The sequence below is a fragment of the Podarcis pityusensis genome (assembly GCF_964106645.2).
Source record: "Podarcis pityusensis genome assembly, chromosome: 13".
NCBI classification, from domain to species: domain Eukaryota; kingdom Metazoa; phylum Chordata; class Lepidosauria; order Squamata; family Lacertidae; genus Podarcis; species Podarcis pityusensis.
Window position 1 is genome coordinate 12,737,417 of NC_138038.1, and position 113,653 is coordinate 12,851,069.

The window sequence follows — 113,653 nt, forward strand, 5'->3', positions numbered from 1 at the left end:
AGTGGAGGGGAACCACACAAGGAGGGCATACTGCTACCCTCTTGAAATGACCACGCTGCAAGATCTGGACTCCCTCCATGCAGACTGAAGGTGCAAACAGGAGAATAAACCCTATTTCTTAAAGCTACAACAGTCTCTGCCGCGTCTCAATTCTCCAAAGTGTTATGGAAAAATCTAGGTGTGAGGCTGCTCAGTCACCCAGCTCGTTCGGCAGAGCCCGCGGGTCCCTGCGGAATAAAGGAAGGAGTCCAGCCACCAACCGGAGCAAATAGCTGTAGACCAAAGTTTACTGCGCAACAGGAGTTTTGAACCCAGAGGATGGGGTGACAAAGACGTTTAAAACTTTCCCACCATATCCCAGAATACAGTTTGTAGAGCATCATTGCTACATCATTGCTACATCACTGACATGTCACAAACGGGAAGGGGTAGACAGGGGTTACACTAGGTTGAAGGTTGGTGGTTCAAATCCCCGTAATGGGATGAGCTCCCATTGCTCGGTCCCTGCTCCTGCCAACCTAGCAGTTTGAAAGCACATCAAAGTGCAAGTAGATAAATAGGTACCGCTCCAACGGGAAGGTAAACGGCATTTCTGTGCGCTGCTCTGGTTCGCCAGAAGCGGCTTAGTCATGCTGGCCACATGACCCGGAAGGTGTACGCTGGCTCCCTCGGCCAATAAAGCGAGATGAGCGCCGCAACCCCAGAGTCGGCCACTACTGGACCTAGTGGTCAGGGGTCCCTTTACCTTTTTAACTTTGGCAAACATGTCCAGACAAGTCCTTGGTACAAGATTAGCATAAGCAGACATGGCAGGGCAAGACTCAGGTATAAGATTAGCATAGGCAAACACCTCTAAAGTCCCACCACCCAAAGTACAATAGAACTTCCTTTGCATGTCTGGCCCCTTGGCAAGTTTGGTGATGGGATTAGGCTTTCCTTGGCCAATGATCAGCTCAGCAATTGTCACCTCTGGGAACTTCTTGGAGTCCCTTTCAAGGGGGAAATAGCTTTGGAATGGAGGAAACCGGCAAAGGAGTTGATTTTATATTATTTTTAAAGCTAGTTAACTTCCCTGAGCTGTCAAGTTGAAAGGATACATTCAGGCATAATATTTGTAACATTTAACTTTAAAGATGTGCCCCCCCCCCGTAATTTCCGTAACAAAAGGAACACAGGCCCTGGGTGAGTGCCTGGGACCCCCCTAGGTTCTTGCCACCGTTAGGCAGAGAGAGGGGGAGGCACCAACCTTTGTAATGTTGTAAACAAAAATTGCCCTTTTCCCTTATGGGGTATCCAAGAGCCCATATAGAGTCCTTACATAGGTTCCCTATTGGTAGGAGAGAATAACAGAGGCCAACCAGAGAATAATGAGAAGCAAAGCAGCTAGTAAGCCCGATCTTTATTGATTTGTTGCAACAGGGTGCTCCCCTCACCCACAGGAGAGAGGAGGAACCCAGAAAAATTGCGCGCAAGGCCTTATAAAGACTTTTGAAATTGCCACCCTGTATATCAAGACCACCCCTAGAAACATCATACATACATCACAGAAGGGGTGTAACCTAAGACCACCCCTCAGATACATCATACCTACATCACAGAAAAGGCGGTCTAAAACAGAAATTTGAATGTTTTTCTCCTGTCCTTGTTTATTTCCTGTCTGGCAGGTTACTTCATTGGGTTGCCTGGGGAGCCTGGCCAGTCTTTTGTAATGATAAATACTTAGTTCCTGGGCCAGGTCACAGGCTCACACCCTATTCATATCTTAAATGTGCCCTTAAGACAGGATTTGTGAGGAAAGAGACAATGGGGAGGTTTCCCACTTTGACCTTGCAGAGAAAACATTTGGTCAGTTTAGGAATCAAAATGGTTCCAGGTTGGTCTTCCTGTGCTGATCTATGTACGTGCTTGGTTAGTACATTTATGAACATTTCCATATATCTAAGACCTCAAAATTCCTATCACAGTAACATTATTCTTCTTTCACCCCACAACACAGAAGCACACCCACAATGTTCATGTAAATAAATTAAAAGTATTTTTATTACTATTTTGGAGAAATATAATTGACAACAAATGGAGAGTGTGATAAGAGGAAGGCAGTGAAGAAATCATATTCTACGCTTCAATGGATGGGGAAACACGTGACTTCGCCAAAGCAAGAGGAACGAGTGCGGAGATCAGGGGTGTTGCGGCGGTAGCCGTAACGTCCATTGTACCCTTTCACCGGTTTTACGTCCATCAAGTGCCAATAGTGGCCAGCCACTTGCTGCGGAGAATGACCTGTAATAATAATAATAATAATTTATTATTTATACCCCGCCCATCTGGCTGAGTTTCCCCAGCCACTCTGGGGTGAGGAGAGGGGGAGAAACTAATTATTTATTACCCCTGCTGTAAGATAATTCCTCTAATTCCCTTATGGGGTTTCCAGAGCCTATATAGAGCCCTCCCTGGTCGTGAAGAAAGCAGAGGCCAACCAGAGTACAGTGGTACCTCAGGTTACATACGCTTCAGGTTACATACGCTTCAGGTTAGACTCTGCTAACCCAGAAATATTACCTCAGGTTAAGAACTTTGCTTCAGGATGAGAACAGAAATCGCGCAGCGGCAGCAGGAGGTCCCATTAGCTAAAGTGGCACTTCAGGTTAAGAACAGTTTCAGGTTAAGAACAGACCTCCAGAACGAATTAAGTTCTTAACCTGAGGTACTTTTAGGATGCGAATGCGGCAAACCCGGAACTATTTTTCCAGGTTTCGCTGCATGCACAAAAGCACTAAATTGCGCCACGTGTAGAAGCACTAAATCACGCCGCGTACATGCGCAGAAGCGACACCTCCGGTTGCGAATTCCTCAGGATCTGACCGGAGCTCCGGAACAGATCCCATTCACAACTGGAGGTACCATTGTACAGTGGTACCTTGGGCTACAGATGCTTCAGGTTACAGACGCTTCAGGCTAACCCAGAAATATTACCTCGGGTTAAGAACTTTGCTTCAGGATGAGAACAGAAATTGTGTGGCAGTGGCACAGCAGCAGGAGGCCCCATTAGTTAAAGTGGTACCTCAGGTTAAGAATAGTTTCAGGTTAAGAACGGACCTCCGGAACGAATTAAGTTCTTAACCTAAGCTACCACTGTATATTGAAAGCAAAGCGGCTAATAAGCCTGCTCTTCATTTAAAAGGAAATAAACTGTTGCAACAGGGTCACCACACGCAGGACAGAGGAGAACCCTGAACAATGGTGCGCAAGACCCCATAATGGCTTTTGAAGTTGCCCACCCTGTACCCCAAGACCACCCCCCAAAACATCATACGTGCATCACAGGAAGAGGCCAGCTCTAGCAGAAATTTGAGAGTATTGCTTCTCTCCTGTCTGCCAGGATACCTGATAATGCCTTATGGTAAAGGTGAAGGACCCCTGACAGTTAAGTCCAGTAGGGAACGACTCTGGGGTTGCGGCGCTCATCTCGCTTTACTGGCCGAGGGAGCTGGCATTTGTCCGCAGACAGTTTTTCCTGGTCATGTGGCCAGCATGACTAAGCCGCTTCTGGCGAAACCAGAGCAGCGCACAGAAACGCCGTTTACCTTCCTGCCAGAGTGGTACCTATTTATCTACTTGCACTTTGACGTGCTTTCGAACTGCTAGGTTGGCAGGAGCAGGGACCGAACAACGGGAGCTCACCCCATCGCAGGGATTTGAACCGCCAACCTTCCGATCAGCAAGCCCTAGGCTCTGTGGTTTAGACCACAGCGCCACCCGCGTCCTGTTGGTAAAGTTAAAGGACCCCTGACAGTTAAATCCAGTCGCGAACAACTCTTGCATTTTCTGGGTAGCCTGGCTACCCAGGTGATGGTAAATACTTTAGTTCCTGAATCTCTTGCACGTAATTGAGTTTGCTCAGCTTAACAGATTCAGTGAAACCTCGGTTTTTGAGCATCTCAGAAGCTGAATGCCGAAAACCCGGAAGTAATTGCTTCCGTTTTCGAATGCGCATTGGAAGTTGAACGGCTTCCACTGCGTTTTTCTTTTTTCTCAGTGGATTTTGCAGACTGCCCATTGCTCCTCGGTTTTCAAACATTTCAGAAGTCGGACGGTCTTCTGGAACGGATTACGTTCGAAAACCGAGGTTCCACTGTACTTGCCAGACTGTGTTTGCAGGAGGGTGTAAGACCCTACAGTCCAAAGACAATTGGAAAGCTTTTCCCATTTCCCTCCTCCTCGCAGAGAAATATTTGAGGTCAATTTGGGAGTGTCAAAATGGCTTCAGGATTGCTCTCCTGACCTATTTCAGACATGTGGTTTATATACTTATGTATGTGTTTGCCATGTACATTTATGAACATTTATTCTATATTTGAGACCTTAGAATTCTTATAACACTCCTTCTTGCATGCACCCAGGTCTTTAAGAAAATGTCTAAGTTACCATCTGTCTAGCATCCTCAGTACAGTGGTACCTCGGGTTAAGTACTTAATTCGTTCCGGAGGTCCGTTCTTAACCTGAAACTGTTCTTAGAATCATAGAATCATAGAATCATAAAGTTGGAAGAGACCACAAGGGCCATCGAGTCCAACCCCCTGCCAAGCAGGAAACACCATCAGAGCACTCCCGACATATGGTTGTCAAGCCTCTGCTTAAAGACCTCCAAAGAAGGAGACTCCACCACACTCCTTGGCAGCAAATTCCACTGTCAAACAGCTCTTACTGTCAGGAAGTTCTTCCTAATGTTTAGGTGGAATCTTCTTTCTTGTAGTTTGGATCCATTGCTCCGTGTCCGCTTCTCTGGAGCAGCAGAAAACAACCTTTCTCCCTCCTCTATGTGACATCCTTTTATATATTTGAACATGGCTATCATATCACCCCTTAACCTCCTTTTCTCCAGGCTAAACATGCCCAGCTCTCTTAGCCGTTCCTCATAAGGCATCGTTTCCAGGCCTTTGACCATTTTGGTTGCCCTCCTCTGGACACGTTCCAGTTTGTCAGTGTCCTTCTTGAACTGTGGTGCCCAGAACTGGACACAGTACTCCAGGTGAGGTCTGACCAGAGCAGAATACAGTGGCACTATTACTTCCCTTGATCTAGATGCTATACTCCTATTGATGCAGCCCAGAATTGCATTGGCTTTTTTAGCTGCCGCGTCACACTGTTGGCTCATGTCAAGTTTGTGGTCAACCAAGACTCCTAGATCCTTTTCACATGTACTGCTCTCAAGCCAGGTGTCCCCCATCTTGTATTTGTGCCTCTCATTTTTTTTGCCCAAGTGCAATACTTTACATTTCTCCCTGTTAAAATTCATCTTGTTTGTTTTGGCCCAGTTCTCTAATCTGTCAAGGTCGTTTTGAAGTGTGATCCTGTCCTCTGGGGTGTTAGCCACCCCTCCCAATTTGGTGTCATCTGCAAATTTGATCAGGATGCCCTTGAGTCCATCATCCAAGTCGTTGATAAAGATGTTGAATAAGACCGGGCCCAAGACAGAACCCTGTGGCACCCCACTAGTCACTCTTCTCCAGGATGAAGAGGAACCATTGATGAGCACCCTTTGGGTTCGGTCAGTCAGCCAGTTACAAATCCACTGAGTGGTAGCATAGTCAAGACCACATTTTACCAGCTTCTTTACAAGAATATCATGAGGCACCTTGTCAAATGCCTTGCTGAAATCAAGGTAGGCTACATCCACTGCGTTCCCTTCATCCACCAGGCTTGTAATTCTGTCAAAAAACGAGATCAGGTTAGTCTGACATGACTTATTTTTCAGAAATCCATGCTGACTATTGGTGATCACAGCATTCCTTTCTAGGTGCTCACAGACTGTTTGCTTAATGATCTGCTCCAGAATCTTCCCTGGTATTGATGTCAGACTGACTGGGCGGTAATTATTTGGGTCCTCTCTATTCCCCTTTTTGAAAATAGGGACAACATTTGCCCTCCTCCAGTCTGCCGGGACTTCGCCTGTTCTCCAGGAATTCTCAAAGATGACTGCCAGTGGTTCTGAGATCACATCTGCCAGTTCTTTTAATACTCTTGGATGCAGTTCATCTGGCCCTGGAGACTTGAATACATCTAAACTAGCCAAGTATTCTTGTACTATCTCCTTAGTTATTCTGGGCTGTGTTTCCTTTGCTGAATCATTTGCTCCAAATTCTTCAGGTCGGGCATTGTTTTCTTTATCGGAGAAGACTGAGGCAAAGAAGGCATTGAGGAGTTCAGCTCTTTCTGTGTCCCCTGTTTGCATTTCACCATCTTCTCCTCTGAGTGACCCCACTGTTTCTTTGTTCTTCCTTTTGCTACGGACATACCCATAAAAGCCTTTTTTGTTGCTTTTAACCTCTCTAGCAAGCCTGAGTTCATTCTGTGCTTTAGCTTTTCTGACTTTGTGTCTACACGTGCTGGCTATTTGTTTGAATTCCTCTTTGGTGGTTTCCCCCCTTTTCCATTTTTTGTACACATCTTTTTTTAATCTTAACTCAGTTAAAAGTTCTTTAGATAGCCACCCTGGCTTCTTTAGGCACCTTCCATGTTTCCGTCTCATTGGTATTGCCTGACGTTCTGCTTTTAGTATCTCCCTCTTAACAAACTCACAGCCATCATGAACTCCCTTTCCTTTTAGTATTACTGTCCATGGGATCTCACCCAGCACTTCCCTAAGTTTTATGAAGTCAGCTTTCTTAAAGTCAAGAAATTGAGTCCTAGTATGCTTGGCTGCTCCTTTCCGCTGTATAGTAAACTTCAGAAGAGCATGATCACTCGCGCCTAATGATCCTTCCACTTCTACCCCACTAACCAGGTCATCAACACTGGTTAGGACCAGATCTAAAATGGCTGTTCCTCTTGTTGCTTCTCCCACTTTCTGGACAATGAAGTTGTCTGCAAGGCCAGTGAGGAATCTGTTTGACCTTATGCTCTTGGCTGAGTTTGACATCCAACAAATATCCGGGTAATTGAAGTCCCCCATTACTACTATCTCCCTTCCTTTTGCATGCTTGGCCATCTGTTCCAGGAAGGCATCATCTATGTCCTCCGTTTGGCTTGGGGATCTATAGTAAACTCCCACAATGAGGTCACTGTTATTCTTCTCTCCCTTAATTTTGACCCAAATGCTCTACCTTTGGCTTTGAGGTTCTAAATCTTCACAGGTATACACATCCCTGACATATAACGCCACTCCTCCTCCTTTCTTGTCTGGTCTGTTTCTCTGAAATAGATTGTATCCCCCCATTATTACATTCCAATCGTGGGACTTATCCCACCAGGTTTCAGTGATGCCTATTATGTCATATTTAGTTTGCTGTACCAAGAGCTCAAGCTCATCTTGTTTATTTCCCATGCTTTGCGCATTAGTGTACAGACATTGAAGTCCATTAATCATTCCCCCGTGACTCTTATTTAAGGATTTTTTCCTCCCACCACTAGGTCTGTGTGCTGTTTGCTCCATTTGGTCTATGACATTTGGATGATCATCTTCATCAATTGATAGACTCCTACCTTCAGGAGCACTGTCTCCCTCCCCCACATTAGTCAGTTTAAAGCCCTCCTGATGAGGTTTCTGAGATTTTTGGCAAAAACATTTCTCCCAACCGTTGTGAGGTGCAGCCCATCGCTTGCCAAAAGTCCATCTTCAAGAAACTGCAGTCCGTGATCTAAGAATCCAAACCGTTCCTGTTTACACCATTTGCGAAGCCAGCTGTTCACTTCCACTATTTTCCCCTCTCTCCCTGGGCCACGTCGTTCAACTGGGAGGACAGATGAGATGACAATTTGTGCATTTAATTGCTTCAATTTCCTGCCCAGAGCCTCGTAGTCTCTTTTGATCTTCTGGAGGCTATTGCTTGCAGTGTCATTGGTTCCCACATGAACCAAGAGGAAGGGGTATTTGTCAGTGGGTTTTATGATTCCTTGCAGTCGTTCAGTTACATCTTGGATCTTAGCCCCGGGGAGACAGCACACTTCCCGAGACATCTTGTCAGGCCCACAGATCACTGCTTCTGTTCCCCTCAGTAGGGAATCCCCTATCACCACTACACGCCTCCTCTTAGGTTTGGTCGGGGTTCTTCCGTGAGCTGTCCGCTCCAAGGTCGCCTGCACATTCCCTGAGGACTGACTTTGCTGCTCGTCTGCATATACCTGATTGACTGTAATGAGGGAGAGATCCTCAAATGGAGTCTGCTCTTCGTCTTCCATGCTAGGGGAGAGGACCTCAAAGCGATTTTGTATTTCTAAACAATCAGAGCGAACCCTGGGCCTCCTACTTCTTTGAGTCACGTTTCTCCATATATCTGGCTCCTGTGTTGGTGAACTAGCGTCCTTCTCAGGGGAGTCCCCTGTCTCCTCCTTGGTGGAGACGGTGTGCTCTGTTGCTTCCAAGAAGAGCTCCAGCTCTCTAATTCTTTGGAGCGTAGCTACACGTTCCTCCAGTTGCTGGACTTTGTCTTTTAAGAGGGCAATCAACATGCAATTGCTGCAGGTAAAGCTGCCTGCAACCTTTGGCAAGATGGCAAACATTGCGCAGGAACCGCAGGCGACTGCAGCTGTTCCCTCCCCCTCCATCTTGAGAACGTGTCGTTGGGGGTGGCTACAGCGGTCCTCCATCATAAAAAGCGTGAAGACAGGAAAAATAACTCCCCTCACAAAAAAACCTAGGTCTCCCCCAACAAACGTTTGAGACTAGCTCCCCTAAATCTAAAAGATGGATCAAACTGCGCGCGCCACTAGGCGCGCGCCGCTGCCCTGCAAGCTCTGATAAGCTCCTCCCACAGCTAATCACCTGCCTCAACAGAAACCCTGCCCCCTCTGACCTTTGCACAGGGAGAGCAGCCAATCAGCCACAAAGCATCCTGAAGCACCACTTTAGCTAATGGGGTCTCCTGCTGCCGCCGTGCCACCAGAGCCTGATTTCTGTACTTATCCTGAAGCAAAGTTCTTAACCTGAAGCACTATTTCTGGGTTAGCGGAGTATGTAACCTGAAGCCTATGTAACCTGAAGCGTATGTAACCCGAGATACCACTGTACAAATCTTTCCTGCTAGAGCAAGAAACAGAACTTTGCTTTTGCAGACTTCTTGGATGTCTCTCGTCGTTGCTAGTGAGTAAAGGATTTGTCTGTGTGAGGGACCTTAGGTGGGGTTTTCCCACATTGCCAGGGAACTGTGAGAATTGTCGTTCTATGAAGGAAATAGGGCGGGTTAAGCATGTTTAACAAACTACAGTTCCCATGATTCCATGGGGGAAGCCATGCTTGTTTATAGCAGTACAGTGGTACCTCAGGTTAAGTACTTAATTCGTTCCGGAGGTCCGTTCTTAACCTGAAACTGTTCTTAACCTGAAGCACCACTTTAGCGATTGGGGCCTCCTGCTGCTGCCACGCCGCCGGAGCACAATTTCTGTTCTCATCCTCAAGCAAATTTCTTAACCTGAAGCACTATTTCTGGGTTAGCGGAGTCTGTAACCTGAAGCGTATGTAACCCGAGGTACCACTGTATATACTGCTTTAAATGTATCACATGGATGTGTCCTGAATTAAGTCATTTTTGCAGCATCAAACACAGCTTCAAAAGCCTTTGATTCCCACAATGAAATAGGGGGGAACAGCTCCAAGAAGAGAGAGAGAGAGAGAGACAGAGAGAGACAGAGAGAGCGAGAGAGAGAGAGAGGAACGACAAAACACAGGCACAGAAGAGTCGTAGTATTTCTCTCACCTGCCCCTGCCCAATTTCTCCTGTTCAGGTACCTCTGTCCTGGCCCATAGATATGAAAATAATCTACTATCCAGCCATCCCTCGAGGTACCTCCGCGGGTCTGTAACAAGCAAAAGCAATTAAAAAATTATATTACTAATGCTGCTTAGCAATTTAGTACCAGCAACGTGCTAGGGGCTGTACAGAACTCATTTTTAAAAAAATTCCTTCTTTTGGGCACGATGAAGCGATAAAATTTGCAGGGCGGGGAAGGAGGAGTCCTTTCAACTTTTCACATTGCCCATCACATTCCTTCCCTTTTTCCTAATGTAATTGGGGCTGATGTCATAGGGGCATGTGGTGCGTACAGTGAGGTCATAGAGGCAGCTGTGACATCAAGCAGCAAAAGCCGAAACATTCCAAGAAAGGGAAGTCCAAATATAGAAGATATTAAAGATTTCACACACCCCTCCTGAACACCCATAGGCCATGCTATAGGCTCCTTCTGAACACCTATAGAAGATGCACAGCCTATCTATCTTTTGGAAACATTCCAAGGTCTTTTAAGTAGGACACAATTTATTTTTTTGATTTAGGGCACAATTCAGGAGCCTGGTGGTGATTGGGTCTTCATTATATTTTCCCCATTTACTTTCAATGTGCTGAATGGATTGGAATCTGGCTGGACACTAAGAGAGGTTGACAGGGGCGTAATTCTTCTGCCTCCAGAAGCAACCTAGATTTAAAATAATTGAAAAAGCAACAATGGATTTTACTAGCCTAATGGGCAAAAAAGTAACCTCTGTATGGCTAAGTACGTCAAATGCTGATCCAGCCTTTTATTAACAACCTCCAAGGCAGACAAACCCACGCACCACTCCAAGAGCAATGGATTCGATTACTATACACTTTCAAAAAGATGCACAATGCTTTCCGTTCTCGGGCAAAGCTCTAACATACCAGTAAGAGGTATTACTGAGCTGTGCTAAGCAATTATGTGAATTAAATTGCAGCACGTGGCGACTCACCCTAGCACTGCAGATGCAGACACATTGCACAGCCAAGGAAATCAATGGCAGCAAACTATGATGGGATGGAGGAGCTGGCCTGGCTGGAAAGCTCCAAGTGGGCAGTTTGCGGACCACAAACTAGGAGCAAGTTTCTACGGAAAATTGTCCTGCAGGATCACGAGTCAGTAGATCCTGCCGTACCTGTGTGATTGTCAGCCGAGTTGGTTTTATTATCCTTTAGATGCACTTACCTGTTCTGTCCTTTTCAGCACAGATTTGACCACTGGGGATGAGAAGTAGCTGGCCGCGTGGATGTCCAACTGAGCATTATAAGGAGGCAAGGCAGACCACAGCCTGGGCAGGAGGTTGGTGTAGCTGCTTGCTATAGTGTCTACGGCCACACCATCGAGGATGAACTCCTTTTGCCTTTGTAGGCATCTCCGTGTGACGCAAGTCATGTTTTGTCCGAGGCAAGAGAAAAAGCCACTGGTCGCTACTCCCAGCTGTACCACTTTCCCTGTCGCCTCCCCAGCAACTTTCACTACTTCCTGACCACACAATCAGTGTCACTGTGATGCTATCAGCATAGACAATTGCCTCCTAACAACCAACAGAGGTTGCCAACAGGTTGTTAGGCTCGAGATGACTCATCTCAGTCTTGATCGATTGGGGGGGGGGGGGAATAATGCTTTCCAGTGGAACAGAAGATAGTTGGAAGGGACCAAGAGGGTCATCTAATTGAACCCTCTGCAATTCAGAAATTCTGCCCCAAGCCTTCTCTGGCTGGGCTCGAACCACCAACCTTCTGGTTAACAGCCAGATGCACTGACCCAATGCACATAAATGTCTTGTTTTAAATCCTCTTATTTCATGAATGAACCTACCCTCAAAAATGGGCCATGGGAGTTGGAATTTATCAAATACATAATAAAAATATTTTAACAAAAATGCTAAAGATCTCGAATAGTATTTCTATGCCATGAAAAAAAATATTCTTTTCTGCTCGATTTCTTAGCTGCTTCTTTCTTCAGCTGGGAGCCATATGTATGCACAAGGTACATATATATTTTTAAGGACATCACATACATACTTGGGAGAACTCAAATGTAGACTAGACATCACATTCGGAGCTCAGCAAATTCACCCTGCCGTATTTGTGCTGAGAGTTCAACATGGCACTCGTGGGCATGATGCCCTCAGAAACCTTCCTTGGCAACTCCCGAGGTCCCGTCCCTTCAAATTTCATACACTTCCCCTAAAATAGGCTTTTTTCTTGTGGGTGCTATCTTCTAGTCTAATAGTTTAGTGATATATGCTTATTACCAGTGATGTTTTAATGTATTTTTAATCTCTGTTGGAAGCCACCCGGAGGAAGAACTGAGGGGAGAGACTCCATCAGGCAAGGCCTCCTTCCACCTGCCTTGCTCCACCCTTTAGTTTCTGCTTCTCAATTTGTATTGTATTATTTTATGTACTGCTGTTTTATTGATTATAGTTTAGAAATTATTTATTGTAACTGTTGAGTGGATTTCTGTTTAATTTTTATATGTTGATATTGTTTTGTACTATCTAATAATTGCTGAATGTTACTTTTTGATGTAGGTTGCTTAAAGTTTTGTTTTATTATCACATTTTTGTATTGCATTAGATGGTTGTAAGTTGTACATTTTTTGTTTCTTCAGCTTGTAAACCGCCTTGAGTATTGTAAGCTAGAAAGACGGTATACAAATAAAAAAATGATGATGATGAAACTGAGTCAGATGGGCGGGGTGCAAATAATAAATTATTATTATTAGCCTGTTGGTGGGAGGCTGATCATTGTGCTATTCTTATGAAACTGGTATTTTGCGGTGCCCAGCAGTTCTTTAAATTTCTAAATGTTCTCCTTAGTCCAACCGGTTTGGCGATCCCCGACATACAGAAATAAAAGTGGAGAATTCTGATGTTCTCCCATGGCTGTACTGAACAAAATTCTTATTGCGAAGGACCTACTCCCAACAGGGTGTTAAGGAGTACATTAAAAAGTACACATCCCACTAAATAATCACTACAGGATTATCTAGCCCAGGCTTCCACAGACTCGGCCCTCCAGATTTTTTGGCCTACAACTCTCATAATCCCTAGCTAGCAGGACCAGTGGTCAGGGATGATGGGAATTGTAGTCTCAAAACATCTGGAGGGCTGAGTTTGAGGAAGCCTGATCTAGCGGTTTGTCATTATTTTATGGCTTAAAATTATTTTAACTCTTTTATTTTTGCCCAGTTAAAATAGGACAGTACAAGCATAGAAAAAACCAACCAAAGTCTCTATCCCGTACGGATTAAAAGTTTAACTTGAAATACTTTCGGCAACACCTCTGGAACTTCAAAGTTCAAAATATTTTAATTTTACTATCCTTGCTCAGGAACTGATACAGGTATAACTGCATAATTAACACAAATGGTTAGATTCTCAACTTTTTAAACAGTAATAAATAGTACAGAAAGATGTTCCAAAAGATCACAGACAAGAAAGATGCAGAAGAACACTGGGCACGATACAGACTAGTGTAATGCCAAAGGCCAACCAGAACTGACACTTGCACAAGCTGGGAAATCACCGTAGAGTATGCTTATTCAACTGGTTCCACATACCCGTAACTGGATCACAGGATGACTTACAGATCAGCTAACCTTCCTGCACACTTGTTGCTGAAAGCAGTTCCCGAGTCTCAGAAGACTGATATTAAGGCCCTAAGGTCTAGGACACAAGCCCAAATCCTAGTGTTTTCTGGCAGACAGATGAATTGCAGGAAAGTTGCATGAAAGCATAATTTCACTGAACTGGGAACACATAGCAGGAAAGTTTAAACAAGAGGGATTACCCCCGTTACTGGACAAGTGAAAGGCCAACAGTTGAAAAGCTGTCCTTGTGAAGCTTTCAGACTATTTATTGCATTTACACCAGGGGACCAAGGCACACATAGGGGCACCCCGTTTTATCCCACCAACCCTATGAGATAAGATTGGGCTGGGAGAGTGATTGACCCAAGCTTTTCTGCTGTCTTCAGGACACTCACTCAAACACCTTACACAAATTGTGAAGTTGCTACAAGTCAACGAGTTTGGTACAACCACTTTTTTTATTGGACTTTTACAAGACAGGTTTATGCAATGCTGCCAGCGTTGGAGGCGATCCTGGGCCACAGATCTGCACATTCCTTGGCTACGGGGCCTGTGATAGCAGAGCCTGGAGGGGGCAGAAATTGTAAAAACCACCATTAAACACTGTCAAAGGAATTCCTATGAAACATATTTACTGAATTTGTATTTAATAAATTAGTCTTGAGAAGAAGTCATTAACACACTGGCACGGCAGCTTCAGCTGCAAAGCCAAACCTGAAGCAATCATTTCACAATATAGTCGACTCGCAATTTGCACTCTTTTTACTTGCGCAATTGCAGCTTTACAGCCGGTCAGCTACAATCGCACAAATTAAACACACGCAAGGGGGAGAGCTTAAAAGCTCTTTCCATGCTGGGTTTTCTCACTGCAGAAAGAGCTTTTAAGCACTTCCTCCACCTTGCTTACAAGGCCCTGGGATTTTGGTTTTGCCGGGTTTTGCCCAGGCTGTGGGCCTTCCAGAGACAGCTAAGCAAGTCTTTGGCGGCGGCGGCGGCGGGGGGTAGGACCACTGGCTTCAGAAAGGTAGGAATGGTCACATGGGGGCAGTTATGGGCTTGTTCTGATTATATGCAATTTCAGCTTCATGTGCAACCCCCCCCCCCCCAGAACGCAACCCCTGCCCACGCAAGTTGCAAGCCTACTGTGGGCTTTTGCGGGGGGATGAGACTCTTTTTGCTTCCTATCCCAAGTCAGCAACCATACCTTTCATTTCCCCTTTGTTGTTTACTATGACCCCCGCATTGTCTTCAAAGTACAAAAACACCCCGTCTTTTCTCCTATACGATTTCCGTTGACGAATCACAACTGCCGGATGCACTGCAGAAAGGAAGAGAAATTCAGTACGAGCTGCCGAATAAAGAATATGCAGCCAGCACAGGTACACCACAACCCTTGGGCTTAAACTCAAAGGTAATATGCACCCTCCTAACCATCAATTTCCTTAGGGTTCTATAGTTGATAGTGTATGTGTATGGATTATATAGGCTTAAGCCTACCATTTAATTCAATGAAAACAAGATGTACAGTACATAGCTTTCGGTGGACCTAGCCTTGGCTCTGAAGCACGATTTCTAATGGACAGGACATCAATGGCCAACATATTATTTAAACTACAGGACACAATACACCTTTTCTTGGAGCAAAATGTTTTTTTGAGTGCAGCATACATTTGGCTCTGGGTATAGCATCCAACACTAACATGAGGATCCACCTGCTCTCTGGGAGACTAACTCTAACACCACACACACACACACACACACACACACACACACACACCCTCTCCTCTCCTCTCTATATATATGCAAATAATTGTACATTGCATGACCACACATTATGCTCCTAGATAGTACTGAAGGACCTACTTAGCTGGTAAAAAATCTGCTTAATTGTGAATAACAGCCAATTTATGCGCATCCTGGAGACATATGAATTAGAACATAATTTAGGTCAAATATTTTCCATCATTTTAAAATGACTGCATTCTATCTCTCATCAACACAATCAAGGTCACAACACTGTTCTCCCTTATGATCAGCTATTTTCCCACTACCTGTAGTCCCTATGCAATTAACACAGTAAGGGGGCTTCAAATCCACGAATCCAGCTTCCTCCATCACTCACCTTTCTTCCTGAGCTCTGGTTTGCCTTTCTTGACAGTAGCCATTACCATGTCTCCCACACCAGCAGCCGGCAGCCTATTCAGGCGCCCCTTAATCCCTTTCACAGAGATGATGTATAGGTTTTTGGCCCCTGCAAAGGAAACAGAATCATCATCATTCTATTCACCCCGGAGCAAAGGTCAAAGAGACTTCCTCTTCAAGTATATGTGACACAACTGATTGAAGCAAAGCAGCACAAGCTGTCACCTCACCCAAAAGTTGTGCTATTGCTGTACCCTTCTACGACAACTCCCTGGGCCACGGGAAGGCAGACCCAACAAGTGCTTTTCAGAAGGGGAAACCTGCTGCTTCTGCCCAGTTATATTTTCGATGAGCATTGCTGTTTAGAGTCAGAACTGAATAAAGGCCGCTCCTTCTCACAAATTCAGAATGGAAAGAGATCAAGGCAATGGAATTCACTTTTACCTCTCTCTCCCCAGCTAGGATCAAGAACCCATACATCGCCCTTCGCAGAAGCCACACCACGATATGCCACCATTCTGACTGAACAAAATGCCAGCAAACATCTACACCAACCTAAGAAGAATAGATTCAGGTAGGTCTGTTGGTCTGACGCAGTCGAAATGTATATAAAAAATTGTCCAGTAGCACCTTAGAGACCAATTAAGTTTGTTCTTGGTACAGTGGTACCTTGGGTTACATACGCTTCAGGTTACAGACTCCGCTAACCCAGAAATAGTACCTCGGGTTAAGAGCTTTGCTTCAGGATGAGAACAAAAATCATGCTGTGGCGGTGCGGCGGCAGCAGGAGGCCCCATTAGCTAAAGTGGTGCTTCAGATTAAGAACAGTTTCAGGTTAAGAACAGACTTCCGGAACAAATTAAATACTTAACCCGAGGTACCACTGTATAAGCGTTCGTGTGCATGCACACTTCTTCAGATAAGAGGAATAGTAAGTTGCATGCTGATCAATGCACCTTAGGGAAGCTTCTTCCAACTGCCTCCACCCCCTTCTGCCCTGATGCTTGCAACCCAAAATTCGAAGGTAAGCTAGAGCTTAGGTTGGCTGGCAGCAGCTCCCAAGAATCTCAAGACTGCTGGATTTCTCATCCCAGCTGGAGATGGCGCAGATTGAACACAGAACCTTTTACAGACAAATCATAGAAGAACACTTGTACCTTTCCACAGTTGCACAGCAAAATTCTATAACAAGCAAAAAAATTTCAGCACCTCAGCTTTTCTTGTAATACAGCTTAAAGAAGAACAAGTGGGGTGTACTATATTATTTTTTTCAACTACTACATACCAGTGTTGTCTGCGCAGTTTATAACAGCTCCCACAGGGAGACCAAGGGAGATGCGAAATTTCGCACCAGACGAACCACCACGTCCTGTTATGGAGACAGGGATGAAAGACATACAGTTAGCCCAAGACCCACGCAACATCTACCACTTTTTAAGGTCTGTTTCGCTTCTCCCAAAACAGTGAAGGGTTTTCTCCACCCACAAGCCCCTTTTATACGCAAAACCACTCTTTCATCACCGCTGCCATGACCAACTGCTGTCTTGTTCAGCTCCAATAAGCTGTACCGGTCTATTAAGATGAAATAAACGACGAGTTTTAAAGAGTGATGCGCGAAACCTAAGCAGTTTCATGCATGGCTACTTAAAACTTGATATTCAATTTTGATAGAAGAAAACTTTCAGCTCTTTTAAAGTTATAGTATATTAAGTTAAAGGATCATGAGAAAATAAAGAGGGAAAGAAATTGCTGACCTAAATAATTGAACTAGAATACAAAAAAGGGAGGCATGAGGAGGTCAGGGAAACAAGGATATGAATGTAAGCTATGGAAAGATTGATTCGTTTTTCTTTTTGTTCTTTTTAAGTGTCTTTTATTCTTTTACTCTGTATTTTGTATTTTTACTTTTTGTTTTTGTGTAACTCTTGTATTCTCTGAAATTTTAATAAATATCATTAAAAAAAAAGAAAAGAAAACTTTCAGCTCTTCAAAACGAAAGAAATAAAAGAAAACCTACTACATACGTCACACCGCCCAGGGAAACCCACCCTGTTCACCAGGTATGGGGAAACGGTGCGCTCCTCCAGATTTTGTGGAATACAATCTCTGTCACTCCTGGCAATTTGCCACACGGGCTGAAGATGATCACCGGAGTCCAATAATGTTCCGAGGGCCACAAGTTTCCATACTTGATCCAGAAACACTGGGGAGGCCCAACTACTATGTATTTTAACATGAAATAAGCAAGATTAAGGCTTACGGCTCCTGGTTGATAAACATGATTGTACTGTATGCCTCTTCTTTCTTTCTTTAATTTTATATATATATATATATATATTATATTATATATATATTAACAGCACCAACAATTGACACAGAATTGTAGCGCTGGAAAGGATCCTGAGGATCATAAAGTCCGCCAATGCAGGAATCTTCCGCCCAATGAGCGGTTTGAACCCACAACTGCCTGGTTCCTTACAGAATATAGACCTTTGGGAGCTTACAATCTGAAATCCCACAGGAGGGAAAATAAAGGTAAGGGACCGGAGGTAGCAGTAAACAGGGGGGAAATTATTTTTAAATGAAAAACTATCGTTTTAACTACGATAGAGAGGGCGAAATGGCTGCTGAGTGATGCTGTCAACTTTACAACTTATAAAGTTGCTCTTGCAGCTAGGAAGATCAGGGCAAAGAATTTTGATAAAATAGCCATTAATTGTAGGTCTGATTTACACAGTTCACACGAGACTCTCCTCTATTTTATCTGTCCTTATACCGAACATTTCTGTGAGATTTGGATGTGGTTTTATTCTATATTAAGCGTCTGCAGATGTTTTGGATGGCTAGCACAATAGAAGCTGGATTTTTAAACTTAGGCTTTAAAAAACAACAACTATACATGCTTAAGATCAGGGAAGTTTTTAATGTGTGACATCTTAGTGTATTTTTGGTTTTTGTGGAAGCAGCCCAGAGTGGCTGGGGAAACCCAGCCAGATGGGCGAGGTACAAATACATTATTATTATTATTATTATTATTATTACTACTACTACTGTATTATTATTATTATTATTATTATTATTATTATCATCATCATTATCATCATTACAGGAAAATCCAGAGCAGGGCAGAAGCTACTACTACTACTACTGTATTATTATTATTATTATTATTATTATCATCATCATCATCATTACAGGAAAATCCAGAGCAGGGCAGAAGACCAGGCGACCTTATTCTGGGAAGAGGATATAGCACCCCACATCCTAAAAGCGCTCTAGAAATTGCGAATCCTGCCCAAGTCTTCCTCTTAGGCCTAAGGCCAAGTACACGTATTTTGAGTGCATGTCCTTCCTCTGCTACCCCAGAACCCTTTTTTCTTAATTCTCCTCCAGCAGGGACGTGTATATTTGCTCGCTAAGTCTGTACAGCTTCACGGGCGCGGACACGTCTAGGCACCCTCTCCTTAACAGCACGTCAGAATGCGGCTCAAGGCCCTGAAACGCGTGCTTGCGAGGGTGCCAGCGGGGCCCTTAAGCAACACCTCTCTCCCACCCGACCCAACGCTTCCTCTGGATTTCCAGGGTCCCCTTCCCCGCACCCCACGGTATTCCACGCGGAAATACCCAGCCCCCGTGGCAGCCAAGGTCCCCACGCGCGCAACCCGCCACCAGGCGTCTCCTTATCCCCGCCGAAGCGCCGGGATGGAGACGGATTCCGCGCCACCCGCAGCCCAGGCTCAGCAAGCTAGGCCTCACCTCGCTTGGACATCTTGCGCGGCCGGCGGAAAAAAATGAAAAGGAAGCGCAAGGCCTGCCGGGAGAGTTAGTAGTTTTTCCTCGGGAGGCGCCCGCGTCACGTGAGGCGGCGCCCCTCTCACGTGACGGCGGAGGCGGAAATCCAAAAGCGCCGGCCGCAGCGCCACCTAGGGACCCGCGCCTTTAACTGCAGCCGCTCTTCCCCTGCAAAACCCTATCCTGTTTCTCCGCGTGGTTTACTTGGAAGCAAGCGGACGCACCGCTGACTTCAGTGGGCGCTGCTCCCGTGTAACCGAACAGAACCGTGCAGCCTTTAAAAAAAGGGCTTGAACTGAAATGGAATGATATTTTGATTGATTGATTGATGGATGGATGGATGGATGGATGGATTGATTGATTGATGGATTGATGGATTGATGGATGGGTGGATGGGTGGATGGGTGGATGGGTGGATGGATGGATGGATGGATGGATTGATGGACTGATTGATTGATTGATTGATGGATTGTAGACCCAGGGCGGTTGTCGGACTAGATGATCGACCCTACAAATCGACTACTCTTGCGGTTTCATAAATTATAATAAGTGATGTTAGTCGTTTTGCAAGCCACCGCCACCAGCGAGCATGTGCAGAGTGACTTGCGGTTCGCCCCCAAATGTTCTGGAGCTGCCTAATTCCACGCTGTCCCGAGACTTTGGGACAACATATGAATGAATGAAAGCAGCTGATCGTCTCTTTGAGCATCCGGATCATAAAGTGGGAAGTGACCCGGCGCAGGGGTCATCTAGTTCTAGTCCAACCCCCTGCAATGCAGGACTATTTTGCCCGAGTCGGGATTCGAACCCAGGACCCAGAGGTTAAGACTCTCACGCTCTACCCTGTACTGATCGCAACTTGAAAGCAGCTCACTTATATCTGGGACTGGGGACTAAAGACTTCTCAGGAGGAGCCCGCCTTAAAACCTTCAATTTATATTTTATATAAATTGATTTTTTAAATATATAAATCCTTTCTATGCCGTTTTCATTCCAACGCATCCCAAGGCGGCTAGAAACAAACAACAGTATAATAGTGCATCGCAAGTACATTGATCATAAAATATAACCAGCAAATCACTACTGAAATAATAAATAATAATAATAATAATAATAATAATAATAATAATAAATTAATTAATTTATACCCCGCCCATCTTGCTGGGTTTCCCCAGCCACTCTGGGCGGCTTCCAACAAAACACTAAAATATAAATAACCTGTTAAACATGAAAAGCTTCCCTAAACAGCATATACAAAGCGCAGCAATTGTTAAACATAAATAAAGCTTTTACCCTTTTTTTTTTTTAAAAAAAGTATCTTAAATCGGGAATCAGTTGCTCCCCAATGAGTCACTAATTGTCTAAATTTGGGGACCGTAACCAGCTTTTGTTGTAACCGAATTAACGTTTAGCAACAATTCTTTGACGTTTGGTGCACCGGTGCTTTGCACGCTCTGGCATTAGAGGGCGTTTCTCTGCTAAATCTCCGTTAATCCCTTTTGGAAAGAAAGACTCGATTTTCGAGTTTGGTTTCCTTACGTTGAAGTCGAGCATGTTGCCGGAAGAGGGGGTATAGCTCAGTGGTAGAGCATTTGACTGCAGATCAAGAGGTCCCTGGTTCAAATCCGGGTGCCCCCTGGAAGGATTTTTTGTTCTTTTGATTGCCAATTTAAGAATTTGCAAGCGTAACGTTTAGGAATCGACTCAAAAGCCATGCAAAAAGCTTAGAAAAGCAACATGTCCGTTTGAGCAGGAGGAAGCTTACAGGATCGCAATGCACTACTGTGCCATATTCTCAAATTTTGTATTCTTGCCTGAATTTACCTGGAATTACACTCAGGTTCAGCAGCCACAGTCATAAATAAAAATTCTGGCCTCGTCGATCGACTAATTAATCCTTGCTCCCTTTGTTTCCATGCAAGGCTCGTTTTGTTTTTAAGCTGCGTGGTGGAAAGAAATCCAACAGGTGAGGATTTCTTTATCACACCTGCTTGTCGTGCAGTCACTAAAAAATACCATATCCTTGGCCTTTGGATGGGAGCAGAGTATTCATATTGCTTTTATGTATGTATTTACCGGTATGTATATTTTTTTACTGAATTTATATCCCATCCTATACCAGGAGGTCTCAAGGCAGTTCACAGAAAAGATCAACATAAAAACCACAAAATAAAAATAACAACCCAATTAAATCCCCCTCCAAAGAAAAAAGAGACATATTTTAAAAAGGGCATAGGATGTCAATCAGATCAAGCAAAGGCCTGGTTAAAAAGGAACATTTTTGCCTGGCGCCTGAAAGGTGTATAATGAAGGCGTCAGGCCAACTTCCCTGGGGAGAGCATTCCACAGACTGGGACCTTAGGACAGCTCTTGAGAATCTTTTTACACCAGCAGGTCTTTGCAGCTGTTTAAACCGATTAACCAGCCACTTTAATGATTATTTGGATTCTTTTTAAAGGGTGTTTTATTTTTAGCTGTACATTGCCCTGATATTTTATGATATGGGAGTGCAGAAATGCTTTGGATTAAAAATAAATAAATCGATGCATTATGGCAGGGGTCCCCAAACTAAGGCCTGAGTGCTGGATAAGGCCCAAGGGACTCGTTTATCCGGCCCGCGGCGACCGCCGCTGCCCGCTCTTTTTTTTTTAAATAGATTTTTTATTAGATTTTCCACAGTGATAACACAAACCACAAAGTAAAATGATACATGAAAACACAAAAAAAACACACCAAAAAACTTAATTCTTCACAAATCCAACTTTTTAAACATCTTGGTTAACTTCCTCAAATCTCTCCCTTCTGAGTTTCTTTGTAATTAAAAGTAACAGCTTTCCAATGTCATTATTAAACTAAAACAATTTCCAATTACAGTCCATCTTATTTACTTTTCTTAACATTCTAAATCCCATTTATTTAATTATAACTTAGTTTAATCCTAGGCCTATTTGTTTCTTTCAAGTAATTTCTAATTTTTTATATTACAATATTTATTCAAATAGTCCTTAAATTTCCTCCAATCCTCTTGCAACTCCTCTTCTTTCTGGTCGCGGATTCTTCCAGTCAGGCCAGCTAGCTCCGAAAAGTCCATCATCTTCATCTGCCAATCTTCCACTGTTGGTAGTTCTTGTGTTTTCCAATTTTTAGCAAGTAATATTCAGGTGGCCATTGTGACATACAAAAATAATTGAACATCTTTCTTGGGCACCACTGCCCACTCTTACCGGCGCTGCACTGCACTGCACTGCACTGCACGGCTGCCCACTTCCGGGTCAGAAGAGCACTGGAAATAGCTTGTGCACACGCGCAAGCGTTATTTGTGCATGCGTTACTTGCGCATGCGCATACGTTATTTCTGGTGCACATCTGGGTCGGAGGAGGCCCATGCACATGCACACAAGCTATTTCTGGTGCTCCTCCGACCTGGAAGTGCGCCGGAAATAGTGTGTGCGCACGCATAAGGGCACACGCTCCCTCGCCCTCCGCGCAATCGGCGCTGGAGACATCAGCTCAAGGCGCGGTAAGTTTGCTGACCCCTGCGTTACGGGTTGTGTGTGCAAGGCTGAGAAAAGCACTTGCCTAAGGGCAGTGGAAGACAGGAGTGCCTGGCATTCTCTGGTCCATGAGATCACAAAGAGTCGGATACAACTAAACAACAACAAACCCAAACTCACCGTCGCCTTCAAATTTTCACCGCAGCTTCCAGCAGTGTGCTTGGAAGAAACAGAATGAGATGCATTTAATTTGCATGCAACTGTAAGGGGTTTTTGGGGGGGTTTTTAGCGAGGAAGTTCAGAGGGGGAAATACAGTACAGCAAATGTGTTTACAATAAAATTTCATCAACAGATGTTATTTAACCGCAGAACTATGAGTTGTGTGACAGTTATAGAATTGTCATCACCCCACACCATAATTTTGAGAATTTAACATGTACAGGCAACATGTGCAGCCTCTCTAAGGCCTGATATATGATGATTTTGCTGGGCTTCAGCTTCAGCTACCATAGGCATGGATAATGTAATAATAATAAAAAAGAGGCATGATGGCAGTGATGATAACAGAACCGTGGTTGTTGTCACTGCTTGAAAACAGATGCAGCTTAGGACCACCCCATCTTATTTATTTATATTTATTTCATAAAAATTATACACCACTTGACTGCAAAAAAACAAACCCTCAAAGTGGTTTACAAAAATGCATGGGATGTTTGAAGTATCATACCACTTTAAACCATCATGGCTTTCCCCATAAAATCCTGAGAACTATGAAGATGATGGACTTTTTGGAGCTAGCGGACCTGACCGGAAGAGTCCGTGACCAGAAGGAGGAGGAGCACCAGGAAGAATGGAATCTTCAAAGATTATTTACTTAAATATGCTAAGATAAATTAATTAGAAATTAGAAATTAATTAGAAATACTTGCAAAAAAAAATAGGCTAAGGATTTAAATATGTGAAGTTATAGAATATTATGTTTAAAGCAAAGATGAAAAGAAACAAAGATGTTAAGAGGACTAAGTAAATTTTATGAGATTTTGTTTTGGAAAACCGTTACAATGATATATATTGAAATTCAGTCAAGGGAATTTGAGGAAGTCACTTAACAATGTTATTAAGATTGGATTAAGTACAGTTATGATGTAGGTTTGTTTGTTAGTTTAAAATTTTGGAAAATTAATAAAAAAAATGAAAAAAAAATCTTGTGAACTGTAGTTTCTTTAAGGGCGCTGAGAGTTGCTGGGAGACCCCCTATTCCCCTTTCACAGCTTCAGTTTCCAGAGAAGAGGAATTGCTTGCTAAACCGTTCTGGAAATTCTAGCTCTGTAAACGGAACAGGTGTCACCTAACAACTTTCAGCGCCCTTAAGAGACTACGTTCCCCAGGATTCTTTGGGAGAAGCTGTGACTCTTTAAAGTGGCACAATACTGCTTTAAATGTATGGGGCCATTAATTCAACACAAGTTTCCAAGTAAATCACACTATGTTGTTACATCCAGGTGTCCCATCCAGTACAATATATTATTTTGTTTCAGACACAGCTAAGAACAGTTTGGGACAACAGCAATGTTCTGTAGAGAACTGTTGCAAATTTTATCGTAATAAAGTAAAAAGGTAAAGGGACCCCTGACTGTTAGGTCCAGTCGCGGACGACTCTGGGGTTGCGGCGCTCATCTTGTTTTACTGGCCGAGGGAGCCAGCGTACAGCTTCCAGGTCATGTGGCCAGCATGACTAAGCCGCTTCTGGCGAACCAGAGCACCACATGGAAATGCCGTTTACCTTCCCCCCGGAGCGGTACCTATTTATCTACTTGCACTTTGACGTGTTTTCGAACTGCTAGGTTGGCAGGAGCAGGGACCGAGCAACGGGCGCTCACCCCGTCGCGGGGATTTGAACCGCATACCTTCTGATCGGCAAGTCCTAGGCTCTGTGGTTTAACCCACAGCACCACCTGTGTCCCATTGTAATAAAGTAGGTCTTAACAAATTACATAGCATTGTCAACGTCTATAAATGGTGCTGACCCACCTTTGGGTAACCATTTTCCTGACTAAGCAGTAGTTCCAGATAGGTATTTATTGTTGGTGTCATTCTTGCATGCAATCTTTTCACAGCATCTCCGCCCCCCATCGTAAGCACCTAAACGGCAGCCTGTATCTCCCACCTTTAATCCAGGTTTATACTTTCCACAAAATACCCTGTCATTTAAAAAGAAAAAGAAAAGGATGTCAAACACCTATTTGCAATAGGACTCCCATGTCTGGAAGCACTCTTAAGTTTAGGTGATGGGAACTCCCATATTTTATTTCAAGAGAACAGTTTGAATGAAGAGAAAAAATAGGAGCGTCAAGTCAACAGATGAAAACATTTGCACAGCCCAAGCTAGGAAGGTGTGTGGTTCTGAGATAAGTTTTATGAGACAAGCATTCAGCTGAAGGATCGGTTGACTGAGATTCATATCTTCCTTAAAAAGAAGGGATAGTGGATGTTCTTGAAAATTAGCAGTATTGGTAACAAATATCTCTGAACATGTATAGAGTTCACTGAGCCATAAACTGTCCACATACATCTAGATTTTAGTATTGGTATGGCCCTACCACTGCGTGAAGACATTTCCACCCCCTCTGTCACAAAAGTGAAGCAGATTGTTAATTATTTTATTTATTACAGTTGTAGTTTTGCTGCAACGGAGAAGGAAAGGTGTTGGTGGGGTTTTCTGCCTTATGTACTCCTGTACTTTGAATTTCAAGGGATGTGTTTAATGCTCAAATATAAATGGTTAAATGTATTGGGCTGGTCCTGGTGGAGCGATATCTGCATCTGATAGCATGACATGGAATGGGTCTCAGTCTCTTCAGCTCTCATTTTACACTCGAGCATGAGCAAATTCATTTTTTAAATTCATTTTCAGACTGGGACATACACAGATTTGATGGGGAAAAGATGATCTGAAGAGCTGCCCTAAATATTTTATTTCCCTCCCTCCCCAAATATATATTTTGAAAAGGGCCCTTTTAGTTTGAAAAGGCCCCTTTTGTTTGCAAGGCATGGTGGCCAAATGGTTAGGCCTATGGGCGGCAGCACTCACCCTAAATATGTTATCAAGAAACTTATGCATATACAGTTCCAAAGGAATAAAAATGCTGACAGGTTTATCCCAAAAGTATAAACATGTTCCTTTGCATAGGAGGAAAAACCTCTTGCACAAAGCCAATTTAGACAAAGGGGAAATCCAACTGGCTGTTTATTGCGTATTCATTCTGATTTGTACACAAAGATCCAGTGGTTATTACAAGCCAGTGGTTATTTTGCCACACTTTCTTTCCAGTGCAATTTGCTATTCCTTCTCTTCTTATCAGACTTTTTTTCAGTACAGAAAGTGAAAGACAATCGCACAGGACTTGAAGTGATGTCATATAACCTCTGCGCAAATTGTAAGTGAACAAATCAAGATTTCACCATTGCCGAGGGCTGGACTAGATGACACGGGGTCCCTTTCAACTCTATAATTCTATGAGGAATGCTCAATAAAAACAACCCATGTGGAAGTGCCATAAGCTGTATTAGGGAGGAATCTGCTTACATTTTAAACGTTAAAAAAACAACAACACAATTTAAACTTAAACTTCGGTTCTGTGCACCAGAAATGTACTGGAAGAAGAAGAGTGGTACATTCCAGCTTTCTGTAGTCCTCAGTTTGGATTGTAGGAGGCTCAGAGTATATAAATAAAACTTTAGGCCTTAGAATCCAACTACATTTCTACATTCCCAGAAATGGAGGGAGCTTTTAAAGGCAGCTTGTGATAACAAAGGTCTCGGATAATAACGCAAAGCCAGAAATCCTACTAGTCATGCCCTCAAACCCCAGACATACCTAAAGCAGCTCTTTGCAATCCGTATGGTTTGCAGTTTTTGACACAGCACCCCTTTATGTGGCCTTATTTGTACTTAGATAACGTTTTTCTTCTCGCTGTGGGGAAAAAACAACCACCACCAACAGCATCCCCTGGCATCAAAACCACCTCAGTGTCACCGATTCCACACATGGGAGAGAATTGTGACATCAAGGGAGCGGAGATTCAGTCCTGTATCGCTTGGGGTGCTAACCGTGAAGCAAAACTACACTATGCGGCGGGCGGCACAAGCATCGCGTTCACGACCACAGCGCTAGATGAGGGGAAGAGAGGAGGAAACGTCGGGGAGCAGTTCATCCGAGGAGCTCTGGGTTTCGGATTCCTCCCTCAGATCGTCGACTGCTCCTGCAGGAAAGCATCGCCGCTGGGCCCAGAGCGCTCCGGTTCAGAGGCAAGGGCTGCCTCGCGCAACACAGCCATGTGCTCCTCTGCTGCAGACAGCGATTGGTCGATCCAGTCCATGCGGCTGGGAGAGTGGCAGGCATTGCGGGTGATCAAGACCAGGTGGCTGACGGAAAGGAGCAGCGCAGTTGTCCTTCAAAAGGATGGAGACTGGTCAGAATAAGGAGGGAGCGGGACCCATCCAGCCAAATGCCCCCATTCCCCTGCCCCCGGCACAGAAAAGGAATTACTATTTGTTGTTTGTTCACGGGATTAAAAATAATTCAATACAGTGTGTTATACGTTAAAAGAAAATTAAAAGAAAGAAATTGAAAGAAAATTATATGAAAAGGATGTATCGCTGGTATTTAACTCTGATTAGCAAAAATGTACAGTGGTACCTCGGGTTGCAGACGTTTCGGCTTACAGACGCTTCAGGTTACAGACTCCGCTAACCCAGAAATAGTACCTTGGGTTAAGAACTTTGCTTCAGGATGAGATCAAAAATTGTGCGGTGGCAGCGCAGCAGCAGCGGGAGGCCCCATTAGCTAAAGTGGTGCTTCAGGTTAAGAACAGTTTCAGGTTAAGAACGGACCTCCAGAACGAATTAAGTTCTTAACCCGAGGTACCATTGTACAGGACAAGTTCAAATGTTTGTTGGAAATGTAAGGCAAAGGAAGGCACCTTTTGTCATATGTGGTGGAACTGTAAAGTAATAAAGGAATTCTGGGAAATGATTTACAATGAATTGAAAAAAAAGGTTTAAAATAACTTTTGTTAAAAAACCAGAAGCCTATTTGTTAGGAATCGTAGATGCAGAGATACCAAAGGAACTGAAAAGATTGTTTATGTATGCTACAACAGCTGAAAGGATGCTTCTTGCCCAGAGTTAGAAAGATGGTAAGATATCTAGGGTAGACTGGCAGATGAAATTATTGGACTACGCAGAGATGGCAAGATTAACAGGGAAAATCAGAAACCAGGAGGATCAAAACTTCAGTAAAGAATGGGATAAATTTACATCATATTTGAAAGAACACTGTAAACACTTGAACTCTTTGGCAAGTTTTAAATAACTCTTGCAATGTTGCACAGATTTGGGAAACAATGGAGGACTGTCAATTAGATGGACTTATAATATTCAGTTTAAAAAATTACTTAAAGAACCCACAGAGGGGAGGAGGGAAGTCTTGAGATTGGGAAGAATCTTGTGTAATTTCCATTATTTGTGATTATGAGCGTGAATGAAGTTGTAAAATCAATTTTTAATTTTAATTTTTTTAAAAAAATAATTACAGTATAAATTCCAAAGTGATATATGACGTAAAACCGAAACAATCAATTCATAAAATGCTATAACACTATCATAATGATAAACACTATAACGGAAAACACTCATCATAATGATAAAACAAAACAAAAATACAATAAAGTCCATGGGACGAACTTTTGGTATGAATGTGGCTCAAGAAGGCCATTAGAGAATAAAAAGGTAAAGGTACCCCTGACCGTTAGGTCCAGTCTTGGATGACTCTGGGGTTGTGGCACTCATCTTGCTTTACTGGCCAAGGGAGCGGGCATTTGTCTACAGACAGTTTTTCAGGGTCATGTGGCCGGCATGACTAAGCCGCTTCTGGCAAACCAGAGCAGCGCACGGAAATGCCATTTACCTTCCTGCCGGAGCGGCACCTATTTATCTACTTGCACTTTGATGTGCTTTCGAACTGCTAGGTGGGCAGGAGCAGGGACCAAGCAACGGGAGCTCACCCCATCGCCGGGATTGGAACGCAAGCCTTAGGCTCTGTGGTTTAGACCACAGCGCCACCCGCGTCCCTTTAGAGAATAGCCTTTACCAAAGGTGTCATGGACTTTGAAGAAGCACGAACTCAGGACGCAAGGGAGAAACGAGCTAAGAGGAAGGCACATTTGGCAAATCCTCACCGTGATCAACTGCCACCCAAAAACCTATGTCTAGGGCTCCAATATGTTCCGGACATTTTCTGAACATCTCTGGGTTTTGTCCTTCAAAAATGGCACCCAGGCAGAATTTCTGAAAAGCACTCAAAATGTCTGGCGTCATTGCAGCCCGTATGGGAAGTGTCGGGGTTTTATTTTTGCAATTTTCCTTTAAAAATAGCTAAAAAACACAAAAAAGCAAAAAAAAAACAACAACCCCAAAACACCTCAACAATTTCTGTGTCCAGATTTTCACTTACGGTAACCCTACCTATGTCCCAACTGTGGAAGGACGTGTGGATCCAGAATCGGCCTCCACAGTCACTTTCGGACTCACTGTTAAGACCGTGTTCATGGAAGGCAATCTTACTCGGCCATGATTGATTGCCAAAGAGGATGTTGCACAATTCCTGTCAACTCGCCTATCCGACATTGCCTACTCACCTGGCATCCAGGAGTTTGGGATCCAGTGGTGGGTACATGGATCGGACCACATCATCGACCCTGGGAGGAAAAGAAAACCCAATCGTCTATGGGGAAGAGACGGCTCTTTCAAGGCCCTTTGCAACACAAGTGGTGTGTATTGGATTAATAAGAGCTACAGGCACTTATATCTGAAGGAGCGTCTCCACCCCCATCGTTCTACCTGGACACTGAGGTCAAGCACTGAGGGCCTTCTGGCGGTTCCCTCACTGCGAGAAGTTACAGGGAACCAGGCAAAGGGCCTTCTCGGTAGTGGCGCCCTCCCTGTGGAACGCCCTCCCACCAGATGTCAAAGAGAACAACAACAACCAGACTTTTTGAAGACATCTGAAGGCAGCCCTGTTTAGGGAAGCTTTTAATGTTTGATGTATTACAGTATTTTAATATTTTTTTGGGAAGCCGCCCAGAGTGGCTGGGGAAGCCCAGCCAGATGGGTGGGGTATAAATAATAAATTGTTGTTGTTGTTGTTGTTGTATTATTATTATTATTATTATTATTATTATTATTATTATTACTACAGGCACATTAAGAAAGAGAGGAGTGTGAGAATAAATAATATGCCCTAGCCCAATACAACTCGGGTTGATGGGGAAGGAGTGGGCTGGAATAAAGGAGAATCTGCAGACTGATGTTACTGCTACTACTATTAATTTTTGTGGGAATGTTCAGGGATGCAGGAGAGGATATATTGTTTGATTATAGCCTTTCCAACTTGTGTTAACAAGTTCACAATTTAGCAGAGTAACATTCCCCCTTTTAAACTCACAGCGGATGCGTTTGCTCAGGCTCGCTAAAGCCTATATAATAACTGTTCTGGTATTTCCCCCTTATTCCCTCATAAAAGATAAGACACGACACAGTCTTCTATAAAAGTATAAAAAGAGTTTACTCATATTCTGTTCACAATCGGATCCCAGAAGGCAGACTTAGCTTAGAAAAGTAACATACACCTGGAAACTATCTCATAAAGAGACAGTCCTTTTGTCCTCTCTTGGCTGGAGGCCAAGAGAGCATCTTTGGCTAAGCGGATGTTGCTTCTTCGATGCATGTAGTCAGAGAGAGAGAGAGAGAGAGATGGCTGCCCTGCCCTGTGCTTTTGTCGTTACCTGCACAGGTGAGGCCACACCCACCTCTAGTCACATGCAGAGGAAGTCTGTCCCAGCTCAGAAGGAAACAGGAAGTTTACCTGCTGGCTGGACAAACATTCCTCCCCATGTGTAAACAGGTTCACTCTAGGAATGTTGTACTTGACTGCTCTTGTGTTTCACATCCCACAATTTTATTATTCATATGCCGCCCCTCTGAGTGGGTTGTCCCAGCCGTTCTTGGGGGCTTCAAGCAAAATATAAAAACACCATCAAACATCGAACATTAAAGTACTTCTGCAGTACGTGTGCACTGAAATGGCCATAGTTTGTTCACACACTTTTCATGTGGCAGCTAACAACAACAATTTATTTATTTATTTATTTATTTATACATACCCCGCCCACCTGGCTGGGTTTCCGCAGCCACTCTGGGCGGCTCCCAATGATGTCAAACTGTGGGTCTCTTACGTTTCGCCCCCCGTGCTTTTTGCACTGCAGAAAATTGGATTTTTTTTAAAAAAAATGCAACCCTGGATGGAAAGTCATTAGTCAGACCAAAGGTGGAGAACCTGTCATTGTACTCCTATTCCCACCTGCCCCAGCCAGCATGGCCAATGGTCAGGGATGAGGAGTAGAGTTGTAGTCCAGAGGTGATTGAGAGTCCTGAATGGGGCAATTGTGCCCCTGAAGGACCAGGTGCGCAGCCTGGGAGTCATTTTCAACTGACAACTGTCCATGGAGGCGCAGGTCAATTCTGTGTCCAGGGCAGCTGTCTACCAGCTCCATCTGGTACGCAGGCTGAGACCCTACCTGCCCACAGACTGTCCTGCCAGAGTGGTGCATGCTCTAGTTATCTCCTGCTTGGACTACTGCAATATGCTCTACGTGGGGCTACCTTTGAAGATGACCCGGAAACTACAATTAATCTCGAATGCAGCACCTATACTGCTGACTGGGAGTGGCCACCGGGACCATATAACACCAGTCCTGAAAGACCTACATTGGCTCCCAGTATATTTCTGAGGACAATTCAAAGTGTTGGTACTGACCTTTAAAGCCCTAAACGGCCTCAGTCCAGTACACCTGAAGGAGCGTCTCCACGCCCATCGTTCAGCCCGGACACTGAGGTCCAGCGCCGAGGGCCTTCTGGCAGTTCCCTCCCTGCGAGAAGTGAGGTTGCAGGCAACCAGGCAGAGGGCCTTCTTTGTAGTGGTACCCACCCTGTGGAACGCCATCCCATCAGATGTCAAAGAAATAAACAACTATCTGATTTTTAGAAGACATCCGAAGGCAGCCATGTTTAGGGACATTTTTAATGTTTGATATTTTATCATGTTTTTAATATTCTGTTGGGAAATGCTCAGAGTGGCTGGGGAAATCCAGCCAGATAGGGGTATAAATGCTGAAAATCACATCTGCGCAGACGCAATCCAGCCCATGGAGCAATCTCTGTGGGAGTGAACCGGCCCAGGCGAGGTAAACATTGCCGACCCCCGCTCTGCACCTTTGTTGTTGTCATGTGACAACACCTGGAGGGATGCAAAGCTTCCCTCGGCCTGCTCTAATGCTTCCCGCCAGTTTGGCATCGCCCCCTGGCAACTCTCACCTGGGGCTGATCCGCTTGGCAACCACAATGATGTCACTGAGGCTTGCCGGAGGCTTCATTTGGGACCCCGAACCCATCGTCATGGCAACAAGCTTCTCGGTGAGGGTGTGGCAGATCTGTCCAAAGAGGGATGGTGTGAGTCGGGGCCGCCGAGCATAGCATCCTCACATTGCAGTCCCCACCCCACCCCACCCCCAAAAACGGGATTTACCTTCAGGATAGCAATGCAATGGGAGACCAGGCCCCTGAAAGGAGGAAGAAAGAGGGGGGAAACACAGCAGTGAGTTAGAGAAGCAATGAGGCATTTTAGCAGATACCACTGAAAGAGTCATCCAAGCTTCTGTAGTCAACGCAGAAAACGGAAAAATCACAGGACTGATTGCACCCGTGATTATTGGTTAGGGAGCTGCATTGCAAAATTGGGAAAACTGCAAATTTTGAAAAATCTCATTGGTTCCCTGCTCCTAATGCAAGGGGTATTTCTCAAAGTTCACCATTCATCTCTCCCATCAAAGTCAACTATTCCCCCCCCCCCCAAATGAAAAATTATAGAGCATTTTCCATGGGAAAAGTCTGGCTAGCCAGCTGCTCTGAGTTTCACACCCTGGTGCTAAACACTCAGATAGACTACAATCTCTGGTGTTGTATTAATTAATTACACCGGCAAACGAATGCCAGCGTACTGGAAGAAGCAAAGATCACCAGTGTCGAAGCAATGATTCTTCAACATCAACTTTGTTGGACTGGTCATGTTGTGCTGATTATCGTCTTCCAAAGCAACGACTCTATTCTGAACTTAAAAATGGAAAGCTTAATGCTGGTGGTAAACAAAAGAGGTCTAAAGACTCTCTCAAGGCAAATCTTTAAAAATGTAGTATAAACACTGACAACTGGGAAACACTGGCCTGCGAACGCTCCAATTGGAGAGCAGCCTTTACCAAAGGTGTCACGAACTTTGAAGACGCTCAAACTCAGAATGAAAGGGAGAAGCATGCTAAGAGGAAGGCACGCTTGGCGAACCCTCACCGTGATCAACTCCCACCCGGAAACCTATGGCCCCACTGTGGAAAGACGTGTGGATCCAGAATTGGCCTCCACAGTCACTTAAGGACTCACTGTTAAGACCGTGTTCATGGAAGACAATTTTGTTCAGCTACAAGTGATCACCAAAGAAGAAGACGACGTCTGAAGTGATTCCTAATACCTGTCACAATTCTGGGTGAATAAAAAAAAAATCCCGTTCCCCATTTTATGCTGCCTGGGGAGGCATTGCTGCAAAACTTACGAAGCATCTTCAATCCAGTCTGCATTCTCCAGGATGGCTTCAATATGTGGGTTTGTTAGAACCACGTCATCCAATTCTAGTTCTGAAGGTTCAGACTGGGTTTCCATGGTGCCACTGAAGTCAACGATGGGCCTGAGGGGAAAGTTCAAAGGTGAACTGGGATCAGCATTTTCTTTCCTTCTTTAATAATTTTTATTAAATTTTCAGTTTTACAATTTCAAATACTCATTTCACATCCTTCAGATATCAATGAATTCCCTTCTTCTCTTTCCATGGTTCATTTTACACATCTTAAATCTTAAATATTTTACAAAAACAATACCAATTGGTTTTCCATTAGTGCATCCATCAAAACTTATTTACACTGCTGAATTTTATCTTAATGGTGCCCGCGTTTTCAGCTGTACACAATTATTTTCCATATATTCAATATTTTTTTCTCATCCCGACACTCAGTTTTGAGAGCACAGAGTTCTTCTGCATCACCCGGTGCAACGTCTCGTGAATTGGAGACGGACGAGGAGGGGAACGTTACGTCGCATCCTCACCATTTCTGTTAAGTTGTGGGTGAACATATCAGACGACACAGCGATTCTTCAAACAGCTCTTCTTCATTCAGAGGCCAGAACAGAACTGAACTGAAGAGCTCAGTCAGCCTGCTTATATAGAGCTCCAGAACAACGTAACTGTAGCAACTTTCTAAAACTATCCAATCACTGAACGTCACTTTCGATCCTTCATTTGCATAACTATCTACAGTATCCCCCTGCTGGCCCAGGGTGAGAACTTCAGTACATAACAATTTCTTTTTCAAAAATTTGCACGCTCACCTGGTATCATAATGGTTCGAGAAGTCCTTGGGCCGGCAGTAACGTTGCCTGCACACCACAACCAGAGCCACGAAAGAAGCCAGGAAGATGGTCGCCAGCACCCCAATGGCCACAATCACAACCGTCTCCATTGCTGGCCCCTTGTACCCTCAGGGAAGAGGACACTTAGGACATAGGACACTTTAGGACACTTCAGAAGCGCTTCCACCTAGAATGAAAGGGAGCAAAAATGAGGGGATGAACTGGACTGTCTCAAGCGGTATCTACCCATCTTCCACCGAGTCCTTGTGATGTGAGATATTTTTTTACAAAACAAGAATCTGTGCTCAGGTTCTCTTGATATGTTAAAGGTAAAGGTAAAGGGACCCCTGACCATTAGGTCCAGTCGTGACCGACTCTGGGGTTGCAGCGCTCATCTCGCTTTACTGGCCGAGGGAGCCAGCGTACAGCTTCTGGGTCATGTGGTCAGCATGACGAAGCCGCTTCTGGCGAACCAGAGCAGTGCATGGAAATGCCGTTTACCTTCCCGCCAGAGCGGTACCTATTTATCTACTTGCACTTTGACGTGCTTTCAAACTGCTAGGTCGGCAGGAGCAGGGACCGAGCAACGGGAGCTCACCCCGTCGTGGGGATTCGAACCGCCGACCTTCTGATCGGCGAGTCCTAGGCTCTGCGGTTTAACCCACAGCACCACCCGCGTCCCTCTTGATATGTTAAGGCATGACTAATCCATATTCAGTGTTCCTGAGTATGTGCACCTGCTTAATGCTTGTTAAGTGCCTTGCAAGACCAGGTGAAAATTCCACCATGTTCAGCATCCTTTTCAAGAATCCCTGCAGAACAGGCACTTGGTGGTTCACCAGAAATTGGCCAATTGATGGATTGCAGAAATTGGCGGATTGCAGTCTACTTTCCTTCACTGCTCTGTGCCTAACACCAATTGTTGCTCACTCCAGGTGTTTGGTGTGTGTGTGTACGCCTGGGGAACAGACATGGTTTTGCTCCAGTTTCAATACAATGGTGTACATGTTCATCACATGCAATGGAACGCCAAAGAAAATACCATTTAATCCCTCCGGAAAAGAAGATATCGGAGCACCACAAATCATTTTCACACGCCTGTGTACATAAAATAGTAGATCTGGTTGAAAGGCAGCACATGGAGATCTGCATTGATCCTCAGGGAACCCCGATTCTTATTTTTGTAACATTATAAGACAAGGGTTAAGGGTGCCAATCTTGCAAAGCTCTCGTTCCCAGCACCCTGAACAAACTAAAGTTCCCAGGATTCTTTGGGGAAAGCCATGTTTAAAAAAAGGTAAAGGTAAAGGACCCCTGGACAGTTAAGTCCAGTCAAAGGCGACTATGGGGTTGTGGTGCTCATCTTGCTTTCAGGCTGAGGGAGCCGGCGTTTGTCCACAGACAGATTTCTGGGTCATGTGGCCAGCAGGACTAAACCGCTTCTGGCACAACGGGACACCGTGACAGAAATCAGAGCGCACGGAAATGCCGTTTACCTTTCCACCGCAGCGGTACCTATTTATCTACTTGCGCTGGTGTGCTTTCAAACTGCTAGGCTGGCAGGAGCTGGGACAGAGCAATGGGAGCTCACACCGTTGCAGGGATTCAAGCCGCCAACCTTCTGATCGGCAAGCCCAAGAGGCTCAGTGGTTTAGACCACAGCACCACCCACGTCCCGATGGAGAAAGCCATGGCAGTTAAAACGACATGAGAGCGCTTTTGATGTATGCTGAGGAGGGGAACTAAATTGCTGTTCTAGTTGGCTTCTGTACATGGAACAAGCTGGAGTGACCCACGATCTTGTCCTTCATCTCAGGCAGCAAAATTTCTTGGGTCCGCTGTGTGTCTGCTTATTTTTTAAAAAATTACCCCCTTTACAGTGGTACCTCAGGTTAAGTACTTAATTTGTTCCGGAGGTCCGTTCTTAACCTGAAACGGTTCTTAACCTGAAGCACCACTTTAGCTAATGGGGCTTCCTGCTGCTGCCGCGCCACCGGAGCACGATTTCTGTTCTCATCCTGAAGCAAAGTTCTTAACCTGAAGCACTATTTCTGGGTTAGTGGAGTCTGTAACCTGAAGCGTATGTAACCCGAGGTACCACTGTATTTTTATTTCGATGGCAATTAGGCAGGCACGTTGATGGATTCTGAAACTGTCCGCCGGATTACATAAATCTGCTGAAATTCTCCCAACTATTAAAAGGTACAAGGCACATCCCCCCCTCTTTTTCACATGGCCACCTGCGGGCCGATGCCTTGTGCGAACCCAAACGACAACCCCAAACAATGACGCTTAAGGGCTGATCTGGAAGAGGCGGTTGTGGCCAACGGCCCCTCCCTTGGCTAATACACACAGTGATGCACCTTCTGGAACAGGACCAGGTGAGTGTCCTCATGCAAATCGAGCCAACCCACCTGGGAAACCCACCTGGCCTCCACAGGATCACAGCCGCCGCCGCTGCTGGGAGGAACTTCCGTGCGAGGAAAGCAATGGAGCAAACACCAGTGGCGCTGCTGACCTTTGCCCCCCCCCCCCCGTCTTCCCGGCCCAAAGCAAACAGTGCAAGGAACAGGAGAGTGTTTCCTTGGAAGCGTTGCTGGCCTCACTAGGCCTGCCCAGTCGTCATCTTGAAGCGAGTGGGAAAGGGTGTGTTTTGAGTGCTCACACAAGCTGTGGGGAAATCTAGCCCCGTTGTCGGGGAAAGTGAGGCGGCTGCCTCCAACATCAAGTGCCAGGAGGTGGGAGAAGCTGCAATCCCAGACCCTCCAAGTGCCCCAATTTTCCAGGGACAGATACGGATTGACAGAAGCGTTCAGATTTGATCCTGGAATGTCCCGCTTTTCCTTGGGACGTCCCTATTTTCATCGGAGAAATGTTGGAGGGCATGCAATTCCCATCCAGTGGTACCTCGGGTTACATACGCTTCAGGTTACAGACGCTTCAGGTTACAGACTCCGCTAACCCAGAAACAGTACCTCAGGTTAAGAACTTTGCTTCAGGATGAGAACAGAAATCGTGCTCCGGCGGTGCAGCAGCAGCAAGAGGCCCCATTAGCTAAAGTGGTGCTTCAGGTTAAGAACAGTTTCAGGTTAAGAATGGACCTCCGGAACGAATTAAGTATTTAACCTGAGGTAGCACTGTATATTTAAAGCACACACACCCCGCGCACAAAGAATCCTGGAAACTGTCGTTTACCCCTCGCAGTGCTACAATTCCCAGCACCCTCAACGTACTACAGTTCCCAGGATTCTTGGAGGGAAACCACGTGGTTTAAATGCATGGTGTGCGCTCAGTCTGTGGCAAAGAAAGATTCAGCCGCCGCCAGTCTGGTCGGCTTCTGTACACGGAAGCAAGGAGAGGCCCAGTCTTTTATTTACCAGCGGTAACGAAACTTCTTGGCTGGCTTTGGGGCTTTGAGGATTATGGGCACAGTTTGCAGGTACAGTAAGGCCCGCAACTTACGATCTGGAGATCACACTTAAAGCCAAAACCGCCTATAGTTATTGGGTTCAATGGTGGGTGGAATTGCCAAAGTCTTTTTCCTGGCTGCCCAACCCCTTTTTATTTATTTATTGGCCAAGTTCATAAAGCTGAATGTGCACAAGTTACGCGTGTGTTAAGTTATGGGCCTACTTTACAGTGCAAGAGGCCAGGATGTAACCTAATGTGTAGGGTATTTTGTTTGACCTGTCTCTAGTCTAGAGCTTAACAGATTCCTAAAACACGCACTAAGAAAAGTCAGATATTTCAGCCTATAGATAAATGGCACAAATCAGAACAAACTACACTTAAACTTCCATGTTTTGCTTCATTTATTCTGATTATAACAGAAAGGTGATTCGTTTGACCACTAGAAATTCTAAGCACCTCCACGTCGTCTGTCTCTGTGGTGTTGAAGAGCTAGAAATTTACTTTATTTCCCAACATGTAAAAAGGGGAGGTTCTCTGCCTGTGCAGCTTGTGACGGATAAATCTTTTTCTCTTCCCTCTTTCTCTTTGCTTTCAAAATGGCCCTTTTGCTTATCTATGTTTGTGGGTGCAGTCCCACCCACAAGAAATCCAGGGTAGTTCAGATAATAATCATCATGCTAATAATTTTATTATTTATACCCCGCCCATCTGACTGGGTTGCCCCAGCCACTCTGGGCGGCTTCCAACACACATAAAAAACACAATAAAACATTCAACATTGAATAACTTCCCTATACAGGGCTGCCTTCAGATGTTGTCGAAAGGTTGTCTAGCTACTTATCTCCCTGAATTCACAATAATTTTATTATGATGAACTATTTTTAACTACCACCTTTTCCAAAGAGTTTAAGGGGGGAAGAGATGAAAGGAAGGAAGGAAGGAAAGGAGCAGAGAGATCCACAGCTGCTGTTGCTGCTGTTACCTTTTCCTCCTCCTCACTCAGGAATTTTGCCTTAGCAAAAAAAAATAAGTCCTTCGCAGCAAACAGTGGCCCCTTCAGAACTGCCTGTGGAATGTCTGGTTTTCTTTCTTGCTGCTGTTCTTTGAAAGAGGATTAATCACTAAACTCTGGCTGTTTCTCTTCCCCCGCAGTAAAAACAGCCACCACTTTTGAAGCAAGACCTCAACAACAACAAAACGCAACAGGGGAAAATAATAATTGCACCCTATAGAACATGGGAGAACTGCCCCCCACTCACCCAGTGAACCAAACACGCCTTAAACCAGCAAGCAACTGTGCAGAAACATTTATTCTCTTTCCATTTACCTGCGGGAAGACTCGGGTAAAGGGTCCCCCTTGCCAAAAGTCCACCAAGCGAAGACGGGCCTCTGGTCCCGGCCGCACCAACCCTCTCTTTGACTCCTGGTGAACTAGGTCCTCCTGCTTGCATTCCTTAGCAGGATAATACTGAACAGATGCCAAATGGACAGAGGAGAGATTAGAAAGTGGGCTGGCCAAGCTAAGGGGATGGAGGTGGGATTTGGGGGTGGGGGCAAGCTCAGCAGGGATGCTGAGCTCACCCTTCCCTGTGGGAGAAAGTGCCCGAATGTAGTTGTCATGGACAAAACCACATCACTTTCTTTCTCTTTTTGAAACACAATAGGGATACATTTACATTTGCAATTCGGTATAACAGGGGCAGTACAGTGGTCCCTCGGGTTACAGACGCTTCAGGTTACAGACTCTGCTAACCCAGAAATAGTACCTCGGGTTAAGAACCTTGCTTCAGGATGAGAACAGAAATCACACGGTGGCAGCGGGAGACCCCATTAGCTAAAGTGGTACCTCAGGTTAAGAACAGTTTCAGGTTAAGAACGGACCTCCATAACAAATTAAGTTCTTAACCCGAGGTACCACTGTACTTTAATGTATTTTATTTATGATTTTCAATTTTATACATTTCAATAATTTTATATGCATTTTAACATATCACAACTTGACTTGATGCCAGAGTGGTGCATGCTCTGGTTATCTCCCTCTTGGACTGCTGCAACGCGCTCTACGTGGGGCTACCTTTGAAGGTGACCCAGAAACTGCAACTAATCCAGAATGTGGCAGCTAGACTGGTGACTAGGAGCAGCCGCCAAGACCATATAACACCGGTCCTGAAAGACCTACATTGGCTCCCAGTACATTTCCGAGCACAATTCAAAGTGTTGGTGCTGACCTTTAAAGCCCTAAACGGCCGCGGTCCAGTATACCTGAAGGAGCGTCTCCACCCCCATCGCTCAGCCCGGACACTGAGGTCCATCTCCGAGGGCCTTCTGGTGGTTCCCTCATTGGAAGAAGTGAGGTTGCAGGGAACCAGGCAGAGGGCCTTCTCGGTAGTGATGCCCGCCCTGTGGAATGCCCTCCCATCAGATGTCAAGGAAATAAACAACTACTGTATCTGATTTTCAGAAGACATCTGAAGGCAGCCCTGTTTAGGGAAGTGTTTAATGGTTGATGTTTTATCATGTTTTTAATATTGTCATGGACAAAACCACATCACTTTCTCCCTTTTTTTGAAACACAATAGGGATACATTTAAATTTGCAGTTTGGTATAACAGGGACAGTACAGTGGTACCTCGGGTTACAGACACTTCAGGTTACAGACACTTCAGGTTACAGACTCCGCTAACCCAGAAATAGTACCTCAGGTTACAAACTTTGCTTCAGGATGAGAACAGAAATCGTGCTCTGGCGGCACGGCGGCAGCAGGAGGCCCCATTAGCTAAAGTGGTGCTTCAGGTTAAGAACAGTTTCAGGTTAAGAACGGACCTCCATAACAAATTAAGTTCTTAACCCGAGGTACCACTGTACATTCTTCTTTCTTTGGCGATCACTCGTAGCCGAGTAAGATTGTTTTCCATAAACATGGTTTCAACGAGTCCGTAAGTGCCTGTGGAGGCCAATTCTGGATCCACACGTCCTTCCACAGTGGGGACATTGGTTTCCAGGCGGGAGTTGATCACGGTGTGGATTTGCCAAGCGTGCCTTCCGCTTAGCATGTTTCTCCCTTGTGTCCTGAGTTTGAGCGTCTTCAAAGTTTGTGACACCTTTGGTAAGGGCTGTTCTCCAATTGGAGCGTTCACAGGCCAGTGTTTCCCAGTTTTCAGTTTTTACACTACATTTTTTTAGATTTGCTTTGAGACAGCAGCAATTAAAATATATAAATTAGATTTTTGCATAGCAGGGGAAATAAATGCTGAGCGTATGTCCCTGTAGAAACAACGTCGTAACAAGGCATGAGAGACAGTTTCTACCTCCATCAAGCCGCAGGGACAGACTCTTTCCGTGTATGGTTTACCCTCGAATCTGCCCTGCAATAAGGCAGATGGCAGCACGTTGAATCTAGCCAGGGTGAACGACCATATGTATTTGGGTATTTGTAATTTTGACAAATATATTGCTGGGGTAAACCCTCACCCATTGTCTTTTATTGCTGGGTGTTTATTCATCTCGCTCACATGGCAATGTATCGTATTTTTCGCTCTATAGGACACACTTTTTCCCCTCCAAAAATTAAGGGGAAATATGTGTGCGTCCTATCGAGCGAATGCAGGTTACTTGGCTTCAGCGATAGCAATGCGAAGCCTCCAAAGCACAGAAGGAGCGCTCCCTCCGCGCTCCGGAGGCTACGCGTTGCTTTCGCTGAAGCCTGGAGAGCGAGAGGTATCGGTGAGCACCGACCCCTCTCGCTCTCCAGGCTTCAGGGATAGCCGCCTGAAGCCTTTGGAGCGCAGCGTGAGTTCCCGCTGCGTTCCGGAGGCTTCAGGTTCCTTTTGCTGAAGCCAGGAGAGCAAGACTCTCCCGGCTTCAGCAGAGAGGGAGAGCTGCGCAGCGCCCCTTCAGCAAAGCGGGAGGAGAAATGGAAGGGGCTCCGTTTCTCCTGCCGCTTCGCTGAAGGGGCGCTGAGCAGAGAGGGGGAGATTTTTTCCCCCTTGTTCTCCCCCTCTAAAACAAGGTGCGTCCTATGGCCCGGTGCGTCCTATAGAGCAAAAAATACGGTAGTTCCACATCCCAATTTCTGACTTCCATGATTTTGTATGAGCAGGAACTGGTCTGTGATTGAAATAATAAATTCATTCATTCATTCACATCACTTTGGCCTGCAAGCAGAGCCATCTTTCCCATAGGGGTTAGTTGTGCATTGTGCCTGGGCGCCGGCCTCTCAGGGGCGCCCCAGTGAGTGGGGGAGCTGCGCGGCTTGGCTGGTGGCCTCCCCTTTCCCTGCACGCACGCCAGCTGTGCCCCGCCAACCATATGGCTGGCAGGCGCAGCTTCCCTCCCAAGTCTCTGTGGGGATTGCTCTCCTGCATCGGCATGGGGGAGAGTTGCCCCCCCATGTCAGGCAGTGCGCAGCTTCACCGCCCCCCAACTATGCATGGTAATTTGGGGGTGCTGGGCGGATATTTGCACCCCGGCGCCGCATCTGCTAAAGACGGCCCTGTCTGCTAGCCAGCTAACAGCTGGAGGAGACCCTCATCCCAGCGGGAACAGTTGCAACTCCTAACAGGATGCACGCAGAATGAGAGATGGGGCATTTAAATGGCAAAATGCAGCTCAAGGTCTGCGTGAAGCGATGCACGTTGGGGTAGACTCCATGTGTAGCAACTGGGAACGGCAAATTCCACATTAGGAAATGAGTGAAGAGAACTGAATCCCTAACTGGACTGTAGCCTCAGCCACAAGGAAGATCCTTGAAATATACTCAGAGTCGAGTGTGGATTTCATGCTCTTTACTCAGCTCATATTAGTGAGAATGGAAGTTCCCCCGAAATGTCTGCTTTATAGACGTTCTTTACACAATGGGCCCCACGTGACTAGCTAATTCTGGGATTCTCCTGAAGGCCAATCAGGTTGCGGATTCGCTTCCACCTGGAGTTGGATTGGGTGGCTCCTGCGGACCAATCAGACTGCTGCATTCTGGATCCTATTGTTCTAGGACCAATCAGACTGCTGCATTCTGGATCCTATTGTTCCAGGACCAATCAGACTGCAGCATTCTGAATCCTATTGTTCTAGGACCAATCAGACTGCTGCATTCTGAATCCTATTGTTCTAGGACCAATCAGACTGCTGCATTCTGAATCCTATTGTTCTAGGACCAATCAGACTGCTGCCTTTTGGATCCTATTCAACTCAGTACATAACAATCCTATAATGCAAAAAAGCAAATCCAAAGGCAAATGCGTCTACACAGAATGCTTCATTTCTCAAAATGATGTTGTAACTTCCATCCTAAACACTCAACATAACACCTGTGCTTTTCCTCTAGAAAAAAAGGTGCCGGTACTTGGGGGGAGGGGGAAACACTACATCACACGATCCCAAATAAACACATACACTTTGTTCATTGAAAGGTTATTGTTTATTTTAAAATCAATTGTCACAAATTGCCTTCCAGCAAAAAACAAAACAAAAAAATCCTTCAGGTCCAACCACCGTTGTCTAAGATGGTTCCTAAAATGACCAGCAATTTAAAAATCAAAACCTGTTTAATGTAGAAGGCAAGTGGTAGGGATTGAATCATTTTGTGCTTCCTCAAAACCCATGCCACAACGGAGATGTCCTAACTGTCCAATTCCTGAACAAAAAGATTCGAGTATCTCATTTTTGTTGTGCCTGCGAACAATGCTTTGACTCTCCTGTCAAATCTTTTTCAGGAACAGGAAATGCTTTGGGATAAAGAAGTATATTTAACTTGTTTGGCCAACGTTTATCAGAGGCATGTTACATTCTAATTTGTGATTATTCCCTCTCCCAAGGATTTATAACCACACAACTCCTCTGGTAGCCCAGAGCTCTGTGGACACAAAACAGTAAATAACAAGACATGGCTAAAAAAAGGAGGAGAGGAATTCATCCCTCCCCTCCCCTCCAATGATAAATTATTATTATTATTGGAAATACATAGCTGCTTCTGCATGGGAGGTGCATAGGGAAAGGGCACTTTCTTAATAGCAATACTCATTTATCACTTACGGTGGACTGTAAAAGGTTGCTGGGCTGCAGGTTTTGTGTCTTGAAGGTCAGACACCAAGCCAGACAGTGCAGGAAAAGCGGACAGGTTTACATCATGTGAGATTGGGAGGGAAGACACAGAAAAGATCCTGTCCTTAGCCAAGTGAAAAAGCAGGATGAACATTCCTCCTTCATTGTTCATCAAAATCATAAATACAATTCCCCCCCATCCCCCCTCGAGGTAGGTTGGTAAGTCACTTTTCTACATCCGCTTATGGCTTTGTGCGAGGGACTTAGATGTGCCCATTGCACATTCAATGCCTCCAGCCAAAGCCACATGGTCCTGGAACCTACACAGGCGGAGATCTAGCCTATGCTGGAGAGACCACATGGTAAATTCCTGTATACCAGCCTTCCCCAAGCTGGTGCCCTCCAGATGTTTTGAACTATAATTCCCTCCAGTCCCAGCTGCTGATGGGAGTTTCAGTTCAAAACCTCTCCCGGTATGCCCCACGGAGGACCTTAAGGTTCATATATAGCAACACCCTAGAGGTCCCAGGCCCTAAGGAAGTTAGATTAGCCTCAACCAGAGCCAGGGCCTTCTCAACACTGGCTCCGGCCTGGTGGAACGCTCTGTCTCACAAGACCAGGGCCCTGCGAGATCTGATTTCTTTCCGCAGGGCCTGTAAGACAGAATTGTTCCACCTGGCCTTTGGCTTAGAATCAGTTTGATTCCCTCCCCCTCTTTCTTTTTCCTTTCTCCTCCTGTGAAGAGGCTGCATCCTAATGTTTTAATGTTGTATTTTCATGTTTTTTAAATTGTATTTTAATCAACTTGTTTTTATTATTGGTTGTTAGCCGCCCTGAGCCTAGTCTTGGCTGGGGAGGATGGGGTATAAATAAAAAATTATTATTATTATTAAAACATCTGAAGGGCACCAAGTTGGCAAAATCCGGTGTAACCAAAGCCATGGTTAGGTGTCATTTTGGAACAGTGTTCCTCTAAGCCAGACAACCTGTGGCCACTCCCATCAGCCCCAGGCAAATGGTTGAGGAAGATGGCAGCTGTAGGGCGGTCCTACTAGCCCTACTCAAAGTAGACCCCCTTAAGTTAATGGACATGAGCTTTCATTGCTTTCAATGAGTGTGCTCTGTCTTTTGTTGAATGCAATACAAGCAGCAACTGGAGGGCCACAGATTCTCCATCCCCTGCCCCCTATGAATTCCCAAATGCTGGATTTAGCAAAAAAACAAGATACTCCCCCTGCCCCCCAGCCACTCCCAATCCTTCAGTAGATTGTAGACTGGTTCTGGCTGTGCCAGCCACTGGTGTATCACAGTTTTAACAGCATCTCTTCTTCCCATGCAAAGTACTTCCTGGTAGAATGGCAGGCCATGAAATCCAGTATTTTCCCAAGACAAGGCAACCTTAAACCCTCATGGCTCAGAGCACCTGGACCCTTGGCGGGGCTTCTATCTGCACTCAGACGTTTGAGTTATTCATGTACCAGCAGCAGTGGCCAAACCAGGAGGGCAGGATGGAAAAGGCAGCAAGCCTTCCAGCGCATGGCGCTTTTCACTGGAAATGGGGAAGAATTAGACCACACTGTTACCAGTGTGAGACTCGGCCACTTATTTGTGCTGTTGAGCAGTGTGACAGATGAGTGGCGCAACATTGGAGCAGGAAGTGCACAAATCTAAGCCACGGAACTTTTCCCAAATGGCAGAAACTAGCCTTCTCAATCACCGTTGGTGCTAAAAGCACAAGCTCTTCACTGTCAATATTGGCACTAGACATGCAAACTGAATCCTCTTGACCGAACCAGAAAGTTTGCCAATGAAAACTCTCATACAGATATCGCTTCTCGTGCAACGTCGAAAGTTGTGTGTGCCCTGCATGTGCCTTGTTCTATGACTCAAAGAAACACAAGCACACACACCTGCAATCATGTGGACATATGGAAATAAGCTTCAATCAGTGGTAGATGCTCCCAGGGATCAATTTTTTTGCAGAGGTAGAACATGTATAGGAAGCACACTGCAGGTGGACAAAGTTGCATACCACAAACAGGGCAATCTCAATAAATTGGTCTTGGCTGTCAAGTGCAATCAACTCTTCCATCTTGGGGAGGAAAACTGAACACAAACTTGCAAATCTCAGGAGGAGCGTTACCCTCACGCTTCGCTAAAATCACACACATGCACCGGAATGAGCAGCAGATGCACTGCTGTTAACCCTACAATGCTGAACCCGCCATTATTCCCATAAACGCTTGTGACCTGCATCACGAGATGGCATCTTGCAATTTTCCGTGTTGCGCATGGGCAGAGACAGGTGGTGTGTGCCACATGGTCTAGCGTTTGGGTGATTGATGCCCTTGGAATGGATTTCTGGCTCTATTCAAACCCACTATCCGGACGTGCTTTTTTGAACAAAAGTTTGCTCAAAAGAGCTGAAGATTCACAGGACAGTTGTAGCAAGACAATCCCTGTAATTCCTTAACAAGAAGCCAGGATGCTTGAAAACACTATGGTGTGCACTTGGCCACAGAAGCCTCCCTCCCATTCCCCCCCAAATTTTGTCCACACTACATCCTTCAGCGAAAGATATTCCGGGTGGGAGTTGAAGATCACTAACCCAAACAATGAGCTCCTTTCGCGTCCAGCAGGGTTTCACATCCCTGACCCGCAACGTTCAAGAGAGGCAACCGTGGACATTCTGAATCCTACATTGACAGTTTTATTGCTAGTCGTTTCTCTCCCTCCCTCCCATATCTTCACTGTCTCTAGTCTTGGCACTGCCCTGCAACACCGTTGTCCCCACAGCGATGGGACCTGCCCCTTTGCATCGCAGCTGCTCCTTCATTCAACCAGGCTCCTTGCTCTGCTGGGAAGGTCTAGCTCTCGGGGAAGATGTAGCTGTATTGGCTAAGGATTTGCTCCACAATCTGGTTCTGGAAAACCATGTACATAGTCATGTTCCCTTCTTCGGCCTCTGGCTTCAGCAACGTTGGCCCAAAGACGATCGCGACGCTCTGCATGGACATGCGGTTCTCCTCCCGGAACTCTATAACCCTGCAGGGAAGAGAGGAAGGAATTCGTGAAAGGGGAAGAGAGACACTGAGATGCAGCAGCTAGAGATGTATCTCATCTGGGCATCCTCGCTAGGTGGTGGCAGCTTACTGTAGTTCACCTTCATCTGTGCTGCACACATAAAGCAGTATCACAGCGCTTTAGAAGAAGAAGAAGAAGAGTTTGGATTTGATATCCCGCCTTTCAGTCCCTTTAAGGAGTCTCAAAGCGGCTAACATTCTCCTTTCCCTTCCTCCCCCACAACAAACACTCTGTGAGGTGAGTGGGGTTGAGAGACTTCAAAGAAGTGTGACTGGCCCAAGGTCACCCAGCAGCTGCATGTGGAGGAGCGGAGACGCGAACCCGGTTCCCCAGATTACGAAACTACCGCTCTTAACCACTACACCACACTGGCTCTCAAAAAGTCATGGATTCGCCCAAAGAATCCTGGGAACTGTATTTTGTTATGGGTTCCGAGAGTCACTAGGAGACCCCTGGTCCCTCCAGGGGTGATTTAGCAAATAATCCCTCTTTCTTGGGAACTTTGGGAATTGTAGCTCTATGAGGAGAATTGGAGGTTCTCCTCTCAGCACCCTGAACAAACAACAGTTCCCAGGATTATTTAGGCGGTTTAAAGTGGTATAGTAAAGGTAAAGGGACCCCTGACCATTAGGTCCAGTCGTGACCAACTCTGGGGTTGTGGCACTCATCTCGCTTTATTGGCCGAGGGAGCCGGTGTACAGCTTCCAGGTCATGTGGCCAGCATGACTAAGCTGCTTCTGGCGAACCAGAGCAGCGCACGGAAACGCCATTTACCTTCCCGCTGGAGTGGTACCTATTTATCTACTTGTACTTTAACGTGCTTTCGAACTGCTAGGTTGGCAGGAGCAGGGACCGAGCAACGGAAGCTCGCCCCGTTGTGGGGATTCAAACCGCCGACCTTCTGATCAGCAAGTCCTAGGCTCTGTGGTTTAACCCACAGCACCACCCGCGTCCCATGTGGTATAAGGGAGCTTTAAATGTCTAGTGCGGATGTGGTCCAAGTGTCTTCCAACACGGGTTAAAAGACACTTGCTACCATGTGCAAATCCCTCTTCCACCCACCATACGATATCATCAAATACTAATGCTTTCCAACAGTGAAAAAAACGAAAGAATCACCTACAGAACATTGACCATCAATTCAAAGCAGTGCAGCTAAAAGAAAATTCCTCTATAAACAACCCAGGGAAAACATCTGAAAGGTGGAGTAAAAAATATAATAAATAAGTTTGGGTTGTCTGGGGGTGTGGACAGGGTTAGAGTCCTGTTTACAGACAGGAGCCTAGGGACAGGAGAGTCAGCATGCTGGCGACAGGTGTGAAGAGGAGATGCAAAAGGCTGGGCGACAGCAAGACAAAGATTGAATGGGAGGATTGTGGAATGGGAGGATAACCTCAACACAGGGACTCGAAGGGCTGGGCTTCAGAATTCGCACTCAACACCCTTACGCCAGCTCAGAGAATCGGGAGATGCAGCTGCTCACCTGCAGAGATGCTGGAAAAGTACCCTCATGGTATTGTGGTTAGCAGGAGGTAGAGAATTCACCAGCTCCCGTAAGCGGTAGCTGCGCTTCGAGGGCTCTGTAATTTCTGCAATGCCAAACAGAGGAAGAGATTTCACTCAGTGCATCCCCGCCCCCTATAGAGATACAGTGATACCTCTAGTTACATACTTCACTTCCTGAGAGAAGTGAAGCTACAGGGAACCAGGCAGAGGGCCTTCTCAGTGGTGGCACTCGCCCTGTGGAACACCCTCCCATCAGATGTCAAGGAAATAAACAACTATCTGACTTTTAGAAGACATCTGAAGGCAGCCGTGCTTAAGGAAATTTTTAATGTTTGATGTTTTATTGTATTTTTAATACTGTACAATGGGGTACCTCGGGTTACATACGCTTCAGGTTACATATGCTTCAGGTTACAAACTCCACTAACCCAGAAATAGTACCTCGGGTTAAGAACTTTGCTTCAGGATGAGAACAGAAATCGTGCTCCGGTGGCGCGGCAGCAGCGGGAGGCACCATTAGCTAAAGTGGTGCTTCATGTTAAGAACAGTTTCAGGTTAAGAACGGACCTCCGGAACGAATTAAGTACTTAACTTGAGGTACACTATATTCTGTTGGGAGCTTCTCAGAGTGGCTGGGGAGGCCTGGCCAGATGGGCAGGGTATAAGTAATACAATTATTATTATTATTATTATTATTATTATTATTGGCTCAGGAGGATGCTATGTTTTGTGGGCAGGAATTGAGGCAGAGGAGGCTAGCTGATAGTGATCTCATCCCAAACAGGGCTTTCTGAGGTCCAAGCTACATGATGTATTACTATGCTCTTTAATACAGGGTTGTTGTTTTTAATTCACAAATTTCTGGAGTGTGTTTGTGTGGAATCCTGAGACTCTATCACAGAGGGTAGGCTTTAACCCTTTATTGCGTGTTGTGATCCCAAATCCAGGCCAGCCCTCCCAATTAAAAATTTCAATGAAAAACGTACTCTCATAAAAACTTGTTTCCCTTATGCAAATTGCAGTCACAGCCTCCCCAAACTGGACTGGGACCATAGCGGGGGGGGGGGGGGAGGATTAAGGTGCCTACTCTGCACACTAGGGTCCTGATCTGGATCTGGCCCTCCTGCACTGACAAATTTGTGCAAAAGCAAACCTGTGCTTAAGGCACAGATTCTTAGCCAAGGTATCGTCCTATTTAGCTCTGAAATAGAGACTCCCCCTGCGGCTCGAAGGCCCCAAGAGAAGCGGGCCTCTAAAAAGAAGCAGCAGGGCATAATCAGAGTTCTTTTCCTGCTCGTGTCTTTTCGAAAGCACTGACTAAACAGAGAACCGCTCCCACAGATGCACCTTTAAGTAATATTGCAAGGACCAAAAGATGCTCTGATGCTTGCACTCAGCTTCCCCCTTCCCAAAGCAACGTCTCTTACTGATGGCTGCAATGAATCTGTCAAAATGACTGAAGGGGAAGAGCGGCTCCGGCAACTCGCGGAAGAAAAGCTTGAGGGCCCCCGTGATGACGTGGACATCGTCCCAACGGCCATCGTCGAGATCCAAGCGCTCATCTGCAAAAGCGACGGCAGGGAAACAGGTTAAGCAAGTATCCTAGGGCTGCTGAATAAGGAGCCAATATTACTCTTGTCCTGAATGTTTGGGCCTGACCGCAGCACAGCAACGGTCACTCCTGCACCAATCTAAAATACGAGGATGAATGAGGATCTCCTTCGGTCACAACACAGAGTGGCTGTGGAAGGAGTCCAGCTTCAGTCCCACCACTTGGGCAACTCTGATTGGCTGTGAACATGGGAGAGCAGCAGGTCTAGAAACAACTCTATCATTTTATCATAGAACCATAGAATTGTAGAGCTTTTGACAACTAAGATGTATATATTTTAGGACCCACCTTATTTCAGGTATTGTAAATTGTTTTAAGCTGTTTTAAACTCTGGGGCCTTAGGATAAAAGGACAACAACAACAACAACAACAACAACAACTCATTCATTTTTTTCTGTCACAGTACGAGTGTGTGTGGGGATCTTATGAATTTTGTGCTTTTATGCTGTGAACCGCCCTCAGATCTTTGCATGTAGAGTGGTATACAAATGTAATTAATAAGGTTAAAGGTAAAGGACCCCTAGACGGTTAAGTCCAGTCAAAGGCGACTATGGGGTTGCGGCACTCATCTTGCTTTCGGGCCGAGGGAGCTGGCGTTTGTCCACAGACAGCTTTCTGGGTTATGTGGCCAGCATGACTAAACTGCTTCTGGTGCAACAGGACACCGTGATGGAAACCAGAGTGCACAGAAACGCCGTTTGCCTTCCCACCACAGTGGTACCTATTTATCTACTTGCACTGGTGTGCTTTCAAACTGCTAGGTTGGCAGGAGCTGGAAGAGAGCAATGGGAGCTTAACTCATTGCAGGGATTCGAACCACTGACCTTCTAATTGGCAAGCCCAAGTGGCTCAGTGGTTTAGAATAACAATACTAATAATCCACATAAATATTCAACCAATACCCTTTCTAGAGCGTTCTCTCTCTCTCTCTACGCACACACAATGCTAGAGATTGAACTTAGCACCTTCTGCACACAAGGGGAACATTGTACTGCTAAGCTTTGTCCCCTGAAAAGCTGAATCTATGGAGTCCCTTACCATGGTCCACTTTGTAGCGCAGTTTTTGTATCGTCGCCAGATTCCCACTTATCCGGTAGAGTCCATCGATATCCAAACCTGCGGGAGGAGAAATTATGGCTCTTATACTGAAGGCCCACGAGAGCAAAAGTATTGCCACGAACAGTAAGTCTGAGCCTGAGAAGGTATCATGCAAATTACAGGTATTTGCATGCATCTCTCTTCCTTTGCACAATATATTTTGCTTCAGTGGGAAGCGTCAAGGAGTTAAGCACCTCTGGAAATCCTGCTGCTCAGCTCCTTTCCAAGATGTCACCGGGCCCACATGTTTCGACACTTATCTTGACTGCCACAAGGATTAGGGTAGTGGGGGCTTGTGCCCTTTTCGGACTGGTGGGGCGAATGGAAGGGAGCACAAACAGTAGGTGGAGCTGCAGGCAATGATATGGAGAGTGAACTCTGTTCAAGTCCTGTCGGCCATCTAAATCTCTGCTGAGTTCTTCAAGGGCAGGGGTCCCTAAACTAAGGCCCGTGGGATGGATAAGGCCCGAGGGACACGTTTATATGGCCCGCGGCGAATCCCGCTGCCTGCTGCCCGCTCTTACCGGCGCTGCGCTGCACGGCTGCCCACTTCCGGGTCGGAGGAGCACCAGAAATAGCTTGTGTGCATGCGCAAGCATTATTTGCACATGCACAAGCGTTAGTTGCGGTGCACATCCGGTCGGAGGAGGCCCGTGCACGTGCGCACAAGCTATTTCCAGTGCTCTTCCGACCCGGAAGTGCGCCGGAAATAGCGTGTGCGCACACGCATGGACACGCGCTCCCCTGCCCTCCAGCCTGCCGCGCGATCGGCGCTGGAGACACGGTAAGTTTGCTGACCCCTGCTCAAGGGCAACACCGAGACTAAGGTGGAGGAAGCCAATAAGTAATGTTACTATCAGTCCAGGGGGGTAAGCAAGAAGGGCAGGCAGGTGGGGGGTGGCTGAGGGCAGATTGGTGGCGCTGTGCCCCATGGGCCTCAACAGAGCAGCCTTCACTGGATTAGGAAGAAGCAGAAGAAGAAGAAGAAGAAGAAGAAGAAGAAGAAGAAGAAGAAGAAGAAGAAGCAGCAACTCTCAAGACTTCCCATGACTCAGCAAAACCAGTTAATATGAATGGCACAAAACAGAAGAAGTTTTGCAAGTTTTGCTGAAGTTGTACAATGCGTGCAAGCAACAAAACTGGGGGTAGTGGGTGCATAATTTCAATTTATTTGGGGGCATAGAACTGTGTACCTCTCTTCTCCACAGTACAGATGCACTGCCTCACAAACTGAGGCACAGTACTCTTCTCACGGTCGCACAAAACTTGCAGAGGGCATCCAAACACCTGATCTGGATTAAAGAAGCAAACAACCCCGCAAGAAATCAGGTTAGAAACATGATCCAAAATATCCTTTCTATTTATATCTCATTGCCATCCTTGAAACTTGTGGAAAAAACAAGACAGCTATAAACAAATGAAAGCCTTCTTAACTTACACGCAGGCTAGGGACACGCTATACATTAATGGCACATGGTTTCCCCCAAAGAATGCTGGAAACTGTAGCTCTGTGAAGGGCAAACTACAGTTCCCAGGACTCTCTGAGGGAAGCAATGTGTTTCAAATGTGTTCTAAATGTATGGCGTGTACACTACCTAAATTGAACAGCTGCAATACAAAGGCTGAAACCTCTATAAATTGGCCTTGGCTGATCAGCGTAGTCGCAAAGCCAATTTTTTTTTTTTAATGGACTCTTAGATCTTCCAGGAATATACCTTTGATGTAGCCTCGTTCCCGCAGGGACTGAAGGGTTGGCCGCCTCTGCAGAAACCTCAGGAGTTTGTTGCGAACTTTGCTGGAATCGCTGTCCGAGTTGAGAGAGGTGGATGAATGCCAGGAGGCTGCAGGGGGGAGAATTTGGCATTTTAGTACAGGAGGAGATTTATTTTCTGCTGAAGGCTGAGCCTGCCCACATGCTTCAGAGAAGAGGTACAAAAGGAAATGCAAGCTTCTCTTTCAAGACAGTTCCAAGGGCCTGTTCACACATGGCAGAGCCGTAGCTAGGTGGAGCTTGCGCCCCTGGCAGAACCATCCAGATTGCACCCGCCTAAAGGAAAGGGACCCCTGACCATTAGGTCCAGTCGTAGCCGACTCTGGGGTTGTGGCGCTCATCTCGCTTTATTGGCCTAGGGAGCTGACGTACAGCTTCCGGGTCATGTGGCCAGCCTGACTGAGCTGCTTCTGGCAAACCAAAGCAGCGCACTGAAACGCCGTTTACCTTCCCACTGGAGCGGTACCTATTTATCTACTTGCCCTTTGATGTGCTTTCAAACTGCTAGGTGGGCAGGAGCAGGGACCGAGCAACGGGAGCTCACCCCATCGCGGGGATTCGAACCGCCGACCTTCTGATCGGCTCTGTGGTTTAACCCACAGCGCCACCTGCATCCCTAGTCACCAACAAATCAGCACTTCTTTTTGCCTCTCCTCCAACCCCCCCCATTCAATTCACCCTCTATTTAAAACCTTTGCTTATGAGGCAATAATCAATATTTTTATTTATGGACATATTTTTAAGCTGGTTTTGTACATGCCCCTCGCCTGTGCTCCTGGAGGGGGCCCACCTCACCACCCCCTAGCAGCGGCCCTGCACACATGACCCTCAACGTGCTATTTGCCTTGTCCAGAATCTTTGAGGCGGGTGCGTGATCTTTGTTATCTAGAATGAATATCCAGACTGTGCTCAGGTGAGGAGCAAGCAAAGGGAAAGTGTGGCGACAGAGGCCCCATGCTGAAAGGTCCCTCCCAACAGGCACAAGACAAACTTCCAAGTACAGTGGTACCTCGGGTTAAGAACTTAATTTGTTCTGGAGGTCCGTTCTTAACCTTAAACTGTTCTTAACCTGAGGTACCACTTTAGCTAATGGGGCCTCCCGCTGCCGCCGCACGATTTCTGTTCTCATCCTGAAGCAAAGTTCTTAACCCGAGGTACTATTTCTGGGTTAGTGGAGTCTGTAACCTGAAGCATCTGTAACCCGAGGTACCACTGTAACAGACGTGCAAAAACAAGCTCCTGCACCACTGGGGGTGTATATGGATGGATTTTTACTTGTCGGAAGGATAAAAAAGGAGGGGAGGGGAGAATAATGTATAATGCCTTGAGCTGCTTTTTTTGGGGGGGGCGGGGAAATGTGACATCAATGTAAATTAATAATAATAATAATAATAATAATACTGCAATAGACAAATATAAACTGTTTGAACTATTTGTGAGGGAAAATTTCATTCAAAAAATCCATTTCTCTGTTTGAAACCAAAAATTTGCACTGAGTATTAACACTGACCTGGGCTTTTCTTCTCACCCTCTTTCTCTCGGTTGCTTCCTAGCGGATCCTTCGATCTCAAATCCGATGAATTCTCCTCGTTGTCTTCCGGAGGGAAATCTGTAGGCTGAAAGAAATACAAGGGTCACATTTGTCGGTACCTCTGAAGAGAACACGACATTTTACGGTGTGTTTGCAGCTGCCTGAATTCCCCATTTCATTTGCATTGTCCACACCGCTCTCAACGCTTGTCCCCTGCAAAATATGGGGGTTGCCTGATATGGGGATCATCCAGTAAACCGGGGGAAAATTGGGCTCCAAAGCACTCCAATCAGGGTCACAGACATTTGTTTCAGTGTTTTGGGATAGGTAGATCCATCGCCACTTTCTGCAACTCTCCGTTCCACAGCTACTACAGTGGTACCTTGGGTTAAGTACTTAATTTGTTCCGGAGGTCCGTTCTTAACCTGAAACTGTTCTTAACCTGAAGCACCACTTTAGCTAATGGGGCCTCCTGCTGCTGCTGCGCCGCAGGAGCATGATTTCTGTTCTTATCCTGAAGCAAAGTTCTTAACCTGAAGCACTATTTCTGGGTTAGCGGAGTCTGTAACCTGAAGCATATGTAAACAGATACAGTGGTACCTCGGGTTAAGTACTTAATTCGTTCCGGAGGTCCGTTCTTAACCTGAAACCGTTCTTAACCTGAGGTACCACTTTAGCTAATGAGACCTCCTGCTGCCGCCACGCCGCAGGAGCATGATTTCTGTTTTTATCCTGAAGCAAAGTTCTTAACCTGAAGCAATATTTCTGGGTTAGCGGAGTCTGTAACCTGAAGCATATGTAACCTGAAGCGTATGTAACCTGAGGCCCACTGTACTTCCTGAATGCCTTCATTTCTTCTCCAGCCATGTTCCTGACTATTTCATCCACATTCCTAAACTATACAGTTCTTCCTTTGATCCCTCACATTTGCACAAAACCAGAAAACCGTAGAGGCAGCCAGTTCCACCCAACATTGGGGGTCCCCCATCAACACATGTTGCACGGCCCGCCACTGCTGTGAGGCTCACCGCCACTGCAAGGCCCGAGAAGGCCTGTCGCCACAAGATTTGGCCCCTCAATATATACTGTATATATTTTTGCGGGGCTCAGTCTTGTCCAAACAGACTTTTTTTGGGGGTGGGGGGACTAAAGACACTGCCGTCCTATAGAGTCTATGCAAGCAAACCATGTTAAATACAGTGGTACCTCGGGTTAAGAACTTAATTCATTCCAGAGGTCTGTTCTTAACCTGAAACTGTTCTTAACCCGAGGTACCCCTTTAGCTAATGGGGCCTCACGCCACCACCACGTGATTTCTGTTCTCATCCTGAAGCAAAGTTCTTAACCTGAGGTACTATTTCTGGGTTAAAAGGTAAAGGTAAAGATACCCCTGCCCGTATGGGCCAGTCGTGTCCGACTCTGGGGTTGCGTGCTCATCTCGCTCTAAAGGCCGTGAGCCGGCGCCATCTGAAGACACTTCCGGGTCACATGGCCAGTGTGACAAAGCTGCAGCTGGCGAGCCAGCACCAGCGCAGCACACGGAAACGCCGTTTACTTTCCCGCTATAAAGTGGTCCCTATTTATCTACTTGCACTTAAGAGTGCTTTCGAACTGCTAGGTGGGCAGGAGCTGGGACCGAACGACAGGAGCTCACCCCGCTGCGGGGATTCGAACCACCGACCATACGATCGGCAAGTCGTAGGCGCTGAGGTTTTACCCACAGCGCCACCCGCATCCCCTATTTCTGGGTTAGCGGAGTCTGTAACCTGAAGCGTCTGTAACCTGAAGCATCTGTAACCCGAGGTACCACTGTACAATGGTACCTCCGGTTGTGAATGGGATCTGTTCCGGAGCTCTGGTCAGATCCCGAGAAATTCGCAACCGGAGGTGTCACTTCTGCTCATGTATGTGGCGCAATTTAGCGCTTCTACACGTGGTGCGATTTAGCACTTTTGCGCATGCAGCGAAACCTGGAAAAATACTTCCGGGTTTGCCGTGTTCGCATCCTGAAAGATATGCAACCAGAGTGTGCTTATCCAGAGGTACCACTGTAATCCATGTGGTTTGCTTGTGCAGTTTTCTCATTTTCTGCAAATCTGAGGGAACAAAATGAGGGAGATGTACCTGATATTGCACAGCTATCTGTGCAGAGCCTCTGCTGGTACTTAAGCAGTACAGTGGTACCTCGGGTTAAGTACAGTGGTACCTTGGATTACATACACTTCAGGTTACATATGCTTCAGGTTACAGACTCCGCTAACCCAGAAAAAGTGCTTCAGGTTAAGAACTTTGCTTCAGGATAAGAACAGAAATCGTGCTCCGGCGGCGCGGCAGCAGCAGGAGGCCCCATTAGCTAAAGTGGTGCTTCAGGTTAAGAACAGTTTCAGTTTAAGTACGGACCTTCGGAACGAATTAAGTACTTAACCCGAGGTACCACTGTACTTAATTCGTTCCAGAGGTCCGTTCTTAACCTGAAACTGTTCTTAACCTGAAGCACCACTTTAGCTAATGGGGCCTCCCGCTGCTGCTGCGCCGCTGCCACACGATTTCTGTTCTCATCCTGAAGCAAAGTTCTTAACCTGAAGCACTATTTCTGGGTTAGCGGAGTCTGTAACCTGAAGCGTATGTAATCTGAAGCGTATGTAACCCGTGGTACCACTGTATAATAGAACACCTACTGGCATGAATGGAAAAGACCAAAGTTGCTCCTCATATACAAATTTAAATAGGTGCAAGCGTGGACCACTCTGATCTAATTCAAATGGGGGTGGAAGGTGGACAAACAGCTTGACAATGCTCAAACGTGGACAACTCCTAAGTGTAACTGGGTGTGTACAGGTCTTCTCAAGGATGCCATTTTCCTCCCACTCCTCTGGCTAGCAGAATAAAATATCTCCCATGAATTGGCTGCCAATTGATGGAAGCTTCCTGACTGAATTCTTGTGAAAACGACACAATAAAGAAATGGTAAAGATCTTCAAACCCCACCCCCATCCATCTTCCCTCTCTCCACCCCCCTTTCTTTTTTCTTTTCTTTTTTTCTTCTCCCCCTAATGCCTCAACAAATGAAACGGATTTGTAAAAATGTTACATGAAAAAAAAAATACGAGGCACTACACTTCTGTAAAACAAGAAAATCCTTAATAAAATATTTTTTTAAAAAATAAAATAACACAGGATACGCAAACTAGGGGTGCTCAGGGATTTCATTACGTCCACATTCCTAAGTGAACCAATCTAATTGCCCTTACTGGATAAACACGTAGTTAGCAACATCGTTATTATATTGACACACATTTTATGTTTAAAATGTGTACCCAACATGCAAATTTTTGTAGGTTGCTTTTAAAAAATAAAATTGCAGGGTGATGCAGAAACAGGAAGGAAATGACTTATGAATAAACAAACCAGAAGCGGACTGAGCTGTCCTTCCCCAACGCACAAACTAGTTAAAAAAAATTACACAGTATTTTTAATAACACATAGAAGCCGATCAAGACAGAAAATCAAATGGCAAAAAAGAAAACAGAATACGTAATAAACTAATTATTTAATGCCCCTTAATTAGCAACATGGGGTGGAAATTTTCTACAATGGAAATTTTTCAGTGTGCGTCCTCTCTCTTTAAATGTAGTTTTATTGAAGACTATTCAATGAAATTTTCCAGTGTTGCATTTGTTTCCATTTTCCAAATATGTGTTTCACAAAATTAATTAGCAATACAACACATGGATACAATACTAATGAAAGTGGGCAATTTCAAAGTTGTAAATCAAGCCTTAAAAAAATAAAATGCAAGAGAATTGTGTGCCACTGAGGTGTCAAAAATAAGAATAATTTCCAAGTAAAGCTTTGAAGTTGCTTGAATGGAACACTCAAACACCACATTAATGCCACAACCTTTAACACACTTGAACTTAAGTGAGATCTGAGTGAGCGTGCTTAGGTTTGCAACGTGATTATTTGAACTTCATTAGGAAAGAAGATTCAAAATATTGGGCCATTGGAATAACTTCTGAGATTTTCATACAGCATGAAATTCTAACATGGCCATTAAAAAACTAAACTAAACAGAAAAGTCAAATAAACATACTAAATCAGATCCAAATGGCATTGGGTGTGTGTGTGTGTAGAATCCATGTAATTTCCTGATTTTATTTTTTCCAGGGGAAAAACTGCAACACAGCCTTTCATATTACACACAATCAGATACCTGAGGCAGCGCACCTCTGTGTCACATTCAGACCAACCTTGTTTACACTTGATGCACAGAACTGGGGGTTTACAACATTTGTTTTCCCCCTTGATGAACATAAGGCCTACTTCTCCCCCCAGGCTCTATGCTTCCCTCTTCCTGGAAGTCCTTGCTAACCCCTTAAGTTATGTCTGCCATAAAACACCTGACAGGAACCCAACTGAGGTTTCTTACATTCGGGGCTGGCCCAAGACATTTTGTCACCTGAGGCAGACCGCAAAATGGCAGCCCACTCCTTGACAGGAGAGAAGGGGTGAAGGAAGGAAAAAGAGGGGTGGGAAGAAAGATTGACATCGGGATCTGCTGTCCCTGTGGATTCTTCTGCCTGAGGCAGTTGCCTCACCTTGCCACATGGGTGGGCCGGCCCTGCCTGTGATAAAAACATGGGACAAGCCCCACTCTCACCAGTTTACTGATGCTGTCAGCAATTGCCTTCTGCCATGTGCTGATGATGCACTCTGAATCATGCCGGATCAGGTACTCGGATCCCTCCCGTGTCTTCAGCTGGAAGAGAGGAACCATGCGATTGTGACATCCAGACAGAAGATGCTCACCACAACCCCAAGAACTCAGCAAAATGCGCCCCAGATTCAGTACAATTCTCACGGGTTTCTCATTGAGGACGTTCCTGTACAGTATTTCAAAATTTCTAAAAGGTGAACTGTGCCAGATCTCAGAGCCAAACCGCAAAGCCTGCCCTCTAGCCCAGCAACTCTCCCATATAATGCACAAATTGGAGAAGGGTGGGGTTAAGGGACTACTGAAACCCTTTTGACATCACAGAGGGGACCTCCGGGAGCAGTGGGTAATTTTATGTAAAATATGATGTTATAAAAGAAATGGGCAAATTTGAGGGGTCTGTGGGGCATTAACTTATTATTTTTTTAAAATTGTTTTAAATAACAAATGAAGGGGACTCTTAGGGGCCATAAAACAAGATTTGGGGGTGCTGGATATGGGCCATGGGCTATTGGGTTAACCACCCTTTCTGTAGAAGATACTAGCTGTGGAAACAAGACATTGCTGGACAGCATTGAGCTCATACAGAACCTCTTCCATTATCTTCCAGATAATCACAGAAAGGTAAAGGTAAAGGTAAAGGGACCCCTGACCATTAGGTCCAGTCATGGCCGACTCTGGGGTTGCGGCACTCATCTCGCTTTATTGGCCGAGGGAGCCGGTGTACAGCTTCTGGGTCATGTGGCCAGCATGACTATGCCACTTCTGGCGAACCAGAGCAGCGCACTGAAACGCCGTTTATCTTCTCGCCAGAGCGGTACCTATTTATCTACTTGCACTTTGACGTGCTTTTGAACTTCTAGGTTGGCAGGAGCTGGGACCAAGCAACGGGAGCTCACCCTGTCGTGGGGATTCGAACCGCCGACCTTCTGATCGGCAAGTCCTAGGCTCTGTGGTTTAATCCACAGCGCCACCATCAAACGTGGAAATGAAGTTACTGAAGCTTTATATAGTGTGAGATTTACTTTCTGCGCCTAGGATTTGCTGCTAGTTTCCTTCATGTTCCAATGGGGTCACTGGAAACGCACAGGACACATCTTACAGAGGAGTGTCAGGCTTATCATATGCCTGGCAGCTCCAGAGACAGGCTTTCACAGGGAAAAAGACTCGGCTAGGTTTCCCCACCACTTGAAACCAGGTTGCCATGTACAAATATGGACTCCCGACACTAATCTTTGCCTTTTGTAATCGACGCAGAGCAAGACACATTGCATGGCAACCATAACTTTCATTTTAAAGAAGTGGCCCGTATTTAGGAAATGACAAGATTCACTTTTGATAAGTCTAGTCTTCATAGAGGGAGATGCTTGGAAGATGGAGTGTTGTGGTTTTGTGGCCAAAACTCATCTGTACCATCAGCATTAAGACTGCCTTAAAAGTCTGTCTGTTTTTAAAAATGTGTGTTCCCTTTTTTCCAGTGAAGATAAGTTTGCTGAATTGATATTTGCAGGAATAGCCACATTCAGGCATGTGTAACAGACAGATTGCCTGGTGAGGAGCAGCACAGGCCTGTGTTGCTTCCTCCTCCATGCATTTTGCCATCATCTGTTGCTACGGAAACAGAAGCAGAGATGGGGACCACCATCCTTTACCTCCAAGACGTTCTTTTTGCTCGACTTGTCTTTTGCAGCCCAAGAAAGTGTTGCTCCACTAAGATCCACAGTGTGCTCAGGGCTACTCAACACGGAGGGATGTTTCTGAGGGTGAAGGTAGGAAACAGAAGCAGCATGGAAGTCCACATTTTATGACTGCTCGCAACTACAGAGGAAACAAAAATCCCACCCGCTTACCCATCAAATTATACCCTGCAGAGAAATTATGGGGTTTTCCAGACACCCTTTTTATTGTGCATTTACGATGGTTTGTGCTCATGATGCTATTGGGGCAGTCACACAGCTGAATTTCCAACCAGTGCATATTGTGTAACTTCCTTCTGAAACCCTGCAACTTTTTATATACCACAAAGATTCGGCAGGAGGAGATGCCCTGCTTTTGTTGTGCTATAGTCCCTCTGGACAACAATAACATGCAAGCATTGGCTTGGATAAGTAGCACAGAACAAACTAGAGCAGCCTGGAGGGGTTCCAAAAGATCATTGGCTCTCAGTACGTTTCCAAGCACAATGCAAAGTGTTTGTGTTGACCTTTAAAACTCTCAACATCTTCGGCCCTGTATATCTGAAGGAGTGTCTCCACCCCCATTGTTAAGCTGGACTCTGGGCTCCAGCTCCAAGAACCTTCTGGCGGTTCCTTCATTGCGAGATGTGAAGCTACAGAGAACCAGGTAGAGGGCCTTCTCGGTAGTGGCACCCACACCCACGCTAGGCGTTCACACTGGGTCACAGATCAACGGCGGAGGACCTGCTTTTGTCTTGTGTGTAGTTATCTAAATCTTTTCATGTTGTAAGTTGCCTTTATTATTATTTTAATGTATTTTATCTATGATTTTCAATTTTATACATTCAATAATTTTATATTCATTTTAACGTATCATAACTTGACTTGATGCCAGAGTGGTGCATGCTCTGGTTATCTCCCACTTGGACTACTGCAATGCGCTCTACGTGGGGCTACCTTTGAAGGTGACCCGGAAACTGCAACTAATCCCAAATGTAGCAGCTAGGCTGGTGACTAGGAGTGGCCGCTGAGACCACATAACACCAGTCCTGAAAGACCGACATTGGCTCCCAGTACGTTTCCAAGCACAATTCAAACTGTTGGTGCTGACCTTTAAAGCCCTAAACGGCCTCAACCCACTAGACCTGAAGGAGCGTCTCCATCCTCATCATTCAGCCCGGACACTGAGGTCCAGCTCTGAGGGCCTTCTGGCAGTTCCCTCCCTGCGAGAAGTGAGGTTGCAGGGAACCAGGCAAAGGGCCTTCTTGGTAGTGGCACCCACACCCTGTGGAACGCCCTCCCATCAGATGTCAGGGAAATAAACAAATACCGTATTTTTTGCTCTATAAGACTCACTTTGTCCCTCCTAAAAAGTAAGGGGAAATGTGTGTGCGTCTTATGGAGTGAATGCAGGCTGCGCAGCTATCCCAGAACAGCAAGAGGAATTGCTGCTTTCACTGCGTAGCGATCCCAGGATGCAGGCTGTGCAGCTATCCCAGAAGCCAGAACAGCAAGAGGAATTGCTGCTTTCACTGCGTAGCGATCCCAGGATGCAGGCTGTGCAGCTATCCCAGAAGCCAGAACAGCAAGAGGAATTGCTGCTTTCACTGCATAGCGATCCCTCTTGCTGTTCTGGCTTCTGAGATTCAGAATTTTTTTTTTTCTTGTTTTCCTCTTCCAAAAACTAGGTGCGTCTTGTGGTCTGGTGCGTCTTATAGAGCGAAAAATACAGTATCTAACTTTTAGAAGACATCAGAAGATAGTCCTGTATAGGGGAGTTTGTAAGGCTGGATGTTTTATTATGGTTTGGTATAAGTTGAAAGCTGCCCAGAGTGGCTTGGGCAACCCAGTCAGATGGGAGGGGTACAAATAATAAGACAGCAGGCAGCTGAGCGAAGGCTGAGGTTTGGTGGAGCAGCCTCCACTGTCTACCTTTCAACTGGGGTAGCAAGCCAGGGCTGAGGACTCACCACACTGCTAGACGTGGAGTGTTTTGAGTCCTTGAAAAAAGTCAAGACACCACCTTCCAGGACTGTCCATGAAGAACTCCAATTCTTCCTAAGAGGGGAGAAAGGGAAGGAAGAGAAGGAAACCTCATTCACAGAGCAGTGCTAACTGAGCAGCGTGAAACGGAGGAGAGGAACTCTGCCTGCCTCAAGGGAAAAGGTTCTCCTACCCTCAGTTATCCTGATTCCCTTCCACCCGCCCCTCGCTCCACATTTCTGTCACCAACTTTGGCATTAGGGAGAGTTCACACATGCAATTATTACAACATCCAGGTCTCATGCCATGCACCTCTCCGCAAGTTCAGGGCCTCTGATGAAGAGTCAGCAAGGCAGAAGGTGGGACTTCTCAACTGAGGGAACCATGGTATTTGGTCAAAGGAAGAGATGGAGACAGAACCAGGAAGCCAAGCTGAGGTCAGATCCAAGGAAGCAGTCCAAGCAGGGCAGAAAGGAGGAGACAGAAGGGCTGGGGAGGAGGAAGAGAGACAGAGGACCAGCAAAGTCCAAGGAGAGATGTGGGAAGAAGACAAGATGGTGAGCCTGAGCTGCTGAACACACAGGAAATGCTTTGCTGCACAAAGTCCTTTCCACCCTAGGGCCTTTTGGAACTGCCCTTCTGCAATCAGCTGGAAACGGAATTAAAGCACTGCTGTTTTGCAGCGCTGTTTATCCCACAACAATCCTGCAATGAAATCCCAGCTCTGTTTACACAAAAGAAGTCACTCCCTGGCGTGAAAGAAACTAGGCTGCCTCTGATTCAAGATGGGGTCTACAAGCTTCCGTTGCTTGAAAATACATTTGCATTAAAAACTTTTTTTCAAAACCAAACACACCTTCTCAATTAAGGACACATCTTTAACACCCGCTTTAAAAAAGGAGGTTTTCAAACAGCTTGGATCCAGGATACCTGGGGGTTTGATTGATCCCATACCAACCTGCCCCAAACCCCAAGATCAAAAGGAGACGCACACAAACAAATCATTCTTACCTCTGGCGTTTGCCTTTATCAGCAGTCTTTGTCCGAAAGAGCATCCCAGCCTTTTCAAGCGTTTTTAACTGAGCGGAGGGGAGGAAAAGGCTGTAGTTTAAATCTGTCCTAGCTGTTGGGGAGATCCCGTAACATTATTCACCCCCTTTCCCATTCCTAATCCCATTCCTAATGCTGAGGAAAATCTGTGTACACACCATACCTTTGAAACACACCCCGCAAGATTATAAAACAGCCGCCTGGGGAATGCCCTTAGGCCACATCCAATATTTAAAGGACTATATATTAAATTTAAATGTACCAGTATGTTTGCAGATGTGGTCTTACATGCGATGCCCAGTCTCCCAGTTACCAATCAAGAGAAAACAGAAGAGAAATGGAAGACGTGGGAATTGTGGCCACAAGAGTTATCAGCTGACTCTTTATGGAGCGGAAGGAAATTGGGTCCTCAGCTCACCACCCTATAGCATCTTATTCATTTCTCTCTCCCACCCTAATCTTTTCACAGATGAACCTTGTAGTTCAAAATGCAGGAAGGATCAGGAAACCCGTATATATCCCTTCCTCAATGGGATATGAATTCCCACTTCAGATTTTCCTCCACCAGTCCAAGACAATTGAGGGTTTTCCTTACCTGTCCCTCCTTTGGTCCAGAGAAGGGTACCCAGTTTCCAAAAGGGCTGCTGTCCAGGCTGGACCCACTGCTGGTACTGTGGTGATGGTGGCCGGATGCAGCGACCTGGAAGATATCCTTTTATTAGCAGGAGCAACACAGAGCAGGAGCATGTTACAAGCTGCTGATCAGCCCACAGCGCCCTTGAAGCCCTGCCCAAATATTCCTGTGTTTGTGTTGATATTAAAGGTAAAGGTAAAGGGACCCCTGACCATTAGGTCCAGTCGTGGCCGACTCTGGGGATGCGGTGCTCATCTCGCTTTATTGGCTGAGGGAGCCGGCGTACAGCTTCCGGATCATGTGGCCAGCATGACTAAGCATCTTCTGGCGAACCAGAGCAGCGCACGGAAACGCTGTTTACCTTCCCACCACAGTGGTACCTATTTATCTACTTGCACTTTGACGTGCTTTCGAGCTGCTAGGATGGCAGGAGCAGGGACCGAGCAATGGGAGCTCACCCCATTGTGGGAATTCGAACCGCCGACCTTCTGATCGGCAAGTCCTAGGCTCTGTGGTTTAACCCACAGCGCCATCCGTGTCCCTGTGTTGATATTACCACAGAAGAAAAGCCTTGCCTTCAGCTAGTCCATACCATTTAATAAGGGCTATCAGAAACAGAAAACAGAGGAAAAACTGAATTTTGACTTGTGCTTTTTTATTAAAAAAAACTTTCTTCAAAGCTTAATCCCCAAATCAGAAGAAGAATCTTCACCTTGAATTTCTGCCGCCAAAGCAGCTTTTAAAACAGGCTCAGGATCTTGCCAGCTTTAAAAAAGGCGGTATTTGTTATTTTCACAGGGTTGCTGGTTTCATTGACCACTTACGATAATGTTTTGTATAACATGATCACTTGCTATAACTTTCAGTGATGATCATCTGACATTTCCTTAATGGGCATCAAAGGCCTCAAGCGGTTTTTTTCAATGACCCATGACAACTAGTGGCTATAACAATAGGCCAGCCAAGAGGACACACTTTCTGGTTAAAATGGGGAATAAACTCCAGCCTTCTTCAGTTTGTAGCAGAGGGGGCAGAAACACAGAAGATTTAAGGGTGTTACAAGGCAGCTGGCAAACAGGTCTGAGTTTTTACAGCTGGGTGGCTAAAGTAGCCTTTGGGGGAATAAGATTACGCTTATTTCCATTTGGGAATGCTTATCTCCTCTTCTGTGCTTAGTGACTCTGCGCACGCTCTTTCCCCTCAAAGAATTCTGGGTACTGTAGTTCCCCCTTCTGGAGTGACAACTCCCAGCAACCCTGAACGAACGACAGCATGGCAAACCGTGGCAAATGTAGCATGGTTACCCCAGTGCACAGACCCACAGGCTTTCCGAGCCCTCCTTACCAGGTTGGAGGCATACTGGTCACCATCAAACACCAGCCCTTCCTGGTTGCCATAGGACGGCCAGCCTTGGTATGCAGAGGGAACGCAGAGTCCGTCCAGCGGCTGGTAGGAGCCAACCGGAGAATAATCTTCTTCAGGGTAGGGCTCAAGTTCATCGGGAGAAAGGTTGGGGTAGTCAGTTTCTGGAGTTGGCGGCTGAAGGAGGTTTCAGACAAGAGGTCAGCACACAGCATATTGTCAAACAATAATTCAGGGGTTCTTAAATCTCCTTAGAGAATCTTCCCCCAGAAGAAAAAGGTAAAGGGACCCCTGACCATTAGGTCCAGTCGTGGCCGATTCTGGGGTTGCGGCGCTCATCTCGTTTATTGGCTGAGGGAGCCAGCGTACAGCTTCCGGGTCATGTGGCCAGCATGACTAAGCCGCTTCTGGCGAACCAGAGCAGTGCACGGAAACGTCGTTTACCTTCCCGCCGGAGCAGTACCTATTTATCTACCTGCACTTTGACGTGCTTTCAAACTGCTAGGTTGGCAGGAGCAGGGACCGAGCAACAGGAGCTCACCCCATCGTGGGGATTCGAACCGCTGACCTTCTGGTAGGCAAGCCCTAGGCTCTGTGGTTTAACCCAAAGCGCCGCCCGCGTCCCTCTTCCCCCAGAAGATAGGGAGGGAGCAAAGAGCTACAAACCAAAAAGGCAGCAGGCATTTCTGACTGTGCTTCCCAAGGCTTATAAAATACAGAGGCCTTCTCCTGATCGATAGGGTGGGCACCTGCTAATCTATAGCAGGGGCAGGGAACCTTTGGCCCATAGGTCTAACTGGACCTGGCATGGGTTCCAATTTGACCCTGCCGACCTGTGGGGCAGGTGGGGACCTGTGGCTGCCAGCGCGCAACCAGGTACTTTAATGGGCATTCCTGATTCTGCAATGGCAAGGCAGGGCTTGCTGCCTGTCTCCCACCCATCTGCTGGGAGGTTGCTAGGTTCAGTTTTGCTGCCCACTGGGAACCTCGGTCACAGTTGACCCTCGCAAGAGATTGGATCCTGAATTTAGAGCCAATAAGGAAGCTGGTTCTGGAGGAAGAACTGTGAGGGGAGAGACTTCATCAGGCAAGGCCGTCTTGCCCCACCCTCCAGTCTCTACTTCTCAATTTGTATTGTATTATTTTACGCACTGTGGCTTGCCGTCTGTTTTATTGATTGCAGTTTAGAAATTATTTATTGTAATTGTTAAGAGTGGGTTTGTGTTTAATTTTTATATGATGATAATATTTATTCTATACCAGGGGTAGGCAACCTAAGGCCCGGGGGCCAGATGCGGCCCAATCGCCTTCTCAATCTGGCCCACCGATGGTCCAGGAATCCAGGGGCTGCAGGAATCAAGTGAAGCATTGGCTGGCTTCACGGTTTCCCCCACATTGCGATTTTCGCATAACACACACACACACACACACACACACACACACACGATTCGCAATATGCTGCAATATGAAACCAATATTGTGATGTGGACTTGAAACCGGTTTTAGATGATATATTGAAATATCACCCAGCCCTGCCACCACCTGCCCTATACAAAGCAGATGATCTGGACCAAAATACAAGACAAACCAGGACCTACTTCCTGGAATAGGAAGCACCCAACTGGCAGCTTAAAGGCAAGGTGGATAAAAATCACTGATTTTAAAAAAATAAAATTAAAATAACAGATTTTTAAATTTAAATCAGATTTTTTTTATTTAAATTGGATTTTTAAAATAAAATGCCTTTGGAGGAAAAATCTTTCTAAAGATAGTTTTCTATTTAAGTTACACTATAGTCCAAAGGCTATTCATCAGGAAATAAAGATTTGTTTTAAGTTTTTCATGTGTGCTAAAACTCAGTCTAAGTTTTTTTTTAAATTGTTTAACCACATCAGTTAACAAACATGGATACATCTGCTGTAATGTTGTTTTAATTCAATAAATTGTTAAAATTGTTATTAAGGAAATGATTATTTTTCTCCTTCCAATAAAGTATAGTAGAAAAGTTGTCCAAATATAAACAGTTAACTTATTAAACCTCACAATAATTTCATAATTATCTATGTATTTCTAATAGTATAACCAAATGAGTAATTTCTGATATAACTGTAAAAACTACTCTGAAAATTTACTATTCCAAAAACGAAACCTTCATCTGGTTGTAAATATTAAGATTATACCAGCAAGAATGCGTCTTTCTGTAAAAAAATGATTTAAATCAAGTCTTACTGACTAGTGATTTAAATCATGATTTAAATCGATTTGATTTAAATCAAATCCACCCTGCTTACAGGCTCAATCCACACACAGCGTCAACATCAAGGATAAATTTGGACCCTGGTGACCCTCTTCGCCACATGGCCCTAGAGGAAAAATTCTTACTTACTCCTAACATGGAAAATCAGGCCATATGTGTTCAACACTCATCAACCAGTCTTTCCACAGGCAGTTTCCCGGGCCATAACTTTCTATCCACCAATGTCTCATCCAGGGCCGGATTTAGGTTTAATGAGGCTCTAAGCTACTGAAGGTAATGGGGCCCTTTATATGTCCAGCTGTCCTTTGTCAACAACAAATTCTTGCCGTTTTTTGTGTTGAATTTAAGCTATAGGGTAATTTATGGACCTAATAGGTATCTAAAGCCATTTGCACATAACAAAATAAAATACATATTTGTTGTTGAACTGAAATACACTTAAGTAGCAGTATATTGGGGGCGGGGCTCCAAGAGAGTGGGGCCCTAAGATATAGCTTGTTCAGCTTATACTAGGGGTCAGCAACCTTTTTCAGCCGTGGGCTGGTCCACCGTCCCTCAGACCATGTGGGGGGCCGGACTGTATTTTGGAGGGGGGGAAAGAACAATTCCTATGCCCCACAAATAACCCAGAGATGCATTTTCAATAAAAGCACACATTCTACTCATGTAAAAACACCAGGCAGGCCCCGCAAATAACCCAGAGATGCATTTTAAATAAAAGGACACATTCTACTCATGTAAAAACACGCTGATTACCGGACCGTCCACGGGCCGGACTGAGAAGGCGATTGGGCCGGATCCGGACCCCAGGGCTTAGTTTGCCTACCCCTGGCTTATACCGTACATAAATCTGGCACTGGTCTCATCCCTGGACGTAGATTGTCCTCAGTCCTCACTACATGAACTAGACTTCAGTGGGCTATCTACTGCATCAGAACATAGCTGTCAACTTACAGATTTGAAAATAAGGGACCAGCAGCCTCGAAAATAAGGGATCAGCAGCCAAAATATGGGATCAACAATTACTTTGATAAAATACATATTTTGTTGCGTGCAAATGGCTTTAGATACCTATTAGGTCCATAAGTTACCATATAGCATATATTCAACACAAAAAAGGCAACAATTTGTTGCTGACAAAGAACAGCTGGACATAGAAAGGGCCCCATTACCTTCAGTAGCTTATTTAAGGGACATCATCAATAAGGGACAGCAGCGGGACATGGCGCTGGGATAAGGGACTGTCCCGCCAAATAAGGGACGCTCGACAGCTATGCATCAGAATTTGCCCCCCACCCCAAGACCCAGTAGACCCCTCCCCGACATTTACCCTCCGATCCACAGGGCTGTAAGGCACAAACGCAGGCTGCATCTCCGGATAATTGAGGGTTTCGTCCATCCGGGGTGCGTCCCACGACGTCTCGCCCGTCGATGTGTTGTAGAAGAACACCTGCCCGCTGGCCTCGTCTACATATTGGTCCCACTCGGCAGGTGTGGCAGGGCTGAGGGCAAGCAAGGGAGAGCAAGAAGGAGGGGGACTCCCGCCGCCGGCAGGACCGTCAAAGGGAGGCTCCCAGGTCGTTTGGCCGGTGGCCGAATTGTAATAGAACAAGCGGCCACTTTCTGCGTCCGTGTGGGTCTCCCAGCTCGCCGGGGGGCTGCTGATGTGGAGCTGGGGTGTGGATTCAGTTTTGCTCGCAGTGGAGGGACTCCGTTCCAACCGGAGCTCCTGGAGATTCACATACACAGGATCTTCAGCCACCTCCTTGTTTGGCTGAGGCTGAAAATAAGAAATAAAATAAGTCATTGTCAGCCAACTGCATCATCACACAATTACGTGACACACAGAGGCAGGACTCCCAAAGCCTCCAATCCACAGAAATGTGCTGGATGTCTAACGTTTGGTCAGCTGGATGTGGTCAGCTGGTCATGCTTCATCTTTTGTAACGCCCAAACTTCCCTTGTCATTAGCTCCTATAAGTTGTATTTCCTATATTCTTCTATTACCCTTGCTGGTACCTTTCCCGGGAAAATCAGAGGCTCACTATGTCAGGTTCCTATTGGAAGACTAGACAATCGCTTAGAACATTTAGAACAAGCTTTTATCGGTGGTTGCAAGAACCAATGATCCCTATCTTTAAGGTAAAGGTAAAGGGACCCCTGACCATTAGGCCCAGTCGTGACCGACTCTGGGGCTGCGGCGCTCATCTTGCTTTATTGTCCGAGAGAGCCGGCGTTTGTCCGCAGACAGCTTCCGGGTCATGTGGCCAGCATGACTAAGCTGCTTCTGGCAAACCAGAGCAGCGCATGGAAATGCTGTTTACCTTCCCGCCGGAGCAGTACCTATTTATCTACTTGCACTTTCACGTGCTTTCGAACTGCTAAGTTGGCAGGAGCAGGGACCGAGCAACGGGAGCTCACCCTGTCGCGGGGATTCGAACCACTGACCTTCTGATCTGCAAGCCCTAGGCTCTGTGGTTTAGCCCACAGCGCCACCCGCGTCCCATCCCTATCTTTAAGTCTGAACAAAATGCTTGTTTAACCTGGAGGTAGGCTGTCTGAATTGTGCATTGCTTTGTAACGATTTGTTGGGTCTCTGGACTGTAATAAAGATTGATTGATTGATTGATTGATTGATTGATATTCCTCGCATTTTCTCCTATTAGGTAATGCTAACTCAGGGTGCTTCCAGACGACCTGAGCAGTCACTCAGATCTGCTTGCAGGGAGGCCAGACAACGGTGCATCAAAGCAAGTTCCACCCCACATTTTCAGGAGCTTTTCGCCATCACTTTCCTTACAGCAAAAGGCTTGACCTTTTGGGAAAGTGACCTTCTAATCAAATGCACAACCTGAATTTGCCAGGATGTGACTGAATCCCACCCCAGTACAATGACAGTCTGACAGAAGCACCCTCAGTTTTTAATGTCCCGAGAGCGATTCACAATGAGGTTTGGTTTCCCTTGGTTCTCCAGCTGGTCTGCTTGGCTGCTACAAGCCTGGCCCTTCGCAGTTGTGTCCAGCAATGAATGGCCCAGTTCCAAAAGTGGGTTTTGTTATGTACTGAAGTTCTCACTCTGGGCCAGCAGGGGGATACTGTAGATAGTTACGCAAATGAAGGATTGAAAGTGACGTTCAGTGATTGGATGGATACTGTAGATAGTTATGCAAATGAAGGATCGAAAGTGACGTTCAGTGATTGGATAGTTTTAGAAAGTTGTTACAGTAACGTGGTACTGGAGCTCTATATAAGCAGGCTGACTGAGCCCTTCAGTTCAGTTCTGTCCTGACCTGCGAATAAACAAGAGCTGTTTGAAGAATCGCTGTGTCGTCTGATAGGTTCACCCACAACTTAACAGGTTTGGTAGTCCTTTCTCCCTATCAAACCCGCTTCTGTCTATTGGAGGATGTACCTGAGAAATCCAAAGGGGGTTCACGGGGAGGGCAGCCTGTTTGTTTCCTGAAACTTACCTGAATGCAGCAACTAGACGAAAATCAAGCAACACAGGCCAACTATTTCGAAATGGAGCAAGAGACTTCTGAAACAAAGGACTCTTGGAAACGGTACATGTACAAAAAAACTCCCTGTGCAAGCATATAACTGTATGCCAGACTGTACACCATTACACCGAGAAAATTTCTTTACAAGTTGAAAGGAAGGATCCATTAAAAAGAAAGATAAATATAGATCTAGGCAATGCAGCATAAAAAAAGGCTTTTGCCCAGGGAATCTGTGTTTTTTGTGCCAGTTCTGAAGTATTTCCTCTTCTTTAGGCTGCCTCAATTCTGATTTCCTTAAAAATAGGTTTACTTTTATTTTTAATTTGTGGTTTTCTCAGTGCTTACTCTGCGTCTTGGTTAAATTCCATTTTTTACACTTCATGGTTTAAAACTTTTATTTGTGAACTACACAGAGAAAGCTTTTATTAATGGCAACATATAAATGTTGTAAATAAATATAACCAACCATTTAAAGCATTAAACTTATATTGTTTCGTGTTTCCTGGTAGACAGGAGTTGCCAGGATCTGTTTGCTCTGTGGTGAGACAGCAAAGGAAGTTTGCAGAATTTTCTATAGTACTCCAAGCAAGCAGACCTACATCCCAAGTAACAAACAGTTATCCTGCGCCCCTGAAATATCAAGGTGGTTTCCCCCCCTTGCCATCCAGCTCCCAAAACAGCTCCTTTTATCTTTGTCAAGTTGAGTACTTTCCCCCACTTTCCATATCTCTCAGCTCATAGCTAGAGTTACTACCTTTCTTGCACTGGCCTCAGCCTGAAAATAAGTGATACTCTTGGCATAATCTGAGCTCCATGTCAGGAGAGCTTCATCTGCTAAATTTCTCTCTACAGTGGTACCTCGGGTTACAGATGCTTCAGGTTACAGACGCTTCAGGTTACAGACTCCGCTAACCCAGAAATATTACCTTGGGTTAAGAACTTTGCTTTAGTATGAGAACAGAAATCGTGTGGTGGCAGCGGGAGGACCCATTAGCTAAAGTAGTACCTCAGGTTAAGAACAGTTTCAGGTTAAGAATGGACCTCCAGAACGAATCCAGTTCTTAACCCAAGGTACCACCGTATTTAAGGGAGGGAAGATGATAGGTCAAACATTGTGGGCAGGGCTGGCTCCAAGTTTGCTGGATTTGTATACCCCATTTCATCAGAAAATCGCAGGGCAGTTCACAGCATAAAAGTAAAAGGTAAAGGTAGAGGTACCCCTGCCCGTACGGGCCAGTCGTGTCCGACTAGGGTTGTGTGCCCATCTCACTTAAGAGGCCGGGGGCCAGCGCTGTCCGCAGACACTTCCGGGTCACGTGGCCAGCGTGACAAACTGCATCTGGCGAGCCAGCGCAGCACACGGGAACGCCGTTTATCTTCCCGCTAGTAAGCGGTCCCTATTTATCTACTTGCACCCGGGGGTGCTTTCGAACTGCTAGGTTGGCAGGCGCTGGGACTGAGCAACGGGAGCGCACCCCGCCGCAGGGATTCGAACCGCCGACCATGCGATTGGCAAGTCCTAGGCGCTGAGGTTTTACCCACAGCGCCACCCGCGTCCCACACTTCATCAGAAAATCGCAGGGCAGTTCACAGCATAAAAGTACAAAACAAAAATGTAAAATACATAATAAAACAAAAGCAAAACAACCCAATAACCCACAGACACATTTAAAAGGCCACAGAATGTTTATCAGCCAAACAGATGGTTGAAATGTTTTTGCCTGGGGCCTAAAGATATGCAATGAAGGCACCAGGCGAGACTCCCTGGGGAGAGCATTCCACCAACAGGGAGCCACTGCAGAAAAGGCCCTGTTCTCAGGTTGACACCCTATGGACCTCTCATGGGGGAGGCACACAAAGGAGAGGCTCAGATGCTGATCACAGGGTTGTGATGGCAGCTTTCTAATCAACCCTGGGTAGCTGGGCCTGGCCATCATTTGCATTTTCCCTTGATGCCCCAGAGCAACACTGAGACAGGGGTAACGAGGGAGATTAAAAGGGTGCCTAGATCCAGCCAGGAAAGGATAAAGGAATTGGAACGCAGGCCCAGGGCAGATGTCATTGCAGGGGGTTGATGACCCCCAGGGTCCCTTCCCAGTCTACAATTCTATAATTCATCAGTGATGAGCCCTGCCAGAACCCTGGGAGCTGCCCAAGGGCACCTCTGTCCCATTTGATTGAAGGCCTCACCCCAGAGTCTGTTCGCTGGTGTCAAGCCCGAGTCCCTGAACATGTGCAACAGGGGCAAAGAGTGCCTCTGAGCAAGTGCTGAGTGCACTAAGTGAATCAGAGCCTAGCTGTGGGACCGGCTTTTCTGTGCCAGGACTCAGCCTTGATCATTATACGAGATGCGTTGCTGAGTTTCGATTCGTCATCACTGCAAAACTATACAGCCAGCTGCTTCTCAGCTGAGAGAAAGTTGTTTGTCGGCATGCTCAAGCAGTGATACCTCCCTCCCTGCCGCTTTGAATAGTGAGTTCAGTCTGCAGCTTCCTACTGGCACCTCTGCTCACGCATCGTCACTCAGCTTCCTCTGTGCACGAGTTGCTACTAGACCTCGGTTAAAGGTAATGGTAAAGGGACCCCTGACCATTAGGTCCAGTCGTGACCGACTCTGGGGTTGCAGCGCTCATCTCGCTTTACAGGCAGAGGGAGCCGGCGTACAGCTTCCGGGTCATGTGGCCAGCATGACTAAGCCGCTTCTGGCGAACCAGAGCAGGGCACGGAAACGCCGTTTACCTTCCTGCCGGAGCGGTACCTATTTATCTACTTGCACTTTGACGTGCTTTCAAACTGCTAGGTTGGCAGGAGCAGGGACCGAGCAACGGGAGCTCACCCCGTCACGGGGATTCGAACCGCCGACCTTCAGATCGGCAAGTCCTAGGCTCAGTGGTTTAACCCACAGCGCCACCTGTGTTACCCATGTGCAAATAGGGAGTGCTGATCCCCACACTCACAGGTGGAAGCAGTTGACCCAAGCTCTTTAGGAACTGCACACCGACATCTTCAGAATCGTGGAATTTGAAGGGACACCACGGCGCCCTACAATGCAGGAATCTTTTGCCCAACATGGGGCTTGAACCCACAACTCTGAGATTTAATACTCTACCGACTGAGCTACCCAGACAGAAACAGACCATTCCCTCTCAACAGGATGGCTTCCCAAATAAGCAGCTTGCCTTCAAGGTCGGGCAGAGAAACTGAAGCTAGACTTGACATCTTCTGAATTTAAGGAGTGCGTCTGGCTGTTAACCAGAAGGTTGGTGGGTCGAGCCCACTCGGAGGTGGCTGTGCGCAGGATTCCTGCACTTCAGGGGGTTGGACTAAATGACCCCCCCAGCCTCCCCTCATGCTCTACAATTCTATGATTCTAGGAAGAAAAGCTAGGAATTTAGCCAGAATTAAGTCATTTGCACCTTTGCTGGCTGCCTGTGACAGCCACTGTTGGGAATCAGACATAGAATAAAGACCTGCATTACTGAGGCACACCTGCATTTATGGTACTGCCCTAATCTACCGTATTTTTCGCCCTATAGGACGCACCGGCCCATAGGACGCATCTAGATTGGGGGGGGAATAAAGGGGGGGGAATTATTTCCCCCCCCCCCAGGCGCGGGGCTGGGGCAGGGGAAGCCCGAGCTTCCCCCTACCCCAGCCCCCAGAACGGGTCCCAGAGTGCAGCTTCGGCATCGCTCTGGGAGCTTGCCGGGCTGGGGGGATAGCTTCCTGAAGCCTGGAGAGCGAGAGGGGTTGGTGCGCACCGACCCCTCTCACTCTCCAGGCTTCAGCGAAAGCCTGCATTCGCCCCATAGGACGCACACACATTTCCCCTTCATTTTTGGAGGGGAAAAAGTGCGTCCTATAGGGCGAAAAATACAGTATTTGTGAATCTGTTTTTTCTCATTCATAGGAAAAGCTGTGGTGTTGGAGTTTCTCGCCACTCAGAAGTGGGAAACACTTGACAGGAAATGTGTAGGGTTGTTTTTGCTATCCAGGCCTATAGTTAGTAACTGGGGAATAGAGCGGCAGTGTACGCATTATTGCTCACTCCAGTTCTGGTGTTTGAAGCAGAGTACACATGATGTTAACTACAATCTACAGGTATCTTGTCGCTTCTAGAGAAATATGTGCTTTCCTGAAAAGCAGCAACCACCCAGTTTGAAATGCAAGCCGCAGTTAAGCTGAGATGTGTACATTTCAGACAGCTGTCGCACAAGCACAGACGGCATCTTCAGTGGTGAATTGGAGTTTGGCGCAGGGAAACCAAGCAGGTAAGGAAAGGTAAAGGTAAAGGACCCCTGGACGGTTAAGTCTAGTCAAAGGCAACTATGGAGTTGCGGCGTTCATCAAGCTTTCAGGCTGAGGGAGCTGGCGTTTGTCCACAGACAGCTTTCCGGGTCATGTGTCCAGAATGACTAAACCGCTTCTGGCGCAACAGAACACCGTGATGGAAACCAGAGCGCACGGAAAAACCATTTGCCTTCCCGCCACAGCAGTACCTATTTATCTACTTGCACTGGCATGCTTTCGAACTGCTTGGTTGACAGGTGCTGGCACAGAGCAACAGGAGCTCAACCTGTCACGGCGATTCAAACTGCCGACCTTCTGATCAGCAAGCCCGAGGCTCAGTGGTTTAAACCACAGTGCCACCCACATCCCAATTACCAAGCAGGTATCTCTTCCCACTCTGTGACCCTCGCTATGTTTCAAGCGGCCAATGTGCACATAGCCAAAAAACATGCTGGCAAGATGTGCATAAGGGGGAAGAGATTCAATTCAGTTCACATTTGAAGGCAAACCACCCTAATCTGCACTTTCCAAATGACAGCCATCCTTCAATTTTCACACTTGTCCAAATTTTGCACTTCTCCAGCCTAGTAATGGGCACAAAACTTTCATGTACCAGGTAAAGGGTCTGTAAAAATGCATATATTCATGAAAAGGATATGTGACAGTGTTAAATGCCGCAGAAAAATAAATAAAAAGCAGACACTGCCCCACAAATTTAGAAGTAAAAGTAAGACACATCCAAGGAGGACATGTGATAAGGTAAAAACTTACTGGGAAAACATATACAATGACCTAAAGAAGATCTTTAGATATACATTTTTGAAAAAGCCAGAGGATATTGTTAAGAATGATCAGAAATTGTTCTTATATGCAACAACAGCGGTGAGGTTATTATTAGCCCAGGTTTGGAAACAATAACAATTGCCAACAGTAGAAGAATGGCGACAGAGGATCTTGGAATATGCAGAAATAGCTAAATTAACGGGGGGAATTCGACAACAGGGCGATGAAACATTTCAGAAAGAATGGGAAAAATTTATGTCGTGCATAGGAAAAATAAGGTGAGATAGTGAAACCAGTAGAATTGAAATAAACCTCATAATGTGAAATACAAAGAAAATTATCGGATAAATAAAAATAAGAAGAAGTAAAATGTATAATGTGAGTAATGTAAATAATAGTAGTTGTAAATGAATATAGACAGACAACAGGAATTGTAAATATAGAAGGACTTATTTGTTTATAGATGTATCATGGACAAATATGGAAGAACAACAATACAGTATACAAAATGGATGAAGACAATGCGAAAAATTTAGAGGTGATATAAAAAAACCAGAAGAAGGAAGGAGGGAAGTCAGCTCTTAGGAGCAAGTATAAATGTAAAATGTAATACAATATCTGTATGTAGAGTATGTAACTGAAAAACCAATAAAGATTATTCTATAAAAAAAGACACAGCCAGGAGGAAGAGAAAAACATGTGAATGGATGTGTATGTGTGTGGGGGGGTGTATGTGAAATCAGGGATGATAAGCCAAGGTGCGAGAAGCCAAGTTACAGAGAACCAGGCAGAGGGCCTTCTCAGTGGTGGCGCCCGCCCTGTGGAACACCCTCCCACCAGATGTCAAAGAGAACAGCAACTACCAGACTTTTAGAAGACATCTGAAGGCAGCCCCGTTTAGGGAAGCTTTTAATGTTTGATGTATTACAGTATTTTAATATTTTTTTGGAAGCCGCCCAGAGTGGCTGGGGAAGCCCAGCCAGATGGACGGGGTATAAATAATAAATTATTATTATTATTATTATTATTATTATTATTATTATTATTATGGCAGCTTCCAAACAGAAAGTCAAATCCAGGACACTAGAGAAGTATGGGTTAACTACAAGGGTGTGACTCTGTAGAAGGAAGATTCCTATGCTCCCGAAACAGGCAACATGAAAGGCAGAGCTGAGAGGTCATCCAAGCATGGACAAAGTTCAACAGTTCAGAGGGGCATTCTCCTTGAGCCGAGTTGGGCACGCTCAGAGCCAGTGGGTGTTGGCTCACAAAGATGTTAGGAGCGTACAACAGAAACAGGCACGCAGACAAGAGTCTTTGAGCTGACTCTGAATGGGGGAAGTGGCTGCTTTATTCTTGGGCAGGCGACGGCCGAGGGCTGAGGACATAAATAGATCCCAGGTTGCAAAACTCAACCCAGCCAAGAGGAACTACCGAGGCAGAGAGGATGCTGGGGGGAGAATACCAGTCCAAGTGGAGCAGCAGGGTGGACTGTATGGCTTTTGGGGTCTCCCACGACTCACCCTACACAACACAAAGGCAGGACACAGACTCAGCTGTCTTTGGGTCAAATCTCTTTCAGTCTGAACTAGGCAGCTATCCTTAATAATAATAATAATAATAATTTTTTATTTATACCCCGCCCTCCCTGGCCACAGCCAGGCTCAGGGCAGCTAACACCAATAAAATTACAATAAAACATAATGGGGGGGGGGGACAACAAACAAACAAACAAACAAACCAGTTTATTAAAATACGGGTTAAAATACAATTTAAATTGCAGCCTCATTTTAATAGTAGCCCATAAATCAAAACCATAAGGGGAGGGAAACATAAGGATCAGACTGAGTCCAAACCAAAGGCCAGGCAGAACGGGTCTGTCTTGCAGGCCCTGCAGAAATATGTCAAGTCCCACAGGGCCTAGTCTCTTGTGACAGAGCCTTCCACCAAGTCGGGGCCAGTACTGAAAAGGCCCTGGCCCTAGCTGAAACCAATCTAACCACCTTGCGGCTTGGGACCTCCAAAGTGTTGTTATTTGTGGACCTTAAGGTCCTCCGCAGGGCATACCAGGAGAGGCGGTCCCGTAGGTACGAGGGTCCTAGGGCTTTAAAGGTCAAAACCAGCACCTTAAACCTGACCCGGTACTCCACCGGGAGCCAGTGCAGCTGGTAAAGCACTGGATGAACGTGATCCCGTGGCAAGGACCCTGTAAGGAGCCTCGCCGTGGCATTCTGCACCTGCTGGAGTCTCTGGGTCAGCTTCAAGGGCAGCCCTGCGTAGAGCAAGTTACAGTAATCAAGCCTGGAGGTGACCATCGCATGGATCACTGTGGCCAGATCAAGACTGGTCTCAAGCCGCTTCCAGACAACCTGTTTATTGAGCACTCACCCCAATCTGTTTGCAGGGAGATTAGACAACCTGGGCTATTGAAGAAACATTCACTCCGATTTGTTTACGGAGCGGCCGGTGCAAGTATTAACCCACACTTCTCATGACATTTCCTCACCACCTTTCCTATTGCAAAAATAATCCAATATTTGGGGGGGAATTGAGTTTGTTGCACAAGGCCTTGAATTGCCCAACCTGAATTTGCTGGCATGCAATGGAAAATAGTAACAGAATAAGAAATAACCCTCCACTCTCAACAAATCTGGACCTGAAATATGGGCACGGGGTACAACGTTCCTTCTTTGCAAAACTTCAGAGCCAGATTTGGAGGAGAAACGGTGACCTGATGATAGCGAGGGAATCATTGCTTTGCATATTCTACCACTGAATGCAATTCTGCAGCTGTGCCCTGGAAAGCCCTGGCTGAGTTTATGGAAGGAAGTGGAGGCGCCAGATTTCACCCCCAACAGCAGACATGGGTGGAGGCAGAGAAAACCTATTTTGTGCTCTCTTCAAATCACTCAGCTTAAAACACCATCAGGGCCACTTTTAACTGGGGCCACCATCAGGGCCACTGTGGCAACTGGATCTTTGCAGGCCTGAACATGGAGAGCAAAACAGGATCGCTGCAATGAGGCCACTGTCTCCCTTAGGCCTGCACCCTGTCCCCAAGAGAGGTCAGCCAGTCCCAGAGGCAGAACATGAAAGCAGGACCCTATGCTCAGAATCTAACATTCAAAAGTAAACTGTCTCTGGATATAGAAACCCCACTTTGTGGTCATGGCCGGCCCACGTTACTGGTCTGTACTAAGGATCACAAAGAAACTGCATGAAGCTCTTGGAACGCAGGAAAAGCATCACTTCAAATATTTTTAGTGGCCAGCTAACAGTCATGGTGCTGGAGGAGACTCTTGAGAGAGTCCCATGGGCTGCAAGAAGATCAAACCTATCCATTCTGAAGGAAATCAGCCCTGAGTGCTCACTGGAAGGACAGATCCTGAAGCTGAGGCTCCAATACTTTGGCCACCTCATGAGAAGAGAAGACTCCCTGGAAAAGACCCTGATGTTGGGAAAGACAAGGAGAAGGGGACGACAGAGGACGAGATGGTTGGACAGTGTTCTCAAAGCTACCAGCATGAGTTTGACCAAACTGCGGGAGGCAGTGGAAGACAGGAGTGCCTGGTGTGCTCTGGTCCATGGGGTCATGAAGAGTCAGACACAACTAAACGACTAAACACCATCAAAACAGTCATGCAAACTGCTCGAAGACTTCAGTACAATCCAAACAGTTGCAATCTCATAGAATCATAGAATTGGAATAGACCACAAGGGCCATCGAGTCCAACCCCCTGCCAAGCAGGAAACACCCATCAGAGCACTCCTGACATATGGTTGTCAAGCTTCTGCTTAAAGACCTCCAAAGAAGGAGACTCCACCACACTCCTTGGCAGCAAATTCCACTGTCGAACAGCTCATGCACGCTTATTCCAGGGCAAGTCCCAGGAAATTGTGGCTGTGACTCCAGCCAGACTGACCTGCTCTTTAGCCACAAATGGGTCATTGCAGCCCTCAAAACTGCTCTTTGGAGTATAGAACCAGCAAATATTTAAAAAAGCTCCCCCCCCTCCCCGTATTATGGCACTCAATTCCAAGAGATAGCACACAAGCCCCATCTCTGGTCTCTTTTAAACAGATTGTAAAAGGCTGATTTATTTACTGTGTCCTTTGGGGGTTGGATTAGAAGGTCTGGTAGTCTTCAGTCTCGTTGCAGGGTGCAGTATTATTAGGGCACCACAGAAATATTCAGACAATGGTCTTTGGGGGAGAAGGAGATAAAAAAAATATCCCAGAAAAATCTCTTCGGAGAGAAAATTAGCTCAGCTCTACATTTATCATAACAGCCCCCACTTTCTTGTCCCTGACTAAATTTAGACATTTGGCATTTTTACTTCCCCTTCCTGTCTCAGTCTTGCCAATGTGGGGAGGAGGAGGAGAAGGAGGGAGAGCAAACCCCAAACAGCTCTAAATTGCCTGAGCAAAGTTCAGGTCCTGAAAAGGCTTTTCCTTGTCCAAAGGTGCAAAGCTTCACAAGTCTGCAAGCTCAGTAGGGCTTATGACTAGATATGGGACTGCAGCCTACAGTTTTCCAGACAGGGCACCAACTTTCAGTTCACGGTGCTTTTGCGGGGAGAGAGGGGACAGCAGGTTGTGAAAGACTTTTTCATGCAACACTTAAAAAGCAGAGCAAGTTCTAGGCCTGGGCCAAGAGTGGATGCACCAGAATTTCCCACCTCTAAACATTTCCAGAAGCCAACTTTCCCATCAACGTATAGCGTTATTATTATTTTTTTATTTTATTATTATTATTATTATTATTATTATTATTATTATTATTAGTTTTTAATGTTTGATGTCTTACTGTGTTTCAATTTGTTGTTAGCCACCTAGAGTGGCTGGGGTAATCCAGTCAGATGGGCGGCATATAAACAATAAAAATATTATTGTTATTATTATAGCATGCCATTGTTTAGAAAAACAGCGGTAAATGCGGCTCCTCTAAGTCCCATGGACTCTTCCCACTATAACAGCTGCATGGAGCATTGAATGTAGTCAAGGAATGAGCTCGTTGCTCTCTGGCAAGGCACATCTGCTGAAATCTGTTATCTTATGTGTTGTGTTATGTTATGTTATGTTATGTTATGTTATGTTATGTTATGCTGGGAGCTGTAGTCTTGAGACTCTATTGTACAGGGAGCGGCAGATGTTTCAATGTTTTAGTTGACTAGTTACTACATTCATTAGATTTTATTTATTATTTATCTCATTTTTTTACTGCTGTATATTCTTAAGAAAAAAACCCCAAAGCGGTTTATAACACGTTAAAACGTCAAGTAAAAACAACCCAGGATAAAACATTACTGATGAAGGCAAATATAAAACATACGTTCAAAGTAACACAGTTAAACGCTGACTAGAATTATTCTTACATATTTTTGTTATATATGCATATATAATATGTTTGGCTTGTCTACCTTGTGCACCTTCTTGTGCAAAAATGTTCACTTTTGAAAGGCAAGATATAAAATCTAGAATAAATAAATAGATTTACCAGTCACAGAGGTGCTGCGATGGGGAACTCTGCGTAGGCCCATCTTCTGACAATCATGGGATAGAGCCCCAGAGCTTTGGGGTGAGGGGGGGTGGATTTTACATAGTGGAAATTATTATGAATTTCCTATCATCCACCACCTCTTCTAAACATGGTGTGATATATTTTAATCAGCAATTGGAATACCCTTCCCCCTTGTTGACTACTTTCTAAAAGGCGTGCATGAACTTCCCTAGGAATTTCATATTCCTAGCCCCAGATATGCAAGTGACCCACTGCAACTATTCAACAGAGAGAGAGAGAACACTCTGCACATGCCCAGAGGCCCTAACACAGGCACCCTCAAACTCGGCCCTCCAGATGTTTTGGGACTACAACTCCCATCATCCCTAGCTAACAGGACCAGTGGTCTGGGATAATGGGAATTGTAGTCCCAAAACATCTGGAGGGCCGAGTTTGGGGGTGCCTGCCCTAACATATCCAAATATTTCCAGCCCTAGACCACGGAGTACACAACAAGTTCTGCACCACCTCAAAAGCAAGCGCTAAGCAGCACTCTTGACTTAGTTAGCAACTATCTACCTTTCCCACATCACCATACCTTGGGAAGGTCGGGCGGACGACGTGATTTGCGCCGGGAAAACGCTCTGGGGACCCAGTCGCCCATTGCCAACACCAGCCAAGAAGGTATGTCACAGAACCCAGACGCAGCGCCTTAATGGGGAGAAAATGGCTGAGGGCGGGCGGGAAAGGGACAATTCACTTTCTCAACCACCGGCCAATCACGAGGGAAGGAGCAATACAACGCAGTGCACAAAACAAGAACCCTCGCCGATTGCCTTTTGCAGGTTTCCTGTTGAGGTTTGTGGGATAGATCAGTTGCTGTGACAACAGGGGCGTTAAGTCCTACCTAATGCGCTCTACTGACAGTTTCATAGTCACTCATCAAGACTTCCTCCTCTATGCTCCTGGGGCCATGCGCAGGGAAATGCCAAGGATTCAGTCCCTCTGCAAATCCTACGCTTTTTGACCTGGGAGCCCTACATTCCAACAGTTAAAAGGTAAAGGGACCCCTGACCATTAGGTCTAGTCGTGACCAACTCTGGGGCTGTGGCGCTCATCTCGCTTTATTGGCTGAGGGAGCCGGCGTACAGCTTCCAGGTCATGTGGCCAGCATGCCTAAGCTGCTTCTGGCGAACCAGAGCAGCGTACGGAAACGCCGTTTACCTTCCCCCCGGAGCAGTACCTATTTATCTACTTGCACTTTGACGTGCTTTCGAACTGCTAGGTTGGCAGGAGCAGGGACCGAGCAACGGGAGCTCACCCCATCGCGGGGATTCAAACCGCCGACCTTCTGATCGGCAAGCCCTAGGCTGTGTGGTTTAACCCACAGCGCCACCCGTGTCCCATATGCAGAATGTAGGCACCCTATATATAGAAAAGAGCAAACCAGTGATATTTTAGGGAGCAGGCTAGCAGGCGGGGCCCATTACTTACATCATAGGAGCCTACACAACACAAAACACTGTTGCTGTATGTAGGTTTTATTTTATTTGTTTTTCATCTTATATTTGGGAAATGTACATCCAGATTTTTCCCCTTTTAAATTTTTTTGGGGCCCCCAAGAGAGGGGGGCCCTAAGCTATAGCTCGTTTAGCTTAAACGTAAATCCGGCACTGGGTTGGACGAGATGATCCTCAGGGTCACTTCAAACTCTACAGATCTATGATTCTATGAAATCTTAGTCCCGCGACCATAATAATGGTGTGGCTAGCGACCCCAGAACCAGACTCTGTTTTTGTATGCCAATGACCTTTCATAATGACATCTGCACAAGCCCATGACAAAAACGGCAGCTAAAATATATTCCAACACAGGAGACAGGAAGGATACATCATCTTTGAGACAAAAGGTGCTACAGCAACTCAGGGTACTTTATTTAAAGAGAGGGAGAAACTTTACTGGGTAGTTTGAACACACCCTCCTCACAGTTACTCTGACCTTGACGTGTTTGCAGGTGGCCCGTGAAGTATTAGATCACTGGGTGTGTTTTGCAAAGCAGTTATGCGCAAGAAATTACAGTAAATCAGAGGCCAACAAGAACTCTGCGGCACCCGCTGCAATAAACCTGAATTTTAACATTCCCAAGAAGCAGCGTACTGAGGGCTGGACAGGAGGTGCTGGTTAGCGAAACCAAGTGGTAAACTCGAGAATCCACATAAAAAAGCAACTCCTCACGTGCTGGTACTTCAAGACAATCAAACTGTCCATCTCTCCCACCCTCGCCTAAATACCTCTATGCTTAAAGCATCTATAGGCGCTGCAATCCATCAACAACCCTCTTCAATCTTAACAGGATGCCTTCGTGGGAGACATCGCGAAGTGGGTTCTTTGCCCAAGAAAACTCAAAGTAAAACAGGTGATTCACAGTGCAACCATTTGCATGTTTACTTAGAAGAACGGATCGTGGTACTGAGGGGAGACTAACAGGCCTAGCAAGTTGAGCGTGCATAAGATTGTCACTGTCACATCTCTCTACTTAAGCCTGATTTCTGTATTGTCAGTATGTGGTCTTCTGTTTGTTTATTCAAATTTTCCCATGTAACCACAAAAAACACAGCTTCCCATCCGGCTGACAGATTGAGTTACAGTGGTACCTCGGGTTAAGTACTTAATTTGTTCCGGAGGTCCGTTCTTAACCTGAAACTGTTCTTAACCTGAGGTACCATTTTAGCTAATGGGGCCTCCCACTGCTGCCGCGCTGTTTCTGTTCTCATCCTGAAGCAAAGTTCTTAACCTGAAGCACTATTTCTGGGTTAGCGGAGTCTGTAACCTGAAGTGTATGTAACCTGAAGCGTATGTAACCCGAGGTACCACTGTACAGAAATACAGTATGAGATGATACCGAGGGCTAAACAAATCAAACCTGTATGTTCGTTTATAAGGTAGCTGCAAACTGCACCAGTAAGATACCTCACCTTTGCTCTACCCTCAAATTAAGAGCGTTTAGATGGATCGCAAACAGCACAAGAGAAGCTCAAGAGATTCCTTTCGGCCACTTGGGACAAAAACGAGTGTCTTATTTGATGCCACCAGATTTAACACACTACGGCTGCTCTCCTGGAAACCTTCATCCGGAAGTTCCCAATGAGATCTGCCAGGAACCACTCACTGCCTTACAAAACTGTTAAATGCCTCTAAATACCACTTGTAAAAATGCAAAATCTCCACTACAAACCAAAGAGAAAAGGACCTGTTTTACATGAAATACTGCGTTGTGAACCTGCCCAAGCCCCCATCTTCATTAAGAGAGGAGTCTTATGGCTACACCTTTGATGAGAGACACCTGCTCAAAAACTCTGATGAGCAATCTGAAATGGACACAGGGAGATTTATACAAATTTCTACTTACCCCCGGGAGCAAAGAAATCACTACCTTAGGCCTTCAGCCACACTGGTCACTTTGCCTAGCTGGATTTTTCAGCAAACAGCCCCACCCCGCCCTGCTAGGACAGGTAAGGCAAACGGGTCATTTGCATAAGAGAAAGGGGGCGAGGCCTCCCTGGTTTTAACCCTCTCGTTGCCTCAATCGGCCCCTGGACTCCTCCTCTGCCACTGAATCACCTGTAGAGAACCCGTGGCTGGAAGGCAGAACTACCACGAGGCAGGATGCGGCTTCCAGGCAGGGGCAGGTTGTGGTTTTGTTGCTGCTGTAATAACCCTCCCCTGGAGGCCAGCATCCACCAGGGCGACGCTGTTTTGAATTCAGCCTTTTGAGATGCAAAGGAACAGGAGGAGCAACTCTGAGAAGATGCAAGGCGCACTATTTCACTACTGAGTGCACATCAGTCAGAATCAAAGGTTGTCACTTGCATTTTTAAAATATTGCAATTTTTATAAAAATTAAAAAAGACCAGCTCTACCTCTCTTTCAAATCAGAACCAGTGAAGGCAGTGAAGGTCCTGTGTGAGTGCCTGGAGGCGGTTGGAGGTTGGATGGCGGCTAACAGATTGAGGTTGAATCCTGACAAGACAGAAGTACTGTTTTTGGGGGACAGGAGGCGGGCAGGTGTGGAGGATTCCCTGGTCCTGAATGGGGTAACTGTGCCCCTGAAGGACCAGGTGCGCAGCCTGGGAGTCATTTTGGACTCACAGCTGTCCATGGAGGCACAGGTCAAATCTGTGTCCAGGGCAGCTGTTTACCAGCTCCATCTGGTACGCAGGCTGAGACCCTATCTGCCTGCGGACTGCCTCGCCAGAGTGGTGCATGCTCTGGTTATCTCCCGCTTGGATTACTGCAATGCGCTCTACGTGGGGCTACCTTTGAAGGTGACCCGGAAATCCAGAACGCGGCAGCTAGACTGGTGACTGGGAGCGGCCGCAGAGACCACATAACACCGGTCTTGAAAGACCTACATTGGCTCCCAGTACGTTTCCGAGCACAATTCAAAGTGTTGGTGCTGACCTTTAAAGCCCTAAACGGCCTTGGTCCAGTATATCTGAAGGAGCGTCTCCACCCCCATCGTTCTACCCGGACACTGAGGTCCAGCACTGAGGGCCTTCTGGCAGTTCCCTCACTGCGAGAAGCCAAGTTACAGGGAACCAGGCAGAGGGCCTTCTCGGTAGTGGCGCCTTCCCTGTGGAACACCCTCCCACCAGATGTCAAAGAGAACAACAACTACCAGGCTTTTAGAAGACATCTGAAGGCAGCCCTGTTTCGGGATGTATTATATGTATGTTTGATGTATTATAGTATTTTAATATTCTTTTGGAAGCCGCCCAGAGTGGCCGGGGAAGCCCAGCCAGATGGGCAGGGTATAAATAATAAATTATTATTATTATTATTATTATTATTACTAAAAGATTGACAGTGTCGTCTTTCCCCCCGGCATTGCACATATTCAATCATAAGTCAATCATTTCTGCGTCAATCTGCTTTTGAATTAGTTTAGAATGAAAAGCAGAATAGAAATGGATTTTAATGGAGATTTTTGTTAAGAATCCTGAAAACATGCATTCTAAAATTACATTTATCCCCAAATACATATGGTTTATTTATACAACCTGAGCCTAAGGCTGCACATAGCAGTCATACCCCAAGAGGTTATGCCTCCCCCATAAGTGCAGCCATTTCTCTGCCTCTCCCTCCAGCCCCACTGCTCAATAACTCAGTTGCATAACTCTTAAAACTCTGAACTAAGCTCCTGTCCATATTGTTTCCCTTCCCTTCTCTAAGCTCTTGGCTTTTATCTCTCCAGTTAAAGGGCTCCCACTTCTCTAAGGTGAGTTTCTTTTGATCGGTAAAGACCAATTACCCAAGCTAGTTCTGACTTAATTAGCCCCAACACTTGGCTTCATTAAAGGATTAGCAAGGTCTGGCACAGCTCAGATACGCACTTGGGTCTATCCTAAATACAAATGAGCCTGGCTATTTCCTGCCTTTAATACTCCGAGCCTAAATTAAATTCTACCACCAGCATAATCTGGAATCTAGGGTGTCTTGCACCCCCAGATTCATAACAATACGATTAATTTCAAACATGTGCACGCACACAAACACACACAGCCCAATATGCCAACTTCAGATTTAATAAATTCAGGTCCCCTGGGCAAAGCAGCTGAGACAGGTCAGCAGGGTTGCCAACTTCTGTTCCTGGCTTTTGCTCCTCGCCTTGAAAAGCAGCTTGATCTACTGTCATCAAGAAGCTGTGAAATGCTTCACTTCCTGTGCATCAAGCAGTTGTTAATGGCACAGGATTTCCTCCCCCACCTACCAGACTTGTACAGTGGTACCTCGGGTTAAGAACTTAATTCATTCCGGAGGTCTGTTCTTAACCTGAAACTGTTCTTAACCTGAAGCACCACTTTAGCTAATGGGGCCTCCTGCTGTCGCTGCGCCGCCAGAGCACGATTCCTGTTCTCATCCTGAAGGAAAGTTCTTAACCTGAAGCACTATTTCTGGGTTAGCGGAGTCTGTAACCTGAAGCGTATGTAACCTGAAGCATCTGTAACCTGAGGTACCACTGTAGCCTTATCATAGCTGTCACAGATTTGAAAATAAGGGACCAGCAGCCTTGAAAATAAGGGATCAGCAGCCAAAATAAGGGATTTTGCTTAGCTTATGCACGTTGGGGCTGCCGTCGTCCTGGCGCGAGGAGTTCCATCAGCCCTTCCCCACCCGAGAGAGAGGGAGGGAGGAAGAGAGACTCTCACCCGCGAGCCCAGCATGAGATGGTTGCGGCGCCGCGGTGGCCGCTGAAGCCCTGCCCTTCTGCGTCCCTCCCCATCCCCTCCTCTTCCTCCTCCCTCAGGCTGCCTCCTCAGCCGCCTCCGGCTTCCCCTGGCAGCGCGGCGGAAGTCTCGCAAGAGAGGGGCTGCCTGCCCGTCCGCCACCACCCGTCTCCTCACGACGTGCTCCTGAGGGGGAAAAAGGAGAGACGGAGACACGGCAGCTCGTGCACATGCTCTCTCTCACCCCGAGCCGCTGCTTCTCTCCCGAGCCGGGCGAGCATGAAACCCGGGAAATTTAAGGGACATCATCAATCCGGGACAGCAGCGGGACACGGCGCTGGGATAAGGGAGTTTCCCGCCAAATAAGGGACGGTTGACAGCTATGCCTCTCACAGGGACAAGCACCCGTGTGGAGTGTCGTTTGGCATCTACAAAAGGGCTGTCAGTTTGTTCAGTTCCGGCCACTGCCCCAGGGTGTGGTCTCTGGCATGCACCATTCCCCACTTCACCCTGTTATTTACAGCAAGGCAGAGCAGATTACATAAACCAAGGTGTCAGGGAAGAGTTACATAAACCAAGGTGCCACTGCAGACCGATGGCTAAAATAGTAAAGGCAGTGTGATAACGTAACTCAACCCTGGAAGCTTGCACCCCAATATCTGGAGGGGTTTCTGGCAGGTCTCCTGTGCCTCTGAAAAGCTGGATGATAGGCACACATTTAAATCGAACATTTCCCCATGCAGGGGAAGCTTCTCCTGTTGGATTTCTGCCTGGCACACAGCTGCGAAAGGCACAGGAGCCTCACTAGAGAAAACGGTGATACCTCAAGGTGAGGGGGTTTGTTGGGCGATTTTATAAAAAGAGAAGCATGGAGCCTTAAAACTGCTGGGAAATAACACCCCTTGCCCTGGAAATTATTACATTTCTAGGGATGAATGAAACTTCTCAATTTCAGTTTCTCATTTTTCCACTCTTCAGTTCTCCACATTTTCATGTCAGTTTGTGGTGTGTGTGTGTGTGTGTGTGTGTGTGTGTGTAATATTTTCAAGTCCTCACGAACATTTGCCAGCATTTTAGTGCAAATGTATCCCAATATTCATATTTTCGAAGCAATTTCCCCTAACATAATGCATTTTTATGCCTTTTTTACAAATATGCGCACTTCCCCCCAATATTCACATTTTTGTACACTTCATTTGGTTGGAGAACTGCGTCAAAAAAGTGGATAAATGCTAACTTTGAAGGATAGCTGTGTTTTGGTCCACGTATTGTGAACGAAGCAGATTCACTTTAATGTCTGAACCAAAAATTTTCCCTTTTCTAGGCAGGGAGCTTAAACGGCACAGGTCGGATCTGCCTATTCAGTGGGATATGATACGCATATGGCCACGTTTCTCTCCCTGCCCCAGTATAAATACTCCAAGACGAACTCTTAACGAGCTCGGGTTGCAATTAATCAAATTATGCACTGCCAAGTGGCTTCATGGCCTCTCCGGCTGCAGAGTTAGGAACCAGCCGGGTGAGCTGTCATTCGGACTGCGCATGAGTCATTAGTTAAATTAGAGCTACCTTGTTCTGTCTCTGCAGGCAAACATTTGCTGAAGGACTGAGTCATCCGCAAGTCACACAGGACCCTCCAAAAATTAAGACCTCCATTCAGCCAGGATCACTCTTCAAAGGAAGCACAGGCATCACATGCTCACAGGTGCTGCCTTTCCTGAGATCTGGTCTGTACCTGTCCCAGAATCAGGTGGGAAAATGGACTCTACCACTCGACAGAGCAGATGGGGGAAATTACATATTTAAATACTTTTCTAAAAACCCTTTTAATTCTCTTTTTGGAAAAAAAAAACACTCCAAAAGAAAACTAGCACAGCAGATAAATATTAGAAGTTTTCTACTTAATTTGCTATTTTTCTTCTTCTGTTTGCTGGAATTATTGGGGGGGGGGCATGCAAAAATGGTATCTCCCACCTGTGGTCTTCTTAAGATGTTCCTTCGGCCCGTTTCCTTCGGCCCCATCATTTGATTAAGCTTTAGTGAGGTGCTGCCACCTGCTGGATCCTCTGAGTTTGCAGGAGGAAAGGATCCATTTCAAGCATTTTTAGCATGTTTAGTTTCCTATTTTGCTACAGTTGTTACCTCCTCACTTACTGGAGAACCTATTTGCGCGGGTGGCGCTGTGGGTTAAACCACAGAGCCTAGGACTTGCCGATCAGAAGGTCAGCGTTTCAAATCCCCGCGACGGGGTGAGCTCCCGTTGCTCGGTCCCTGCTCCTGCCAACCTAGCAGTTCAAAAGCACATCAAAGTGCAAGTAGATAAATAGGTACCACTCCGGCGGGAAGGTAAACGGCGTTTCCATGCGCTGCTCTGGTTCGCCAGAAGCGGCTTAGTCATGCTGGCCACATGACCCGGAAGCTGTACGCCGGCTCCCTCGGCCAATAAAGCGAGATGAGCGCCATAACCCCAGAGTCTGTCACGACTGGACCTAATGGTCAGGGGTCCCTTTACCTTTACATAGGATCATAGAACTACAGAGATGGAAGGGCCCAAGGATCATCTAGTCCAACCCCAGGAATCACAGTTAAAGAGTCCCTGACAAGGCGGCCATCCAGCCTCTGTTTAAAAACCTCCAGTGAAGGAGAGTCCTATAGACAGCAATTCAAAAGGGATCAGCATAGAAGTTTAATGATGGAGAGATGCACCTGTTGCATTTCTGCCCGCTTTGCCTTCCCGATGTTGAACAGCACATAGATTCCCAATTGCAGGGGTGGGGCTCCTGGTGTGATTAATGGATATTTGTCTTAAATACACCAAAGCAGCAACGAAGTCTAGAAGGGGAAGGTTAATTTGATCTGTCAGATCAGAGCTGAAAGACTGAGGATACTCGGTAGGGATAAATTTGGTTCAGTTCACACTTAAAGGCAAACTAATTCATTTATCTATTTGTTGAATTTATATACATTGGTACTTCGGGTTAAGTACTTAATTCGTTCCGGAGGTCCATTCTTAACCTGAAACTGTTCTTAACCTGAATCACCACTTTAGCTAATGGGGCCTCCTGCTGCTGCCGCACCGCATGCATGCACAACCACCAAAACCCGGAAGTTACCCGTTCTGGTACTTCTGGGTTTCGGCAGGTCCGTAACCCAAAAAAACGCAACCTGAAGTGTCTGTAACCCGAGGTATGACTGTATTATCATTTATTGCACACATGAACTTCAGGCGGGTTGCTCACTTCTTCCTCATGCAATGGGGAACCTGAAGCAGGCCTGACTTCCCGACCCCCTGTTTACTTGTATCGCCATGGAAAAATGGGAATCGAAAATACTTCACGCCACAGCCATGAGAACAAACAGCCTTGTTAGTTCACCAGGTGCTGGATATACAGGATTGTATCTACCCAAGATTTTGCTCTGCCTGGTAGGTTTTCGCAGGCTTTGAAAGAAGCGCGCTCACTTCTTATCACTGGAATGACGTCCCAACATGCCAGAGGCTTTTCCTGACAACACAAGCTGCCCTTTCAATGCTGCATCCAAAGGGAGAGATTCAGCAAAGAGACCTTTCCCACACAGCAGAGACAGGGAAAGCTGCATTTGTTCCAATAGTGCTTTTAGGTTGCACAGGAACCTACCGGTATCTCTGGGAAGAAGTTGGTAGCTGTGCACAGGCAGATAAATCACATAGTGTTGCTTTTCTGCAGCCGTAGGCCAAAGCTGGAAAATCCTTTTGGCCTAGTGGGCCAGATCTTTATTTCCCCACCCCGCACCTCTGCTGGCCTACTTTGACGGGTGGGTGGGGCCTGCCAACTGTCAATCACCTGACATAATAATAGCATCTGGTGACTGACAGGTAGGGTGTCCTGCCCACCTGTCAAAGATGGCCTGTAATGGGGGGGGGGGGGGGAGAGAGATAGTGACCAAGCAGAATTCAGCTCCCTGAACATCAGCTGATGAGTTTGGTCCTGCTTTCTGCAGGGATCAGGTGGGTGATCAGATGATCCAGCTGCAACACTACCTGCTCCACACCTGACATATGATGCAAGTGGATGTGGTTTGGGGAAAACAGTCTCACAGGCCAAATGCAGCCCACAGAATGCCCCCACCCCTGCTGTGCCCCACCTCCATCAATTCCTGCACACAGAAAAGTCAAATATCCAGAGAGAAGGAAGAACCCTTCTCTCTAACATGCTACTTCCCAGTGTTCAAGCAGTTTGTTTCATTCCACACACAAGAGCTCCAATCTGCATATTGTCAGAAAGGGCTAGGCTACAACATTTTTCTATATCTGGAACATTACGTTGCTGGAGGATCCTGGGTAATGTGCATCGAAGGAAGAGTGCTGATGGCAAGGTTAACTAGAGTCAGGGTTCGGCCCCAGAGCCTCTTTTGCTACCATAAAGGTAAAGGGACCCCTGACCATTAGGTCCAGTCGTGGCCGACTCTGGGGTTGCGGCGCTCATCTCGCCTTACTGGCCGAGGGAGCAGGCGTACAGCTTCCGGGTCATGTGGCCAGCATGACTAAGCCGCTTCTAGTGAACCAGAGCAGCGCACGGAAATGCTGTTTAGCTTCCCGCCGGAGCGGTACCTATTTATCTACTTGCACTTTGATGTGCTATCGAACTGCTAGGTTGGCAGGAGCAGGGACCGGGCAACGGGAGCTCACCCCATCATGGGGATTTGAAACGCCGACCTTCTGATCGGCAAGTCCTAGGCTCTGTGGTTTAACCCACAACGCCACCTGCGTCCCGGTTTTGCTACCATAGCGTGCAACAAAAGAGGTGCCTCTGAGCGTGTGCAGAGTGGCAATCCTTCAAAGAACCCAAGTCTACTCCTTCCCACCTGAAGGCAGAATGTCAGTATGTGTGGCTTACCAGCAATGGAATACTAGCTCCGCCTAAGGTATGAGGGAGAACAGCAACTGACAAAAGATAGACATAATACAGTACAAGGACAGGAAGAAACATCATGGACAGTAATAGCCACACACAAGAAGAACAAAGAGAGAGTTTGAAGGCTTTGCCTATAGGACTGTAAATTATTTGATGTGTTAATGCGAATGGAAGTCGTTAAAACTGCAGCTGCGGTATAAGGGTTTGTTATTCTGACTGGTGTGTAATTGGAATTTATAAGTTTTTGGAACACAGAGTTAAAGTAAATGATCAAATCATCAATTCTAGCATGCGGGGGTGGGCAACAAAATAATATAACTTGGCACCTGAACAACTGGCATTATTAATTGTATTATAATTTGGTATTGACAACAAGGCTTTTATCGGGTTATTGTAATTGAAAACTGCCGTATTATTCACTCCATAAGACGCACCAGACCATAAGACGCACCTAGTTTTTAGAGCAGGAAAGCAAGGAAAAAAATATTCTGCGCAGAGCATGTAAGCGGCTCTCGCTTTTCTTGCTTTAAACCCTTCCGTCCCTCCTCCCGCTTCGCTGAGAAGCCAGCAGAGCAAGAGCGATAGCTACACGCAGTGCCTCTTCTTCTGGCTTCCCAGCAAAGCGGGATGAAGGACGAAAGGGAGCCCTTACAAGGGAGCGCTGAGCAGAGTATAGCAGCGGCTCTTGCTGGCTTTTCCGGGAGGTCTGGGAAGGGACAGAGGGCAGCCCGACAGTCTCTTCCTCCACCTTCCAGGAAAGCCCCCAAGAGCTGTGCACTCTTTAAAGAGCCACGCCTAGCGTTTGTGCGGCTCTTGGGGGGCTTTTCCCTGAGGAGGAAGAAGGGACTGACGGGCTGCCCTTCTCCCTCCTCAGCGAAAAGCCAACACACGCTCCACACGGCTCTTTAAAGGGAGCACTGAGCAGAGCCTCCTGCCTGCATTCGCTCCATAAGACGCACACAACCCCCCTTACTTTTTAGGAGGGGAAAAGTGCGTCTTATGGAGCGAAAAATACGGTAATAATAATGTGTGGCTTACCTAGAAAAGGCTGCCTCTCAACTGGGAGAGTCAGAGATACAGGGAGTGCGTGGAGTTAGCCCAACAACAACAACAAATGAGGACCTCCACATGATTAAAGCGGTGGATGTTTTTTAAGCAAATCCCATACCTGTCTGGCACGGGGCTCTGGCGTACCCTGCTCCAACCTTTCCTCCGCTGCTTTGTGGAAGGTTTCGGAGTTGCTCTTTGGGAGCGGGCGAGCCGGACTCCACGAGGCAGCTTTGTACAAGTTCCCAACGCCCGCCTGGCCGGGGGGCGTCGCAAATTTCGCCAAGTCGTCCAGGGACACCGTAGACCTTATGTGTTCAGAGGAATGACTGTAGCCCACGGGACCTGTTGCGTGGCGAGGCTTCAGGGAACCGTGAGATGCACTGAGGGCAGAAAGAGTGGCTCTGCTTGCTCCGGAAATGGGGGACAGAGCGTTCCCACCAACGTCAAAGGGGATTGTCGTCCCGACCCCTGAGGAGATCGAGCACCGCGGAGAAGAAAAGGCAGCTTTCTCCGCATCTACCTCACACGCTGGAACGGCATTGACAAACCGATATTCGTACTCCGCCGGCGGTTCCTGGCTGACCCGGATAGAGGCCTCTAAGTTGACATTTTCCAACATGGTTGTGGAGGGTAGCTCCTCAGAGGATGGCATGGTGTGGGTCACAGAGCCCAGTTCCTTGACGTATTTTGCTGGGATGTAGAAAGGCCGGGCTTCTTTGTTCTTCCTCACGTGCCACCAGTGGTCATTGGTTCGCCTCAGAAGCATGTACCTCTCATTGGGCTGTATTGAAATAAGCTGTCCGTCCTTAGCGGTGTACTCAAAGGGGTATTCCACCAAGACGTATCTGTCCTCCTTGCCAGCCAGGGAATCCATTCTTGTGCCCTAAAGCGGCTTCCGTGGAGCAACGTCTTCTTTCTGAAATGGAAGAAGGAAAAGTCAGTGGCATGGGTTGAGATAGGTAGGCCTGTGTGGACTTAGCCATTGGGGGGGGGGAGGCAAACGAAAGAGTTCTGTAACAAGCAGAATCCTACAACTCACGTAAGAGGCAAATGTAGGATAAATCCACTTAGTTTCTGTCACGACAGGCCCTACCGTTAGGCAGAGTGAAGTGGCCGCCCCAGGCACTAGGTTTTGGTTGCTGTAAAGCCCACGAAATTGTTAGCTTTTAAAGATATGAGTACAGTGGTACCTCGGGTTAAGTACTTAATTCGTTCTGGAGGTCCGTTCTTAACCTGAAACTGTTCTTAACCTGAAGCACCACTTTAGCTAATGGGGCCTCCTGCTGCTGCTGCGCCGCCGGAGCACGATTTCTGTTCTCATCCTGAAGCAAAGTTCTTAACCTGAAGCACTATTTCTGGGTTAGCGGAGTCTGTAACCTGAAGCCTATGTAACCTGAAGCATCTGTAACCCGAGGTACCACTGTATTGTATTTTAACTGCCTGGGATGGGGAGAGGTGCTTGTGGGTTTTTCTGCCTCTGGTGGCAAAACATGAGGGGAGGGCAAAAGGTACAGGGCCAGCCTTTGTTTTGCCCAATCATTTTGCTTATGCTAGCCAGAGAGAGGGGTCTATGCAGAGCACCTTTTCTAAATTCATTCCTAACCATTTTTAACAAGAAATAGTGGAGATGGGTACAACACAGAAGCTAACACCAAAAAACTAACACAACAGAACATTTCACAACTCCGTTCTTGCTGTACCCAAATATTGTTTTGAACTGCTACTTCTCTACCCTTAGTGTCACCCCCAATCACTCTCTCAAACCAGTTTCCCCTATCAATTTCAATCCACCCCTGCTTTATTCAAACCTTGGCTGTTTAAAACTGCCACTTTTTCTCCTTTCAGTGTCTCTCTCTTCTTGCCATATTCAAATTTCTCCCCTATTCCATTCCCCCAGTTGCTTCATGTGAGATAAAGGATGTGGAGTCCTCAGATATTCAAGAGTGCTTTACTCAGACCTCTACCATTGTTTAAAACTGCCGTTTCTCTGTTTCTTCCATCCCTGCTTTACACATACTTCTGCCATTGTTGCAAACCACCTCTTTCTGACACTAAGAATCCTCTAGTGGGGGCTGCGTGATGACAGCATTACCTTTTTATGTATATAGGAAGAAATATAAACAAAAACACTGTTCTGTTAGAACTGCTTGCAAGAAAATGCATACTGGGGCAACCCTACATATAAAAACACATCTACCAAGTTAAATGCATGCAAAAATGTGCATACATTTTCATCCAGACTTAACCCCCTCCTCCCCACCCCACCCTCATCGCTGGCTAGCTACTGTGGAGGACCAAGCTTAGGATTTGGAAATATAAAGAAACTAGAATTGACATGTCATCTATCCCCTACCTGAGAGCAGCTTTAGGAAAACCTCTTTCCTACTGGAGCTTCCAAAATGAGCATCTGGATCATGAATCTGGCTGGTTTTGATAGAAGAAACCCTGCTCCCTTGCTTTTCCTCCCATACTGATAGATGCTGACTTCTCTGCGTCTGGGGTGGTGGACTTCCTCCAAACAGCAGAAGGGCTTCCTCTTCGGCAGTTTCTCTGCTTTTTGAGTCCTGATGGGGGGGGGGATCCCCAGACTAGATTACAGACTTGCAAATGGCGTTCCCGGATGAGGGCTTCAGGCCGAGGGCTTCCCAACACTACTCTGAAAAAGTTTTTTAAAAATTCATTTCAATAGCGTGCATTGAGAAATGCAATCAGATAGGTCCCAATATTAAAACTTCTCTGGTGGTCTTCCAGGATAACAATATGGCACTGGTTAATAAGTATTGATGCTTTTGAATTATGGTGCTGGAGGAGACTCTTGAGAGTCCCATGGATTGCAAGAAGACCAAACCTATCCATTCTTAAGGAAATCAGCCCTGAGTGCTCACACTGGAAGGACAGATCGTGAAGCTGAGGCTCCAACACTTTGGCCACCTCATGAGAAGAGAAGACTCCCTGGACAAGACCCTGATGTTGGGAAAGATGGAGGGCACAAGGAGAAGGGGACAATAGAGGATGAGATGGTTGGACAGTGTTCTCGAAGCTACCAGCATGAGTTTGACCAAACTGCGGGAGGCAGTGGAAGACAGGAGTGCCTGGCGTGCTCTGGTCCACGGGGTCACGAAGAGTCGGACATGACTAAACGACTAAACAACAACAAAAAGTAGCCTGGGCAAGTAGCAAGCGCTACTTTTGAAAACAGGTCTGAAGGCTTCTCCCTCTCCTTCTGAAAGCTAGCCATTTCTGCTCCCTCCATCTTCCCTCTAGGTTAGCAACAGAGGGCCGGTTTGCCCAAAGGCCCTCCGCTGATATAGATTAAGCTGGCAATGTCAAACGCCTGTGAACACTAAGCTAGGAGTAAGTCACCCCACTGAGTGCTGTGACCTATTCCTGAGTGAGCATGCACCAAATTGTTGTGCAAACCTCTCGCATTTGGGGAATTTAATAAAGCAGTCAATATGCCAGCCTAGTTTCTGTTGTGCAGTGTGCTGTTCCTATGCCCTGGTCCACAGTGTGAGCTGCAGCCAATGGTATTCTTTGCCCAGGCTTATGGCTATTAAATAATCTATGGCCTGTGAAAGTGTGGGGAGAGGACAGTTATTATGATGATTTGTTTTACTATTAGGCTGTCTGTCAGTATGCTTTCGACTATGTTTTTATTACATTTCTATTACTGATGTTTTGCAATGTGTTTCCGATGTTGTACACCGCCCCGGCATCTTTTGATAAAAGGTGCTATATAAATTGTATTATTAATATTAATGATCATAAAGGTAAAGGGACCCCTGACCATTAGGTCCAGTCGTGGTCGACTTTGGGGTTGCGGCGCTCATCTCGCTTTATTGGCCGAGGGAGCTGGCGTACAGCTTCCAAGTCATGTGGCCAGCATGACTAAGCCGCTTCTGGCGAACCAGAGCAGCGCACGGAAACACCGTTTACCTTCCCGCCGGAGCAGTACCTATTTATCTACTTGCACTTTGTCGTGCTTTCGAACTGCTAGATTGGCAGGAGCAGGGACCGAGCAACGGGAGCTCACCCCATTGGGGGATTCAAACTGCTGACCTTCTGATCGGCAAGCCCTAGGCTCTGTGGTTTAACCCACAGCATCGACCACGTCCCATTAATGATCATACGCCTGTGCCACCCTTACAAAGGATTCCTTAATGATGGTTAAGCAAGATGTATTCAAAACAAGAAGATGGTGTGGAAACCGGAAGGCTTTTAGTTTGCATATTAATAGCACGTTGCATTCTAGAGCTAACATTGCACTGTGCTAACCAGTGCGCACTGCTCTGATGCTAGCCCAAATGCCACACCGCACTGTCATAACAAAGGCAGCACAGTGCGTGGGTGTGCCTGTCTCAGGGCTCTTCCGTTTGTCAGTCTATGCTCAACCAGCTCTCTCGGTTTTCCTGCCTCTGTTCTCTTTTCCTTTTAGCTGGGAGGAGTCTTGCAAATGGGGCCAGACACTACAGCTGCGGCTGGTGCAGCCGTTTCCTGCGTGAATTGTAGTCTGTGATGAAATGATCTGTACAGAGCCAGGTTGCACAGAAGGGACCAGATCTTACTTGGGCCTTGCACTCCCAGTTACGTAACGGTTACCTTTTCCCAGGATGAAGAAGAAGAAGAAGAAGAGTTTGGATTTGATATCCCGCTTTATCACTACCTGAAGGAGTCTCAAAGCGGCTAACATTCTCCTTTCCCTTCCTCCCCCACAACAAACACTCTGTGAGGTGAGTGGGGCTGAGAGACTTCAAAGAAGTGTGACTAGCCCAAGGTCACCCAGCAGCTGCATGTGGAGGAGTGGAGACGTGAACCCGGTTCACCAGATTACGAGTCTACCGCTCTTAACCACTACACCACACTGGCTATAGCTGAGTTATGATACAGGTGAAGGCACATGTGACTTGGGCCACATGATTGTGGGGCGCAACCCCGCTGAAAACATGCACACTGACAGAATCACTTGGTGCCCATACATTTGCCGGCTGTAGGAGGGAACCAGAAGGCTCCGCAGTGTTCAAACATCCCTGGTTAACCATCCTTCACACAGCAGAACTGTTCATGTATAGAGTGGTACCTCTGGTTGCGAACGGGATCCATTCCGGAGGCCCGTTCGCAACATGAAAAGAGCGCAACCCGCAGCGGCGCGTCTGTGCACGCGCGGGTTGCGATTCGCCGCTTCTGCGCATGCGTGTGGCGTCATTTTGCGCTTCTGCGCATGCGCGAGCGGCGAAACCCGGAAGTAACCCTTTCTGGTAATTCTGGGTCACCGCAGGACGTAACCTGAAAGACCGTAACATGAAGCAAACGTAACATGAGGTAAGACGGTATACAGTGGTACCTCGGGTTAAGTACTTAATTCGTTCCGGAGGTCCGTTCTTAACCTGAAACTGATCTGCACCTGAAGCACCACTTTAGCTAATGGGGCCTCCTGCTGCTGCTGTGCCGCTGGAGCACGATTTCTGTTCTCATCCTAAAGCAAAGTTCTTAACCTGAGGTACTATTTCTGGGTTAGCGGAGTCTGTAACCTGAAGCATATGTAACCTGAAGTGTCTGAAACCCGAGGTACCACTGTATGTTTATACATGTAGCATACCCTTCAACTGTCTCGTTTTATGTGGGACATGCCAGAAGCAAATCCTGGTTTCTGTTTGGATCCTGGAATTTTTTTGGTACAACACTCCTTTTTTAGACTGATGCTCTGGCATGAGTCAGATGGGTTGCACCAAAGCACTAGAACAAAAACCGCTCATTTTTCGGACGCGACACACATGGGCACTGGACGTGACACCATCATGCGTGACATCTGGGCATTGCGTGGCATCTGGGGGGAGGGGCTCAGCCCCCTAAAATACATGGGGGGCACTTAAGTCCCTTCAGCCCTCAGGAATTGGTGCCCGTGTTGGATGCTATGAAGTAGACCCCTTCATGTGGCTGCCAAACTGGTCCATGGCCTGCAAGCGCATGGAGCTACTCCTGGCTCAATGTCTCATCTGGGTTCGATGCCATTGACATCAGGGGAAATGTTTTGCAGTGGTTCTGCTCTTACCTCCAGAAACGGTTTGAGAAGGTAGCCCTGGATGTACTTCAAAGTGTTGGTGCTGACCTATAAAGCCCTAAACAGCCTCAGCCCAGTATACCTGAAGGAGCGTCTCCACCCCCATCATTCAACCCGGACACAGAGGTCCAGCTCTGAGGGCCTTCTGGCGGTTCCCTCACTGCGAGACGTGAGGTTACAGGGAACCAGGCAGAGGGCCTTCTCAGTGGTGGCACCCTCCCTGTGTAACACCTTCCCATCAGATGTCAAGGAAATTAAACAACTATCTGACTTTTAGAAGACATCTGATGGCAGCCCTGTTTAGGGAAGTTTTTAATTTTTGAAGTTTTATTGTGTTTTTAATGTTCTGTTGAAAGCCGCCCAGAGTGGCTGGGGAAACCCAGCCAGATGGTCAGGGTAGAAATAATAAATTATTGTTATTACTCAGACTCCTGCCTCTTGAATCACAGGGGGCTGCAGGGCATTACATCATGACATTGTCTCCAGTGCTATTTAATTATTTTTTCTGGGAATATGCTGATGATGGCCCAACTCTATTTCTCTGTAATGTCTGAATGGTAATGGCCAAGGAGGTCCTGGGCGAGGTTCCGGTTGCACTCGTGAGCTGGATGAATGCTAATAAATTGAATCTGAATCCTGGCAAAATGGAGGCTCTGTAGGCAGTGGCGTAGCGTGGGTTGTCAGCACCCGGGGCAAGGCAAGTAATTTGCGCCCCCTAACCCGCGGATTTGCGCCCCCTAACCCTAACCCCCAGATGTTGCGCCCGGTGCGGCCGGCCCCCCCTGCACCCCCCACGCTATGCCACTGTCTGTAGGCAAGTTGTTCCCAGATCTGGGAAGCTGGTAAACTTCCTGCCCTGAATGGGATCATACTCTCCCTGAAGGAGCAGGTTTGTAATCTGCAGGTGCTCCCAGACCCTTTGAAAAGTAGTTTAACTTTTGCCCATCATTGCACAGAAGAGAGTTAGAGATGGAGGAAGTGGCCTTCTCTGACAAACTATCTCACTTTCAGCAAGCAGAGAAGTGAAATTGACTAAGCTGCAGATGGGGAATAGGTGGCTTTCAAAAACTGATTTGTTTTTTTTAAGGACCAGATACAAAAAAAAGTGGGTGCATTGCTTCTGGGAACATAAATTAGCAATATCAAAAGCAACACGATGGCCAGAAACAATTACAAAGTGAAAAACTTTATGGACTAATTCAAAACATCAAAACTAACCAACTGAAGTCTCTGAAAGTCCTTAAATGAATCACGGTGCCAGAATTTACCCAGAGGAGAGCAAGCTTTGTATAATCAGCAAATGACTGATTCTGATGTCGAACATAATCGCATGAGCACTGTTCCAGAGTATTTTTCATTCTCATGTACAGTGGTACCTCGGGTTAAGTACTTAATTCGTTCCGGAGGTCCGTTCTTAACCTGAAACTGTTCTTAACCCGAAGCACCACTTTAGCTAATGGGGCCTTCTGCTGCTGCCGCGCCGCCGGAGCACGATTCCTGTTCTCATCCTGAAGCAAAGTTCTTAACCTGAAGCACTATTTCTGGGTTAGCGGAGTCTGTAACCTGAAGCGTATGTAACCTGAAGTGTATGTAACCTGAGGTACCACTGTATATTATATCTATTTGAAAAAAGATTGGTTAATGAAAAAATTACATATCTTTCTACTCACGAGTGTTGAACTAATTAGCTGATGAAGAATTCAATGAAACAGTAGTTGTTATCCAGAAACACTGTTCAGTAGAGTTCAGAGTTGGACATCAGAATCGGACATTTGCTGATTATACAAAGCTTCACAGCTTGCTCTCCGCTGGGTAAAGTCTGGCATAGTAATTGTTTCTGGCCATCGTGTTGCTTTTGATATTGCTGGGAATATAAATTAATCTTTCTTTTCAATTTGGCTATAGCATTCGTTCTCTTGAATGCTACACACTTAAAGGTAAAGGTAAAGGGACCCCTGACCATTAGGTCCAGTCGTGGCCGACTCTGGGGTTGCGGCGCTCATCTCGCTTTATTGGCCGAGGGAGCCGGCATACAGCTTCCGGGTCATATGGCCAGCATGACTGAGGCGCTTGTGGCGAACCAGAGCAGCGCACGGAAACGCTGTTTACCTTCCCACCAGAGTGGTACCTATTTATCTACTTGCACTTTGACGTGCTTTTGAACTGCTAGGTTGGCAGGAGCAGGGACTGAGCAACGGGAGCTCACCCCGTTGCGGGGATTCGAACTGCCGACCTTCTGATCTGCAAGTCCTAGGCTCTGTGGTTTAACCCACAGCGCCACCCGCGTCCCTTACCTACACTTACCTACACACTTACTTACACTTACCTACATTTTAAACTTATCTCGCCCAAGTTTCAGAAGAAACTCAAAGTAAAATTGCATCGAGAATAAATGAAGCCATCACATAAAAGTAACCTTTCCCTCACTTCCCAATGGAAATTGCAAAGCTGCCGCTGGAATTTGAACATTAAAATACCAAAATACCCATACTCATCCCCCAAACACCAATGCTCATTCCTGTTCAAACATTGATTTCTGAAATGCATAGAGCAGGGATAAGTTTCATTGCTTATCCCTAGAGAAGGTACCGTCACTATTGCCATAGACCCTGGCCTTTGGCACTCGGGCCATTCCAGTCTATGGAAATCGTGGCTGTGAGTCGTGGAATATCTGCTCCCTGCCATGCAGGCCTTTGCCCATCTGGCCTGAGAGGGCAGGGCCCTGACTGACTCCAACTACAAAAGCCACCGCAGCTCAACAAACTCTTGGACTGGGCCGTTGTTGTGGGATTTATTTATTTTTTGCTGTTCTTGATATTAATCTTTTGTATCTTCCATACATCACTACTGGGAAAACCATAGCTTTAATTATACGGACCTTTGTTGGCAAGGTAAAAAGCAGAGACATCACCTTGCCAACAAAGGTCCGTATAGTTAAAGCTATGGTTTTCCCAGTAGTGATGTATGGAAGTGAGAGCTGGACCATCAAGAAGGCTGATCGCTGAAGAATTGATGCTTTTGAATTCTGGTGCTGGAGGAGACTCTTGAGAGTCCCATGGACTGCAAGAAGATCAAACCTCTCCATTCTGAAGGAAATCAGCCCTGAGTGCTCACTGGAAGGATAGATCCTGAAGCTGAGGCTCCAATACTTTGGCCACCTCATGAGAAGAGAAGACCCCCTGGAAAAGACCCTGATGTTGGGAAAGATGGAGGGCACAAGGAGAAGGGGACGACAGAGGACAAGATGGTTGGACAGTGTTCTCGAAGCTACCAGCATGAGTTTGACCAAACTGCGGGAGGCAGTGGAAGACAGGAGTGCCTGGTGTGCTCTGGTCCATGGGGTCACGAAGAGTCAGATACGACTAAACGACTAAACAACAACAACATCTTTATTTTAGTTCTTGCTGTGCTTTATGTGGAAAATGTTTAATTTGGCTGTGTACTTTTTTGTTGGTTTATTCATTGCTTATGACAGGCATCCCCAAACTTGGCCCTCCAGCTGTTTTGGGACTACAACTCCCATCATCCATCGCTAACAGGACCAGTGGTCAGCGATGATGGGAACTGTAGTCCCAAAACAGCTGGAGAGCAGAGTTTGGGGATGCCTGGCTTATGACCTGTTACGTTTGTAATTACGTAATATTTTTCATGTGGTAAGCCGCCTTGAGCATGGTTTTAACAATGGAAAGACAGCATACAAATAAAATTATGTATGTATATACGTTTGCCGCACATATGTTTGCACCCACTGGGAGAGATGCTGCGTTTTCCAAGCACAAAAATATTACAGTTTGAGTGATAGAAAATGCTTTCTCCCTAAAAAGGAAACTTGTGGAAGGAATAACAGATGCACATTGTTTGTTTGTTCCACATGTTTGTCCATGTGTTTTGATCATAGAATCATAGAATAGTAATAGTAATGATAATAAATTTTATTTATACCCTGCCCTCCTCAGCCAGAGCCAGGCTCTGGGCGGCTAACACCAATAAAATCACAGTAAAATCATAATATGGGAAAAAGAGGGGGGGGGACCAATTTAAAATACAGCCTCATATTAAAGTAGCTGATAAATCAAGACCATAAGGGGAGGGAAACATGAGGGTCAGACTGAGTCCAAACCAAAGGCCAGGCAGAACAGCTCTGTCTTGCAGGCCCTGCGGAAAGATGTCAAGTCCTGCAGGGCCCTAGTCTCTTGAGACAGAGCGTTCCACCAAGTCGGGGCCAGTACTGAAAAGGCCCTGGCCCTAGTTGAGACCAATCCAACCACCTTGCGACCTGGAAGAGTTGGAAGGGACACCAGCGGTCATCTAGGCCAACCCCCTGCAATGCAGGAAACTTTTGCCCAATGTGGGGCTCGAACCCACAATGCTGAGATTGAGAGTCTCTGGCTCTACCAGCTGAGCTATCCCTGCTGTCACCTTTCAGTAAGGAAGAGAAAGGTCTCGTCACATGTTCAGAGGCACTCGCCTATGTGATTTCTTTACAGGTTTCCTGGACTGAGTTTTTGGCTTTGAAAACACATTCTGAGGCTTAATGCTGCTGGAAACTCAGGCAAGCGATGAAGTCTATTCAAAAGCTGAAAAAGCTCAGCGCCACCTTGTCTAACCACCCCTGTACAAAAAGGTAGGTCTGTACAAAAAAAACATCAGCGGAACAATTCATGCAAGCCAAACCACAATGTGCCACAAGCGCACCGTAGCTACAGGCATCTGAAAAGCAATTGTATACACATCTCAAGCAAGTGAGCCAAGCCACATGGACAGATGACCGTCCAAACTTTGCTAAAAAAACCCCTCCAGGTAAGGAGAGTATATATGTCTATATGTCACATATAAGTTGGTCTATATGTCACCTTTCCACACTGAGCAGTTTACAACAAACATGCACTAGTCATCAAACACAAAACATCAGGAGGGTGTTGGTTGTGCTCACCCTATTATGGTGAAATACATGCAATTCAATGCCACTCAATGTTGCCATGGCCAGTAGCATAGATGTATTTTTAAGAACGAATAGACAAACTGAACAAGGAGAGAGAGAAAAATCAGTATCTAGTAGGAGGTCGTGGAAATACAGTAAGTGAATGAAAGATGGGATAATGAAACTGTTTGATTTACTTTATTGTTTTTGTTTTGTTTTGTTAGTTTAATGTATTGTATTGTATTGTCTTTTTAGTGTTTAAATTGTTGGAAAAGTAATAAATATTATTTTTTTAAAAAAAGGTTTTGAAATTGTTGAAAATAAATGTATTTTTGTACATAAAAAAAAAAAGAGAGAAATCAGTATCTAGTAGACATGGTGGCTGGGGCAGAAACTTCCATGTTTCAGAGGGATGAGGCTCTTGTTTACAGATTCAGGGAATAAACCCCAGACAAAGAGCTTTGTTTTTCTGCCCTGCTTGCATCTTCAGGGCTGCTGTTGCAGTGCTTAAAGATGGCTGGATGGATGAGCTTTAGCATGTCCTCAATCCTATGCCCATTACGTTTTTGGTATGCATTTCCCCATTTAAAATATCACTGAAACCATATCGCAAAAATCAGGAATGTGTGCGATAGCTATGCGTAGAAGTCTGTGCACTTCAAAATGCAGACCAAACACATTTCTCCTGTGTTCCTAGCAGGTACTGAGTTAGACAGACCTTGATCTGATTAAAAAAAGGTTCCTTAATTTCCCTCCGTGCTTCTGAAGAGCAGATAGCAGGACATTGTTTAGCATTCTGGAAAATTCAAAAAAGCTTGCATGCTCTTTTGAGATGTTTCTTTATAAAAGTATTTCCCCAATAGGGATGTTGGGGTTTTTCTGATGGGCCGATATGGCAACGATTATTTTCTGTTTCCCGTCGTGTTTGCACTGTGCGTCAGGGCACCATCGCTCCAGTTGCACAGACGAGGAAAACCGAAGTTTCTCCTGGGGACATTAAACAATCCCAGCATGGCTATCTGGGATCTGGACCACAGTTTGACCTCTCTGCCTCCGCTGGACAGCTGCCAGCCTGCCTGCCTCTCAAAGATCAATGGGCCAGAATTTGTGGACCAAAAGAGATGCAGGATTGCGCCCAGCTTCTCCATCCTCTCTCTAGCTCGCCGATTGAATGGGTTGGAAAATATTTGGAGGGGACTTTTATGTCAGGAGCAGCTGTTCCCTTCTGTACAAGGAGTGCTGGCGAGAATCCATTTCTCTAACAAGCAACTCTTGCCCAGACAAACACACAAGCCCTGCCGAAGCTGATCATTCAAGAAATTCAGCTCACACTCTGAATTTTCAACAGCTGGAACAACATTGGGGAAACGGAGGTCATTTTGACCTGTTTTCCATGCTGTCCCATCGCGGATTCAGCCAGCCTCCCGGGACTTGACCCCTTGACCCCACCCCATTCCCCTGTTTTACCTGCTGGCTCACATTTTCTTAGTTTCCTTTCCTGTCCCGGCCTCTTCTTCGCCTGCCTTTCGATCCTACGCTACGAAGGATGTCCCAGATCTTCCTCGTCGATTGTATCAGGAGCAGCACGGACCTGCCCAGGCCTGTGTGCCTGGTCTGAACCTGCCTCTGGTCCTCCCCTACCTAAACTATGTCGAGAACGGAGGAAAGGAGGGGGAGCAGAGACTGTCACAAAACAGATCTTTCCGTCGGCTTCCTCAGGAGAAGGAGACTTGCGAGTGATGGAAAGAAACAGCAGCCGGTCAAGACTTTGGTCCAGTGGCTCTCCCCAAACATCTTCACCATCGCCAGCAGCCCAAGTCTGGCATTCAGCCGTCACCTAAAGGATCAAAATCAGTTTCTCCTTGCGGGCAGCAACCAAGACGTCCGACGGTGAGAGGAGTGTTCCGCAAGTGCCGCTTCGACGCAACACGAAAAACCAAAACTAAGAGGCACCTCTGGGGAAAACAGCCGGCCACACCCCTTCCAGTTTCTTTCATCCAGGTCAATTCCAGCTGAGGACAGGTGATCGCTTCTCCATCCGTCAAATAGAGCTCCTTGCAGTCACCCAAGACCTAGTTCCGTGACCTCGTCTCCTCCGACTCCTCCCCAGCGATGCCCGTTTTCGGCCAAGCCCTGCCGAACTTGTGCAGAGTCTTGCGAGAGTGAGGCAGGCAAAACGACAGGGCTGTTCCCACCAGCCTGCGCTGGATGGAGGAAGGAAGCTTCCTCAGTCAGAGGAAGTCTCCCCAAGGCCGGGGAGGTTGGGGGGAGGGCGCTGCTCAGTGGGGAATGACTCACACACCACCGCCGAGTGCATCTCTCTCCCGGTGCGTGTCCAAGATTTCCACCAGCCTCCTGTGCCACCCTGATTGAGTCACGGGCTTGTCGGAGGGCATGGATAGCATTCTGGCTGGGTTGGGCTCCTCCAGTCCCAAAAGGATGTGCGTGTGCACGTTTATTTATCTCGTAAGCAGCGGAGGAAGGCAACGGGGAGCCACACGTGTCTGTCGCCAGAAGGAGCAGCCTACCTGTGCCTTTCAAAACCGAGGGCATGATGTGCTGGGTTGACCTTTGCCATGCCAAGGGCAGAAGAATGCCGCTCCTTTTGGGCAGGCAGACCGCAAAAAAGGGAGCTGCTTTCTGTTTTCTGAGCTGCGGAAGGTCTGCCACAAGCTCAGTAGGTGGTTTTCGGCAGGCTGCTCTTATCGTCTCAGCACCCACTCACCCAGAAGCCTAGACACGCAGAGAGGGATATTTATAACCGCAGCGGTTCCCAACGTTTGGTTTCCGCCAGGCTCAAAAGTGAGTCAAAGAAGCAAAAGGCGGGGAGCCATTTTTGCAGGGGAGGAGGAAGCCATTTATAAATTTGTCGTGCAGGTTAAGCGTGAGGGGCAGGGGAGCCATCTAAGGAACCTGAGGGGCCAAGTGCGCCTCTCCATTTTTTTCAATGAGGCCCCCCATTTTTCTGTGCCTGTGGCAGAAAAACCTTTCAGGGGCTTTGACGGGGCCTACCAGCAGGTAGCAGAAAGATGCCCCGTCCTGCGCGGTGTCGGGAGATGTGTGTGACATCACTTGTCGCGTGTATGACATCACATGTGCGCGCCGGAGCCCTTTGATCTTGGGGGCGACCAGGCGCCTGTGGTTGAGGGTCTTAGGTGGAAAAGGGTCAAGTGGGGGAATGTTTTCGATACAAGGGCCATGTTCCCCTCTGGTCAACCCTAGGCCAGAGGTGGGCGGGGCCACAGGCAAATGTTAAAGGGGGCGGAGCAATGAACATTAAAAAAAATATTCTTTGCACAATAGGCCAGATTCTGAACATTCACATGCCTCTCTGGACTCCATTAGGAATGCAAGAAGCTCCATTCGAGATCAAGGACACATTGCAGCCAGACAAAAACATTGGGATGCAAGCAGGGCAGTGAGGGGTGTGGCCTGGAGAAAGGGGGTGTGGCCTGGAGAGAGGGTGTGGCTTGGGGAGACTTCAAAGACCCTTTAGTGCCACACCCCTGAGTTGATTGGACAGGAAAAGGTTGGGCCCTCTTTCCCAAACTTCCAAAATACCTCCCCTGCTCTGAGAAATTCCACAGGCCTTTTTACTAAAGTGGATATACTCAGTGCTATTTTCATAGAAAAAGAGATGCTGGAACTCACCGTGAACGCCTCCTTTGTTTTCTTATAATGGCAATGGAGCCCACCTGAGAGGTGCTCAGTTTCAGCGAGTTCCCTCTGGGAAAAAAGCCCTGGATATACTAATATTGTCCTACATTAAAGGTAAAGGTAAAGGGACCCCTGACCATTAGGTCCAGTCGTGGCCGACTCTGTGGTTGCGGCGCTCATCTTGCTTTATTGGCCGAGGGAGCCGACTTACAGCTTCTGGGTCATGTGGCCAGCAGGACTAAGCCGCTTCTGGAGAACCAGAACACAGCACGGAAATGCTGTTTACCTTCCCGCCAGAGCAGTACCTATTTATCTACTTGCACTTTGACGTGCTTTCGAACTGCTAGGTTGGCAGGAGCAGGGACCGAGCAACTGGAGCTCACCCAGTCGCGGGGATTCAGACCACCAACCTTCTGATTGGCAAGTCCTAGGCTCTGTGGTTTAACCCACAGCGCCACCCGTGTACGAGACTGTTATCACTGAGATCACTTCTTTGAAAAATTTGGCACATTTAAATATGCCCTTTAGAGATGCATCCTTATTATCTGAGTGACAGGAGGCTGCTGTTTTAATTTAATTTTAATATTTTGGCTCAGGTGCAGAAATGTTTCCAGGCAGACAGGCAGATATTACATTAGGCAAGGGTGCCACACAGTTAAGTGAAGGCCCCTGGGGATGTGCCACACATCATTGGGGAGGTTCACACAAGTCTTCTGTAGCATTTGGAAAATGATCACAATATTGTTGTTTCAGCAGGTCTAAAGGTGGGCTTTTGTTGTTGTTTAATTTGATTGGGCGCTAAGGGATTGACTGAATTGTCTTTATCACGGCCTCATTTTCTCTCGTTCCAATGAATATTTCATGCAGCCTTGCCCTGCTTCTCTCTAGTTTGGTGTTCTTTCCACCCCACCCTTCCTTGTTAAAAATAAAACAAAATTGCAGCAGCACGAAAGAATACAAATAGTCAGCAGCAGCAACCCAAAGCAGCAATTAAAACACCTCCACCACATAATAAGAATCATTATGCCTGTTATTACACCTCCACTGTAGAAACAATATGCATCTGAATACGAGGTGCTGGGAACTGCAGGTGGGAAAAGTGCTGCTGTGCATCTCTCTCTGTTGGGGAGAAAATAAATAGGTCTGTGGGGGGGGGGCCACGACTAAGAAGGCCCTCCTGCCCTCACTTTGGTGGTTCTCGGCAGGCTTCCAAAGAAAGGTGGCAGCCATATGTTAGGAGCAGGCGTTTCTTTTCTTTTTTAAAATATATTTTTATTAAACAATTTTAATAGAACAAATTATCAATCAAAGTAACCAATTACATCCCCCCCCCTTTTTATTCCCTCCCACCCACCAAGGACTTCCCTCAACTCCCCTCTCTGATTTGTTTACACATATTATTCTCTGCATGTTGTAAAATTGTTCATATCATGACCTTATCTATCATATATTCTACTAATAAATTTGTGGATGTTTACTCAAAACCTGCCAAGGAGTCCATATCATTTTGTTGTCTTTCTAAATAGGTTGTATAAAGTTCCCATTCTTCCTTTAAGTCACAATTGTCCTTCTCACATAATTTGTATGTCAATTTGGCCAACTCCACATAACTCATCTATTTTTCTTTCGTTGGGATTTCCTCGTTCTTCCATCCTTGTGCTAGCAAGACTCTTGTCGCTGTTGTAGCATACATAAATAAGTTATTTGTTTCTCCTGGCAGGTCTCGTCCTATAATGCCTAACAAAAATGCTTCTGGTTTCTTTACAAATGTCATTTTAAACATTTTTTTCAATTCATTATATATCATTTCCCAATTTTTTTTAACTTCTCTACATTCCCACCTCATATGATAGAAAGTACTGTACCTTCTTTTTCTTTACATTTCCAATGTAAGGAGCAGGCAATTCTTCAGCTACCCACGTCCCAAGCTGTGTGGTGGAACTGGGAGCCAGTGCAATTATTTCAGCACTGGGGAGCTGCCCAGCACCAGTTGGCATCCAAGCAGATTCATTTTGAACAAAGGACTCTGGATAAATAAATAAAATTATTATTATTATTATTATTATTATTATTATTATTATTATTATTATTTATACCCCACCCATTTGGCTGGGTTTCCCCAGCCATCCTGGGCAGCTCCCAGCAGAATATTAAAAACACAATAAAACATGAAACATTTAAAACTTCCCTAAACAGGGCTGCCTTCAGATGTCTTCTAAATGTCAGCTACAGTGGTACCGTTGTTTAAGAACAGCTTAGTTTATGAACAACACGGATTAAGAACTCTGCAAACCTGGAAGTAGGTGTTTTGGTTTGTGAACTTTGCCTTGGAATAAGAACATGTTTCGCTTCCTGTTGTGTATGTTCCATTTGTAAATTGAGTCCCCCGCTGCTATGGGAAAGCACGCCTTGGTTTAAGAACGCTTTGGTTTAAGAACGGACTTCCGGAACGGATTAAGTTCGTAAACCAAGGTACCCCTGTAGTTTATTTCCTTGAAATCTGATGGGAGGGCATTCCACAGGGCGGGCGCCACCACCGAGAAGGCCCTCTGCCTGGTTCCCTGCAACCTCACTTCTTGCAGGGAGGGAACCGCCAGAAGGCCCTCGGCGCTGGATCTCAGTGTCTGGGCTGAACAATTGAGGTGGAGACGCTCCTTCAGGTATACTGGTCCAAGGTCGTTTAGGGCTTTCAAGGTCAGCAACAACACCTTGAATTGTGCTCGGAAATGTACTGGCAGCCAATGTAGGCCTTTCAGGACCGGTGTTACACGGTCTCAGCGGCTGCTCCCAGTCACCAGTTTAGCTGCCACATTCTGGACTAGTTGTAGTTGTAGCAATGGCTGAAGCCATACAACCTGGCCTTGCAGTAGCTCGGTGGCTGGCTGGAGGCCTGGGCTCGTGGGCGGCCGCAGCTGGCTCTGGGCCTAGTACATCAGGTTACACCGCACCTCCCTCTTGGTGGCCCTGATTCCCAGATTGCAAACCTCCTCCTTTTGGTGGAGTGCAACCGCATCCGGAACAAGTTGAAACAGCCTCCCAAAGCACATAAACACCCACCAGTCTTAATCCGAGCTGAGCTTCAGTTTATTGACTTGATGTGGCACATGACGGGTGCCAGGCACCCAACCTAGCATGCACACTGCCTCACCTGAAATCGGATGTAAGGGAGTAGTAGAGCTGAGCATCATTAACCCATTGATGACCTCTCCTGCAACTCATCTCTTGATGGCCTCACTCAGGTGGATCAATTCTGGGGAAACTTTCCCCCCCCTTTACGGTTGTTTTCCTTCAGGGGTAATCTTGGAGCGGCAGCTTGCATGACGCTTGGGTCACCCTCTGTCCCTGACCCCTCTTCTCCTTCGCCTGCAGGTTGCTTGGGATGGGGCAGGGAAAACAGATCACTCTTGCCCAGAGATTTCCAAACTGTGCATCTTGACACGTTAGCGTATGGTTACCAGATGTCCCCATTTCCCGGGGACAGTCCCTGGATTTACATATCTGTACCTGGACAAAATGGGATGCGGGTGGCACTGTGGGTTAAACCACAGAGCCTAGGACTTGCCAATCAGAAGGTCGGCGGTTCGAATCCCCGCAACGGGGTGAGCTCCCGTTGCTCAGTCCCTGCTCCTGCCAACCTAGCAGTTCAAAAGCACATCAAAATGCAAGTAGATAAATAGGTACCTCTCCTGCGGGAAGGTAAACAGCGTTTCCGTGCGCTGCTCTGGTTCGCCAGAAGCGGCTTAGTCATGCTGGCCACATGACCCGGAAGCTGTACGCCGGCTCCCTCGGCCAATAAAGCGAGATGAGCGCCGCAACCCCAAAGTCAGTCACGACTGGACCTAACGGTCGGGGTCCATTTACCTTTACCTGGACAAAATCCGTCCCTGGAATGTCCCCGGATTTATTTTAATGTCCCTGGATTTATATTTTAAGGGATTTATATTTTATATTAGTAGGGAATGAATGTTGTGTGATTGGTTCAACGGCACAAGACACATTATATGGGGACTTCCGGCGAGGCAAAATGGCGGGTGCCACGGCAGCGAGCAGCTCCTGAAGCCAGCCAGAGCCAACTGCGCTACCAGGCTGGCTCCGGGCTGCTGAGACTGCCACTGCCGAAGGAGAACCGGGGATGCCCGGCGCGTCAACCACTGACACCCCCCCCACGACCCAAATCAAGCTGGGAGCTAGAGAGCACCTAGCCAACTGCGCTCTGGGGCTAGGAAAACCCCGGAGCCAACACAGGGAGAAGGAGGAGAGGAGGAGGAGGAGGAGAGAGAGGAAGAAAAAAAGGGGAGCTCTTACCTTGCCGCGCCACTGCCGCTCAGGAGGAGAGGTAGGAGAGCACTGGGAAGGCTAGCGCTCCAAGAGAGCAGGCCAGGGCCCAGAGGAAGGCCGCGCGACAGAGGGGACTACAGAAAAGATATTACTCTTTTTTTAACTTTAAAAAAATAACTTTTTTCTCTCTCTCTTTTTTTTAAAAAAGAGTGTAACTGGGTTCTTTGAAAAAAATCTGGTAACCTTACATTAGCGTGTCGGCTGCAGTGTGTAGGTGTGTCGCACAAAATGCTCCCCGCACTCCTCCCGGGGCTGGAAAAAGGTTAGTTTAACCTCCGGTTCGCTAGTAAAACTGAACTAGGTAAAGGGCAAAGGGACCCCTGACCATTAGGTCCAGTTGTTGCCGACTCTGGGGTTGCGGCGCTCAT

General features: G+C 46.4%; 4 protein-coding genes across 11 annotated transcripts; all 4 read right to left on the reverse strand.

The window, feature by feature from the left end:
• Positions 1–2,016: 2,016 nt before the first annotated feature.
• Positions 2,017–11,308, reverse strand: SPMAP1 (sperm microtubule associated protein 1). Its single transcript, XM_080977157.1, has 3 exons — positions 10,933–11,308; positions 9,693–9,792; positions 2,017–2,280 (listed from the first exon to the last, which is right to left on the reverse strand). Exons 1-3 carry the CDS (start codon positions 11,137–11,139, stop codon positions 2,123–2,125), a joined length of 465 nt encoding a protein of 154 aa, XP_080833283.1. The 5' UTR covers positions 11,140–11,308; the 3' UTR covers positions 2,017–2,122.
• Positions 11,309–13,783: 2,475 nt separating this feature from the next.
• RPL23 (ribosomal protein L23) lies at positions 13,784–19,369 on the reverse strand. The gene is made up of 5 exons (XM_080977159.1): positions 19,243–19,369; positions 16,772–16,855; positions 15,467–15,595; positions 14,549–14,662; positions 13,784–13,909 (listed from the first exon to the last, which is right to left on the reverse strand). The coding sequence occupies exons 1-5, from the start codon at positions 19,253–19,255 to the stop codon at positions 13,827–13,829; spliced, it is 423 nt and encodes a 140-aa protein (XP_080833285.1). The 5' UTR covers positions 19,256–19,369; the 3' UTR covers positions 13,784–13,826.
• Positions 19,370–26,002: 6,633 nt separating this feature from the next.
• Positions 26,003–39,248, reverse strand: TMEM98 (transmembrane protein 98). Of its 4 annotated transcripts, none has more exons than XM_080977105.1 (7): positions 39,080–39,248; positions 34,321–34,528; positions 33,491–33,622; positions 32,417–32,450; positions 32,206–32,321; positions 29,472–29,531; positions 26,003–27,225 (listed from the first exon to the last, which is right to left on the reverse strand). In XM_080977105.1, the coding sequence occupies exons 2-7, from the start codon at positions 34,449–34,451 to the stop codon at positions 27,018–27,020; spliced, it is 681 nt and encodes a 226-aa protein (XP_080833231.1). In that variant the 5' UTR covers positions 34,452–34,528; positions 39,080–39,248; the 3' UTR covers positions 26,003–27,017. The 4 variants fall into 4 exon arrangements, with proteins under 4 accessions (XP_080833231.1, XP_080833234.1, XP_080833233.1 ...); XM_080977108.1 differs by lacking the exon at positions 39,080–39,248 and adding an exon at positions 38,735–38,895; XM_080977107.1 differs by lacking the exon at positions 39,080–39,248 and adding an exon at positions 36,769–36,872.
• A 3,897-nt stretch (positions 39,249–43,145) lies between these two features.
• Positions 43,146–108,144, reverse strand: ARHGAP27 (Rho GTPase activating protein 27). Of its 5 annotated transcripts, none has more exons than XM_080976622.1 (17): positions 106,770–108,144; positions 96,665–96,967; positions 94,430–95,227; positions 69,400–69,849; positions 65,795–65,989; positions 64,412–64,516; positions 63,778–63,845; positions 62,754–62,841; positions 60,760–60,864; positions 59,054–59,152; positions 54,373–54,478; positions 52,807–52,932; positions 52,285–52,383; positions 51,032–51,109; positions 49,809–49,943; positions 48,359–48,464; positions 43,146–46,836 (listed from the first exon to the last, which is right to left on the reverse strand). In XM_080976622.1, exons 3-17 carry the CDS (start codon positions 95,183–95,185, stop codon positions 46,659–46,661), a joined length of 2,694 nt encoding a protein of 897 aa, XP_080832748.1. In that variant the 5' UTR covers positions 95,186–95,227; positions 96,665–96,967; positions 106,770–108,144; the 3' UTR covers positions 43,146–46,658. The 5 variants fall into 5 exon arrangements, with proteins under 5 accessions (XP_080832748.1, XP_080832747.1, XP_080832749.1 ...); XM_080976621.1 differs by having other exon boundaries at positions 106,758–108,144; XM_080976623.1 differs by lacking the exon at positions 96,665–96,967 and having other exon boundaries at positions 106,758–108,144.
• Between the last annotated feature and the right edge of the window lie 5,509 nt (positions 108,145–113,653).

What these genes read in the sequence shown, in the direction of transcription:
- SPMAP1 (XM_080977157.1), bottom strand. Translation starts at nt 11,139, where the DNA reads ATGACTTGCGTCACACGGAGATGCCTACAAAGGCAAAAGGAGTTCATC. An exon ending in TGCTGAAAAGGACAGAACAG is followed by an intron (nt 9,793 to 10,932) that starts GTAAGTGCATCT and finishes TGCTTGTTACAG; the next exon opens with ACCCGCGGAGGTACCTCGAG. An exon ending in GAGAAATTGGGCAGGGGCAG is followed by an intron (nt 2,281 to 9,692) that starts GTGAGAGAAATA and finishes TTATTATTACAG; the next exon opens with GTCATTCTCCGCAGCAAGTG.
- ARHGAP27 (XM_080976622.1), bottom strand. Translation starts at nt 95,185, where the DNA reads ATGGATTCCCTGGCTGGCAAGGAGGACAGATACGTCTTGGTGGAATAC. An exon ending in ACTCCACGTCTAGCAGTGTG is followed by an intron (nt 60,865 to 62,753) that starts GTGAGTCCTCAG and finishes CTTCACCCTCAG; the next exon opens with AAACATCCCTCCGTGTTGAG. An exon ending in GGAACGAGGCTACATCAAAG is followed by an intron (nt 52,384 to 52,806) that starts GTATATTCCTGG and finishes TCTTTAATCCAG; the next exon opens with ATCAGGTGTTTGGATGCCCT.
- TMEM98 (XM_080977105.1), bottom strand. Translation starts at nt 34,451, where the DNA reads ATGGAGACGGTTGTGATTGTGGCCATTGGGGTGCTGGCGACCATCTTC. An exon ending in TCGAACCATTATGATACCAG is followed by an intron (nt 33,623 to 34,320) that starts GTGAGCGTGCAA and finishes CTTTCCCCTCAG; the next exon opens with GCCCATCGTTGACTTCAGTG. An exon ending in GACTGGATTGAAGATGCTTC is followed by an intron (nt 32,451 to 33,490) that starts GTAAGTTTTGCA and finishes TCCTCCTTTCAG; the next exon opens with GGGCCTGGTCTCCCATTGCA.
- RPL23 (XM_080977159.1), bottom strand. An exon ending in ACCAGAGCTCAGGAAGAAAG is followed by an intron (nt 14,663 to 15,466) that starts GTGAGTGATGGA and finishes TCCTTTCTGCAG; the next exon opens with TGCATCCGGCAGTTGTGATT. An exon ending in CAACAAAGGGGAAATGAAAG is followed by an intron (nt 13,910 to 14,548) that starts GTATGGTTGCTG and finishes TGCCCCCTCCAG; the next exon opens with GCTCTGCTATCACAGGCCCC.